The 144,179-nt window shown below is 43.2% G+C and overlaps 1 long non-coding RNA gene and 1 pseudogene across 1 annotated transcript; both read right to left on the reverse strand.

Annotated features, from left to right (window-relative positions):
- Nucleotides 1–33,827: 33,827 nt before the first annotated feature.
- Nucleotides 33,828–97,754, reverse strand: LOC148150519 (uncharacterized). Its single transcript, XR_015751775.1, has 3 exons — nt 97,433–97,754; nt 35,235–35,316; nt 33,828–34,053 (listed from the first exon to the last, which is right to left on the reverse strand). It is a non-coding gene; the product is annotated as an uncharacterized LOC148150519 (long non-coding RNA).
- Nucleotides 52,816–66,084, reverse strand: LOC148150520 (uncharacterized; annotated as a pseudogene).
- Nucleotides 97,755–144,179: the final 46,425 nt, after the last annotated feature.

Raw genomic sequence — 144,179 nt, forward strand, 5'->3', positions numbered from 1 at the left:
TAAAACGAGTAAAGCAATATAATTGAAAGAGAGTTCAAAATGTTACTGGCATTCTTTTCTTTGGCATTGTTTTATTATCTCCTCCCTTAGTCTGTTTGAGTGAAAATGCTGCTGAAATCTTCTATCTTTGGCAGAGTCTTGTGTGTTAGATTGTACTACAACCACCTGATGAAGGAGCGGCATTCTGAAAGCTAGTGCTTCCAATTAAACATGTTGGACTATAACCTGGTGTTGTGTGATTTTTAACCCTCTTACAGACACTGCCTGAATGGCTGAGAGTTTCCAGAGTTTTGCTGATCTGGCTAAGCATACGGAAGCAGTTTGATGGGGCTATTCTTTATCCACTTGGTGCTTAGTCAACCTAGAAATATAATGGCCTTTACCAGAGCATTAATAATAAGTAGGTTGAAGATGTGAGGCACAGCTGACTGGAAACAGGAATGGATCCATAATACTCTGATCCTCATGAATTCACACGTACATCAACTTGTAGTTAGTTGTATATTAATTGTATTAACTCTTAATGGTGTGAGAAAGATAACGTTTCATTTTGACACCAGAACATCTTGTCTCACGCTCTACCATGTAACTTATAAATGAATTCACATGGGTCATATTTCACTAAAGGGTAACTTTGATGTCCATGAGTGGTTATGAATAACAAAGCTTTTGTTTTGTTGCAGGGGAAAGAAGCCGTGAAAGTTTATTCAGGGTGAAAAATGGATTAAATGTAAACCAAGAGATATTTTTAACCTGGCATATAATTTCCCAAGCTATAAACTTTCCTCAAGTCTCCCTTGACACTCATCAGTCATTAATGGTTACTGTTGTTGAATGGGGTTATTTTGTAACTACTTGTATCAGAGTAATGGTGCTGTGATAAGTATTGCCTGTTAGACCTAATGCAAAACAGAATGCTAGAAATCAGAAATGAGAAAAAAACAAAAATGCTGGAAATGCTCAGCACATTGTTTCTCTCTCCATATATGCTGCTCAAAGTTAAGACCAGAGAGGTTTTCAACCTCATATATTTGGCAGAATAGAGATGGACAGCACATCAATATGTGTCACATGCTGGTGCACACGCAATAACATTGAAAGGGCCAGTGGAGAGCATGGGAGAAATGTGGGAATATGAAGACTGGGTGCCTATTCATTAATAGATGATAACTCAGCAGATTTGATACAAGCAATGGAAGAGTTGAACCTCGCTGATAACACTCTAATTTTATTAAATATTAGAAAAAATCTTAAAATGCCCCATGCCCCAATTTGTAACTACTTTCGACTTGATAAACACAATACCTGCAGGCGAACTGTAAATTACCAGACAAAATCTGAGCTGAAATTTATGTTTAATTGTGACGAAGTGTCAGTTTCTTCAAATTTTGTGGAGGGTTTTTCTTTGCAAGGTCCCACAAATTCTCTCACCACATCTTACCCACACTTGACTCATTGCCCATCTACCCCCATCCCTCTGCTCTGAATCTAGTCCCATTCTATTGCTCTTTGTCCCCAGAACAACTTGCCACTGTCTGGACCCCCTGCTGTGCCATTTTTGAGAGTCCGTTTACACTCGGAAAAGCAGAGGTATCCCGACTTGCCCAGCTCAGGTGCTGACATTTGCCACAAACAAGGGAGAGTTGGTACCTCACTTTCGGAGCGGGGATCTGGAGATTCTGGTGAACGGGATAATGCACAGGTGGGATGTCCTCTATCCCAGGAGCAGCACGGCCAGCCTGGCTGAAGGTTCTCAGTCATTTGGAGGAATGCCTAGTGATGTACGAAGAAGGTCAATGTCCTTCTCCACTCTGTCAGCGTAAGTACCACCATCTTCTCTGAGATACCTCAACTACTCTTGCTCTGCTACTCTACCCAACTCCGACCGGGGCTCGTGTTCTCCCAGTCTCCCTATTGGTGTCAACATCTCTCCTCACTCACTCTTACCCCCCAATCCCCGACACCACTAACTCTACATGCCCTCTGTGCTGCCTCAACACCCGCTTGGGACACCCCCAACCTCCACCCACTGGCTGTTCCAAATTTAGCAGCCATCCACTCGCATTTCCCTCACTTCTCTCATTCCAAGAGAAAAGCAGCTCACAATGTGAAAGAAAGAGTAAAAAAGTAAGGTGGACTGCCCAATACTTGGGTCCTCACCCTTAAGAGGAGAAGACTATGCTGGATACTTTGAGTAGTTGACTGGCAGTGTTCAAGCCCCTCGGCTGATATCATAGGCTGCCTTTGATTTACTGTAATGGGACACTAGGAGCAAAGCATATCCCGTGTGACTTGCCTTAGACTTGCTGACTACCATGACATTGCACAACAATGCTACAGTACTGTGAGCCTGGTACCTGTGGAGCAAGGTGTAAAGAGGTGAGGCAGGAATTCTGTGAGCATACAGTTAGACTCAAAGTGTGAGAGCGCTAAGAGACTGAATGAACAACCTGGAGGTACAGGCTGGTCCAGACCAGGTGCTGGGTATGTGTCCCTGAGCACTCAATGTCCCTACTGCAGGATTACAATGATCATGTTACTGTTATGCCTGAGTTGTAGCATTGAGGTGCAGAAGCAGCTCCAGGTGGGAGATGTGCCCTGGTGGATCTTAAAGGCTGGCACATGTCAGATGCCGGTGTCTGTGGATTTGGGGTGTATGTGGCTGGCATCCAGACAGTGTGCCCTGAGATGTTTATCAACAGAATCCAGCATGGAGGTCCTTTGGAGCAACCAGGGAGTTGACATCATCATGAACCTGTTCTGACTTCCATGTTGAGACTTCTTAGTATTTAGTTTATGCAAAATGAGTGGTAGGTTAGAAAGTTGCATACTAAAGAGGAGAGATGTGCACTTAATAAGATCATTGCAAGCAATAATCGCCCTAAAAAGTCAACTCCCACTGCCTACGAGAATTGTCCTTGAAATCTTGATCCCAGTGAAGAGATCAAAATAAAAATTAAAAGTTTTTGGAGGAACTCAATAGGTCTGGAAACATCAATGGAGAGGGAAACAGAGTTACTATTTCTGGTACAGTGACCCTTCTTGAATTCTGATGAAGAGTCCCTTAACTCTGCTTTCTCTGCACAAATGCTGCCAGACCTGCTGAGTTCCTCCAGCAATTTCTGTTTCTGTTTCAGATTTCCAACACCTGCAGTTCTTTGTTTTATCCGAGTAAATGATGCAGAAAATTGTTCCTGACGTCAAGATGGGCCTCTCTGGACCTCTTGCATAATTTTATCATGTTTTTGCTTTTGCCCACATTATTTAGGCCATTATACGATCCTGCACATTAAATATTTAAACAAAACAACATGGGTTGAATTCCAGTTACCATAAATGTCAATTTTGAAGGTTTTGCTCAACAAACCTTCTTCCTGTTTTTAAACCGAATTTGTCTTGAAAGGAGCAAGATCCAGGTCATGGGTATTGTGTGGGAAGATTCTTAGATAGAAATAACTTCTTGGTAAGCTCAGTTGGAAATCTCACATCTCAGCCATTTCTTAGGAGGGGATGATCTGTAGTCTTTGACTGAAGGTGGTCAAGAAAATAAATAGCATGAAATTATATCATTGCAAGCTGAGAAAGGTCGGCTCGGACAATAGATAAATAAGTGAAGGCACTGAAGGATAGGGCACCACTGCAAAACTTTTCAGAAAACAAAGCGATCCTCTGAAATAAGGGTACTACATGTAAGTAACAAACTATATTGCGCTAAGAATACTGATAGAGGACACTGCATTTCCTTTGATTAACCACAAGGCAGTCAAAAGTTGTCTAAGGAACAGTGTTGCTCAACATAGGACTTTAGCAGTGTTAAGAAATCCATCCCTGTCACAGTCTTCCCCTTCTGGAATCACCCAATGCTGTTGGAACAAAAGTAAGTTTTCACAATGGAGTAAGCGTCCATGAGATAGGGCTTTCTGAAGCAGTTTGAGGTTCCTGATTATCTCTGATTATTGAACATAGTATCAGAGAGGGACTGTTGCCCATTACTTTCTTTCTACCTTTGCCTTGCATCTGTGGACAGATAACTTTCCAGTTGGCCGATGCATCAATTTTTGTCATAGGGAGCTGATAATTCATCAGATTAGCATGGTTCAGCTATCAGTGTTCAAGAAGAGTATACTAGGAGCCCAGAACGATCTTCTGTCACCTCATTAATAATTCTGTGATAGGCTTAGACCAGTATTTACCTTCAGGTCAGTACAAAACGTGATTGCGCCCTCTGTCAGTACTCTCAGTGCAATATAGTTCATTACTCACATCATCAGTGTTTAGGTGAAAATGTTGAGCTTGAATGCAGCCATGAGTTGAAGAAGTAGATTAAGTAACATGACGGTAGCTCAGTGGTTAGCACTGCATCAGGGGCCTGAGTTCAATTCCAGCCTTGGGCAACTGTCTGTGTCGAGTTTGCACATTCTCCCAGTGTCTGCATGGGTTTTCTCTGGGTGCTCTGGTTTCTTCCCACACTACAAAGATGTGCAGGTTAGGTGAATTGGCCATGCCCATAATGTCCAGGGATGTGTAAGTTAGGTCTATCATTGAGGGGAAATGCAGCACAATAGGGTACGGGAATGGGTCAGTGTGGATTTGTTGGGCCAAATGGCCTGTTTCCACACTGTATGGGTTCTGTGGTCCTTAAGAGGGCCAGGCCCATAAGGAAACACAGGCTCCCAACTTCTACAGAATAGTTGGCACAGGACCATGACTTCTATCACATAGATACGGAGCACAAAGATAGAGGAAGTGTGTGTTGTTGAAGTGCAGTGTCTCATGGCACCAGTGGGAAATGAGTCACTAACCACCTTGTGATCTGGGGTATTAGCTTCAGATTACAATGAAGAGGCTCTTATTGAGGAGTTTCTGGTTGTTTGTTTTGGGGGTGTAGACCAATGGAGAATGGCCATGACATCTTATTGCTTTTTGTATTGTGCTACAAGAGTCATAGAGATGTACAGCACAGAAACAGACCCGTCAGTCCAATTCGTCTAAGCTAACCAGATATCCTAACCTAATCTAGTCCCAATTACCAGCAGTTGGCCCATATCCCTCTAAACCCTCCCTATTCATATACCCATCCAGATGCCTTTAAAATGTTGTAATTGTACCAGCCTCCAGCACTTCCTCTGGCAACTCATTCCAAACACGCACTGAAAGGTCACCCCTTAGGTCCCTTTTAAATCTTTCCCATCTCACTCTAAACGTATGCCCTCTAACTCGACTCCCCCACCCAAGGGAAAAGACTTGGTCTATTTACCCTACAGAGTCCAATTGTTGCATTATTTAAAGATTAACTTTATTTGGGGTGGCATAGTGGCTCAGTGGTTAGTGCAGCTGCCTCACGGCACCAGGAACTTAGGTTTGGTCCTACACTGAGGCAAGTTTTGGGTAGGGTTTGCATATTCTCCCCATGTCTGTGTGGGTTTTCTCCCAGTGCTCCAGTTTCCTCCCACAGTCCAAAGATGTGCAGGTTAGGTGAACTGGCCATGCTAAATTGCCCCACAGTGTTCAGGACCTCCTGTCTTTCTACTTTGGATCCCAGCATCTGCAATTTATTTTGTTTCAAGCCATGGGAAATGCAGGGTTATGGGTCTAGTTAGGATGCTCTTCGGAGGATCAGTGTGGACTCGACGGTCTGAATGGCCTGCTTCCATACTGTAGGGATTCTATGATTGTCAGTTACTTGAGATTGGAAATTCTGGACCCATTATCTGTAATTTCTTGTCTTCCATATACTGGGGTGATGCCAGAAAACTGGACAACTTCAAACGTTTGTTCAAAAAGGACAGTAAAGCTGAGCTCAGCAACTATGTTTAACTTTGGTGGTGGGAAACAATAATTCAGGACAAAATTAATCATCATATGGACAAATGCAAGTTAATTAAGGAAGACCAGTACGAACTTGTTTAGGGAAAAACGTGCTGGAGTTTATTGAGCAGATAACACCGAGGGTCAATGAGGCCAACGTTGTTGTTGGACTTCCAAAGATGCATTTCATACAATGCCACAAAACAGACTTGTGAGCAACCGTATAGCTCATGGAATAAAAAAGGGCAGTGACAACATGCTTTTGAGACTGACGATGACAGGAGACAGAGATAGCAAATGTTTATTGGCGAAAGGAATGTTTGTAAGTGGATTTTTCCACTGACTTGGAGGTACCAGTGTTGGACTGGGGTGGACTAAGTTAGAAATCAGACAACGCCAGGTTATAGTCCAACAGGTATAATTGGAAGCACTAGCTTGGATTCTCCTTCTGACTTTGTTAGGGCCTTTACTCTACCTGATATAGATTATTGATCAAGGTCATGGTGTACGAGGGAATTTAATGTCAGAATTTGTAGATGATACAAAACATGGAGACATTGAGAACTGTGACGAGAATAGTGTCAGACTTCAAAAGGGTAGAAAAAGTTGGTGAAAAGTGGACAAATGACAATTGAAATTCAATATGTAGAAGTGGTTCATTTTGGTGGCAAGAAAATGAAAAGACAATATAAAGTAATGAGTACTTTTCTAAAGGGGGCGCAGGAGCAGAGGGGTATCAGTTAATATATGCAAAATTCATTAAAGATAGGAGGACATACTGAGAAATATAGTGAAATAAGCATAGAGTATCCTAGGCTTTATTAATAGGGGGTAAAGTGTAATGCAAATACGAGGCAAAATGTACAAGAATAGAGAGTCGAAGTTGAACTTCTATGATACACTCATTTAGCCTCAGTTGTAGTACTGTTTCCAGCTCCACCACACTTTTGGAAAGATATGAAAGCATGGGAGAGAGTGCAAAAAGATTCATGAGAAAGGGACTAGGAGCTTCAAGTTGTGAAGATAGATTGGAGAGGTTGGAACTATCTTCTTTGCGGAAGAGAATGTTGAAAGGAGATTTGATTGAAGTATTCCAAAACCACCAGTGATCGAGATAAGTTAATCAGAGAGACCTGTTCCCTGTTCAATAATAGGAGGGTGCAGATTGAAGTAATTGACAACAGAAGCAAAAGTGACTTGAGGATAAATTGCTTTTCATGAAGCAAGTTTTGAAGGTCTGGAATGCGTTGTCTGAGAGTGTGTTTGAGACAGATTAAATTGAGGTATTCGGTGGGAATTAAGCTGTTATCTATTATAAATGAAAATTGTGCAGGGATGAAGTAGGTAAATAATTTTAGCTGAATTGTTCCTTTGGGAGCTGGTGCAGTAACTATAGGCCAAATGAATCTTCCCGTGCCGTAACAGTTCTGTGATTTTCCTGCTGTGTTTTCAGTGGAACAAATTGGTTTGTTCTACATTCTGCCACCGACACTCACTTTTATGCTCCAATGATTTTCTACAAGCAGGAACTGGTAATAGACAATATGCCCACTCATTTATAAGCCAGAGTATAATAAACATGAAAATAACAGGAATGTGTTATCCAAAGTTTTCTCCACTGTTTGCATATGTGCTGAAAGAGGAAATAAGTGATTATACAGGCACCCGTGACAAAATTGGCCTTTTTAAAAATAATTTTGTTAAGTTATAACAGTACCTCAAAGACTTCTGTTTAATATCATAGAATCATAGAATCTCTACAGTATGGAAGCAGGCCATTTGATCCATAAATTCCATACTGACCCTCTGACGAGCATTCCACCCAGATACAAGCCCGTTCCCCATCTTTGTAACCCTGCATTTCCCATAGGTAACCCACCTAGCTTGCACATCCCTGGGCACTGAGGGAAAATTTAGCCTGGCCAATCCACCTAACCTGCACACCTTTGGACTGTGGTAGGAAACTGGAGCCCTCTGGGCAAACCCACGCCGACAGGCGGAGAACGTGCAAACTCTGCACAGTCACCAGAAGCTGGGACCAAACCCGGTCTCTGGCCCTGTGAGGCAGCAGTGCTCACCACTGAACTACTGTGCCACCTTCTGGGAATGTAAATGTGCAGGAGATCTTTACCTTAGCTCTTGAAGGACTCTCCAGTGTAGTGTAAAATACATTAGTCACTCTGAATCTGGGCAGTGCATTGGGTGAAAGAAGTACCTAAGCATGGGAATAAGACTCACCACCTTGGAGACACATTCTATTGAAGTAAAGGGAGAACCTTGGGCCTTAAGCTTCCACATTCCTGAGCTCCTGATCTCAGACACTTCACTGGAGAAAAGCAATGAATAGAAGCTAGACGTTTTCCCACAGCAGAAGGGAGACTCAAAGAGAAGGTTATTGCCATCTCTCAGCATTGATTTGTGACCTGCACTTCAGTGTTTACTTAATGTATGCTTGCAAAGAGAAGGAAAAGAAGAGAAGGGAAAATAATTTAGAGGTGCAATTTATTTCAAGCTGTGCAGGTATATGTGAAAGACATTGAGGAATGAATTATATTGTTATAGCATTATGTTCAAAAGCTGAGAAAGAATATTACATATAATATATTGCAGGAAGCAGTGTATGTAAGAAACATTTGAAAATCATTTTTATCGGTTCCTGTACTACCGTTATCACTAAAGATCAGCATCAGCTGCATTACCTATACACTTCATTAACTAACAAAACCAGAATTGTCCTTTTCAATCTAAATTTCATTTAAAGTTGCAAAATCAATAATGATGATTAATTCCTTAATTTAAATTATTCAGTGGCCAGTTAAACAGCAGCACTAATTAACTGCTCTTCCTATCATAGAATCCCTACAGTGTGGAAGCAGGCTATTCGGCCCATCAAGTCAACACCAACCCTCCGAAGGGCATCCAACCCAGACAGACCTCCCCCCCCACTCCACGCCTCTAACCTTTCATTACTATATCCCTGGGCACTATGGGGCAATTTAGCATGACCAACCTGCCTAAACTGCATAATTTTGGACTGTGGGAGGAAACCAGAGTGTCTGGAGGAAACCCACGCAGACACAGGGAGAATGTGTAAACTCCGTATAGACAATCGCCTGAGTGTGGAGTCAAACTCAGGTCCCTGGTACTGTGATGTCACAAAATTTCTGTTCAGGATACAAGTAGATAGAAGACTAAAACTGCAAATTCTGTAAAACTGAGATAAAACCAGGAAATGTTGAAAATATGCAATAGGCTCGCAAGCATCTGAAAATAAATTTTATGTTAAGTGTTTGGGTGTAAAAGCATCATCAACATTGAAAGCTGGAAGATCAGTAAACTGTTTTATGTGACTGAACAAATTATAAGGTGGGACATGGGGACAGGGTTCTTTTTGACCTTGTTCAAACAAGGTGTCTCTTGTTTGCTTATCTTTAGTTCTTGAATCACCTTTCACTAGAAGGAAAATATCATTTGGCAGGCAGCAGACAAGAATAAGTCAGGCTTGAAAATGGCTGCAGTCAAATAATTACGATCACACAGAAAGAAATCCCAGAAATTTTAATTATATGGAATTGTGTAAATTCCCATATGTTCACCCTTAGTAACATTAAATCTTTGCATTTTGATTTTCTACCTGATACACTCCTTGTCTAGAGTTAGACACAGCCCACTTAGATCCCTGCTCTGACTGCTCAGGGACTCTAGGTTGATATCCTTTGGGTGTTGCAGCCTGTGATGGCCTCAATAAAGGATGACTCACCTGCAACTGTTCTGGGGCAAACCCTGCCATTAAGGCACAAGGCAACATGTGGGCACACTCTGGAGGGGGAAGTAACAGTGAGTGAGAAATGGAAGCCAGTTGAGCAGAGTTCCCATTTTCATGTAATCCTCTTGTGGCTTCCCCCTCATGGCCCATGTGCACTTCACTGCAACCATTGGTCTGAAAAGCACTTTGGTGCATAACAGGAGGATGCCGATTCGTTGAGTCTAGGTTTTTGACAACTATGTTTGTGCTAGCATCTAGAGGTAAGCTATTGATGACAACCAGCATACACGGCTCAGTTTAACCACTCGAGAGACAGGATGATTTTACAACCTTATGACTTGGAGGTGAACATGTAGTGAAGTCAAGCGAGTATTAATGTTAGCACCCCCTTCAAAGGTTGAAGCAGTTATCAAAAGTGATTTGTCATGATTTAAATTTTTCAGGGATCTGATTTGAACACCTACATCTGAAACATTAACGCAGGTTTCAGAGTTTTTTGGAGGGTTGTCAGAAACTCGAAAGAAAATGTGTAAATAGATATTCATACAAATTCTCTGGGAATTATGGAGATCTTTTCTCAGAGAACCCTGTGAAAATTCCAAGTAAATGATTTTTAGGTGAATGTTATGCTCATTATTCAAAGTGGAGGGTGCCTATACTGGCAAAGCAACTTCTGACTGAACACTAGTACCAAACACTCCCTTATTGTAGTATAAAATTAGGTAAATTAGACAGCAATGAATAAAGTATACATAATTATATTATTAATTAAAAGTGCTTGTATGGTTATTAGAATTTTTGCAATAAAATAACATATAGGTTAAATGAACAGGTAAATCCCTTTTATTTGACTATGTACTACATGGACCTTCCATTGTGATAACTATACTTGTAATTTATATGAAAAAGTGTTGATTTATTTCTGTTGGTTGTTCAGACGTGTTATAGCTAATTTAATTCTACAATTACATTACTTAAGGAGTTGGCATCTTATAATTACAGAACAAATCTGCTTCTGTTTCTCAAAACTGAAAATCTATGATCATGATCAAAGTTGTGCTGTGACGTGGGAAACTAACCTTTCAGTGCAGTTAATTAAACATTTCAAGAGAATAAGGTATATATCACTGCATCTGTTTCCAGGGAGAAATGGTTCCTGTTAGTGTGGATTCCTTCACGGAATTTGGGGAATGCTGATTTTGGTAAAGCTGACTGAGCTTGTTTGGCTTTTTTTTTATTTAGTTCCCACTGACCAGCTGACACGAGCCATAGCTGTTGGTGGGAAGGCGCTTTGGGATTGTGCTTAGCAGCACAAAAGAAAAGTTCTTTCACAATAGTTTTTGGCCAGATCCCACAAGGACATGTTGCTCCATTTAGTCAGACTTCATAGGGTTCCTGTAATAGATGCATTCCTGGACAGCAGGCTGTACAAAATGATATTCTTATCGTTTGAAATCTATACTTTGCAAAGTGGCATAACTCAGCAGCTGTTCTGTATAATTTGAGTAATGTTGAAGCAACAGTGCTTTGTATGTAACATTATGAGGAAATATATCTTTTACACTGGAAAATTAGCTAGCTTAAAGGTTTATCAGTGCTCAGTGACTGCACTGAAATAGAGACATTTGATTGACATTAATATTAATATTTCTTCCCCTCACATCTTCCTCCCACAATAGCATAGAATTGTAGATTATTAAACACAGACTCAAACACTGCCCATTGAGCCAATCAAATCTGTGCCAATGATGTTCTCATGTCAACTCTCTCTCACTCAGTCCTGAGGTGCCTCAATGTTGACCTTTCTCAAGCTATTCGAAACTTTGAACAACCTGATAGAATTGATGGATCCAGCTTCAATAACAATTTGTGAAAAAAAATTGTTCAGACATACCAATCAACAATAAACATTTTATTTCTAACCATCTGTGTAATTCTTTCGTGACAATCTACCATTTGTGTTGTATTACACTGTCTTACTTACCAAGGGTGAAAATGTGTTGCTGGAAAAGTGCAGCAGGTCAGGCAGCGTCCAAGGAACAGGAGAATCGACGTTTCCGGCATAAGCCCTTCTTCAGGCTTATGCCCGAAACGTCGATTCTCCTGTTCCTTGGACACTGCCTGACCTGCTGCGCTTTTCCAGCAACACATTTTCAGCTCTGATCTCCAGCATCTGCAGTCCTCACTTTCTCCCCTTACTTACCAAGGGTACAGGGATAATGTGGTTAAAAAAACATGAAAGTGCCATGATCGGATTAAATGGTGAAATAGGCTTGATGGACTGAGTGGTCTGCTGCTTTACCTATGTTCCCAAGACATTCAGGATCTTCATTGAATGGTCCTTCACCTGATGTGGAAATATTATTGTGGGGACAACCACGCACCAAAATAGTTGGCTGTCTTAAGGAGCATTATACTGAGCAGAAATGTTATCACCTGCAATGCACTTTGTGTAAATCTTTGTTTGCAATGTATCTGATCATCATCCTCAAGTATCATATCTGCTATGTCAGAAAATGTCAGCTAGCGATGATTGCATCTCATGAGCATATGAAACAAAACTCTGGTTCTAAGGTCATCTTATCCTATGCCATTGAATACTGTATGAAAACGATGCTTACTTTGTGAGCTTCAAGCCATCATCAGCACCTTTACCAAAGTGTATGAGAGTATCCCTACACTAAGGAGAAAGTGAGGACTGCAGATGCTGGAGACCAGAATTGAAAAATGTGGTGCTGGAAAAACACAGCAGGTTGGGCAGCATCCGAGGAGCAGGCGAATCGACGTTTTGGGCATAAGCCCTTCTTCAGGAATGAGGCTGGTGTGCCAAGCGGGCTGAGATAAAGGGCAGGGGGGAGGGAATTTGGGGGAGGGGCATAGCTGGGGCCCATGTGGGTGCCCATGGCTACTGCCTGCCTCTTCGTCGGATATGTGGAACAGTCCATCTTCCGCAGCTACACTGGCACCACCCCCCACCTTTTCCTCCGCTACATCCATGATTGTATTGGCGCTACCTCATGCTCCCACGAGGAGGTTGAACAGTTCATCCACTTTACTAACACCTTCCACCCCGACGTCAAATTTACCTGGACCGTCTCAGACTCCTCCATCCCCTTCCTAGACCTCTCCATTTCTATCTTGGACGACCGATTCAACACAGACATTTACTACAAACTGACCGACTCCCACAGCTACCTAGATTACACCTCCTCCAAACCTGCCCCCTGTAAAAACACTATCCCGTATTCCCAATTCCTTCGCCTCCGCCACATCTGCTCCCAAGAGGACCAATTCCACTACCGAACAACCCAAATGGCCTCCTTCTTCAAAGACCGCAATTTCCCCTGAGACATAGTCGACGATGCTCTCCACCACATCTCCTCCACTTCCCGCACCTCCGCCCTTGAACCCCACCCCTCCAATTGCCACCAGGACAGAACCCCACTGGTCCTCATCTTCCACCCACCAACCTTCGGATACATCGTATCATCCTCCACCATTTCCGCCACCTCCAAACAGACCCCACCACCAGGGATATATTTCCCTCCCCTCACCTATCAGCATTCTGGAGAGACCACTCCCTCCGTGATCCCTCGTCAGGTCCACATCCCCCACCAACCCAACCTCCACTCCCGGCACCTTCCCCTGCAATCGCAAGAAGTGCAAAACTTGCGCCCACACCTCCCCCCTCACCTCCCTCCAAGGTCCCAGCGGATCCTTCCATATCAGTTGCAAATTCACCTGCACCTCCGCACACATCATTTACTGTATCCGCGGCACCCAATGTGGTCTCCTCTACATTGGGGAGACAGGCCGCCTATTTGCGGAACATTTCAGGGAACACCTCTGGGACACCCGCACCAACCAATCCAACCGCCCCATGGCTGAACAACTTTAACTCCCCCTCCCACTCCGCCAAGGATATGCAGGTCCTTGGCCGCCTCCATCGCCAGACCCTGATCACATGACGCCTGGAGGAAGAGCACCTCATCTTCCGCCTAGGAACCCTCCAACCACATCGGATGAATATAGATTTCTCCAGCTTCCTCATTTCCCCTCCCCCCACCTTATCTCAGTCCCAACCCCCGGATTCAGCACCGCCCTCTTGACCTGCAATCATCTTCCCGACCTCTCCGCCCCCACCCCCTCTCTGGCCTATCACCCTCACCCTCACTTCTTTCCACCTATTGTATTCCCAGTGCCCCTCCCCCAAATTCCCTCCCCCCTACCCTTTATCTCAGCCCGCTTGGCACACCAGCCTCATTCCTGAAGAAGGGCTTATGTCCGAAACGTCGATTCTCCTGCTCCTCGGATGCTGCCTATCCCTACACTAAACCAAGGTTCACTTCCAACCTGCCACTGCTGCATCACAATGTCCCCTCTAGCTTTCAAAATCCACAATGAGGCCTTGGATATCGTGGACCCTTTTCTATGCCTTTGGAGTCTATTGTAAACAAGGGCAGACATCGTCAATGAGGTCCAATCCCACCTTCAGTGGGTCAGCACAGTCGTCAGTCACCTGGCTAAGAGAGTGTCCCTGAGCCTTGCCATATCATTCACAAGCTCAAGAACAAATGCTCTCTTTGGAATGTCGACACAGTAAATGAGTCCCAGGAGGGCAGGGGAAACACTTCAAGGATACCCTCAAATCATTCTTGAAAAAGTGCAGCATCTCCATTGACACCAGGAAAACCCTGGTCTAAATATGTTTTTAAGCGAGGGGGAAGCATCTGCGAAGGATCAGTAATCCTATTGTTGCCAGCAAGCTGACAGAGATAGAAGCGAGTAACAACCTGGGCAGTTGAACACCCCAATCTCCCACCTGTTCAACGATCGTCCTGGGATAAAGATTGCATTGGACTCATCTGTCACCTGAGAACAGATTGTTAGTGTGAAAGCAAGTCGCCCTCAACCAAAAAGACATTGCCAGGACAAAGCAGAAGATTGGGGAATAGCTACTCCTGGTGAACAAGTTTCAACTAACATAAGATGTGGACATGGCTTATTACATTTGCTGGATCCAATTTATTCAGCAATTTCTTAATCATAGAGTCAAGGAGGTATAAAGCACAGAAAAAGACCCTTCAGCCCATTGTCTCTAAGCTGGTCATAAATCACTACCTAACTGTTCTAATCTCATTTACTACCATTAGCTTTGCATACCTTTGCAACATATCGAAATATTGCTTACATGTTACAAGAGTTTCTGTCTCTAGCACCCTTTCAGACAGTGACTTCCAGATTCCCACAACCCTTTGGGTGAAAACATGTTTCCCTACACCTCCACTAAACCTCCTGCCCCTTATTTTAAATTTGTGTTCCCTGGTTATTGATCCCTCTATCGAAGGAAAAATGTCTTCCTGTCTTTCCTACCTAACCCTTCCATAATTTTACCCGTTTCAATTACGTCCCCTCTAAGTCCCCTCTGTTCTAATGAAAGCAACTGCAGTCTATCCAATCTCTCTTCCTAACTAAAACTTTCCAGCCCAAGCAATATCCTGGTAAATCTCCTTTATATTCTCTCCAGTGCAATTACATCCTTTCTATAATGTGGATTCCAGAACTACACACAATACTCTCGCTGTGGTCTAACCAACATTTTATACAATCCTAGCATTGCCTCCCTGCTCCTGAACTCTGTGTCTCAGTTAATAAAAGTATTCCGCATGTCTTAAAGATTTTTGAGAAGATTAGTAGCTCAGGTTGATGATAAGTCTGTAAGTTAGCTCGCTGAGCTGGAAGGTTTGTTTTTAGACAGTCTGTCACCATACGACGTAACATCATCAGTGAGAGTCTCCGCTGGTGGTATGTCCCACCTCTGTATTTATAGGTCTTGGTTTCTTAAGGTGGGTGATGCCATTTCTGGTTCTTTTTTTTTCAAGAGAAGGCAGATAGGATCTAAAACAAACCAGCAGCTACAGAAAAGCAACAAACACAGGCTAAATACCTAACTTCAAAAGCAATCATCCCAACACCCATAAACAGAGCTGCATCAAGACATTATTTCAACGAGCTACATCACACTGCAGCACCCAAGAACTACAAACAGCAGAAGAAAAATATCTATACAATGTTTTCAAGAAAAACAGGTATCCACAATCCACTGATTCCTCAGAAACAAACCCAAACAAGCAGACACAACACACCAAGAACTACAGCCACATTACCTTACATCAAAGACTTATTAGAAATGACTTCCAGACTACTCAGACCCCTTGGCATCATGGTAGCCTATAAACCTACCAAGGCACTTAAACAGCGACTAATGAACCTAAAGGATTCATTAGATACCACTAGCAAAATTGATGTCATTTACAGGATACCATGCAAGAACTGTAAAAAAATACTACATCAGACAAACTATCAGGAAACATGCCACCAGGATACATGAACACCAATTGGCCATCAAAAGATACAACCCACTATCACTAGTTTCTAATCATACAGACAAAGAAGGACACCACTTTGACTGGGACAACACACACATCCTAGGACAGGTGAAACAATGACACGCACGAGAATTCTTAGCGGCATGGCATTCTAACCAGAACTCCATCAATAAACACCTTGATTTAGATCCTATCTATCTTCCGTTGAAATAAAGAAAAAAGTTAATGACCTAACTTACATACTTCATTCCATATGCCTTTTTAACCACTTTATCCCTACCTGCCTCCTAAGGGTTTTTAATATGATATTGAGTGAAACAAGTGAGGAAGATTCTTTAGGTTCGTCTGGACAGAATTGGCCTTCAAATTTTATGGAGTTAATAGGTCAATGTCAGGTGGCCCATTGTGATTTATTCATAGTTAACTTTTATGTCATGGTTTAGTACAACTGAATAACTTGTTAGGTTCAGAGAGTGGTTAAAAGTCAACTTTTTTTTAATTCTTTCACAGGATGTGGATATCACTAGCCGGGCCAACATTTATTGCCCATTCTTAAGGTAAGGCAATGGTGCTGCGCCTCCACTTTAACCACTGTAGTCCTTGATTTAGGTCTGCCCACAGTGCAGATGGTGAGGCAGTTCCTGGAGTTTGACCCTGCAGCAGTGAAAGGATGATGTTATCTTTCCAAGTTGGGACGGTGTGTGAATTGAAGGAGAATTGTAGAGGTGGCATTCTTGTGCATCTGCCGGCCTTCCGGGTGTTAGAGGTCACAGGTTTGGAAGGAACTATCAAGGAGGCTCGGAGAGTCGGAGCATTGCATCTCTATAACGCACGTATTGTCTATAACATAAGCACATTCACATTATCACTATCACTTATACCACCACAATTTGTAAAATCTTCAAATTTTATGGAGTTGTATTTTAAGTCTGATGTCCCTATTTCAATAGCTCTAAATTTTGTGTATCAACATTGAAAAATCAAAATTGGGATAAAGTTTCATCTGATAGTTAACAAGAGACTGAAAAAAATCTCTAAAATACCAGTAAGAATAAGAGCCCTACTGAGTATCACGAATTGCTGAAAAGCAGTAGAATACATTATATTGAATTCTGTTAAAGTGTTGTATGTGAACTCATAGAGCTGTACAGGACACAATGTGACGGATGTCAGAGACCCATTTTTGAAAGGATGACATGCCAACATGTGAGTTATACCAACATTTCTTAAGTAGCTATAATGACATGTCATGGGAATGGTCCAGAAGTTTGCAGCTTTAAGTCTAATACCAATAATCCTGCCGCTGCTAATCTGCACTGGTTTCTTCTCTCTCAACATGTGCAATGAATCCTTGATTTGCCCAGCCTATGTCCATAATGCTATTCTTCGCTTGATCCTTTTTGAGTTTTTTACATTTTAAAAGCATCACAGGGTGTGCAGGAGAAAGTGGAGAATATGGTTTTGAGATGGAGGATCAGATCTGATCACATTGAATAGCGAAACAGACTTGAGCTGAACAGCTGGCTCCAGCTCTGAGTTGCTAGGTTTCCATGTTTCGAACATTCAGCTCTTTGTGCATCTGCTCTTGTTTTGCTCCATCTCGGAAACTCCCTGTCTAAATGTCTCAAGCTCTCTCTCTTCTCCAGCTCTGACAAGCTGTGTAAATTCCATCCATCTGAGCAAGCTTTCACCCGCTCCTATGGAACTCTATCTCCTCGGCTCAGGTATCAGTGTGCCTACTGCTGTTTCTGAACTGCCTCAGGATGTTTTGTCACACTGACTGCTATATGAATGCAGCTTGTCATTGAGTGAAAGAATGTCAGTAACCATCAGTGATGAAAGGAAAGAAATTAATCTGTACAGTAGCCCTTCATTCATATCAATATGAAGCACCCAATAAGCTGACCAGATAATGACCCCTGGTGCTACCATCCAGTGGGAAACTGATTCCAATCTGTGTTGCAGTGCTACACAAATGAATTGCTCTCCTGTAACATCTCTCATATTATGGACAGGCTACTTTACAATGAAATATGCAATTTTGAGTATTTTTTAAAGTTTGACTAGTATTTGGTAACTACAGTGAATTTTTCTTTATAAACTGTTCAGCAATAACATTAGAACTTCAAAAGAAAAACAAACTTTATTATACTAAGCAGATTTCGAAATTATGTCTTGTTATTTATTTTATGTTATTTATCTGTGCATATTTTTTAGACTATAATTAATGGTCAGAAATAAACATACATAGTTAGACTCTTTGTATCCTGTAGTGAATGTAAATGGAGACCAGAGCTGGTATCTCCTTACCGGAGACTGACCTCATTAAACACTAACAGACCTAACCAGGGAGCTGCATGCACTCCCATGGAACAACATCATTACTGGAGTAAGTTTAGCTGTCAGTCCATCAGCACACATAACTGGAAAACATCATCCCTGTTTATAACAGTTTGGTTAAACCAGATTGCTTTTGGGTGAGTGGCAAAGATAACTAGAATCCATCATTAATTACCAGGTTGTTTATTTTAGTTCAAAATTGAAATTATTTTAATAAACACTGCATACACCAACGACAGTCAGTAAGGTGAAGTTAATTCTGTACTGTGTCGTCAGATTCCTTGTGAGTATTTGAAACAAGTCATGATCTGCTAGGCTATTTAACAATGAAATATGCCTGATTCACTACATTGAATAGCATTGTAAGTGTTTTACTGTATCTGAATCATTGACTGCCCAGGAACAGTTTTGTTGATTATTAACGTTGCTCCATTTTAAGAAATTTCATCGTGGTGGAGTAAATTAAGAGCCTTTTGCCAAAGTCAAGGGCAATATGCTGAATCTCAAGTATAATTTGAATGACTCATAGTGTTACTGAATCCAGGATTGGTCTACAGTACATTACATATTCCTTTCATTTGAAGTAATTACATACCTGAATAACAGATGAAATGTCTAAAGTGTTAGTCTTATGTCTTTTGATTTTCTCTGTGTTGGTTATTCTTACAGATTCACTGATGACAACAGACATATTTGCACCATCAACATTGCATAACACTATATTGATAGTAAGGGGCATTTCAATAAATTGCTTTCAAAACCAAAGCATTTTGATGCAACCTGAAATGGATCATATTACTGCTCATTCATATCTTTTCATGAAGAGCTCTTCTCACTAAAATTAGGGTTGTCTGTCCTGGAAATTAAAGTTGGTGGTGTCAACAGTAGCCTTGATGTGGAAGTGCCGGTGTTGGACTGAGGTGGACTAAGTTAAAAATCACAAAACACCAGGTTACAATCCAACAGGTTTATTTGAAAGTACATGCTTTCGGAGTGCTGCTTCTTCCTTTAAGTTATCTCAGGGCTGTAATTTGAAAGAAGTTCTGGGATTTGCATATTGATCAATCGAAACCTGTATCCTTATTCTAAGTGTTTAAAGACTTAACAGCAATCTAGGTTTATTCAACACATTGCATCAGTTGTATGTCGCTTTGATCTTTTATTATAAATTCTGTGTCTTATGATCCTGGCCCACTAGCTACCTGACAAAGGAGCAGCACTAAAAAAGCTAGTGCTTCCAAATAAACCTGTTGGACTATAACCTGGTGTTGTGTAATTTTTAACTGGGAATTAAAGTTTTTGGCATTCAAGCCTAACTGTGGGTTTAGTGTCAATGTTAAACAACTCTTTAGCTAAAATAAGTACCATGTAGAGTTCTCTATACTCTGTCCGAAAATGTTTCATGTCTTTGCTTTATGAAACGCCTCTGTTCTTGCCAATGTAAATACTCCCAAATCTTTAACATGGTTCAAGCCTTTCTGAGTGCATGCATTGCATAATAGGCACTTTTGTTCTCAGTCAGTGGAATGAGACCATAAGTTCACAAAAGCTCTTTAGAACATATATAGCAATAAAACTTTCATCCCATCTACATTTTCAACAAAATTCTAGAAGTAAATATCTAGCACATTACAAAATCGTGTCAGTGAGTTTGAAAATTGGCACAATTTCAGAGAAGCTGTGTTTTTGCCAGATGAAGGTCATTTTTTTGCTTCTGCCATCAGATCAAGGTATATGTTATTCTTTGATGGTCAGTCACATAGATTCAAAGTTAAGTGACAAAAGTACATCGTGAACATAGGTAGGTGCTTTCTATCTATTGAGTTGCTGCATCAGAGTTACACTCCTTTTGATTGTTCTCAGTGATTTTTCTCCTCTGATTCGACCTTAGGTGGCAAGGCTATATACTGAGATTTGCTTTATTTGATGGAAAAATAAAAATGAAAGTGGAGTAAGGAGATTAACTAACTATTTTCTTTCTTTTAGGTTAATAAATAGCCACTTGCAATTTAACATAATGGAATAGAATCAAAAACAGTGCTACTGAAGAGATCATACAATGTTATTGAGGGAAAGCAAAGGAAATGCCTACACTAAGCCCTTGGTTTTAAAGTTCAATGATAAGGTGTGACTAAATTTCACCTAATTAGTAATTAATCATTCCCTGATTTGCAATAGTGCTTTCGAGGCAATATGCTCTCCTCTTGAACATCCGGATAACATATTGTTATAATTAGAAGGTTTATGGGATTGTTATGTTTCAAAACTGTGTCATTAATTTAAGTTGGAATGAAGGGGGTCATGTGACCTGTTCTGAAGTTTCTCTGACAGTCAGTCTGGGTGGCTCGATTGGTTAGTGATCAAAAGGAAAGCTTAGTGTGAGCAGTGCCTAAGGTGTTCATGGTTATAGACAATGACAAAAACATAAATTGCAGGAAAAGCACAGCAGGTCTGGCAGCATCTGCGGAGAGAAATCAGAGTTATATTTTCAGGTCCAGTGACCCTTCCTCAGAATGATGAAAGCAATCTTTGAGTCCACAATGATTAGACTCTGGAGGCCTGAATTTTTGCCATGATGGAGAGGCTCTTGACTTAACCAAAATGATGCTTAAGACCTGTTACAGTGATCTCACATCCAAACCTGACGACCAACATTTATGCGGGGGTAGGGGAACAGGGATGTGAGGAAGGACTTGGATCTTGTATCTATGCTGTTCAAGTTACAGGGAGAAGTGGGGTATTCTTCTGAGAGGAAGAAAACCATTTTTGATAGGCACGGAAAATATTGTGCCCTTTGGGATGGGTAATATGATTTTTTGGGAAAGGTAAAGTGCCTTTCGGCTTCTGGGATTGTTAAATTAAGCAATAGAAGTGCATGCATGTGGATAAATTTATTGGAGCTGTCAATCTCACTGGAACTGTTAAGCTGTCAAGAGAACTGTCAGGCTTTCAAGGCAACTAAATCTCACGCTCTTTAACTTTTCGAAAAAACTGCAATATTGAAAATGCTGGAGGAATACTATCACAGGATTTTTGCTCAATGGCTGATTCCACAACTTATCATTTTCACAGTGAGATGCCTCTCCATTTACAATTTGTTCATAGTTCTCAATACTCATATGGATTTTGAAGTGGGGCTCTGAATATAAATGCTTGTTTTTATCAGGATTCAGTGGTTGAAGAAAGTTAAATGTAGAACAGGTTTTTTTGTATTGTGTTTTTTTTAAAATACTGAATTAATCATTAGACATTTCAAAGAATCATAGAATCTCTACAGTGTAGAAACAGGCCGTTTGGCCCAACAATTCCATCCTGACCCTCTGACCAATGCACCCAACCTTCACATCTCAATATTGCATAGGCCAATCCACCCTAACCTGCACATCTTTGGATTGTGGGAGAAAACCGGGGCACCAGGAGGAAACCCACACAAACACAGGGAGAATGTGAAGACTCCACACAGAGAGCCTTCACTAATGCTAATGAAGTGAGAGTTTTGTGTGATGTCAGCTCCTTTCTTCCTTTAAAAATTAGTAACAGCAGAAGGTAAATCTCAAGGCCTCCCTTAAACAAATCTAATTTCCCATTTTTCAGGCAGCTTATGCAATCTTCAGCCCCATTCATGATTCTTCACTTACAATAACAGGTCATATCCAGACCTGGGTGTTGCTATACAAGTGCCAGTCAATGATTATTTTCAACAAGAGAGAATCTGACATTGCCCTTTGACATTCAATGACATTCCCATCATCGAAACATTTGAGGAACTTTATTTTATTCAATCACAGCATAATGCCCCTTGCTATCTGCACATGGTCATGACTGGGTAAGTTGGCATGGAGAGTATGTGGGAAAAGAATGGTGGGTTCAAGGTCATGAGTTGACACCAAGTTGGCATGGGATTACAAAGGTATGTGAGGTTTTGGCTAAAGGCATAACTTGGTTTGGATGCTATGAAGTTTGAATGGACACATAGGTTTGGATGAAGGGTTTGGTGGGATTTTAAGGGTGCAGTTAAACTTCAAAGAATTGAGAAGGAACTTAAACATTTCTTATACAATAACAGCATGGGTTAGCAGCAATTGCCAATCCAGCACACTTCACAATGGGAAGCATACAAGCTGTCTTAACAGATATGAGAGCAATCATTATTTTAAGAACCAGATAGGAATATCAGAGATCATTTTCAACCTCATAATCTAATAAGTAAACTATCAGAGATGCTTGCTGAGTCATTGGAAACCTTCATCCCATTGGAACGAAAATCAGAAACTAATGAAGTGTATTTTATAGCTTGAGGGAGTCCTGAAGGGCTTTATAACCAATGAAGTGCTTTGGAAATCTAAATACTATTACAGTACATCCCACAAAGAGCATTGTGATAGTTACCAGATCATCTGTTTTAGAGACATGGATAGAGGGATAACTATTAGTTAGCACCCTGGGGAAAGCTTTTTTGTTCTTTTTTGAAATAGTACCATGGTATGTTTTACATTCACCAGAAAGCCTTGGTTTAATGTCTCAAGACTGTACAGTTGGCAGTGCAATATTCCAGCAGTTGTACACTGCACTAGGTGCTTAGTTTTGTTTTCAAATCCCTGAAGTAGGGTTTGAATCAATCTCCTTTGGTACTCAGAGGCAAAAAGCATTACCATCGAACTATGCTGAAAACAACAAATGCTAGAGATCATAGTGGGTCAGGCAGCTTCCCAGGAGAGAGAACAAGCTAACATTTCAAGTCCAGGTGACGCTTCAACAGAGCTGACATCACAAAAGTGCAGCAGATCTCTCCAATCTGTAGCTACAACAATAGGTCTTGTTGTCATGTGATTGTCAGTTTTGAGTTAGCCATCCCAGTAACAGTGATACAGATGTAATGGGCTGACTGGCCTCCTTCTGAACTTTCAACATTCTGTGGGCACCATAAATACAATCAGGATTTGCTGAGCCTGGCTTCTCTACTGTAAGAAATATTTCTACACAATTGATAACTATTTTAAATCCTATACTGTAGCCGCTAACATTGTGTTCAACATTCTTCCAACATTACTATCAAAGTAGAAACTCAAATGGTATGTGCAGTTATCTGAAACTTGTTCCAAAAAATAACAACCCTCAATCATGTATATTTTTTATAACCACCTAATAGATATGTTGCCATTTTTAAAACTTCTGAGATTTTCCTTTGATTTAATATATTATTTCTTTCTTTTTGTTCTCACCATTTGATTTATTGATTGATTTATTGTCGTATGGGCCAAAGTACAGAGGAAACCTTTGTTTACGAACAGTACAGGCAGACCATAGTAAACAAGGATGTACAGATCAAACAGACGTAGACAGAGGAGTACAGGTTACATTGTAAAGGCTGTTGTGTTAGGTAGTTGGAGGGCTAGTCTATGGAAAATAATATATAATATAATGTAATACACATTCAATATATCTAACATCTTCCCTAAATACAAAGTTCCATTGCACAGCAGTTCACTATGTTGTACCAGTTGCTACTTACAAAATATATCGTGTCACAGAATATTTGGAAACAAAAAAAGATTTTTAAAAGGTCAAACTATTACCGTTTAAGCATCTATAACTTGATGTAAATGAAAGGATATTTTACAAATGTTCTTTCCATTTGTACCCTGCAAGTGGTGTAAGCTATTTTCCACCCTTTATGTGTGAGCTATTGTCACTTTTGTGATGCACATACAATATTTCTGAAACTCACTTTAATTATCTGTAGTGATGGACTTAACATGCAATGACAACGCACATGATGACCCCTCTGTTAATCTAAAGCACAAGTTTTCAGTTCAATCTCAAAAGTATTGTTCATCTCTAACCATGGAGTTTGCACATTCTCCCCATGTCTGCGTGGACTTCCTTTTGGGTGCTCTGGTTTCCTCCCACTGTCCAAAGATGTGCAGGTTAGGTAGATTGGCCTTGGCAAATTACCCCACAGTATCCAATAGTGTGCATGCTAGGTGGATTAGCCATGGTTAACATAGAATGACAGGGATAGCATGGGATGCTCTTCAGAGGGTCAGTGCACACTCGATGGGCTGAACGGCCTCTGTCTGCAATATAGTGACTCTATATCACTGGGAAATTGTACTTCCAATTTTCTCCAAAGAGGGCAAAGGATGCACAAAAACAAATGGTTTGGAAAGAGGTAAATGTATCAGAAAATGAAAAAGATTGCTTGTGGTCCTTGAATTCCCTGTGATTTTGCTATTTATGTTTTCACCAAGCATGAAATATAAATCACTGACAGAATTTCTTTAACATGCACAAGTACCAGAATGGTGACATAAACCAGACCACGTAGTGCTTTCAGGGCAGACTTGGGTGAACTTTAGTGTTTTGACACCATTGAAAGTGGATGATGGGAAAAGAGGCAATGGAACTAACAGCCTGACAGTGCTAACACTTGACTTCCTCCCAATTAGGGCACTATAGACATCAAAGACCATGCTCTGCACTCAGCAAGGGACTCATTGAGGAATGAAAGAAAAGAAAGATGCCCAGTAGTTAGTGGGCCTCTCCTTCAGGAGACAAGTTCCAGGGAAGGTTTTAATAATATGCCCAAGGTCACAGGGTTCATGCTCTCACTGGGAGCACTAGGAAACTGCCAGAGTGTTTCAATATGTGTGGTTGTTTTAATGCAGTGACTTTATGTTGAGACAGTTTAGGAAGTTATGCACATACTTCCTCCTTGTGGGAATCTGTATTTAGTTAAGGTCATCAATGTAGTCTTTAATGAAGTTGTGAAGCTGAGTGTTGTTGCTTGTTTGAAGATACAGAACAAATCTTATATTTTACACCTCAGTGGTTCTGTATCAGAGGGTTTCTAATAACCATGATGCACTGATCATTCAATTTGTGTTGAATGATTGGAGCAGCTTCATTATTCCAATTTTTTTAGTTTGCTGATCTTCAGTAAGCTAACTGACAACATATGAGTACACTAGAGTAAGTACACAGAAAACACATTGTCAAACCTCAGTGTTCAGAAAGCATAGAGAAAGACAGTATCCATTAACTGTTTATTAGAACATTACAGGCCGTGTCACGCTTCCATATTAGTTATGCTTTAAAGAATTCTGGCACGAATTGGAACTACAAAGCAAACCTCCTTGAAATGCATAATTAAGAATGACCTTCTAAGATCCTACACAATAATGTTCACAATCACCACACTATTACCTTCCCTCACATATCAGCTAAAATGTATTCCTTACCGAAGCAGAACACATGTGCAGAATAGCAGCATATTCACAGCATGCTGCTTACAGACTCATATCCTGCACAGGTCAAAGGTGGAGAGGTGAACTACTTGACCTCACACTATCTGTACACTATCCACTGGAAGCATTTTCTTGAGTCTATTTCACAAGTAATAAAAAAAAGATGGCTGAACATGCCATTTACAGAGGTAATGAAACAGGTATGGAATAAATATGTTGCCACTCTTCTGAACTATTATACAACCTCAAACTATTAACTAATGATTTGATATCAATTGAATGCTTGACCTTAAAACTTGATTATTCCTGGAAACATTGGCAGCATTGTCCATTGAAGAAAATGCCACATACTTTCAGTGTTAAGGTTGAACAGTCTCAATATTTAGCTAAAACCTATAGTGAAACTGAGAGACAAACATCACAAAGAACAATTTATTCATGTTTTAGGTGTTGGAGGTGATTTCCTCAAATTCCAGGAGCAGCAATTACTATTTTATATGCTGCTGCATTGTTTTGGAACTTTGGGGGATAAAGCTCAAAACAACGGCACTTTTAAAAGGAGGAAGACAGACAAAAGGCAGCGACCACATGGTCAGTGTGGAGAGGGAGAGAGAGAAAGGAACCTACACTAATAGCTGACACAGCAGTGATTCTCCACAGTTACTGCCTTTGTTGTCTGAGTTCATGTATCTCTGGACATTGGAGTGCATCTAGGAAAAATTAACTGTCAACGAAATTCACAGCTGACCTTGAAGGAACCAACGTAGGTGAGCTCACAGCACAGGAACTGATAAGAGCATAGTTTTTAACAAGTAACCTTGCTGTAAGTCAACAATAATGGGTAGAGTGGGTTCTTTCTTGATTACATGTTTTATTGAGATCTGTCTCTTGATTACATTCTAAAAATATAAACCATAAGTACAAAGTTAGCCTGAAGCACTTTTTTATAGCCAGAAGAGGGTGTTATTTTCTGGTCAGTAGATTGTGAAAGAGCAATGATGGCCTTCCTGACAGATGTGGGAGTTTAGGGAGAGTTTCCATGTTACTGATGATTATGTCCACAGGAAGTGCCTTTGGTTGCAGATCCTATCAGATCGCATGGACAAGTTGGAACGACAGTTAGAGGCAATGAGGAATTTACAAGAGCTCGAGGGTGTGATGGATGGCAGTTATAGGAATGGAGAAAAGCCACAGATACAGACACATAGATGGGTTAACTCCAGGAAAGATGGGCAGGCAGTGCAGGAGTCTTCTGTGGTTCTTCCCATTTCAAACAAATATGCTGTCTTGGAAAATGTAGAGGGTGATGGATTCTCAGGAATGTAGCACAAGCAGCTAGGTTTCTGGTATCGAGACTGGCTTTCATGTAATGAGGAGTACATCTGATTCCAAGCAATCGGTTATGATAGGGGCACAGATAAATGTATCTATGCAGCCAGCTGTGAAAAATCAGAATGGCGCGTAGCCTCCTCCCTGGTACCAGGGTCAAGGATCTCTCGGATGGTGCAGAATGTTCTCTTAGGGGAGAGGGGCCAGCAGGAGGTCATTGTACACATTGGAAATAACAACATAGGAAGGGGAAATGATGAGATTCTGAAGGGAGAATATAGAAAATTAGGCAGGAATTTAAAAAGGAAGTCCTCGAGGGTAGTAATAGCTGGATTGCTCCCGATGCTCCGAGCTACTGAGGGTAGGAATAGGAGGATAGAGCAGATGAATGCATGGCTGAGGAGTTGGTGTATGAGAAAAGGGTTCACATTTTTGGATTATTGGAATCCCTTCTGAGGTAGAAGTGACCTGTACAAGAAAGATGGATTGCACCTGAATCAGAAGGGGCATTATGTACTGGCAGGGAGGTTTGCTAGAGCTGCTCAGGAAGATTTAAACTAGTAAGGTGGGGTGGTTGTACCCAGGGAGATAGTGAGGAAAGAGATCAATCTGAGACTGGTACAGTAGAGAAAAGGAGTGAGTCAAACAGTCAGGGCAGGCAGGGACAAAGCAGAGAACAAGGTAAGACTGATAAATTAAATTGCATTTATTTCAATGCAAGGGGCCTAACAGGGAAGGCAGATGATCTCAGGGCATGGTTAGGAACATGGGACTGGGATATCATAGCAATTACAAAAACATGGGTCAGGGATGGGCAGGACTGGCAGTTAATGTTCCAGGATGCAAATACTACAGGAAGAACAGAAAGGGAGGCAAGAGAGAGGAAGTGTTTTTAGTAAGGGATAGCATTACAACTGTACATAGGGAGGATATTCCTGGGAATACATCCAGGGAAGTTATTTGAGTGTAACTGAGAAATAAGAAAGGGATGATCACTTTATGGGGATTGTATTATAGACCCCCTAATAGTCAGTGGGAAATAGAGAAACAAATTTGTAAGGAGATTTCAGCTATCTGTAAGAATAATAGAGTGGTTATGGTCGAGATTTTAACTTCCCAAACACAGACTTGGAGGGCCACTGTGTTAAGGGTTTGGATGGAGAGAAACTTGTTAAGTACGTACAAGAAATTTTTCTGATTCAATATGTGGATGTACCTACTTGAGAAGGTGCAAACTTTGACCTATTTTTGGGCAATAAGGCAGGACAGGTGACTGAAGTGTCAGTGGGGGAGCACTTTGGGGCCAGTGATCATAATTCTATTAATTCTATAAACTTGAAAGGGTTCAGAAATAATTTACAAGGATGTTGCCAGGGTTGGAGGATTTGAACTATAGGGAGAGGGGGGGGGGGGGGGGGGGGGACCTTATAGAGGTTTATAAAATCATGAGGGGCACAGAAAGGATAAATAGAAAAGTCTTTTCCCTGGGGTGGGGGAATCCAGAATTAGAGGGCATAGGTTTAGGGTGAGAGGGGAAAGATATAAAAGGGACCTAAGGGGCAACTTTTCCACTCAGAGAGTAGTGTGTGTATGGAGTGAGTTGCCAGAGGAAGTTGTGGAGCCTGGTACAATTACAGCATTTAAAAGGCATCTGGATGGGTATATGAATTGGAAAGGCTTAGAGGGATATGGGCCAAGTGCTGGCAAATGGAACTAGATTAGGTTAAGGTATCTGGTTGGCATAGATGAATTGAACCAAAGGGATTGTTTCCATGCTGTACATCTCTATGACTCAATTAAAAATTAATGAAAGCCATACAAGAAATGTTTCTGAATAAAAACTGTATTTATCTGCTGCCTTTTTGCTAGTATATATACTGATTAATGACCTCTTATATTTTTGCTTCCATTTTGCTTCCATTTGTGTGCCATAAATGGTCTGGAATCCCATAGCAAATCCACCTTAATCACAAGTGAGCTGTAAGTGGATCTAACCAACACACCTCATGATAAAATATGAATCCAATAGATTTTGGTCCTGTCTATCATTGTTCACATGTTCATCATCAAATAGGTGAAAATAAGAGACTTGGTGAGTGATGGACAAGCAGGCCTATAAAATGTTTAAACATTTTTTTGTGAAATACAGTTACAGATCTTATATCTTATTTTGTGAAAGATCTTATATCTTTCAGTGCTTCTAAGTTTACAGTATCTTTACTTTTTGTGAGTCATGTGGTGGGTAATATTGGTTTGGTAGATTTGCTTCCTTACAGTAATGACTAACTGTTCTCACATTTAGACTTATACCAATCATAGGGTAAAAATCAGAATCATAGTCTTGCTTGACATATTGACAATGCTACAATAGTTAATTGACTGCATACACAATTAGTAATTGTGCTTCAATGGTGTCCTTAATATCGTAAAAGATTCAAAGATGGTTCTTGAGGGCTTTATCAGATAAAATCTGATACCAGGTCATCTTAATGGAGTAGAGATGTAACAAGATGGAGAGATTTAGGAATAGGAATAGACAGTTGAAAGAACACAGTTATTCTGGAGTTGTGAATAGAAGAAGAGCTGACAGTTGGTAAAGAAGGAAGTGGGGATGTACAAAAGATTGGAATTGGAACAGCACAGTGGCTCAGTGGTTAGCACTGCTACCTCACAGCACCAAGTACCTATGTTCAATGTGACCCTTGGGCAATCATCTGTGTGGAGTTTGTATATTTGCCCTGCCCCTGCATGGGTCTGCTTGGTTTCCTTCTGCAGTTCAAAGATGCACAGGTTAGGTGGATGCTAAATTGCTCATGTTGTGCTGGCTGGATCGGTTAGCCATGGGAAAGGAAATGTAGAAGGGGATGCTGTCCAGAGGTTTGAATCAGACCTGATGGGCCAAATGCCTTGCTTCCACACTGGAGGAATTCTGTGAAAACCACAGAGTTATTTGGAGTTACAAAGCAGGAGGTTACAGAGGCAGAAAAGGGAAAGGTTGTGCAATAAGGATCAAAATTTAATTTTGAGGTATTAGAGCCAATGAAAATCAGTGAGCACAGAGATGTTGGGTGAATTGGGATTGGTTTGGGTATAAGAAGCAGTGTTTTGGATGATATTCAGTATATCGTGCTGTATACTTAGATAATTCCCCCATGGTATTCATATTATTAAAGAATGTTACATAAAATGGGCTATCAATTAATTAATGAGGAATGGAGAATTGCAGAAGAGATATACACTGCTTTATTCTTTTCTATCTTCACTTTAAGAAAGTGACTCACCCTCATTTAATGGTCCTTCCACTCCAATTACTTGATTAACAAATTAAAATATGCGACCCCGAACCTCCCTGGGTGTATTTATGTCCACTTCATCAAACTCTTTTTTTCAGGTGAATGCTGTTGCTTTATTCTGGTGATGCACATGCTATTGAGAGAATAGATAACTTGGAAAACTCACAGTGTCAATTTCTAAAAATGAATCACCTCTTTGCAAAAGAAGGTAGATCTGAAAATATGGAAATAAATACAGTCTGGATTTGTGGGACACCAGAAAACCTTCTTGTGGTGGCAAAATTGTAAAGCAGCCCATAAATTGGACATCCTATCCCCACATGGAGAGAGTAGGTAGAAAGGCATAAGTTGGAAGGGAAGGTTTCGGGATGGGAGAAGGTAAAGTCATGAGGTGGCACAGATTGGGAGTGTGCACTGGGTGAAAGGGTGGAATGAATGAGACTGTAGAGAGGTTTTATATTTTAAATGTTGGGCTGGAGGCCTAGGGAACACCATTTTCCCAGTTCACCTCTACTACTGATGGGGCCATCTGGTGAAGTATTAATATAGCTAACTCCTGGACCAATGATTGGACATCCATTTTCAAACGTTAGGTTTTCAGAGCCACAACTTCCTTGAAATTCCAAGACTTTCTCTGTAACAGACTGATGTATTTATTTTTTTACCACATCCCTTTTTATCACATGTGTGCAGCAGGGATTTTGGATCGGAAGGAGAAAGTGAGGTCTGCAGATGCTGGAGATCAAAGTTGAAACTTTATTGCTGGAACAGCACAGCAGGTCAGGCAGCATCCAGGGAACAGGAGATTCGACGTTTCGGGCACAGGCCTGTGCCCGAAACGTCGAATCTCCTGTTCCCTGGATGCTGCCTGACCTGCTGTGCTGTTCCAGCAATAAAGTTTCAACTTTTGGATCGGAAGGGCTTGCAAACAGAGGTGGTCAAGGTTGGCCTCTCTTTGATGTCCCCATGACCTGTCCTACCTGCCTATCTTCCTTTCCACCTATCCACTCCACCCTCCTCTCTGACCTATCACATCCATCCCCACCCCCTTTCACCTATTGTACTCTATGCTATTTTCTCCCCACCCTCTCCCCCTCACTTACCTCTCCATTCTGCAAGCACCCTGCCTCTATTCCTGATGAAGGGCTTTTGCCCGAAACATCGATTTTCCTTCTCCTTGGATGCTGCCTGACCTGCTGTGCTTTTCCAACACACTCTAATCCAGACTCGGGTTTCCAGCATCTGCAGTCCTTGTTTTTACCTCTCTTTTATGTGGCAGTTCCCCGGCGTGGTCCAGATTCACTGCTAGTTTCCAGGAGACTGGCTCTGGTCCAGAGTGGCTACTTGCCTGTGAGATGTCACGGGCTTACAGAGCCAGTAAGGGGCTGATTTAATCCCCGCTCCACTGTGGTGACTGCAATTAATAATCAAAATTGCAGTGACTGAAACACAACCTGAAAAGAATCTGGTATCTAGATGGTTTTTAAATCCTACTCTAAGCCACCCATTTCTGCTCCATGGAGGGAGTTCCCTGTCAACCTGGTAACTCTGGCCATTTGCAAGTTCTAAAAGTGCTGAGCAATTTCCTCCACCACATCTGACCAGCTTTGGCAGTCTTTCACTGCTGGATAGCCTCCTGCTGATTGGATGTTGGAAGCCACCATCTATCCTTCATTGGATAATGAGCATGACCTCCGGCCATTAATTGGTTAAGTCTACAAACATCATGTTGGATATTTAGATTGACACAGTGCAGGATGGGAACTCACATTTAATCCTAAAATCAGTGGCCTGACACCAAATGGTTGCACCAGTCCCTGGTCTCTGTGCATCTTTATAGCTGAGTGGTGCAGTGGGAACACGTTGAGCCCATGACCCAGAGGTCATTAGATCGAAGCCAGCATCTACTGTTTGAGAATTCCTATTACCTCATGTGTGTGCCCCACTAGCTAGAGTTATGGCCCTCTTGTGGTGCAGAGGTAGTGTCCCTACTCCTGGACCAGGATGCCCAGATTCAAGTCCCACCTGCTCCAGAGGTGTGTAATAACAACTCTGAATAGGTTGATTAGGAAAAAGGTTAAATATATATTTTTAAATCTACAATCGACCTGGATTTGATTCCAGCCTTGGGTGACTGTCTATGTGGAGTTTGCACATTCTCCCCGTGTCTGTGTGTGTTTCCTCCCACAGTCTAAAGATGTGCAGGTTAGATGGCTTGGCCATGCTAAATTTCCCATTGTGTTCAGGGAGGTGTAGGTTAAGTGCATTAGTCAGAGGTAAATGAGGAGTAGGAGGGGAATGGGTCTGGCTAGGTTGTTCTTCAGAGGGTTGGTGTGGACTTGTTGGGACAAATGGCCTGTTTCCACACTGTAGGGATCCTTTGAATCTTCCAAGTCCTAGCCCAGCAGACAACACAGTCTTGTGACAATGTCCTGGGTTGTCCTCACTCTGCAGTGATCAGGGGCTAGGAGAATTTCTCCTACTGATGTAGATCTCAGGAAGTGGAGAAGATTACCTGTCTAGATATTGAGCATATTAAAGTTTCATTCTACTGCTTTCAATTGCTCCAGGTCACTGACTCATCAATGACAATGATTCCCACTTGCACCTCTGCATGATATTTTTACCGAACTGATAAGGAAGGGGGAATGGTAAAGTCGTACAACAATCTGCTGGTGATTTTAGTGTTTGCAGAGCTGCTGTTCAATCAAAGTTGCTTCAATGGTGGATAGTATCTCGAAGACTACAGTGAGGAAATAGCATTCAGCTGAAAACAAGGGAAGTAATCTGGTTTGATGAAATGAAAGACTACCTCAGAAATTCATGCTGCAAACAGCACATAATAACTTGTTAGTATTTACAAACAAACTATAATGGGTAGTTTCCTAGAAATGAATACAGCAAAAATTTTCAGTTGTTGTACTCACCCCTAGTGGTTCAAGGTCTCATTGTATAGCATGCTGTATTACTAAGTGATGACAAGGAAAGCTCCAGCATCAATTCCTCTTAAGCACTGAGCTATATAAATGAAGCACTGTAGTTGGTATGGGCATTGCCAAGCTACACAGTGGAAAAAGCAGCCACCGTTCCCACTACTGATCCCAAGTTAATGATTCTTTCAGGAAAGTGCACATCTCCGGTTGTCATGTGTGCACAGATTTAGTTTTAAATTAGCCCACCAATTGCCTGGCTTTACAAAAGACTTAGTGACCAAATTTATGGTGCTAGTGGAACCGTACCTTAGAATGGATCACTGTCTTCAAGGAACAAAGGGTGAAAAATTAAAACATAAATCTCTTATATCGAGGGAAAAAATAACATTCCAATTTTTCACCTGACAATGTTTTTCTCTCCCTTATTTCTACCTTTTGTGCATGGTTCCCTGGTTTCACTTCTGTGAGGAGGTGATTTATCAGTAATAGCATGTCTCCCTCAGGATTCTTCGTAAATTGACTAACACACCACAGCACACATTTAAAAGAGCCGTGATTAATTGACTGCCTTTTCTTAAAAATCATTTGATCTACTATTCATATATTTTGCTTGGCAGTAGTCACAAGAAAATTGATGATCAAATAAAAGCATCTGTGCAAAGATTTGAACTCTAGCAGTGCATCATTAAGAAAGATTAAGCATAAAGAAATGTTTTAGGCAAGGAAACCTTTATTGTTAGGAGGTGTTTTTCACAATTTGAAAATAAAATAGGCACTGTGATTATTAATCTCTCTCTCTCGCTAAGCATATAATGGCAGCTTTCTTCATTTCATTTTAAAGTAATTGGTTTATCAATGTTCTATTTCATTGTCTTCGATATTTTCTTGACTCCAGTACTGCTGTTATAGATGTGAAGATGCTATTATATCTCAGCATCAAAGGGAGAGCTGTAAAACAGGAGAAAATTATAATTCATAACAGAAATAAGAGTTCAAGTTGCTTTTAATTTTAAAAAAAAATGTATGTCTTAATAGTGACAAAAAGACTGTTTTAGTTCTGCTAGCCAAAGTGTAAATTTTCCAATTTCCAATTAAATATGAGGGTCCTGGAATCTAAACACTTCCTTGAGTCCATGGCCGGCAAGCCTGAGAAGCTGAGCTTTACAATAGATTATTTAATTTAAGAAATGTATACTTTATAAGCATCTAGCATTGATGCAGTCATTGAACAGTTATGCTAAGCAGTATATCAGAGGAGTGCACCAACCATATCAATGGTTTATGTCCTGCTCCAGAGACCAAAGCGTACAGTCTAGGTGAACACATTGGGAGAGGACTGTGTTGCAATGTTGGAAGTGCCAGCTTTCAGGTGTGATATTGAACCGTGACTCTTTCTGTCCTGTTAACTGGCTGCAAAAGATCCTATGGCATTTTTTATAAAGAGATTGTAAGTTTTTACAGTGAGCGATCCAGCCTTTATTCACCCATCATCACAAAAATAGATTACACAAACATTTCAGTCTTTGCTGTTGTCCTTGAGCAAAATTAGCTGCAGTGTTTCCTACCCTATACAACTCTGATTATAATTCCAAAATACTTAATTGGCTATGACATACTGAAGGATTTCATGAGGATGTAAAATATGAATTACAATGCATTAAAATTTCCATCCTCTTCTCAGCAATATCCTGAGGGAATGGATAACACTGTCCATTACTTAACCCCCATGGATCAGTATCACTACCATCTCCCTCTTGAATCATAAGGGTTGGATGCTCCAGTTTAGCTTCCCATACAACAAACACAAGACGAAAATGTTGAGATTTTAATTCTATTTTCTGTTGATTTTGCTCCAGCTCTTAGTTTGTGTGTTAAAAGAAACGTTTTAATCTAAGATGTGACATGGCATTCGCTTCTTTAATTTTTGCTACTTTTAATAAAGTAGCAAAACAACTTCACTCAAACTGATTTTGCTCATGCTAATACGAATTATAACCAATTCTTTATCCTGAACACAGCTGAAGGAAGGTCCAAGATATTCATTTCAAATACAAGTTATTAATGCATAGGTACATCCAATAAAAATTGACTGCTCTTCCTGAGCTTGGTAAGCAGTCACTGTAACTTACCTGGTATAGCTTCAACAATCTGGATAAGGTAGGAGAATCTTCAGATTGAGTTGGTCTAGCCAGAGAGAGAGAGAGAGAGACTCTGTGGATGATAAAGTCAGAAAAGAAAATCACATAACAAAATATCACTATAATTTAGTACAACCACCATGATAATTTGTTATTTCTACTCTCTGGAGGACCCAGTTAAGTTTAAAACAATTGCAAAATCTACCATCTATCACTGCTACTGTTGGCTTTTTTTTACTGCTTAGTAAATTTGCTTGACAGTTATTGCATAAGTCATAGATGAGCATTCTGCTGCCTTCCGGAGACAAGGAAGGTAATTTGAGGGCATGTAATAAAACCAGCAAGCTGAAACAAAATGAAGAAGGCATGCTACAAATGTGCTTTATTATCTGAGCAAGCGTAAAATCTCTCTTGGGGAAAAGGAGACAAGATTATCCACTGCAGCTGAACATAACTCCACTGGAAACTGTCAGCAAGTTATTTGGAGGGGAGCCGTAAGCCAACGCCCTGGATGACCCGTCACTCCTAGGGCTTTCTGTAAAAACTGACGTGTGTTTCAATGTGTTAGATCATTCCCTCACCATTTGTTCCAAGTAACTCTGGGACCTTAAAGTTCCTAGTGTTTTCAATTCTGTAAAAATTCTTTCAATACCTTTTGTTGTTCATCATGGGGTACTTGATGGCATGGTTATTTAGAATCCCTACAGTGTGGAAACTGGCCATTTAGCCCAACAAGCCTTCTGAAGAGCATCCCACCCAGACCCATCACCCTTCCCTACTCCTGTAACCGTGCATTTCCCATGACTAACACATCCCTGATTACTATGGATAGTTTAGCATGTCCAATCCACCTAAAGTGCACATGGTACGGACTGTTGGAGGAAACCAGAGCACGCAGCTGAAATGGGGAGAGAGTGCAAATTCCACACAGCCTGTCGCCCAAGGGTGGAATTGAACCTGGGTCCCTAGTGCTATGAGGCAGCAGTGCTAACCACTGGGCCATCGTGTCATCTGTGTTTAATGCACTCTCTGCCTCAGGATTGGTTACCATGCTGCTTTGCTTCAGCCAGATCTCAAGCTGGTTTTGAGGAAAGGTCAGGAAGCCCATCGACATTTTATAGAAATAACCTGCTCATAGAAAGCCTACCAAGGTCAGGGCACAACACAACACGTGCTCGAGAGAGGTTCAGTTCAAGCTGGAAGAACAGCATCTCGTTTTCCACTTTGGAACCCTGAAGTCTTCAGGACTCAATGTCGATTTCAAACATTTTAGGCTTGATCACCTTTATCCAGCTCCACACCCCAGACTTGTCTTCACATGGGCTTTGATCACAGCCCAGCCCATTTCCATCTACTCATTGTCTCCACTAGCAGCCTGTTTTTCTCCTTGGCTTGCCATTATCCATCCCTTTATCAGTCCAGTTGCTCTCTGGAGCCAATCCCAACCTATTGTTTACTCCTTTCTATATTCGCCCCACCCTCATCTCCTGTCTTCAGCATTTATGCCAATCTTTTCCTGGTTACGGTCACTTCTGAAGAAGGGCCACTGGACCTGATTCATTGAGTCTGTTTTCTCTTCACAGATGCCCCACAGACCTGCTGAGTTTCTCCAGCAACTCCTATGCTTTTGTTTCAGAGTGTGCTGGGCTTCTGTCAAAGCTAAGACTCAGGTAAAGATAAGGCTTGAGGTCTGTGAATAGGAAGGGTTTCGAGAAATTTGGGCCAAGTGCTGGCAAATGGGAATTAGGTTAGGTTAGGATATCTAACTAGATTAGGTTAGGATGTCCGGTCGGCATGGACGAGTTGGACTGAAGGGTCTTGTTTCCTTGCTATACATCTCTATGACTATTAAATTCTACAAGAAAAATACAGAGTTTTATAAACCTCTTTGAAAAAAAAGTTTACCATTCACTATGTTGGTGGGAGCAATCAGTAAGATACATAGTATCAAACAATTTTACATCCCACAGCAAGAGGCCAATCAGCCAATCACTCCCGTGCCTGACCCTCTGAAAGATATTTAATACAGGATCTCATGGTGACAGACAGGGGATACTGCTTGCAACTGAAAAATCATGATCAAACTCACCCCCTCCACTAATTGGCTGGCAATAACCATTTAGAACTTGAAGCAGCATTCATTGGTTGAAGACCAGATTCATAGCCCCATCTAATGGTGGGAAGAGGAAATTGAATCTCAAAGAACTGATGTTCTGATCCCAGAAATGTCAGAGGGGGTGGTGGTCATTGCTCGGACATCGTCTAATTTCAGTGAAGATGAACTAAAAGACAACTAAGTTATGTCTGTTTATGGTGGGGCCAAGGAAGGGAGCACCCTGGGAGGGTTGAAGGGAAGGCATGAGAGGGCTGGTGCTGAGGTACAGAGCTCCAGTGAAGGACATGTTGGGGGAGGATCAGCAGACTTTGGGGCAGAGCTTCAGATCCAAACAAGCGTCCTCCTTCCTACCTGAGGATCAAGAAGCTTGACCAACTAGGCTGCCAGGCATCTCACCAGTTACCAACTTCCTGTCATCGACTGTGGAATCGTGACATTGCCAATGGGTGGCCCTGAAATGGACATTAATTGGCCACTCAACAGCTTCAGTTGGAAGAAAGTTGGACAGGCCAACCAAGGCATCTCTGGCCATCGATAACATTGCAACCAGATTTGGACCGGGCTAGTATGCAGAGAGCAAGTTACCTACTGGCCGCCCCACCCGAAAAAACACCACTCAGCAGAAACTGTAAAATTCTACCCAAAGTCCCAATACCCTTGGTCCTTCCCAGAACATTTTTCATTTTGTTCTTAATGTTTATCCACTTCTCTAGGAGAAGCTGCAATGATTTATGTAGGTTTAGCATTAATTACATATACGTGACCCTGCCTTTTCAACATTTATGCACCGCTGACAATTTTGCATCATCGTGCTGTCTTACATAGCTGTTGATAAAGGTTGGTTTTCAAAACAATTACGGCAAAGGATTCCCCTGGCACTAGTACAAATGCTGAGTGTGTAAATAAAATTTTCTGTAGCTAAACGAATGATTTAAAGCATGAAGTCAATGATTACTGTGGAGTAGCAGCCAAGAGGACAATGCTTACGATATCTCCTGTTGTGCTCAGACAGAATCTCTGACATAAAAGTTGAGGAGAGGGGTGACTTTCATCGCCATTGAAAGTACATTCCAGATGGTTAACTATTCCTGCAGGTTTTTATAAAACAGGTGGCGCACATCAGTCTCAGCTTCCCTGTTGAGTGTGAGCGGCATTGATCATTGCTCTTCCATCATATCTCACACCTAAATCTGTTGCATAACATCTGCTTTTTGCGGTTGTTGTTGTATAAGTCATGGGCTTCCTTTTCCTTGTATGGTCTCCAGTTGCCTTCTTCTCTTGTTCTTAATGCACAATGAGATAGCATGTAGTGACCAGGATGATATCCAGCTGTAAACACTTTTTGTCTATTCATAACTGTCAGCGATGTGATATTATTTTGAAATAAATTCTCTCATTTCAACATATTAATATCAATGAGAAAATACGAATTAGAACTCTCTCTTTTCAGTATGAAACGGCATGCTCCTTTAACCTTCCCATATAATTCTAAACGAGTTTGTTCCTGATCAGGCTTTAATTGTCAAAAACCACCTAATATTTCCCACCTAGTTCTGAAATAAATCTTAATAAGTAACAATGGATGAAAAAATGGATAAAAATGTCTTCATTCCCTATTCCAAATTCTAATTCGAAATGAGAATCGAAAAATCAAGACCATTCATGTATTTCTCTGTGCTTGTCAATATAGCTATAGTAAAGTGCACGAGTCCGTCATATGAAACTTATTAATTTGGCATTAAGAAAAGTAAACTATTATTTTCTAAAAATACAACTAATTAGAAAACATCTGTATCAGATTATAGAATAATTATTTATTGATATACCTTAGAGCTTTGTGACTATTATTTTTCTAATGCTGATCCAAATTAGACCGGAATTAACAAAAGCGTAAAAAAGAGAGTGGGAAGGAGAAAGCAAAGCAGTTAGGGACAGAGACAAAGGGAATTAGAGATTAATTGGGTCTCAGTATTTCTTGCATTCTAGTGTTGTAATTGATATGTCTCTCCTGTATCAATTGGGTGGTAGCACTCTCTTCTCTCTGAATCATAGGCTGTGTTAAGTCTTTCCATTCAGTCAGGTGGGTGGGCAATGTCAGTCCAGTGTATCTATTTACTGAACTTAAAGAGGGCTTTATCAGGGGCCATTCCTGTAGTCAGGATACTAGGGACATTAAATGTGGGGATTGGAGGCAGCATGCTGGAATGCAGAAGGGATAATAACTGTGAAGGGGACAACTCAACATTTAAGGGTTAGAGACAATAGAACATGGGATGGCAAGAGATACTGAGGAAGGAGGGTCAGTAATGATCACCTCATGCTGGCTTTAATGGTGGGGGTAAAAGTTCATTATTATGTTTGGCATAACTAAGTTGTTTGCCTGAGGCTCAGCGGGTAAATAGAGAATTAAGCAGTTCAATAAAAAAGTTGGATGGGAACATTAGGAAGATCAAAGCAGGTGGAGTTGACAGCAAGGGCAGGGCAGAAGGGAATTTGAAGAAAAACCACCAAAGAACAGCAGATGCTGGAAATCAGAAACAAAATCAAAAACTCCTAAGAGTCTTAAATCTTGAGTGTGATGGGCTTTTTCAAATTGCCTAATTTGGATCCCACAGGACACAGGAAAGAGTAGGCCATCCACCCCACTGAGTCTGTTTCATAATCAATGATGATTGGTTGCCAGTTATGGACAATGGGACAAAGTCAGAAGTCACTCGACACCATGTTGTAGAAGGACTTCACCTGATGGAGGAGCAATGCTGCAAAAGCTTGTGATTTCAAATAAACCTGTTGGACTACAACCTGGTGTCGTGTGACTTCTGACCTCACAATCAATGAGATCTGATGATCCTTACCTCTACTTTCTTGCCTTATTGGCATAACCCTTACTGATTCCTTACTGATTAAAAATTCTTCTATCTCAGCCTTGAATATAATTAAGGACAGCTATGTGTGGTAAATACTTTCACAGATTCACAACCCTCTGATAGAAGCACTCCTTTTCATTTTTGTTTTAAATGCCTGGCCCCTATCCTGAATTTCAGCCCAAGGGGGTACAACCTCTCAGCATCTAGCCTGTTGAGCCTTCTAAATGTCTTAAAAGTTACATGTTGAGTAGGGTGTGCTTTGTCACTGGTTTTTTGAGAGGAGACGTAAAGTCACACAGCACAAAAACAGATCATTCAGTCCAACTTGTTCATACTGACCAGTTTTCCTGATGGGTTAATGTGCTGAGGAATGGCAGATGGAGTTTAATTTAGATAACTTTGAGGTGTTGCATTCTGGTAAGACAGACCAGAATTCTCTTGCCCATGCATATGGGACCTAATTGTCTAATCAAATGCTTGTTCTGCATGTCTCCTATTGGAACTAAATGTAAGGTGAGGTCTACGAAACAAAATATTCAAAGACACAACACAACAGAGCCAGATGTAGGTCACAAGATATTGCTTGGTCAGTCCTAGTTTAGAGTTTCTGATGTTTACACAGCTAATGGTTGGGCTCTGAGGAGTGTTGTCAAAAAAGTGACCCAGGAGTTCAGGTACATAGTTCCTTGAAAGTTGTGTCACAGATAGGAGGGTGAAGGAGGCATTTGGCACACTTGCCTCCATTGGTCAGTGAATTGATTCATGGAGTTGGGATATCATGTTGTGGCCGTATAGGACATTGGTGAGGACACTTTTGAGGTACTGTGTGTAGTTCTGGTTGTCCTGCTGTAGAAAGGACATTGTAAAGATTTACAAGGATGTTACCAGGACTAGAGGGTTTGAGTTTTAAGGTGAAGCTGTGAATCAAAGAAGGTCCTGAGAGTAACAGAGCATGAGAGCAATGCCACAGAGACATGAAACATGCATAAGGAGGGGAGCAGATTGGACAAATACATTAGCCAACCCACTAAAATTCAAGGAGAAAAAGCCCAATAAAACTCCCTGAAATTAACACTTTACTGATTTTTAGTAAAATTCAGCCACGTAGGTTTCCAGTTGTCTTCTGTTTTTCTAAACCCCAGCATTACAAGCCCATCTCTTCCAGCTGTTGGTCTGGTAAACATTGTCTGAACTGTTTCCAATAAATTTAACTTCTACATATTCCAACATGTTTACACAGAGATTCAACTATTCAGGAAATATTCAATAACCTTTTTAGTGTGATAGGAACTACCAATGCCTTTCTTACATTTAAATAGAAGATAAAATAAGGCATGGTGTTGATTCACTTTTCAGTACATCCATACTATTGTCTGCCGTATGCTCTTTGTTCAGTACATGTTAGCTGATCAGTTAGTGTAATTGCATCAATACTTATATTTTGGAGCAGATATTATTAGATTTTTAAGAATAAAAAAAACCCCAGAAAGTATTGGGAATATCAGCAGGTCAGGCCGGAGAGGGAAACCAAATTAATCTTTCAGGTCAATGACATTTCTCAGTGACAGTAATTGGAGAAGATTGGCAATATTGTTCTCTTGAGGCAGAATCATTTTGAACATTTAATAATATACAAAATTCAAGACACTTGCAAAAGAAACTGAATTGGACTGTTCAGTATATCTGACCCATCACTTCTGTTGTTGAAGTGACTGTTGTAACATTGTGTTGAATTCTCTTGCCCACACATACAGGACCTAATTGTCTAATCAAATGCTTGTTCTGCATGTCTCCCATTGGAACTAAATGTATGGTGAGGTCTACGAAACTAAATCTTCAAAGACACAACACAACAGAGCCACATGTGGGTCACAAGATATTACTTGGTAGGACCTAGTTTAGAGTTTCTGATGTTTATTTTAAATAAAGGTAAGTCCAAGTTTACAATGTTGATATTTTCAAGTTCTATGTGTGGTATATTGTGTGTTTTCAGAACATGCTGTAGTAAAGGTAGAAAAATATATTTGCATTTTCTGATAAGATCCATTCAAGTGATCAGAAATTGCTCAGAATTAAGCTAAAAACTCATGCCTGAGGAATATGGGAAATACAGAGTGGCACAATATTGACCTTTAAGTGATTTAATTTCTTTAAGTGTTGTTCATAACTATGGAGGATGATCAACAGAAACCCCAAAGAAATGAGATAAACCGCTGTTTATAAAGCATTACAGTAGAAGATCAGAGAATGTCCTAAACTCTGAACCTTCTGGGGCATACATATCTTTTTTTAAATAGAAGGATGCCATTAGTCAACAGGCAGAAACATTTCCAGCAATTCAGGCAGTAACCAACGAGCAGCGAAATCAACGTTTCGGGCAAAAGCCCTTCATCAGGAATAAAGGCAGAGAGCCTGAAGCATGGAGAGATAAGCTAGGGGAGGGTGGGGGTGGGGAGAGAGTAGTATAGAGTACAATGGGTGAGTGGGGGAGGAGATGAAGGTGTTAGGTCAGGGAGGAGAGGGTGGAGTGGATAGGTGGAAAAGGAGCTAGGCAGGTCGGACCAGTCCGGACAGGTCAAGGGGACAGTGCGGAGCTGGAAGTTTGAAACTAGGATGAGGTGGGGGAGGGGAAATGAGGAAACTGTTGAAGTCCACATTGATGCCCTGGGGTTGAAGTGTTCTGAGGCGGAAGATGAGGCGTTCTTCCTCCAGGCATCTGGTGGTGAGGGAGCGGCAGTGAAGGAAGCCCAGGACCTCCATATCCTCGGCAGAGTGGGAGGGGGAGTTGAAATGTTGGGCCACGGGGCGGTTTGGTTGATTGGTGCGGGTGTCTCGGAGATGTTCCCTAAAGCGCTCTGCTAGGAGGCGTCCAGTCTCCCCAATGTAGAGGAGACGGCATCGGGAGCAACGGATACAATAAATGATATTAGTGGATGTGCAAGTAAAACTTTGATGGATGTGGAAGGCTCCTTTAGGGCCTTGGACAGAGGTGAGGGAGGAGGTGTGGGCACAGGTTTTACAGTTCCTGCGGTGGCAGGGGAAAGTGCCAGAATGGGAGGGTGAGTCGTAGGGGGGCGTGGACCTGACCAGGTAGTCACGGAGGGAACGGTCTTTGCGGAAGGCAGAAAGGGGTGGGGAGGGAAATATATCCCTGGTGGTGGGGTCTTTTTGGAGCTGGCAGAAATGTCGGCGGATGATTTGGTTTAAGCGGAGGTTTGTAGGGTGGAAGGTGAGCACCAGGGGCGTTCTGTTCTTGTTACGGTTGGAGGGGTGGGGTCTGAGGGCGGAGGTGCGGGATGTGGATGAGATGGCCTCCTTTTTTAGAGACCGCAATTTCCCTTCCCACGTGGTTAAAGATGCCCTCCAACGCATCTCATCCACATCCCGCACCTCTGCCCTCAGACCCCACCCCTCCAACCGTAACAAAGACAGAACGCCCCTGGTGCTCACCTTCCACCCTACAAACCTCCGCATAAACCAAATCATCCGCCGACATTTCCGCCACCTCCAAAAAGGCCCCACTATCAGGGATATATTTCCCTCCCCACCCCTCTCCGCCTTCCGCAAAGACCGTTCCCTCTGTGACTACCTGGTCAGGTCCACGCCCCCCTACGACTCACCCTCCCATCCTGGCACTTTCCCCTGCCACCGCAGGAACTGTAAAACGTGTGCCCACACCTCCTCCCTCACCTCTATCCAAGGCCCTAAACGAGCCTTCCACATCCATCAAAGTTTTACCTGCACATCCACTAATATCATTTATTGTATCCGTTGCTCCCGATGCCGTCTCCTCTACATTGGGGAGACTGGACGCCTCCTAGCAGAGCGCTTTAGGGAACATCTCTGAGACACCCACGCCAATCAACCAAACTGCCCTGTGGCCCAACATTTCAACTCCCCCTCCCACTCTGCCGAGGACATGGAGGTCCTGGGCCTCCTTCACCGCCGCTCCCTCACCACCAGACGCCTGGAGGAAGAACGCCTCATCTTCCGCCTCGGAACACTTCAACCCCAGGGCATCAATGTGGACTTCAGCTTCCTCATTTCCCCCTCCCCCACCTCATCCTAGTTTCAAACTTCCAGCTCCGCACTATCCCCTTGACCTGTCCGGACTTGTCCGACCTGCCTAGCTCCTTTTCCACCTATCCACTCCACCCTCTCCTCCCTGACCTATCACCTTCATCTCCTCCCCCACTGACCCATTGTACTCTATGCTACTCTCTCCCCACCCCCACCCTCCTCTAGCTTATCTCTCCATGCTTCAGGGTCTCTGCCTTTATTCCTGATGAAGGGCTTTTTCCCGAAACGTCGATTTCGCTGCTTGTTGGATGCTGCCTTAATTGCTGTGCTCTTCCAGCACCACTGATCCAGAATCTGGTTTCCAGCATCTGCAGTTATTGTTTTTACCTCAGAAACATTTCCAGTGCTACTTCTCAACAATGACACATTTCCAGGAATCTGTATTGAGCAACCATTGTAGTTATTTACTCCAATATCACATGAGAATAAAACACCTCTAACCTCTGACTCAGGTCCAGGTTAGGTAATTGGAATGTCTCAGAGTATATAACCAGGAGCTGAGACTTCCATTAGATTGACATATGTATTGTCAGACTGGCAGAAAATGTCCAGCACAAATGTCCACAAGATGTGATTGACAATTGCTGAAAAATATAGATTGTCAATGATACTTTTATGTTACTTGGAATGCTCAGATCAGAATTACAGATTTGCAGACCATAAATATTCAAGATGTGGCATGTACTGGATTTTACAGAGTTTAATATTTTAGGTGCTTGAGGTTCACTTCAGCAAGCCCTCAGTGCAAACCCCTGAGGGACTTCATTCAATTTAGGTCATCATTCCTGACCCTTGACTGAAACAGAATATAATCTCTGCAATCCTAACAGTATACCTGTCACATAAGTACCAATCAAAGAAAGAGAGTAAAGATGCCTAAATTGTGCCAAAGGGCTGGAGGTAATTTGTTTTGAGATAAAGCAGGATAAGCTGAAGGGACAAATAATAGAATCTGCTTCCTGCCATCACGACATGCCTTTGATGCACTGACATTTCCATCACTCAACCTGTGTAATCAGCAGGAAATTTTGCAGATACCAGAAAACAATTTATCCAGAATCTTCAAAAAAGGCTCTGGTCCCCAGTAAAACAAAACAAAACTATTGTATCACACAGTGAATCTGGAGTCACTTCATCTTTAAATCTGTAAGCTTTTCCAAATCAACCAAACCACGGAAACTCTATTTACATTTCAATAGGCGACAGGTAACTTTGATGCATAGCTAAAGAACTTTGCGCTTGATAAGACTGTTGTCCTGGAGTTTACCCCAGGAAATTGCTGTCTTCCAAAGCATGCTATTGAAATTGCACAAGTTCCTCTCAAAGCTGACAGTGCAGCTCCTAAGTAGGAAGAGCTGTGAGGTTATGTCACGACACTGGCACACCTCCTATTGCTCAGAAACAAGTAGCAAGAATAAATGGTTGATTCTAACACCAATTGAAGGCTGCATTCAAACTGCACCTGCAACTGGAGGGGGTTCTCATGTGGCCTGAGATGATAATATGTCAAATGATCCAAAGCAAAACTTAGAATTAAATTTAAATTCCTGTCATTCTGAAATAGATTTTGTTATTCAAATCCACGTGATTTATGGAGCTCAGTCCAAATTCTGTGTGATTGAGCACAGATGTCAATCACAGGTCTCCTGTGTATCTGCTGCACTGAGATCTATGATGCAGAGGTTGACAATTAGGATTTTGTACCACTTGTAAATATATCGGCTGCCAGAATAATGTCGCAGCAAATGGGTTCCAGAATCAGACTAGCCTAAGACTCACTGGAAATTCAACTTTTGCAAGACACTTTAGACTCTCTACTTCACATTTACAATCACAAAAAATGTTTTACTGACAGATCATTGCTGTCAGTTCAGCAAAGACATTCTGCCTACCTCACAACTGAACAGCATCTCGCATGAATGTTATAATCACTGTGCTGTCTCGCACATAGGCTGCAGGTCCCAACAATTGGCGAATCAAATTAATCCTTTGTTTGTTTGGAATAGGCAGAGTATGGACCATAGCCAACTTGCCTGTACTTGGAAAACCCAAATCAAAATGTTTAGCATTGGATCTGATTCTTGCTTGTACACCACTTGATGAGTGCACTGAATAGCTACGTTGACAACCAACTTAAGGTAATCAGTCAACTTGATTCATTTAAGTTTGCTGGAAGCAACATATCTTCACACGTAACCGACCTGTTCTCTAGGGGGAAGAAAGGGAAATACACAAGCCTCGTGCCTACTTTGAGTTGGCCAGGAGGTTGGGAACCTATGGTCCAGCATTACTTTCTCCATGGCAACACATTGGCTAATCAGTCAACCTCCTGCAATATAAATGGTTGTGATCCTTTGGAATTTAGCATTCTTCCTGTCATGGTAAATGTGAGATCAAAAACATCAGCAACATGACTCTCTTTTCATCAAGATTCAAATGGAAAGTTCACAAAAACTTATTCTGGTGCTGTTTAAAACTTATTTGTTGCATTTGGTGGCCTGTAAACTTTTCAGTCTTGTTATTTATGGAGTTTTATATGATGTCCTCCCCACTGTGTTGAAATTGCACCATTGTTGCAACTAACACTTTTATTGTAAACCTAATCTCTTTCTATGGTACGTTAGGTTATTCTGTCTCTTGTACATCTTGCCTGAAAAAGTTTTGGTAACATTTCCTTTGTTAACCTGATGTCACTCTCCAGTGGTATTGATACCACTGGAGAGTGAAGAAACAATTACCTAATTCCTCCTGTGTGGGGCAATGTTACTGCACATTTACTGTTGCCACTGACATTAACCCAACCTATAATGACAATAATCAACTTCATTCAATGCAGCTTTAATGCAAATAGTTTTCAAGATTATTCCTGAATGACTCCTGAATGCTCTAATCCTGTTCTAATGTTTGACTCTGAAATGTAACTTGATAGGGAATGAAAGGATAGCTTGCAAGCTCTCCTTGTGTGATATGATGGGGCACTCGGGTTTGGTCAGAACTCATGTAAGTTTTTGGTAGACGGGATGTTGTATTCAATCTGGGTTTTTTTTAAGGGGGAAGATCTTTTACAGAAAAGCTGCAAAATCTTTGAAAAGCAAAGTCTTGTGTGTTTACACATTTTACCAGGGAATCCTTGGCTATTTAGCCATGGAACATGAGTGTGGGGATCCTATTGTACACTCCTATTGTATTTGCTTTCCAACTGCCTTTAATCAGCAGTTCAGTACGAAAAGTTAGATCATGGAAACAATCCAAGAGGCACACGTTAGCATGTGATTTCCCTACATGGGTAAGTGTTCCATTCATTCTATTGCCTTTATCTATCTGATGAATCTAGTCTGGCATGTTTAACCCTGGAACAGTCTCACAACTGTTTGAATGAAAAATCTGCACTAATCATCTGTTCTAGGTTGGATATTTTTTAATATTGCAACAATGGCCCTTCATCATTCAGAACTAGCAACACTTGGCTTCTAGTCAACTTTAGAGTGGTGCTGGAAAAGCACAGCAGTTCAGGCAGCATCTGAGGAGCTGAACTGCTGTGCTTTTCCAGCACCACTCTAATCTTGACTCTGATCTCTAGCATCTGCAGTCCTCGTTTTCACACACTTGGCTTCTAACAGACTTGCTGCACCGTTTAATTGTCTTAGTCACTTCCACCATCTCACTCTGTATGGCTGGAAATGACTTGATATCACAGTTTATAACAATGAGTGGATCATGGGACCAGTCAGTCGAGACAATCTCTCCGTCAGATAGTAAACTTTAAATTAAAGATGCTATCCCACTCTTTGGCTCAGAGTAAATGTCTGCCGCTGTGATATATTTACCACAAACATAGCTTAACAAGCATACAACCTCGCTATTACCTTCAGTCTTCTCACTGTGTAATGCCTCATCTTATTTGTGTGGCTGAACTTTCAAATGAGTAACATAAACAGAATTTAGTACACCAGCATGTGATACATATTTAGAATACATTCAGAGCTTGGCCATTGCTACCTCACTGATTATAAATGATAGTTTATTTATAAATCGGTTAATTTTAAGTGGCATTTGGCATATACCGTCTTTATTAACTTGAATGGACTAACTTGCCTCTGGGTATTCAAACTACATTCCAGAAGAAGAGTATGGTTTTGGAAATCCCTAAGCAGGTACTGCATTAAGCAAATCTCTTAGAAATGTGCCCGAAGCAAAGTGAGAAGAAACTATATGGTAAGTTGAGACATGTTTAAAGAATTTTGGTTTGGGAGGTTAAGGCTTCTAAATGCAATTATCTTAAAAGGAAGAATGATATCTATCAATCTATACATGCAAAAATGATACAGTCGCCTCAAGACAGGTTTGGCATCTATGTGAACTTCATGCATAATAAATATGATTGTTCTCATAAAACAGATGAAAATCCATTATGAACAAATCATCTGAACCAACGTCTTGAAAAGTGATTGACTATCCTGCAGTAAAGTCCAACAAATCTTTCTTTAAAAAAAGACAAATGAAGCCTTTTTTTGGATTGCTTATTGACTGCAGCTGATCACCATCTTTACTTAAGCTGGCAAAAACACATTTGAAGTCAACAATAGGGAGGAATTCCTCCCAAAAGACTCCTCTGAGTTGCATTTTAAAAACTGTCAATTCATGCAAAACAATGAAAAATATTTTAGTAGCAACCTAATTATTCTTGTGAGGCAAATGAACAGTTCTTTTGGTCTGGATAGATAGGATATTCATCATTGATTGCAAGTCACTGTGGCTGAGATTTGTATTGTTGGAGGCACCATTATTTTTTATGGTCAAAAGTTTTTCATGTCAGTTAGCTCTTTACCTTGCTTGACATAAGCATTCTATTTATTTTGAATTGTTTTGAAAATAAAACTAACATTTAGAAAGCAAGAGTATACTTTAAAATAGAGAGTCAAAGTTTGTTACATACCAGACACCATACCAGAGTTTGGTTGTTAATGGGCCCAGTGAGTGAGTGAACCTGATGATGAAATATTATTAACTTGTAGCATAGACTAATAACAAAATATTGCTTCAAGCTTCCTAACTACTCTGCTTTTTTTAAGAATCCCTACAGTGTGGAAACAGGCCCTTCAGCCAACAAGTCCACACCCACCCTCCAAAGGTAAGAACAATGACTGCAGATGCTGGAAACCAGAGTCTAGATTTGAGTGGTGCTGGAAAAGCACAGCAGTTCATAGGGATTCAGGCAGAGAGCCTGAAGAGTGGAGAGATAAATGAGAGGAGGGTGGGGTTGGGGAGAAAGTAACATAGAGTACAATAGGTGAGTGGGGGAGGGATGAAGGTGATAGGTTGGGGGGAGAGTGGAGTGGATAGGTGGAAAAGAAGATAGGCAGATAGGACAAGTCATGAGGACAGTGCTGAGCTGGAAGTTTGGAACTGAGGTGAGGTGGGGGAAGGGGAAATGAGGAAACTGTTGAAGTCCATATTGATGCCCTGGGGTTGAAGTGTTCTGAGACAGAAGATGAGGTGTTCTTCCTCCAAGCGTCTGGTGGTGAGGGAGTGGCGGTGAAGGAGGCCCAGGACCTCCATGTCCTCGGCAGAGTGGGAAGGGGAGTTGAAATGTTGGGCCACAGGGCAGTGTGGTTGATTGGTGCGGGTGTCGCAGAGATATTCCCTAAAGCGCTCTGCTAGGAGGCGTCCAGTCTCCCTAATGTAGAGGAGACCGCATCGGGAACAACAATTTCAACTTCCCCTCCCACTCTGCCGAGGACATGGAGGTCCTGGGCCTCCTTCACCGCCACTTCCTCACCACCAGACGCCTGGAGGAAGAAAGCCTCATCTTCTGCCTCTGAACACTTCAACAGTTTCCTCATTTCCTCTTCCCCTACTTCACCCCAGTTACAAACTTCCAGCTCAGGCCTGTCCCCATGACTTGTCCCACCTGCCTATCTTCTTTTCCACCTATCCACTCCACTCTCCTCCCTGACCTATCACCTTCATCCCCTCCCCCACTCACCTATTGTACTCTCTGCTACTTTCTCCCCACCCCCACCCTCCTCTCATTTATCTCTCCATCCTTCAGGCTCTCTGTCTGTATTCCTGATGAAGGGCTTTTCCCTGAAACGTCGATTTTATTGCTCCTCGGATGCTGCCTGAACTTCTGTGCTTTTCCAGCAGGACTCTAATCTAGACCTACCCTCCAAATCCATTACTCTCTATTAACCTCTGACTAATGCATCTAACCTACACATCCCTGAACACTATGGGCAATTTAGCACAGCCAATTCGTCTAACCTGCACATCTTTGGATTGTGGGAAGAAACCAGAGTACCTAGAGGAAACCCACACAGACACAGGGAGAATGTGCAAATTCCACACAGACAGTCACCCAAGGCTGGAATCGAACCCTAATGGTATGAGGCAGCAGTGCTAATCACTGAGCCACCATGCCACTAATAACACTTGAAATCATTGGCTGTGCAGCTTCCAAATGTCTTACTTTTCTCAATCATTATCCTCCATTGACTTCTATTTCTTTCTTGTCATTGGCTTCTGTCTTACTCCTTCCTTCACGTCTTCCTTTCTCCTTGTCAGACTTCTTGGACTATTTCTGGTACAGCAAAAACAATTACTTCACCAAAGCAACTTATTAGTGGTGAGGTGCCTTGGGACATTCTAAAGCTACTGTAAAATGCAACGTAGATACAGGCTTGCTTTGTCTTGCAAAAGTATCAAAGTTAAAATGCTGATGGACATGCTTTAAACCTGCCCCTGATGGCTGATGTAACATGTTCATTTGGAGCTTTTACTTGTTGTCTGTTCCCAGACGTGGAATTAACATTCGTTTTACAAGTTCTTTACTTTCTTAAAGAAAATCATGCTGTGACATAGTTTCCACTATGTTAGCCTATCTACCACAGAGACTTGAGTTCTTAATGAGACAGATATCTGGGTTTTTTTTTAACAACCATCTGCATACACTCATTTGATATATCCTCTAGGAGCTAGGAGTACTTATGTCACGATTGCATTATATATGTGGTTGACTGGTTTACTTACTAACTGACTGATTGACTGACTGAACAGAGAGTAAGGCGTTTTGTACAAAAACGTCACGTCATAATTTAATCTAGTTGCCTCAAAGGTATAGACCGTTTCTAAGCTTTGTGAATACAAAATAAAATGCCATTTTTTTTTCTGTATTTTTGTGATTTTTCTCTTCTTCTCTTTTGCTTACAAGGCTGCTTTTTCTCTTATTGAACACCTGCCCCATGAGACCCTGACAACAAGTGAGTCCTGACAGTGAGTGTTGTCAGGTCATCTGTCTGAAGGGCTAGACAAAGGAGACTGATTCTATCCTTGATGATCCCTCTATGTGTGCATTTCTAGCTGCTGAATTCTGATAAAGATCAGAAAGCCTGGCAAATATTTCCTCACACTAACGCAGGGGCTCTGTGTCCAACTGAAATACCCATTTCATCTTCTCAGTAGAGAACAGTTATCTAAATAAGTCTACTTATTTTCATACTTTGTAAATGCCCTATGGCACTCCACTGGAGGCTCATAAATTTACATTAGCCACATAAGGCAACAGTAATACAGATGGCTAAAAGCTTAATGAAAGAGATAGGTTTGAAGAAGTATCTTAAACGAAGAAAGAGTCAGAGAGGTGAACAGGTCTGGGAGGGAACTCAGCTTTGAACTGAGATTTTCCTGGCTTGCATTAAACTGAGGAGATTGAATTTCTGATGATACGATTTCTTAAATCATGACGTGACACTGCCCATGCAATATGTCAACCCAATGATAATGCACAGTGTACAGCCTTAAGACACAAGTGATGGGGATCCGAATAATTGCACTCAGCAAGTAGGAGGTTCGAAAATAACTTGCTATTATTTCTGTCACTGTGCTACAGTATAAAAACTGCAGATGCTGGAATCCAAGGTAGACAAGCAGGAGGCTGGAAGAATGCAGCAAGCCAGGCCACAACAGAAAGACAAGGGCAGGAGATACAAGGGAACAGCACCACCTGCAAGTTCCCCTCCAAGCCACTTACCATCCAAATGTAGAACAATACTGCAGTTTTTTCACAGTCGCTGGGTCAAAAACCTGGCAATCCCTCCCTGATGGCATTGTGGGTGCACCTACCGCAGGTGGGTTGCAGCGGTTTAAGAAGGCAGCTCACCGCTTCCACCCAATTCCCCACACTTTCTCAAGTTCAACTGGGTATGGACAATAAGACTCATATCCCATGAATGAAATAAAGAGAGGCAGAAGTGCTTGTCATTGCTAGGGTCTTGCAACATTCATGTCATTAGCATTATATTTGAAACCCAGCTGGGCACCATTTCACAGGCTAAAGCCAGGAATCACTTTTCGCCACTTCAGTACTGGCAAGCAATCTGTCAAAGTTCAACATCATTACTCTCAAAGTGACAGCAACTTTGCAAGTCCACGCAGGCTGTAGGGCAAGGGATGCTGTTGAACCTCAATTAGGTTTGGAGCTGTAATCTGGTTGTAAAAGGAATGAGTGATACTACCAGGCTGTGGAAAAATAATAATTTTATTAAACAAATGAAAATGATATAGCAATTATAAATGGTAATATGAAAATAAATAATAATTTAACAAACACTTTATCAAGAGTAAAGAAGGTGTCTTTATGAGAAAAAAGGACAACTCTAACATAGCACAAATGATAACCTCAAATTGGGCTGTCCACAACAGGTACCTGAACTGTTAAAATAATCCTTGGAACACACACCACCATGTTGCTGAGTAACCATGGCTGGACTGTCCAATCAGTCACTCAGTCAATGGCCGTTCATTAGCCATTATCGTCAATGGTCGACTAGACTGCATCAGTTGCTGCAATGAGTCTTGGAAGCAGCATCATTCTAAGCTTAATTTCTGGCTCCATTTTAGTCATTTGAGACCTTATTCAAACTTTCCCAAAATGAGGGGTTTATGTATCAATTTCATCTCAGAGACATTGCAAAACCAAAAGACTTCACAGAATGCAGGCTGTTTATACATCCTTGGTGATGTCTGTCCTTTATCTTTGGCTTATATTGCTCATCCATCAATCTTCATTTCCATGTAATTGGTCATCCTGTGGGTAAGATTGTTCATTTTCCCAGTTTGTAATTGAAGGGTCTTCAAGGTCATTACAGGAAGAATGGTTCTGCTTTTCAAACAATAGGCTAACATTTTATTATTCTATAGTCTACTGATGTACAAGAAAAATAGATTGATCAAGACAATAACTGTGAACATGATGTCCAAGAAAGTTCCTTGTATGGAAATTGGGTTGTTGATAATATTGCTGCTGATTACGTAATTGATTTATTTGAATTTAAACAAAATGCAATCACTCTTAGGTTTAAATCAATATTTTCAAAGTAAAAGTTTAATTCAGAATTATTTAAACATCAAAAACAGACCAGAAATGAGATGTAAAATATATAAAATTGCAAATGTTAGAGATCTCTGTCTGCTGGCCTACAAGGAGAAAGTGAGGACTGCAGCTGCTGGAGACCAGAGTTGAAAAGTGTGGTGCTGGAAAAACACAGCGGCCAGGCAGCATCTGAGGAGCAGGAGAATCGACATTTCGGGCATAAGCCCTTCTTCAGGAATGAGGAAGGTGTGCCAAGCGGACTGAGATTAAAGGTAGGGCGGGGGGGGGTGAAATTTGGGGGAGGTGCACTGGGAATATGATAGGTGGAAGGAGGTGAGGGTGAAGATGATAGGCCGGAGAGGGGTGGGGGCAGAGAGGTCGGGAAGAAGATTGCAGGTCAAGAGGGCGATGCTGAATATGGGGGTTGGGACTGAGATAAGGTGGGGGGAGGGGAAATGAGGAAGCTGGAGAAATCTACATTCATCCGATGTGGTTGGAGGGTTCCTAGGTGGAAGATGAGGCACTCTTCCTCCAGGGGTCATGTGGCCAGGGTCTGGCAATGGAGGAGGCCAAGGACCTGCATGTCCTTGGTAGAATGGGAGGGGGAGTTAAAGTGTTCAGCCACGGGGCAGTTGGGTTGGTTGGTGCGGATGTCCCAAAGGTGTTCCCTGAAACGTTCCGCAAGTAGGCGGTCTGTCTCCCCAATTTAGAGGAAACCACATCGGGTGCAGTGGATACAGTAAACGATGTGTGTGGAGGTGCAGGTGAATTTGCGATGGATATGGTAGGATCCATTGGGCCCTTGGAGTGAGGTGAGGGGGTGTTTTAAAAAATTCTCAAGGTCAAGGACCAGGCTCGCAGGAAAGTAGTCTGACACAGAACAAACAGCCAAGAGGCGAGTCTGCTAGAATATAAGTGTTTTATTCCCCGCAGTGTCCCCACAACCAGTCTCGTACTTACAACGGGTCTGGCTTATACTCACTCTACATGTTACCAAAACTGGGAGCCGTCAGTTCTCGTAGAGCGGTTGCCAACAACCCACGCTCGGCGGTTAAACGTAACCCCGGAGCAGACTCTACCGAACTGGAGACTTCTCCAGCTGATATACCCTTTTCCAGATATAAACATTCATGTGAACAGCAGAGCAAGGCTAAAAAACATATTCCATTCTGGTTACATACAGATAAGAAGATTCACACGGGAAGGTGTATAACAAGATTCACACGGGACTAAGCGACACCTTCCATTTTCGGTTAGATTCACACATGTATTGGGACACAATTTTAACCCTTTCACCACATTCCACTGCTTGGCCCAATACATGTGTTGCATAATGATTCACACATGTATTGGGACATAATTTTACACCACATTCCACTGCTTGACCCAATACATGTGTTACATTATGCCCATATGTATTCTTTCTAACAAGCGCCTACGTACACGCCAAATATACAAGCAAGTCAGGACATTACAGCATGTTAAAATCACCAGGACCGCTACCAGGATCGACAAGGGTGGGAACAGGAATGTCCCCGCAGTGGAGGACATACCACTCAATATGTCCCACCAATGATGAGCTGACTCCACGTCCACTACACGGGCAGCATGTACTACCTCCTGTCCATGTATAAAGGTAGACACCGTAACCTTGGTGACATTGGTTTGATGCTTTCGTAATATCTGCTTAAGCTCCTCGGATCGGTCCAATGCCCGCTTAAACCGATCCAGGGAAATGTTCCAGGGATTCCTCAGCACTTTCCACTGCACCTTGGTAAAGTGGCGAGCACTGCTATAAGTGGTCAACAAATAGGTGTGATTCTGCCAGTGCCACTGATAGACATTTGAGAGGCATCCCGAGAACGGTGCTGAGGGAAGCATAGGATGTGGATTATTGGTAGCCATACAGAGCGTGTGTGGCCCAATCTGCCACATCATGTCCCTTGGAGTCTCAACAGTCCATTCGCACAGGGCCGTTCCCTTAGTCAAGCAAGGGTCCCGATACCTGTCCATCAGTAGGCAAGTTTTCCCCTGATCAGTCTGTTCACAAGCGGACAGATCATAGGTAATATTGGTATCTGGGCTAAACCACTGTCCCCTTGTCTTCAGAAAATAATATCCAGAAGATGTAATCACTGGTAATACATAATATCGACAGACCGTAACAGTGTGGGTTACATTCATGGTAACAAAGTATCCGTTACACATAGTTGCGTTACACCATGTTCGCTCTGGATGGGTTATCATCCACAATTTCTCAGATACATTCCATAGTCCCCTCCACGCCTGTACATTGGGGGATGTTACCACACGCAAAAAGCGTTCTTTCTGTATTTGAGCATGCAACATTTGAATATGACAGGCAGTCCAATTTAACTGAGCCGTAATGTTCTCAAACAGTTCCTGAGTGGCGCCCCAGACATCCAGTTCCCATTGCAGCGATCGTATCATTATTTCAGCTGTCTCTCCTTGAGTCATCATTACGGATGGCATCCACCTTCCAATAGTATGTAGTCCTTGTGAGGTGGCCTGTCCCGTGTTAGATAATTTAGTACGGGTTACCTCAGAGTCAATGGCATTCGAGATACCCATAACAGTTCCTGCGCCTCCCAGCAGGGTGTCGTACCACGCTCGTCGCCGCCTCTTGGTATGACACTCGGGTATGAGGGGCAACTGTACCCGCCAATGAACATCAGTGTGCAGTACCGCCCGGGCCATCTGTTGACAAGTTGACATAATAGGGGCCAACTGTGTTCGATGCGACCGCACGCCCCCCGTGGCACCCCTCTTCGGTGCTGGCCCGCCCCGCGTGGGGTTTAATAACGCCTCAGACGGGGCGTTCGTCGAGGGCAGTACCATTATTAACCACATGAATCGATGACGATTCCGAATATCGGTGGCATTGCGCAGCCACAGATCTTCCCCCCGAGCTGTGACGCTCCAATGAGTCCCCGTTGTCCCGCATGTCTGGGTGCGTCGGTCCCACAAACACGTCTTGACTTGGGCATTTACCACCAGGGTGCAATTAGGCGGTATGAACGATATGTCATATTTTTCCCCATCCCGGCGCATGTAGCACTGTGCACACGTGTACAATTGACAGTCGCTGGTGAGAGTCAGAACAACGCACTGCTGACCGGGTTCACATGTAAAGTCGTCCTGCGTCCGTCGCTGGCTACTGGCCTCCCACCGCACCTCATGGCGGGCGACCGGTACCAGCGTCCAGGCCGTGATACCGATGCCCTGGAGTGGCCATCCGATCGCGAACATCGCCAATAGGAGTCGCAATCCCCATGACCACCCCATGTTCAAGGCGGAGGGTCAGCCTGCGGGTGCATAGCAATTACAACATTATTTAGGTCTCACGTAAGTAGCACTGGTTCGCCGGGACGTTTGCCCAGGTCGGGTCTCCGGGGTACATAATGGTGACCAGACTGTCCTTCCCCTGTGCTATGATTTCGGCCGGCCTGGGGGGGCCGGTCGTCTGGCGCACCCATACCTTGGCCCCCTTAGTGTCAGTAGACCCAAATCCCCCCGTCCCACGCTCAGTAACCGTAACGGGAGCTCCCATCTCTTCCACCGTTGTAAGGTTACATGGCTTAATGACCAATTGCGCTATTCTGTCCCCCTTCTGTATCACGTAAGGTTCAGCGGTGATGTTGACCAGGATCACCCCCAACTCCCCTTGGTAGTCTGCGTCAATTACGCCTGCCATCACATCAATCCCCTTTAGTGACAGTCCCGACCGCGGGAGGATATGCCCATAGGTTCCAGGGGGACAAATCAACCCTAACCCGGTCTTAATCACCGTAGGTTTCTGTTGGATCAAAGTCTGGGCAGTTAGTGCTCGTAGGTCCAGTCCAGCCGAAGCCGGCGTGGCCCTTACGGGAATATCAGCTTCCTCAGCGAACTTCCACATTTTAATAGGCTGAGTCTTTGGGGTATCACATACTCGTATCATCCTATTCAAGGGTGTTACCCCATTTCCTAATGGGCGGTTATTAATTTGTTTCACCACCCGAATTAGTTGCTTCCTCCAACCCGTTAAGTCATTGCAACCTCCTGCTTTTCGTAGTGAGGACTTCAGAAGCCCATTCATTCGTTCTATAAGTCCCGCAGCTTGTGGGTGATAGGGTACATGATAAACCCATTCCACGTGGTTATCGTGACACCACTGCTTTACCGCCCTTCCTGTGAAATGGGAGCCATTGTCACTCTGGACCTGTATGGGCAATCCATAAAATTGTTCAATCAAATCTAAACATCGCAAGGTAGCCTGTTGATTGTTGTGACGACAGGGATGGGCTACCAAAACCCCAGACATAGTGTCCATAGCTGTACATATGTGGTTACATCCTTGTGAGGAGGGTAAGGGACCCACAAAGTCCATTTGCCAGCTCTGTCCCGGACCATCCCCCCGATGGATATGTCCCATCATGTGTTGGGGCACTCCCTGCCGCTGATGTTGACACTGCTCACACTGGTTTACTGCAGTCTTAACATCATCTACCATAAGATCTATTCCTCGGTCTCGAGCCCAGTGCAAGGTTCCTTGCACTCCCCAGTGCCCAGCCTTAAGGTGTGCCCATCTAGCTAGGTCCACTGAGGTGCCCCTTTGCACCATCATGGTTCGGACGATACCATCCACATATCGGTTATGTAGAGCTTCCACATCATTTCGAGAGGTATGGGCATCTACGTGGGTGATGTATATGACCAGGTATTGAGCTTTCTCCCATATATCCTCCCATAACTGTTTACCCCACACTTCCCTATTCTGGATCATCCACTGATTGGCCTGCCAAGTTGGCATCCATTGTGTCATGCCGTTAACCACTGACCACGAGTCAGAGAACAAACAAACTCCCATGACCCCTGCTTGCATGACTACCATATGCACTGCCTTTAATTCTGCCCACTGACTACTTTTTCCCTCCCCTAATTCTTCTAGGGTAGTGCCTTGTTTTGGGTTAAAGGCGGCAGCTTTCCATCTACGCTGTCCCGCTTTCCATTGGGCTGACCCATCTACGAACCAAGCCGTGGCTTGTTCATCCGGGGTCAGTTCATCATACCGTTTTCCCATCTTAACGGGTGATTCCTTGTATTCAATCACCTCAAACCGCTTTTCCCCTTCCTCAGGGGCCTCCGCCACTTGCTCATGTAGGACTGACACTCCTTTCTGTCCAGTCCGCACTCTCTCCGACACATACCATTTCCATTTAATGATGCTGCTCTCTTGGGCAGTTCCTATTCGGTGGGTAGTGGGGTCACTAAGTACCCACGGAAGAATAGGGATAGCTGTTCTCATGATCACTTCATGTCCAATGGTCAGGGCTTCGGTTTCCACCAAGCCCCAGTAGCATGCTAATAACTGTTTCTCAAAGGGGGTATACCGTTCCCCTGCCGGGGGTAATTTTCGGGACCAAAATCCCAGTGGCTTACGGGTCCTTTCCTGTTTTTGCCATAAGCTCCAATTGGCATAATCCCCCTGTGCTGAGACTTGCAGTTCTACAGGTCCTGACTGTATCTTTCCCAAGGATACAGCTTGCTGTATCGCTTGCTTGGCCATTTCAAATGCAGTTTGATGGACCTCCGTCCATTCGAACGCTGCCTTTTTCCTCGTAACTCGATACAAAGGTTTTAAAATTTGTCCTAAATGGGGAATATGCTGTCTCCAGAATCCGAATAACCCAATAAATTGCTGCACGTCCTTCTGGGTGTGAGGGACGGCAAAGACCTGAATCTTATTTTTAGCTTTCGCAGTGATTTCCCTTTCCCCCTTGTTCCACACGATTCCTAAGAATTTTACCGTTTGTGAGGGACCCTGGATTTTGGCTGGGTTGATCTCCCACCCATATCCTCGCATATGTTGAACCAGTTGGTCCAGCAATTCCTGAACCTGCTTCTGACTTGTCCCCTGTATCATCATATCGTCAATATAGTGCGAGATCATCACTTCGTCAGGCACTTTAAAGGCAGCCAAGTGTTCTGCAACTATCCGGTGGCAGATAGTAGGGCTATGCAGATATCCTTGGGGCAGTCGTGTGAACGTGAATTGTCTACCCTCCCAAGTGAATGCGAACTGTTCCTGCCTATCTTCGGGAATAGGAATTGTGAAGAAGGCATTAGCCAAATCAATTACTCCGTACCACACCCCTGGATGATGTTGGATTCGTCCTATAATAGTGACGGCATCCGGGACCGCTGCCGTCAAGGCCGGAGTGTGACGGTTTAGTTGCCGATAATCTACCGTCATCCGCCATGACCCATCGGCTTTATGTACGGGCCATAAGGGGTTATTCCACGCCGTGGTGCATGTCCTAAGCACTCCCGCTTCCAAATAATCCTTAATTGTGGCGGATATTTCTTTATGTCCGCCGGGAATCCTATACTGTCTAAGACTTATTACGCGATCGGCGATCGGGATGGGGAAGGGGTCCATCTTAACCTTTCCCACTAACACCGTCCTACAGCGCAAAGCCATTTTCGTGATTCCAAATTCAAACTTCCCCTGTTGGAGGTGAAGTGTTAAACCGGCCAGAATGTCCATTCCCAGGATCCATTCTCTAACCGGTGTAATGATAATTGAATAAGTTTTAATGGGCATTGTACCTATCTTTAGGGGCAATTGTACTGTTCTTCCTTCAATCAGATTACCTCCCAGCCCAACCAGCGTGACTGGGGTTCCTTTAAACTTATGGGGCGTCCCATAGATTAAGGTGGCCTCCGCCCCTGTGTCCACTAGAGCCATAACGGTTTGGACGGATTTGCGCCAATAGATAGTCAATGATACATGAGGTCGAATGTCGTCTGCTGACCATTGGCTCGTTCGTGGGCAAACCCTTGGGGCTTGGCCCGATTCCTATTGTTCCTCCCATTCATCTTCCCCAGACAGCACTGGGTAAAGACGTTTGCCTCGCCCTTCTTTGTTCTTGCCTTTCTTACTAGGTTTCCGGCCACGCCTATCCACTTTATAACACTCTCGGAGGGGAGGCCGTACCTCCTCCTCCTCCTCGTCCTCCGAGGATTCCCACCGCTGGGAAGTGGAAGTTCTACCCCTTCGAGGCTCATTAACAACCGGACCCCGTGTCTGACATTTTTGTGTTAGTAATTCCACTAGGTCTTCCATAGTGGGTCGGGACTCCGTCTCTACCCGGGACACCTTCAGTCCCTTTCGTCTGCATAAGTCTTTTAATTCCGGTGTAGGTAGGCCATCAATCTCCGATGCTGGGACCTGCGCCCGTATCAAAGCTTGCCACAAAGCACGCCGTGAGGGGCCTTGGTTACTTCCTTGATTAGGGTTTACTTTTCCCCCTGCCCGAGCCTCAGGGCGACGCCCCTCCGTGCCCCCCTGAGAAGCACGGGTTGTGGGTCCCCAATCCCCCAAACCACCCATCTCCCTCATCATACTACGGGCATCTCCTAGGGTTTCTCCCCGTCCACTCAACATTATGGTTAATAACAGTGGTTTATAATGGGGGGGGGCAGTCTTCACTAGATGGTCTCTAGTCTGTCTACTAACATTTGTGTTATCTACCTCGTCCAGCACTCCCAGCAACAGGGCATCCCGCACACACAAACGGGTTAGCCTCTGAACCCCTTCCTTAATCGTTGTCCAAGTTCCTTCCAAGGGGGGCCAATCGGACGGGAAGGGATACTGTTCGGCCACTGCCCTGGCATACATCCCAAATAGGGTCCCCATACTGCGATCTATTACCATATCCTTGGCTTGGTTGCGGTACCCCAGGTCTATGGCAGCATCCTTTGCTAATCCACCAAACTTGGGAGCATCCTGATAGTCTACCTGCACTTGTTGCCCCCCTTCCTCGAGGAGCCGAATTAGCCATAGCTCTAACGGCTCCCCAGGATTACGTCGAGTTTTCTGGGTGATAAACAGCACCTCATCAGTAGTGAAGTCTTCCGTTAATTCAGAGAATTCTGCGGGAGGCTGAGCCCGCGGTAATTCATGCATAATTGCCTCCCCTTGTTCATTCCGTATAGGGTTTCCTTTCTCATCTAACATTACCTCCCGTTGCACTGGGAGACGTCTCTGAACCTGCTTTCTCCTAACCACTGGTTTAGCTTGGAGTACGGGTGGGTCCTCTTCGTACTGATCATCTAAATCTCCCCAAATGTTCCCATCCCAATGATCGATATCCCACCGATCCCCGTTATTTAACTGGGCTACAAACGCCCGTACTTGTACCGGGTCCGGGGTTCGAGGGACCTTCCTTTTCTCTTTCCGTTTCTTAGCAGACAAATACATAATAGTTCGTCCTGCTAGTTCAGTTAATGCTGTCAATTCAGCTTTTAACTTCATAATTTCCTGCCTCAACATAGAGGCATCTCCCGAACTGAGTCCCTGCTCATGTTTCAGGAGGGCTAATTCTGCTTCAGCTTTTTGGCGCTTGTCTGACTGTTGTCTACAAGCCGCCGCACAGGCCCACATCCTCCGCTGTACCCCAGGCAATGGGTTCTTCGGCAGGACTGGGATCCTCTCAAGGGTGGACAGCAGCGACCCTGGGGTTCCTACGCCCTCGGCCTCCCAGTCCTCCGGTCGCCCCCCACCATTTCTCAAACAAACTGCCACGCCATGCCACGGCCCATGCCATCCCGGGACGGTCAGGACCTCCACAGTTTGTTCCTCTGGTTTCTTAGCCTTTTTCCAAAACATTGTTCTGTATCAAAATCTTTCCTCAATTGCGATTGATCCTGCCGACTACGCCAAAATGTTTTAAAAAATTCTCAAGGTCAAGGACCAGGCTCGCAGGAAAGTAGTCTGACACAGAACAAACAGCCAAGAGGCGAGTCTGCTAGAATATAAGTGTTTTATTCCCCGCAGTGTCCCCACAACCAGTCTCGTACTTACAACGGGTCTGGCTTATACTCACTCTACATGTTACCAAAACTGGGAGCCGTCAGTTCTCGTAGAGCGGTTGCCAACAACCCACGCTCGGCGGTTAAACGTAACCCCGGAGCAGACTCTACCGAACTGGAGACTTCTCCAGCTGATATACCCTTTTCCAGATATAAACATTCATGTGAACAGCAGAGCAAGGCTAAAAAACACATTCCATTCTGGTTACATACAGATAAGAAGATTCACACGGGAAGGTGTATAACAAGATTCACACGGGACTAAGCGACACCTTCCATTTTCGGTTAGATTCACACATGTATTGGGACACAATTTTAACCCTTTCACCACAGGGGGGAGGTGTGGGCACAAGTTTTGCACTTCTTGCGGTTGCAGAGGAAGGTGCCGGGAGTGAGGTTGGGTTGGTGGGGGGTGTGGACCTGACGAGGGAGTCGTGGAGGGAGTGGTCTCTCCGGAACGCTGATAGAGAGGGAAATATATCCCTGGTGGTGGGGTCTGTTTGGAGGTGGCGGAAATGACGATGGATGATACGATGTATCCAGAGGTTGGTGGGTGGAAGGTGAGGACCAGTGGGGTTCTTTCCTGGTGGCGGTTGGAGGGGCAGGGTTCAAGGGCGGAGGTGCGGGAAGTAGAGGAGATGTGGTGGAGAGCATCGTCGATCACATCTGGGGGGAAAATTGCGGACTTTGAAGAAGGAGGCCATTGGGGCTGTTCAGTATTGGAACTGGTCCTCCTGGGAGCAGATGCGGTGGAGGCGAAGGAATTGGGAATATGGGATGGCGTTTTTACAGGGGGCAGGGTGGGAGGAGGTGTAATCTCGGTAGCTGTGGGAGTCAGTCGGTTTGTAGTAAATGCCTGTGTTGAGTCGGTCGCCCGAGATAGAAATGGAGAGGTCTAGGAAGGGGAGGGAGGAGTCTGAGACGGTCCAGGTAAATTTGAGGTCGGGGTGGAAGGTGTTAGTAAAGTGGATGAACTGTTCAACCTCCTCATGGGAGCACGAGGTAGCGCCAATATAATCATCGATGTAGCGGAGGAAAAGGTGGGGGATGGTGCCAGTGTAGCTGTGGAAGATGGACTGTTCCACATATCCGACGAAGAGGCAGGCATAGCTGGGGCCCATGCGGGTGCCCATGGCTACTCCTTTGGTTTGGAGGAAGTGGGAGGATTGGAAGGAGAAGTTGTTCAGAGTGAGGACCAGTTCAGTCAGTCGAAGGAGGGTGTCAGCGGAAGGGTACTGGTTGGGTCGGCGGGAGAGGAAGAAGTGGAGGGCTTAGCAGCCTTCATGATGGCGGAGAGAAGTGTTTAGGGACTGGATGTCCATGGTGACGATAAGGCGTTGAGGGCCGGGGAAGCGAAAATCATGGAGGAGGTGGAGGGGGTGGGTGGTGTCCCGAGCAACGGTGGGGTGTTCTTGGACTAAGGGGGACAGGACCGTGTCGAGGTATGCAGAGATGAATTCAGTGGGGTAGGAGCAGGCTGAGACAATGGGTCGGCTGGGGCAGTCAGGTTTGTGGATTTTGGGCAGGAGGTAGAAACGGGTGGTGCGGGATTGTGGGACTATGAGGTTGGAGACGGTGGATGGGAGATCCCCTGAGGTGATGAGGTTACGGATGGTCTGGGAGATGATGGTTTGGTGGTGGGAGGTGGGGACATGGTCAAGGGGGCAGTAGGAGGTGGTGTCCGCGAGTTGTCGTCTCGCTTCAGCGGGGTAAAGATCGGTTCGCCAAACTACCAGCGCACCTCCCTTGTCTGCCGGTTTGATGACGGGGTTGGAGTTGGAGCAGAGCGAGTGGAGGGCTGCGCGTTGCGAGGGTGAGAGGTTGGAGTGGGTGAGAGGGGTGGACAGGACAAGGCGGTCAATGTCATGGCGGCAGTTGGATATGAAGAGATCGAGGGCGGGTAAGAGGCCAGCACGGGGTATCCAGGTGGATGGGGTGTGTTGGAGGTGGGAGAAGGGGTCATCAGAGGGTGGGCGAGAGTCCTGGTTGAAGAGGTGGGCGCGGAGGTGAAGGCAGCGGAAGAAATGTTCGATGTCTAGCCGCGTGTCGAACTCATTGATCCGTGAGCGTAGGGGGATGAAGGTGAGGCCTGAGGACTGATCATTCATCCTCAGAGAGGGGGAGGTCTGGAGGGATGGTGAAAATACAGCAGGGCTGAGAGCTAGGAGCTAGGACCTGGTGTGGGGCTAGAGCTGGGAGTGGGAGCCGAGTTAGGCATGGGGGCGGAGTTAGTCATGGAGGCGGAGTTAGTCATGGGGGTGGAGTTGGTCGTGGAGGTGGAGATCAACGTGTGGGCGGAGATTGACGTGGAGGCGGCGATCGACGTGGGAGTGGTGCAGCGTCCGGTGTGGTCCTTGAGCAGGTGAGTGATGTCATTGGGTGCGGACGTTGCTGCGGCGACGGCAACTCCAGGGACGGAAGTGGTTCGCCGGGCAGAAACGGCGCTGGTCCCAGTGGCCGTGGATCCCGCAGCGGCCGCGTATCTGTCGGCGATGGCCTTCCTGGCGATTGTGGAGGCGGTTGTCTGGGCGGCGATCGCGGAGGCTGCATGGTCGGTGGTGGCTGTTGTCCGTGCAGTGGTGGGGGTGGAAGTGACGTCACCGTTCGCCGTGGCGATGGTGGCTGCAGCGGTCACGTGGGCAATGGTGCCCGAGTAGTTCCGAAGGTCGCGAGAAGGTTCAGGATCGGTCGAGGAATCCGGAGTGTCGGGGTGAGAACATGAAAGTGTTTTGTACTTACTTTCTTTGATGTTCGATATGGCTAGGAAAAAAACGTTTGTTCAGTGTGTGAATTCTTCTGAGGATGAAGGACAGCAAAGGTCCTTTGCAGGTCTGGGAGAGTTGACCTGAGCTGGGGCAGGGCTGACTGCAGGGAGTGTCGGTAGCGGCGCATGGCTACGAGCATGGAGCGGAGGATCCAGAGGGAGGTCTGTTGCTGGAGGTTTCGGATTTGTTGCAGGTACCGGTTGTCCTGGTTGGGTCCAAATTGTGTTGGTCTGAATGTAGTCCGGAGTCCATGCGGGGTCAGTCGGGTTCCGTAGGCAGGTGTTGAGGAAGGAGATGTGGCTGTGGTAGCGAGTCTGTTTCAGGACATGGCTGAAGAGCTTCAGGGTAGAGGAGATGACTTGGGGGTGCAGTGAGAGAGGGACTCACTGAGATCCTTGTAGAGGGAGGAGAGTTTCTTCAAGGTAGGCATCCTTGCAAGAGGATTCGCAGTAGGTTAACCTTCTTGCGATCTCCAGAACTGCTCGGGCACCATTGCCCAATCGGCCGCTGCAGCCACCACTGCCGTGGCGAACGGTGACGTCACTTCCGTCCACACCACCGCACGGACAACAGCCACCACTGACCATGCAGCCTCCGCGATCGCCGCCCAGACAACCGCCTCCACAATCGCCAGGAAGGCCATCGCCGACAGATACGCAGCCACCATGGGATCCACGACTACCGGGACCAGCACCGTCTCTGCCCGGCGAACCACTTCCGTCCCCGGAGTTGCCGTCGCCGCAGCCACTTCCGCTCCCAATGGCATCACTCACCTGCTCAAGGACCACACCGGACGCTACACCACTCCCACGTCGATCGCCGCCCCCACGTCGATCTCCGCCCCCACGTCTATCTCCTCCCCCAAGTCGATCTCCACCCCCACGATTAAGTCCGGCCCCACGGCCAACTCCACCCCCATGACTAACTCCGCCTCCATGACTAACTCCGCCTCCATGACTAACTCCACCCCCATGCCTAACTCAGCTCCCACTCCCAGCTCCAGCCCCACACCAGGTCCTAGCTCTCAGCCCTGCTGTATTTTCACCATCCCTCCAGACCTCCCCCTCTCTGAGGATGAATGATCAGTCCTCAGGCCTCACCTTCATCCCCCTATGCTCACGGATCAATGAGTTCGACACGCGGCGAGACATCGAACAATTCTTCCGCCGACTTTGCCTCCGCGCCTACTTCTTTAACCAGGACTCTCGCCCACCCTCTGGCGGCCCCTTCTCCCGCCTCCAACACACCCCATCCACCTGGACACCCCGTGCTGGCCTCTTACCCGCCCTCGATCTCTTCATATCCAACTGCCGCCATGACATTGACCGCCTTGTCCTGTCCACCCCTCTCACCCACTCCAACCTCTCACCCTCGCAACGCGCAGCCTTCCACTCCCTCTGCTCCAACTCCAACCTCACCATCAACTGGCAGACAAGGGACGCGCGGTGGTAGTTTGGCGCATCGATTTTTACACCGCTGAAGCTAGATGCCAATTCGCAGACACCTCCTCCTACCACCAAACCATCATCTCCCAGACCATCCATAACCTCATCACCTCAGGGGATCTCCCATCCACTGCCTCCAACCTCATAGTCCCACAACCCCGCACCGCCCGTTTCTACCTCCTGCCCAAAATCCACAAACCTGATTGCCCTGGCCGACCCATTGTCTCAGCCTGCTCCTACCCCACCGAACTCATCTCTGCATACCTCGACATGGTCCTGTCCCCCTTAGTCCAAGAACACCCCACCGTTGCTCGGGACACCACCGACGCCCTCCACCTCCTGCATGATTTTCGCTTCCCCGGCCCTCAACGCCTTATCGTCACCATGGACATCCAGTCCCTAAACACTTCTCTCCGCCATCATGAAGGCCGCCAAGCCCTCCACTTCTTCCTCTCCCGCCGACGGAACCAGTACCCTTCCGCTGACACCCTCCTTCGACTGACTGAACTGGTCCTCATTCTTAACAACTTCTCCTTCCAATCCTCCCACTTCCTCCAAACCAAAGGAGTAGACATGGGCACCCGCATGGGCCCCAGCTATGTCTGCCTCTTCGTCGGATATGTGGAACAGTCCATCTTCCACAGCTACACTGGCACCATCCCCCATCTTTTCCTCCGCTACATCGATGATTGTATTGGCGCTACTTCGTGCTCCCACGAGGAGGTTGAACAGTTCATCCACTTTACTAACACATTCCACCCTGACCTCAAATTTACCTGGACCGTCTCAGACTCCTCCCTCCCCTTCCTAGACCTCTCCATTTCTATCTCGGGCGACCGACTCAACATAGATATTTACTACAAACCGACCGACTACCACAGCTACCTAGATTACACCTCCTCCCACCCTGCCCCCTGTAAAAACGCCATCCCATATTCCCAATTCCTTCGCCTCTGCCGCATCTGTTCCCAGGAGGACCAATTCCACTACCGAACAGCCCAAATAGCCTCCTTCTTCAAAGACCACAATTTCCCCCCAGACATGGTCGACGATGCTCTCCACCGCATCTCCTCCACTTCCCGCACCTCTGCCCTTGAGCCCCGCCCCTCCAATCGCCACCAGGAGAGAACCCCACTGGTCCTCACCTTCCACCCTACCAACCTCCGGATACATCGTATCATCCTCCGTCATTTCCGCTGCCTCCAAACAGACCACACCACCAAGGATATATTTCTCTCCCCACCCCTATCAGCATTCCGGAAAGACTACTCCCTCCGCGACTCCCTCGTCAGGTCCACCCCCTCTATCAATCCAACCTCCACTCCCGGCACCTTGCCCTGCAACCGCAAGAAGTGCAAAACCTGCGCCCACACCTCCACCCTCACCTCTCTCCAAGACCCCAATGGATCCTTCCATATTCATCGCAAATTCACCTGCGCCTCCACACACATCATTTACTGCATCCGCTGCACCCAATGTAGTCTCCTCTGCATTGGGGAGACAGGCCGCCTACTTGCGGAACGTTTCAAGGAACACCTCTGGGACACCTGCACCAACCAACCCAACCGTTCCGTGTCTGAACACTTTAACTCCCCCTCCTCCATTGCCAGACCCTGGCCACAAGACGCCTGGAGGAAGAGCACTTCATCTTCCGCCTAGGAACCCTCCAACCACACGGGATGAATGTAGATTTCTCCAGCTTCCTCATTTCCTCTCCCCCCACCCTATCTCAGTCCCAACCCTCAGATTCAGCACCGCTCTCTTGACCTGCAATCTTCTTCCCGACCTCTCTGCCCCCACCCCTCTCCGGCCTATCACCCTCACCCTCACCTCCTTCCACCTATTGTATTCCCAGCGCCCCTCTCCCAAATTCCCCCCCTCACCACCTTTTATCTCAGCCCACTTGGCACACCAGCCTCATTCCTGAAGAAGGGCTTATGCCCGAAACGTCGATTCTCCTGCTCCTTGGATGCTGCCTGACCTGCTGAGCTTTTCCCGCACCACACTTTTCAACTGCAGGCCTACAAGAATAACATGAAAATCCAAAAGTTGCGGTCAGTGATTCTATACTCCTCCAGAGTTTTACAAAGTCATATAATGTCATGAGAAAATGAGTTTATTAATTTATTGGCTGGAAACCATTAATTTTTCTTAAAAAAGACTGAAGTAACATTCCAACAACTTGAAACCATAGCTTTTCATGCTCTACAGGATAAGTGCCAAAATCATTAAGTAGAGCTAACCCAACTAGAAATCTGCAATAAGACACAATTATCTTGAAAAAACGTGACTGGGATCATCTCCTGTACTCACTCAGGGACCTCGGCCAGGTCTGTCAATCAAACGTTGGCGTGAAGGCAGAGCGGAAGCGTCGGACATCGCACAGAGCCGTGGTAATAGGGGACTCCATCGTGAGAGGAACTGACCTGGGCTTTTGTGGCAGCAAAGGATGGTGTGTTGCCTTCCTGGTGCCAGGGTTAAAGACATCACTGACAGAGTGCAGGAAATCCTCAAGGACGAATGTGAAGAGCCAGAGGTGGTGGTACATGTCGGCACAAATGATGTCGGGAAGAAGAGGAGGAACATACTACAGCGAGACTTCGGAGAACTAGGAAGAAGGCTGAAAAGCAGGAAGTCTAAGGTGGTTATCTCCGGTTTGCTTCCAGTTCCTCGGGCTGATGTGGCCAGAAACAGGGAGATAATGGACTTGAACGTGTGGCTGGGGAACTGGTGCAGGAAGCAAGGATTTAAATTCTTGGATCACTGGGGTATGTTTTGTGGTAAGCATAAATTATACAAGAGAGTTTTGCACCATAATAGGTTGGGGACCAGCGTTCTGGCAGGCAGGTTTGCTACTGCAACACAGCTACGTTTAAACTAAGTTGCGGGGGGGAGGGGACAAACTGTATGTTTAAGAAGGAAATTGAAGGGAAAGTTAGAACAAAGGAAGTCAAGAAAGACAACTATATCAATGAAGCAGAAAACTCAAAAAGGGATCATGCTGTAAAGTTGAGTGAAATAGGAGTTGATGGGAAGGGTGAGGGCAGGAACAAATTAAAAATACTATATATGAATGCACGAAGCATTAGACATAAGATGGATGAGCTTGATGGTCTTTTGGAAATTGGCAGATACGATATTGTGGGGATAACTGAGATGTGGCTTCAAATGGACAGGGCCTGGGAAATGAATATTCAAGGCTACACATGCTATCATAAGGACAGACTGACGGGCAGAGGGGGTGGGGTGGCCATGTTGGTAAGGGATGATATTCAGTCCCTTGTGCGGGGGGACCTAGAATCAGGGGATGTAGAGTCAGTATGGATAGAGCTGAGAAGTTCTAAGGGTAAAAAGACCCTCTTGGGAGTTATCTACAGGCCCCCAAACAGCAGTCTGGATGTCGGATGTAAGTTGAATCAGGAGCTGAAATTGGCCTGTCGCAAAGATGTTACTACAGTTGTTATGGGGGATTTCAACATGCAGGTAGACTGGGAGAATCAGGATGGTATTGGACCTCAAGAAAGAAACTTTGTGGAGTGCCTCCGAGATGGATTCTTAGAGCAGCTGGTGCTGGAGCCGACCAGGGAGAAGGCAATTCTGGATCTGGTATTGTGCAACGAACCAGAATTGATCAGGGACCTCGAAGTGAAAGAAGTAGTGACCATAATACAATAAGCTTCAATCTGCAATTTGAGAGGGAGAGGGTACAATCGGAAGTGACAATATTTCAGTTGAATAAAGGGAACTATGGAGCTATGAGAGAGGAGCTGGCCAAAGTTCAATGGTGCAATATCTTAGCAGGGATGACAGTGGAGGAACAATGGCAGATATTTCTGTGTATAATGCAGAAGATGCAGGATCAGTTCAATCCAAAAAGGAAGAAAGATCCTAGGAGGAGGCATGGGTGGCCATGGCTGACGAGGGAAGTTAAGAAACATATAAAATTAAAAGAGAAAAAGTATAACATAGCAAAGATAAGTGGGAAAACGGAGGACTGGGAAACATTTAAAGAACAACAGAGGATTACTAAGAAGGAAATATGCAGAGAAAAAATGAGGTACGAAGGTAAACTGGCCAAAAATATAAAGGAGGATAGTAAAAGCCTTTTTAGGTATGTGAAAGGCAAAAAAATGGTTAAGACTAAAATTGGGCCCTTGAAGACAGAAACAGGGGAATATATTACAGGGGACAAAGAAATGGCAGAAGAATTGAATTGGTACTTCAGATCTGTGTTCACTGGGGAAGACACAAGCAATCTCCCTGAGGTAACAGTGACTGAAGGACCTGAACTTAAGGGAATTTATATTTGCCAGGAATTGGTGTTGGAGAGACTGTTAGGTCTGAAGGTTGATAAGTCACCGGGGCCTGATGGTCTGCATCCCAGGGTACTGAAGGAGGTGGCTCGAGAAATCGTGGATGCATTGGTGATTATTTTCCAGAGTTCGATAGACTCGGGATCAGTTCCTGCGGATTGGAGGGTGGCTAATGTTGTACCACTTTTTAAGAAAGGTGGGAGAGAGAAAGCAGGAAATTATAGACCAGTTAGTCTGACCTCAGTGGTGGGAAAGATGCTGGAGTCTATTATAAAGGATGAAATTACGACACACCTGGATAGTAGTAACAGGATAGGTCAGAGTCAGCATGGATTTATGAAGGGGAAATCATGCTTGACTAATCTTCTGGAATTTTTTGAGGATGTAACTCTGAAGATGGATGAGGGAGATCCAGTAGATGTAGTGCACCTGGACTTTCAGAAAGCTTTTGATAAAGTCCCACATTGGAGGTTAGTGAGCAAAATTAGGGCGCATGGTATTGGGGGCAAAGTACTAACTTGGATTGAAAGTTGGTTGGCTGACAGGAAAAAAAGAGTAGTGATAAACGGCTCCATTTCAGAATGGCAGGCAGTGACCGGGGGGTACCGCAGGGATCAGTGCTGGGACCGCAGCTTTTTACAATATATATTAATGATATAGAAGATGGTATTAGTAATAACATTGGCAAATTTGCTGATGATACTAAGCTGGGTGGCAGGGTGAAATGTGAGGAGGATGTTAGGAGATTACAGGGTGACCTGGACAGGCTAGGTGAGTGGTCAGATGCATGGCAGATGCAGTTTAATGTAGATGAATGTATGGTTATCCACTTTGGTGGCAAGAACAGGAAGGCAGATTACTACCTAAATGGAATCAATTTAGGTAAAGGGACAGTACAAAGAGATCTGGGTGTTCTTGTACACCAGTCAGTGAAGGTAAGCATGCAGGTACAGCAGTAGTGAAGAAGGCTAATAGCATGCTGGCCTTCATAACAAGAGGAATTGAGTATAGAAGCAAAGAGGTTCTTCTGCAGCTGTACAGGGCCCTGGTGAGACCACACCTGGAGTATTGTGTGCAGTTCTGGTCTCCAAATTTGAGGAAAGACATTCTGGCTATTGAGGGAGTGCAGCGTAGGTTCACGAGGTCAATTCCTGGAATGGCGGGACTACCTTACGCTGAAAAACTGGAGCGACTGGGCTTGTATACCCTTGAGTTTAGAAGACTGAGAGGGGATCTGATTGAGACATATAAGATTATTCAAGGATTGGACACTCTGGAGGCAGGAAACATGTTTTTGCTGATGGGTGAGTGCCGAACCAGAGGACACAGCTTAAAAATACGGGGTAGACCATTTAGGACAGAGATGAGGAGAAACGTCTTCACCCAGAGAGTGGTGGCTGTGTGGAATGCTCTGCCCCAGAGGGCAGTGGAGGCCCAGTCTCTGGATTCATTTGAGAAAGAGTTGGATAGACCTCTCAAGGATAGTGGAATCAAGGGTTATGGAGATAAGGCAGGAACAGGGTACTGATTAAGGATGATTAGCCATGATCATATTGAGTGGTGGTGCAGGCTCGAAGGGCAGAATGGCCTACTCCTGCACCTATTGTCTATTGTCTATTGTCTATTGTCCAATTTCAGCTGATTGCAGAAAAGCATTAGACATTATCACGTCAGCCAAAGTAAGGAAAGAAGTCACCCAGCCATAATCTAATCAAGTTACAATTCGAATTCACCAGCCATGATTGAATATGGGTTAGTTGTCACTTGGAGAGAAATAATCATGTGGGCAAGCTGGCTAATTAGTATGTGTGTGTGTTTGTGTGTGTGTGTAGGCATGTGTGTTTGTGTGTGTGTGCATGCGTGTGTGTTTGTGTGCATGCGTGTGTGTTTGTGTGCATGCGTGTGTGTTTGTGTGTGTTTGTAGAATTGATTCCTTCAGACGAGAGACAGAAGCAAAATGGATCCCAAATTGACAAACTTTAAGCTTTGTCCTCTGTCCTTCCAGCTCACACACTGTTTACAGTTTGACTATCCATATACTACAGCCAGAACTTTTAAAAAACTTATCTGTCCTCTCCAGAAGAAAATAAAAATTGTCCATTTATACCTTTATACTGCCTCAAGACTGAAACCAGACAGATTATTGAGCCCAACTGGACCTACACAAGCTAATAACATATGAGAATCATGCAACTATAATCTTTACTGGAATTTAAAATTATTCTTAATCTACCCACCAATTCTGTAACTTTTTGGTTTGTGGGATCACTTTGAGTGTGCACATCCGAGTAGTGGAGCATTTGTATTATTTTATTTGGACTGAGTTAAGCATAACAGAAACTATCCGAGTTTCTTTAGGACACAACTGTTTCTGCATTTTACAATTACAGCATGTAAAGCAGCTAAACACCCACTGAATTTCCAAGCCTATAATTTAAATAAAATGCAGTCAACTGAGGAGTGGGACGAGTTCAAGTCCTTCTTGTCTGAATTTGAGAAGACAGCATCCTATTGCCCACTATCGGTATCCTATTGTCCACTATCGGTATCTTATTGCCTATTATCAGTATCCTATTGCCCACTATCGGTATCCTATTGCCCACTATCGCTATTCTATTGCCTACTATCGGTATCCAATGGCCCAATATCGGTATCCTAATGCCTACTATCGGTATCCTATTGCGTATTATTGGTATTCTATTGCCCACTATGGGTATCCAATTGCCTACTATTGTTATTCTATTGTCTATTATCGGTATCCTATTGCCCACTCTCGGTATCCTATTGCCTTTTATCGGTATCCTATTGCCCACTCTCGGTATCCTATTGTCTATTATCGGTATCCTATTGCCTATTATCTGTGTCCAATTGACTATTATTGGTATTCTATTGCCCACTTTGGGTATCCTATTGAGGAGAAAGTGAGGTCTGCAGATGCTGGAGATCAGAGCTGAAAATGTGTTGCTGGAAAAGCGCAGCAGGTCAGGCAGCATCCAGGGAACAGGAGAATCGACGTTTCGGGCATAAGCCCTTCTTCAGGAAAGTGTGTCCAGCAGGCTAAGATAAAAGGTAGGGAGGAGGACTTGAGGGAGGGGTGTCGGAAATGCGATAGGTGGAAAGAGGTCAAGGTGAGGGTGATAGGTCAGACTGGGGTGGGGGCGGAGAGGTCTGGAAGAAGATTGCAGGTTAGGAAGGCGGTGCTGAGTTCGATGGATTTGACTGAGACAAGGTGGGGGGAGGGGAAATGAGGAAACTGGAGAAATCCGAGTTCATCCCTTGTGGTTGGAGGGTTCCTAGGCGGAAGATGAGGCGCTCTTCCTCCAACTGTCGTGTTGTTGTGGTCTGGCGATGGAGGAGTCCAAAGACCTGCATATCCTTGGTGGAGTGGGAGTGGGAGTTGAGGTGTTGAGCCACAGGGTGGTTGGGTTGGTTGGTCCGGGTGTCCCAGAGGTGTTCTCTGAAACGCTCTGCAAGTAGGCGGCCTGTCTCCCCAATATAGAGGAGGCCACATCGGGTGCAGAGGATGCAATAGATGATGTGTGTGGAGGTGCAGGTGAATCTGTGGCGGATATCCATGGGTATCCTTTGCCTACTATCGGTATCTTATTGCCTATTATTGGTATATCCTATTGCCTATTATTGGTATCCTATTGCCTTCTATCGGTATCCGATTGCCTACTATCGGTATCGTATTGCACACTTTCGGTGTCCTATTGCCCATTATCGGTATCCTGTTGCCCACGTTCGGTATCCTACTGCCTACCAACAGTATCCTATTGCTCACTTTTGGTATCCTATTGTCTATTATCGGTATCCTATTGCCCACTAAAGATACCCTATTGCCTACTATCGGTATCACATTGCATACAATCGGTCTCCTAATACCCACTAACAGTATCCTTTTGCCCACTATCGGTATCCTATTGCCTATTATCAGAAACATGTTGCCTATTATCGTAATCCCATTGCCTATTATCTGTATCCTTTTGCCCACTATTGGTATCCTATTGCCTACTATTGGTATCTTATTGCCTACTATCAGTATCTGATTCACCAGTATTGGTGTCCTATTGCCTACTATCGGTATCGTATTGCACACTATCGGTATTCTCTTGCCTACTATTGGTATCCCATTGCCTAATATCGGTATCCTGTTGCCCACTACCGGTATCCTATTGCCTATTATCGGTATCCGATTTCCCATTATTGGTATCCTATTGCCTATTAGCGGTATCCTACTGCCTAAAATCGATAGCCAATTGCCCACTATCGGTATGCTATTGCCTATTATCAGTATCTTATTCCCCATTATCGGTGTCCTATGGCCTATTAGCAGTATCCTACTGCCTACAATCCGTATCCTATTGCTCACTATCGGTATCCTATTGTCTACTATTGGTATCCTATTGCCTGTTATCTATTTCTTATTGCCCACTATTGGTATCCTATTGCCCACTATCGGTATCCTGTTGCCTACTATCGGTATCTTCTTGGCTATTATTGGTATCCTATTGCACACTATGGGTATCCTATTGCACACTATCGTTATTCGATTGCACATTGTCGGTATCCTATTGTCTACTATCGGTATCCTATTGCCTGTTATCTGTTTCTTGTTGCCCACTATCGGTATCCTATTGCCTATTAGCGGTATCCTATTGCCTACAATCAGTATCCTATTGCCCACTATGGGTATTCTACTGCCTATTAACGTTTTCCTATTGTCCACTATCGATATCCTATTGCCAAATAACGGTATCCTATTGTCTACTATTGGTATCCTATTGCCCACTATCAGTATCCTATTGTCTACTATTGGTATCCTATTGCCCACTATCAGTATCCTATTGCCTATTATCAGTATCCTATTGCCCACTATCAGTATCCTATTGCCTACTATTGATATCCTATTGCCTATTATTGGTATCCTGTTGCCCACTATCAGTAACCAATTGCCCACTATCAGTAACCAATTGCCCACTATCGGTATCCTCCTGCCTACAATCGGTATCCTATTGCCCACTATGGGTATCCTATTGCTCATTCTGGGTATCCTATTGCTCATTCTCGGTATCCTATTGCCTACTATCGGTATCTTATTGCCCACTGTCGGTATCCTATTGCCGACCATCAGCATCCTATTCGGCACTATCAGTATCCTATTGCCTATTATCAGTATCCTATTGCCCACTATCGGTATCCTATTGCCTACTATCGATATCCTATTGCCTATTATCGGTATTCTCTTGCCGACTATTGGTATCCCATTGCCTATTATCGGTATCCCGTTGCCCACTATCGGTATCCTATTGCCCACTATCGGTATCCTATTGCCTATTGTCTGTATCGTATTGCCTACTATTAGTATCCTGTTGCCTACTATCAGTATCCAATTGCCTACTATTGGTATCCTATTTTCTATTATCGGTATCCTATTGCCTATATTGGTATCCAATTGCCCCCTATCGGTATCTTATTGCCCACTATCAGTATCCTCTTACCTGCTATCTGTATCCTATTCCCTATTATCTGTTTTTCTATTGCCCACTATCGGTATGCTATTGCCTATTATAGGTATCTTATTCCCCAGTATTGGTGTCCTATGGCCTACTATCAGTATCCTATTGCCTATTAGCGATATCCTACTACCTACAATTGGTATCCTATTGGCCACTATCGGTATCGTATTGCCTACCATCAGTATCCAATTCCCTATTATCTGTTTCCTATTCCCCACTATCGGTATCCTATTGCCTATTATCAGAAACGTGTTGCCTATTATCAGTATCTCATTGCCTATTATCGGTATCCTCTTGCCCACTACCGGTATCCTGTTGCCCACTATCAGTATTCTATTGCCTACTATCGGTATCCTATTTTCTATTATTGGTATCCTATTGCCTACTATTGGTGCCCAATTGCCCCCTATCGGTATCTTATTGCCTACTATCGGTATCCTAGTGCCTATTATCGGTATCTTATTCCCCAGTAACGGTGTCCTATGGCCTACTATCTGTATCCTATTGTCTATTAGTGGTATCCTACTGCCTACAATTGGTATCCTATTGCCCACTATCAGTATCCTATTGCTCAATATCGATATCCTATTACCTACTATTGGTATCTGATTGCCCACTATCGGTATTATGTTGTCTATTATTGTTTTCCTATTCCCCACAATCGGTATCCAATTGCCTACTATCAGTATCTTATTGCCCTCTATCGGTATCCTATTGCCCACTATCTGTGTCCAATTGCCCACTATCTGTGTCTTATTGCCCACTATCGGTATACTCTTGCCAATTATTGGTAGCCTACTGCCTACAATCGGTATCCTATTGCCCACTATCGGCTTCCTATTGCCCACTAACGGTATCCTATTGCCTACTATCGGTACCTATTCCCTGTTATCTGTTTCCTATTGCCCACTAATGGTATCCTATTGCCCAATATCGGTATCCTAATGCCTACTATAGTTATTCTATTGCCCAGTATTGGTATCCTATTGCCTATTACCGGTATCCTATCGCCCACAATCGGTATCCTATTGCCTATTTTCTGTATCCTATTGCCTATTATCGGTATCCTATTGCCCACTATCGGTATCCTGTTTCCCACTATTGGTATCCTAATGCCTACTTTCTTATCCACTTGCCTACAATCGGTATCCTATTGCCCACTATCGGTATCCTATTGTCTATTATCGGCATCCTATTGCATAATATCTGTTTCCTATTGCCCACTATCGGTATCCTATAGCTTATTATCGGTATCCTATTGCCTTCTATGGGTATGCTATTGAGTATTATCGGTATCCTATTGCCCACAATGGGTATCCGATTGCTTAGTATCGTTGTTCTATTGCCTATTGTCGGTATCCTATTGCCCTGTATCAGTCCCTTATTGCTTATTATTAATATCCTATTGCCCACTATTGGTATCCTATTGCCTACTATCGGTATCCTAATGCCCATTTGTGGTATCCTACTGCCTATTATCGGTATCCTATCACCCACTATTGGTATCCTATTGCATATTATCTGTGTTTCCTATTGCCCACTATCGGTATCCTATTGCCTATTATCGGTATCCTATTGCCTACTATCGGTATCCTATTGCCCACAACTATTGGTATCCTATTGCCTATTATCTGTGTTTCCTATTGCCTACTATCGGTATCCTATTGCCTGTATCTGCTTCCTATTGCCCACTATCGGTATCCTATTGCCTATTAGCGATATCCTACTGCCTACAATTGGTATCCTGTTGCCCACGATCAGTATCCTATTGCCCACTATCGGTATCCTACTGCCTATTGTCGTTTTCCTATTGCCCACAATCAGTATCGTATTGCCCATTATCGATATCGTGTTACCTACTATCGGTATCCGATTGCCCACTATTGGTATCCTATTATCTACTATCGGTATCCTATTGCCTACTATCAGTATCCTATTGCCTACTATCAGTTTCCTATTGCTTATTATCTGTATCGTATTGCCTATTATCGGTATCTTATCGCCCACTATCGGTATCCTATTGCCTATTATCGGTATCCTATTGTCTATTATCGGTATCCTCTTGCCTACTATTGGTATCCTATTGCCTATTATCAGTATCCTATTGCCCACTATCGGTATCCTATTGCCGACTATCGGTATCCACTTGCCTACCATTGGTATCCTATTGCCCACTATCGATATCCTATTGCCCACTATCAGTATCCTAATGCCTACTATCGGTATCCACTTGCCTACAATCGGTATCCTATTGCCCACTATCGGTATCCTATTGTCTATTATCGGTATCCTCTTGCCTACTATTGGTATCCTATTGACTATTATCAGTATCCTATTGCCCACTATCGGTATCCTATTGCCTACTATCGGTATCCACTTGCCTACCATCGGTATCATATTGCCCACTATCGGTATCCTATTGCCCACTATCGGTATCCTATTGCCTACTATGGGCATGCTATTGAGTATTATCAGTATCCTATTGCCCACAATGGGTATCCAATTGCTTCATATCGTTGTTCTATTGTCTATTGTCAGTAACCAACTGCCCTGTATCAGTCCCTTATTGCTTATTATCTATATCCTATTGCCCACTATTGGTATCCTATTGCCCACTACCGGAATCCTATTGCCTGCTATCTGTATCCAATTACCTACTATCGGTACCCTATTGCCTATTATCTGTATCCTATTGCCCACTATCGGTATCCTAATGCATACTATCAGTATCGTACTGCCTACTATCAGTATCCTTTTGCCTATTATCGGTATCCTATTGCCCACTATCGGTATCCTATTGCCCACTATCAGTATCCTATTGCCCACTATCAGTATCTTATTGCCCACTATCGATATCCTATTACCTTCAATCAGTATCCTATTGCCCACTATCAGTATCCTATTGGTTTCCTGTTGCCTATTATCGGTATCCTACTGCCCACTATCGGTATCCTATTCCCTATTATCTGTTTTCCTATTGCCCACAATCGGTATCCTATTGCCCACAACTATTGGTATCCTATTGCCTATTATTGGTATCCTATTGCCCACTAATGATATCCAATTGCCTACTCTCGGTATCCTATTGCCTGCTATCTGTTTCCTATTGCCCACTATCGGTATCCTATTGCCTATTATTCCCCAGTATCGGTGTCCTATGGCCTACTATCGGTATCCTATTGCCTATTAGCGATATCCTACTACCTACAATTGGTATCCTATTGCCCACTATTGGTATCGTATTGCCGACAATCAGTATCCTGTTGCCCACGATCAGTATCCTATTGCCCACTATCGGTATCCTACTGCCTATTGTCATTTTCCTATTGCCCACAATCGGTATCATATTGCCCACTTCCGATATCGTATTACCTACTATCGGTATCCGATTGTCCACTATTGGTATCTAATTGCCTATTATCGGGATCTTATTCCCCAGTATCGGTATCCTATGGCCTACTATCGGTATCCTATTGCCTATTAGCGATACCCTAATGCCTACAATTGGTATTCTATTGCACACTATCAGTATCCTATTGCCTATTATCTGTATTGAATTCCCTACTATCGGTACCCTAATGCCCAAATTCGGTATTCTGTTGCCCACTATCAGTATCCTATTGCCTACTATCGGTATTCTATTGCCTACTATCGGTATCCTATTGCCTATTATCTTATCCTATTGCCTATTATCGGTATCCTATTGTCTATTATCGGTATCCTCTTGCCTACTATCAGTATCCTATTGCATATTATCAGTATTATTGCATAATACCCACTATGGGTATTTGATTACCTACTATCGTTATTCTTTTGCCTATTATCGGTATCCTTTTGCCCACTATCGGTATTCTATTGCCTACTATCGGTATCCACTTGCCTACCATCGGTATCCTATTGCCCACCATCGGTATCCTCTTGCCCACCATCGGTATCCTCTTGCCCACCATCGGTATCCTATTGCCCACTATCGGTATCCTATTGCCTATTATCTGTATCTTATTGCCTATTATTGGTAGCCTACTGCCTATTATGTGTATCCTATTGTCTATTATCGGTATCATATTGCCCACTATCGGTATCCTGTTGCCTACTATCGGTATCCTATTGTCTATTATCGGTATCCTATTGCATATTATTGGTATCATATTGCCCACTATGGGTATCCAGTTACCTACTATCGTTATTCTATTGTCTATTATCGGTATTCTTTTGCCCAGTATCGGTATTCTATTGCCTACTATCGGTATCCACTTGCCTATCATCGGTATCCTCTTGCCCAGCATCGGTATCCTCTTGCCCAGCATCGGTATCCTATTGCCCACTATCGGTATCCTATTGCCTATTATCGGCTTTCTATTGCATATTATCTGTTTTCTATTGCCCACTATCGGTATCCTATTGCCTATTATCTGTATCCTATTCTCTATTATCGGTATCATATTGCCCAATATCGGTATCCTATTGCCTATTATCGGTATCGTATTGTCTATTATCGGTATCCTATTGCCCACTATCAGTATCCTATTGCCTATTATCTGTATCCTATTGTCTATTATCGGTATCATATTGCCCAATATCGATATCCTGTTGCCTACTATCGGTATCCTATTGTCTATTATCGGTATCCTAATGCCCACTATCGGTATCTTATTGCCTATTATCGGTATCCTATTGCCTACTTTCGGTATCCTATTGCCTACTATTAGTATCCTATTGCCCACTGTCGTTGTCCTATTGCCTACTATCAGTATCCAATTGCCTATTATTGGTATCCTATTGCCTATTATTGGTATCCTATTGCCTATTATTGGTATCCTATTGCCCACTGTCGGTATCCTATTGCCTACTATCAGTATGCTATTGCGTATTATCAGTATCCTATTGCCCACGATGAGTATCCGATTGCCTACTCTCGTTATTCTATTGCCTATTATCGGTATCCTATTGCCTATTATCGGTATCCTAATGCCCACTATCAGTATCCGATTGCCTACTATCTTTATTCTATTGCCTATTATCAGTATCCAGTTGCCTACTATCGGTATCTTAATGCCCACCATCGGTATCTTGCGCACTATCTGTATCCTATTGCCCTTTATCAGTATCCTATTGCCCACTATCGGTATCGTATTGTCTATTAGCGGTATCCTAATGCCCACTATCGGTATCTTATTGCATATTATTGGTATCCTAATGCCTACTATAGAAACCCTATTGCCCACTATCGGTATCCTACTGTCTATTATCGGTATCCTATTGCCCGCAATCAGTATCCTATTGCCCACTATTAGTATCCTATTGCCTACTATTGGTATCCTATTGCATATCATCGGTATCCTATTGCCCACGATGGGTATGCGATTGCCCACTATCGGTATCCTATAGCCTATTATCAGTATGCTATTGCCTATTATCGGTATCCTAATGCCCACTATCAGTATCCGATTGCCTACTATCTTTGTCGTATTGCCTATTATCAGTATCCAATTGCCTACTATCGGTATCTTAATGCGCACTATCTGTATCCTATTGCCCTTTATTGGTATCCTATTGCCCACTATTGGTATCCTATTGCCTACTATCGGTATCCTTTTGTCTATTATTGGTATCGTAATGCCCACTAAAGGTAGCCTATTGCCCACATTCGATATCCTATTGCCCACATTCGGTATCCTATTGCCCACTATCTGTATCCTATTGCGTATTATCATTATCCTATTGCCCACTATCGGTATCCTACTGCCTATTATTGTTATCCTATTGCCCACTATCAGTATCCTTTTGCCCACTATCAATATCCTATTGCCCATTATTGGTAACCTATTGCCTACTATTGGTATCCTATTGCCTATTATCATTATCCTATTGCCCACTATCGGTATCCTACTGCCTATTATTGTTATCCTATTGCCCATTATCGGTATCTTAATGCCTACTATCGGTATCTTATTGCGCACTATCTGTATCCTATTGCCCACTATCTGTATCCTATTGTCTATTATTTGTATCGTAATGCCCACTAAAGGTATCCTATTGCCCACATTCGGTATCCTATTGCCCACTATCGGTACCCTATTGCCTTTTATTGGTATTCTATTGCCCACTAACGGTATTCTATTGCCTATTATCATTTCCTATTGCCCACTCTCGGTATCCTATTACCTACTATCAGTATGCTATTGCGTATTATCGGTATCCTATTGCCCACGATGGGTATCCAATTGCTTACTATCATTATTCTATTGCCTTTAATCGGTATCCTATTGCCCACTTTCAGTATCCGATTGCCTACTATCGGTATCCTATTGCCTACCATCAGCATGCTGTTGTCTATTAGCGGTATCCTATTACCCACTCTCGGTATCCTATTGCCTACTATCGGTATCCTATTCCCTTTTATCGTTTTCCTATTGCCCACTAACCGTATCCTATTGCCCACTATCAGTATCCTATTGTCTACTATTGGTATCCTATTGAAAATTATCGGTACCCTATTGCCCACAATGGGTATCCGATTGCCTACTATTGGTATCCTATTGCCTATTATCGGTATCCGATTGCCTACTATCTTTATCGTATTGCCTATTATCAGTATCCAGTTGCCTACTATCGGTATCTTAATGCCCACCATCGGTATCTTATTGCGCACTATCTGTATCCTATTGCCCTTTCTTGTATCCTATTGCCCACTATCGGTATCGTATTGTCTGTTAGCGGTATCCTAATGCCCACTATCAGTATCCTATTGCATATTATTGGTATCCTAATGCCTACTATAGATATCTTATTGCCCAATATCGGTATCCTAATGTCTATTATCGGTATCCTATTGCCCGCTATCATTATCCTATTGCCCACTATCAGTATCCTATTGCCCACTATCGGTATCCTATTCCCTTTTATCGTTTTCCTATTGCCCACTAACCGTATCCTATTGCCCACTATCAGTATCCTATTGTCTACTATTGGTATCCTATTGGTATCCTATTGCCCACTATCGGTATCCTACTCCCTTTTATCGTTTTCCTATTGCCCACTAACCATATCCTAATGCCCACTAACCGTATCCTATTGCCTACTATTGGTATCCTACTGCATATCATTGGTATCCTATTGCCCACGATGGATATGCGATTGCCTACTATTGGTATCCTATTGCCTATTATCGGTATCCTATTGCCCACTATCGGTATCCTATTGCCTATTATCAGTATGCTATTGCCTATTATCGGTATCCTAATGCCCACTATCGGTATCCGATTGCCCACTATCGGTATCCAATTGCCTACTATCTTTGTTGTATTGCCTATTATCGGTATCCAATTGCCTACTATCGGTATCTTAATGCCCACTATCGTCATCATTCTACGAAAAAGTCTTTCTCTGTCTACCCTATCTAATCCTCTGATCATCTTGTATGTCTCTATCAAATCCCCCCTTAGCCTTCTTCTTTCCAATGAGAACAGACCCAAGTCTCTCAGCCTTTCCTCATTAGACCTTCCCTCCAGACCAGGCAACATCCTGGTAAATCTCCTCTGCACCTTTTCCAATGCTTCCACATCCTTCCTGAAATGGGGCGACCAGAACTGTACACAATATTCCAAGTATGGCCAGCGTTTGTATAGTTGCAGCATGATATTGCGGTTCCAGAACTCAATCCCTCTACCAGTGAAACCTAACACACCGTATACCTTCTTAACAGCACTATCCACCTGGGTGGCAATTTTCAGGGATCTATGTACATGGACTCCAAGATCTCTCTGCACATCCACACTATCAAGAATCTTTCCATTGACCCAGTACTCTGCCTTCCTGTTATTCTTCCCAAAGTGCATCACCTCACATTTAGCTGCATTGAACTCCATTTGCCACCTCTCAGCCCAGTTCTGCAGTTTATTCAAGTCCCCCTGCAACTTGTAACATTCTTCCAAACTGTCCACTACTCCACCGACTTTAGTGTCGTCTGCAAATTTACTCATCCAACCACCTATGCCTGCGTCTAAGTCACTTATAAAAATGATAAACAGCAGTGGTCCCAAAACAGATCCTTGTAGCACACCACTAGTAACTGGACTCCAGACTGAATATTTTCCATCAACCACAACTCGTTGCCTTCTTCCAGAAAGCCAGTTTCTAATCCAAACTGCTGAATCACCCTCAAATCCATGCCTCTGCATTTTCTCCATCAGCCTATCATGTGGAACCTTATCAAAGGCTTTACTGAAGTCCATGTATATCCTCAACTGCCCTACCCTCATCTACATGCTTGGTCACCTTCTCAAAAAACTCAATGAGATTTGTGAGACACGATCTGCCCTTGATGAAACCATGTTGACCATCTGAAATCAAATTGTTGCTGGCTAGATGATTATAAATCTTATCTCTTATAATCCTTTCCAAAACCTTTCCTACAGCAGAAGTAAGGCTCACTGGTCTATACTGACCTGGGTCATTTCTGCTGCCCTTCTTGAACAATGGCACAACATATGCATTCCTCCAGTCCTCAGGTACTAAACCTGTAGGCAATGACGACTCAAATATCAAAGCCAATGGCTCTACTATCTCCTCCCTAGCTTCCCAGAGAATCCTTGGATAAACCCCACCAAGCCCAGGGGACTTGTATACTTTCACTCTTTCTAGAATTGATAACACCTCTGCGTAACTAACCTCAATCCTTTCTAGTCTAATATCTTGTACCTTATTCTTCTCCTCCACAATATTCTCCTTTTCCTGAGTGAACACCGATGAGAAATGTTCATTTAGCACCTCTCCGATCTCTACAGGGTCCACACTCAACTTCCCACTTCTGTCTTTGACTGACTCTATTCCTACCGTAATCATCCTTTTATTCCTCACATACCTATAGAAAGCTTTAAGGTTCTCCTATATTCTATGTGCTGAAGACTGCTCGTGTCCTCACTTTGCTCATTTTAACTCTCTCTTTAAATCCTTCCTTGCTAATTTGTAACTCTCCATCGCCTCATCTGAACCATCTTGCCTCATCAACACATAAGCCTCCTTCTTCTTAACAAGAAATGCAATTTCTGTAGTAATCCATAGTTCCCTTACCTTATCACTTCCTCCCTGCCTGACAGGGACATACCAATCAAGGACACGCAATGTCTGTTCCTTAAACCAGCTCCACATTTCGATTGTCTGCATCCCCTGCATTTTGCTACCACATTCTATGTATCCTAATTCTAGCCTAATCGCATTATAATTGCCCTTGCCCCATCGATAACTCTTGACCTGTGACATGTACCTATCCCTTTCCATCGCTAAACTAAATGTAACTGAATTATGGTCACTGTCTCCAAAGTGCTCATCTCCAACTAAATCAAACACCTGGCCTGGTTCATTACCAAGCACCAGATCCAGTGTGGCCTCCCCTCTTGTCGGCCCTTTGACATACTGTGTCAGGAAACCCTCCTGTACACATTGGACAAAAGCTGATCCATCCGATGTACTAGAGCTATAACATTTCCAGTCAATATTGGGGAAGTTAAAGTCCCCCATAATGACCACCCTGTTCCTTTCATTCCTACTGAGAATAATTTTGCCAATCCTCTCTTCCACCTCCCTGGAACTCGGCTGAGGCCTATAAAACACTCCAAGCAGTGTGACCTCTCCTCTCCTGTTTCTAACTTCAGCCCACACTACCTCAAAAGACGAGTCCTCATCAAAAATTCTCTCAGCCACTGTCATACTATCTTTGACTAACAAGGCCACGCCTCCCCCTCTTTTACTGCCGTGCCTGTTTTTAAGGAAAGATCTAAACCCTGGAACCTGCAACATCTATTCCTCACCCTTCTCTATCCATGTCTCTGAAATGGCCACAACATTGAAGTCTCAGGTACCTATCCATGCTGCAAGATCACCTACCTTATTTCGAATACTTCTGGCGTTGAAGTAGACACACTTCAAACCAATTTGCTGTCTGCCAGCACATTCCAGTGACCCTGAAATCTTGTCCCTGTCCTTCCTACTCTCATCCTCCTGTGCACTGCAACTACACCTCCGGTTCCCATCCCCTTGCTGAGCTTGTTTAAACCCACCTGAATAGCACCAGCAAATTTCCCACCCAGGATATTAATACCCCTTTGGTTCAAGTGAAGACCGTCCTGTTTGTACAAGTCTCACCTTTCCCAGAATGAGCCCCAATTATCAAAAACCTGAAACCCTCTCTCCTGCACCATCCTGGCAGCCACGTGTTTAGATGATATCTCTCTCTATTCCTTGCCTCGCTATCACGTGGCACAGGTAATAATCCAGAGATAACAACTCTATTTGTTCTAGCTCTCAGCTTCCACCCTAGCTCCCTGAAATCCTGCCTTACATCCCTGTCCCTCTTTCTACCTATGTCGTTGGTACCTACATGGACAACGACTTGAGGCTGGTCACCCTTTCCCTTCAGGACCCCAAAGATACGAGCCGAGACATCACGGACCCTGGCAACTGGGAGGCAACACATCAACCTCTAGTCTTGTTCTTTCCCAACAAACCTTCTATCTGAGCCTCTAACTATTGAGTCCCCAATGACTAACACTCTCCTCCTTTCCTTCTGTGCAACAGGGACAGGCTCTGTGCCAGAGACCTGGGCCCCACTGCTTGCCCCTCGTAAGTCATCCCCCTCAACAGTATCCAACACGGTATACATGTTTTTCAGGGGAACGACCACAGAGTATCCCTCCATTGACTGTTTTTTTCCCTTTCGAACAGTCACCCAGCTTTCTTCTTGCTTAGGAGTAACTACTTCCCTGTAACTCCTATCTATCACAGACTCTGCCTCCCGAATGATCCGAAGTTCATCCAGCTCCCGCTCCAGTTCCCTAACACAGTCTTGAACGATCGAGAGTTGGGTGAACTTCCTGCAGATGTACTTGGATGGGACACTAATGGCATCCCTGACTTCAAACATCATGCAGGCGGAACATTGCTGTCCCTGCACTGCCATCCCTGCTAGTCCCCTAGTCACAAAGTAAAAAAGAGACGCTTACCTGATATGTCCCTGGTCTTTAAGGTTAGAGGAGGTGGTTGAGTGGGAGACCCTACCTTTGTAGGGTCTCGGGTTGAGAAAACACTGACTTATATAGAAAGTCGGAAAAAAAAAAGAAGTATCTCCTTTTCCAGAAACCTCTGCTCTCTGTCTTCAAATTTAAAACCACAAATCAGTGACTCACCACTCCTGGCGGGCCCCTGGTGCAAGCTCCCACCCTTCGAATTGCTGCTGTCGCTGAAAAACAGAAAACAGAAATCGGTATCCTACTGCATATTATTGATATCCTATTGCCCACTATGCGTATCCTATTTCCCATTATTGGTATGCTATTGCCCGCTATCGGTATCCTATTGCCCAGTCTCAGTCTCCCATTGCCAATTATCAGTATCCTATTGCCCACTATCGGTATCTTATTGCCTATTATCAGTATCCTATTGCCCATTATTTGTATCCTATTGCCCACTGTCGGTATCCTGTTGCCTATTATTGGTATCCTAGTGCCTATAATCTGTATACTATTGCCCACTCTCGGTATCCTATTGCCAGTTATCAGTATCCTATTGTCCACTATCTGTATCCTATTGTCCACTATTGGTATCCTATTGCCCACTATCAGTATCCTATTGCCTATTATCAGTATCTTATTGCCTACTATTGGCGTCCTATTGCCCACTATTGCTATCCTATTGCCCACTATCGGTATTCTATTGCCGATTATCAGTCTCCAATTGCCTACTATCAATATGCTTTTGCCCACTATCTGTATCCTACTGCCCCCTATCGGTATTCTATTGCCGATTATCAGTATCCTATTGCCCACTGTCGGTATCCTATTGCCGATTATTGGCATCCTATTGCCTATTATCAGTATCCTATTGCCAATTATCAGTATCGTATTGCCTATTACTGGTATCCTATTGCCCACTATGGGTATCCTATTGCACACTATCGGTATCCTATTGCCTATTATCGGTATCCTATTGCCTATTATCGGTATCCCATTGCCCACTATGGGTATCCTATTGCACACTATCGGTATCCTATTGCCCACTATCGGTATCCTATTGCCTATTATCGGTATCCCATTGCCCACTCTTGGCATCCTATTGCCTATTTTCGGTATTTTATTGGTATCGTATTGCCCACTATCGGTATCCTATTGCCAATTATTAGTATCCAATTGGCTATTATCGGTATCCTATTGCCTATTATCGGTATCCTATTGCCTACTATTGGTATCTTATGCCTATTATCAGTCTCTTATTGCCTATTATCGGTATCCTATTGCCCACTATCTGTATCCTATTGCCTATTATCAGTATCTTATTGCCTACTATTGGCGTCCTATTGCCCACTATTGCTATCCTATTGCCCACTATCGGTATTCTATTGCCAATTATCAGTCTCCAATTGCCTACTATCAGTATGCTTTTGCCCACTATCGGCATCCTACTGCCCACTATCGGTATTCTATTGCCGATTATCTGTATCCTATTGCCCACTGTCGGTATCCTATTGCCGATTATCGGCATCCTATTGCATATTATCAGTATCTTATTGCCTACTAGCAGTATCTTATTGCCTATTATCAGTATCTTACTGCCTACTATTGGCATCCTATTGCCCACTATTGCTATCCTATTGCCCACTATCAGTATTCTATTGCCGATTATCAGTCTCCAATTGCCTACTATCAGTATGCTTTTGCCCACTATCTGCATCCTACTGCCCACTATGGGTATCCTATTGCCAATCATCAGTATCCTATTGCCTATTATCAGTATCCTATTGCCAATTATCAGTATCGTATTGCCTATTATTGGTATCCTATTGCCCACTATGGGTATCCTATTGCCCACTATCGGTATCCTATTGCCTATTATCAGTATCCTATTGCCCACTATCGGTATCCTATTGCCGATTATCGGCATCCTATTGCCTATTATCAGTATCCTATTGCCAATTATCAGTATCGTATTGCCTATTAATGGTATCCTATTGCCCACTATCGGTATCCTATTGCCTATTATCAGTATCCTATTGCCCACTGTCGGTATCCTATTGCCGATTATCGGCATCCTATTGCCTATTATCAGTATCCTATTGCCAATTATCAGTATCGTATTGCCTATTATTGGCATCCTATTGCCTATTATCAGTATCCTATTGCCAATTATCAGTATCGTATTGCCTATTATTGGTATCCTATTGCCCACTATGGGTATCCTATTGCACACTATCGGTATCCTATTGCCTATTATCAGTATCCTATTGCCCACTATCGGTACCCTATTGCCCACTCTCGGTACCCTGTCGTCGATTATCAGTATCCTATTGCCTATTATTGGTATCCTATTGCTCACTATCGGTATCGTATTGCCCACTATTGGTATCCTATTGCTGACTATTGGTATCCTATTGCCTATTATCAGTCTCTTATTGCCGATTATCGGTATCCTATTACCCACTATCGGTATCCTATTGCCTATTAGCATCATCCTATTGACTACTGTTGGTATCCTATTGCCTAGTATCAGTATCTTATTGCCCACTATCGGTATCCTATTGCATATGATCAGTATCTTATTGCCTACTAGCAGTATCTTATTGCCTATTATCAGTATCTTATTGCCTACTATTGGCGTCCTATTGCCCACTATTGCTTTCCTATTGCCCACTATCGGTATTCTATTGCCGATTATCAGTCTCCAATTGCCTACTATCAATATGCTTTTGCCCACTATCTGTATCCTACTGCCCACTATCGGTATTCTATTGCCGATTATCAGTATCCTATTGCCCACTGTCGGCATCCTATTACCGATTATCGGCATCCTATTGCCTATTATCAGTATCTTATTGCCTACTATTGGCGTCCTATTGCCCACTATTGCTATCCTATTGCCCACTATCGGTATTCTATTGCCGATCATCAGTATCCTATTGCCCACTGTCGGTATCCTATTGCCGATTATCGGCATCCTATTGCCTATTATCAGTATCCTATTGCCAATTATCAGTATAGTATTGCCTATTATTGGTATCCTATTGCCCACTATGGGTATCCTATTGCATACTATCGGTATCCTATTGCCTATTATCGGTATCCTATTGCCCACTCTCGGTACCCTGTCGTCGATTATCAGTATCCTATTGCCTATTATTGGTATCCTATTGCTCACTATCGGTACCTTGTTGCCGATTATCCGTATCCTATTGCCTATTATCAGTCTCTTATTACCCACTATCGGTATCCTATCGCCTATTAGCATCATCCTATTGTCTACCGTTGGTATCCTATTGCCTAATATCAGTATCTTATTGCCTACTAGCAGTATCTTATTGCCTATTATCAGTATCCTATTGCCTACTATCGGCATTCTATTGCCGATTATCAGTATCCTATTGCCTATTATCGGTATCCTATTGCCAACTGTCAGAATCCTATTGCCGATTATCAGTATCCTATTGCCTATTATTGGTATCCTATTGCCCACTATCGGTATTCTATTGCCAATTATCGGTATCGTATTGCCTATTATTGGTTTTCTATTGCCCACTATGCGTATCCTATTGCACACTATGGGTATCCCATTGCCCACTATCAGTATCCTATTGCCTATTATCAGTATCCTATTGCCCATTATTGGTATCCTATTGCCCACTGTCGGTATCCTGTTGCCGATTATCGGTATCCTAGTGCCTATAATCTGTATACTATTGCCCACTCTCGGTATCCTATTGCCAATTATCAGTATCCTATTGTCCACTATCTGTATCCTATTGTCCACTCTTGGTATCCTTTTGCCGATTATCAATATCCTATTGCCTACTATCGGTATCCAGTTGCCCACTATCGGTTTCCTATTGCCCACTCTCGGTATCCAGTTTCCTATTATCTGTATCCTATTGCCCACTATGGGTCTCCTATTGCCACTTTTGGTATCCTATTGCCCACTATCAGTATCCTATTGCTCACTATCGGTATCCTATTGCCTATTATCAGTATCCTATTACCCATTATTGGTATCCTCTTGCCCACTCTCGGTATCCTATTGCCCACTCTCGGTATCCTTTTGCCGATTATCGGCATCTTATTGCCCACTATCGGTATCCTTTTGCCGATTATCGGCATCTTATTGCCCACTATCGGTATCCTTTTGCCGATTATCGGTATCCTATTGCCCACTATCAGTATCCTATTGCCTATTTTCTGTATCCTATTGCCCACTATAGGTATCCTATTGTCCATTATTGGTGTCCTATTGCCTATTATCAGTATCCTATTGCCCACTATCGGTATCCTATTGCCCACTATTGACATTCTAACGGTTTCCTATTGCCTATTAGCAGTATCCTGTTGCCCACTATCGGTACCGTATTGCCTATTATCTGTATCTTATTGCCCACTATCGGTATCCTATTGCCCATTATCAGTATCCTATTGCCTATTATCAGTATCCTGTTGTCTATTATCGGTATCCTAGTGCCTATAATCTGTAAACTATTGCCCACTCTCGGTATCCTATTGCCTATTATCGATATCGTATTGCTCACTATTGGTATCCTATTGCCCATGATCAGTATCCTATTGCCTGCTATTGGTATCCTATTGCCCATGATCAGTATCCTATTGCCTATTATCAGTATCCTATTGCCTACTATCGGTATTCTATTGCCTATTATCAGTACCCTATTGCCTATTATTGTTATCCTATTGCCCTCTCTCCGTATCCTATTGCCCACTATCGATATCCTATTGTCCACTCTCGGTATCCCATTGCCTAAAATCGGTATCCTATTGCCTATATCTGTCTCTTATTGCCGATTATCGGTATCCCATTGCCTATTATCGGTATCCCATTGCCTATATCTGTCTCTTATTGCCGATTATCGGTACCTATTGCCCATTATTGGTATCCTTTTGCCCACTATCTGTATCCTATTGCCTATTATCGGTATCCTATTGCCCATTATTGGTATCCTATTGCCCACTATTGGTATCCTTTTGCCCACTCTTGGTATCCTTTTGCCAATTATCAGTATCCTATTGCCTATTATTGGTATCTTTTTGCCTACTATCGGTATCCTATTCACACTATCGGTTTCCTATTGCCTATTATCAGTATCCTATTGCCCACTATGGGTCTCCTATTGCCACTTTTGGTAACCTATTGCCCACTATCGGTATCCTATTGCCTATTATCAGTATCCTATTGCCCATTATTGGTATCCTCTTGCCCAATCTCGGTATCCTATTGCCCACTCTCGGTATCCTTTTGCCGATTATCAGTATCCTATTGCTCACTATCGGTATCCTTTTGCCGATTATCGGCATCCTATTGCCCACTATCGGTATCCTTTTGCCAATTATCGGTATCATATTGCCCACTATCGGTATCCTTTTGCCGATTATCGGCATCTTATTGCCCACTATCGGTATCCTTTTGCCGATTATCGGTATCCTATTGCCTACTATCAGTATTCTATTGCCTATTATCAGTACCCTATTGCCTATTATTGTTATCCTATTGCCCTCTCTTCGTATCCTATTGCCCACTCTCGGTATCCCATTGCCTAAAATCGGTATCCTATTGCCTATTATCGGTATCACATTGCCTATATCTGTCTCTTATTGCCGATTATCGGTATCCTATTGCCCACTATCGGTATCCTATTGCCCACTATCGGTATCCTATTGCCCATTATTGGTATCCTATTGCCCACTATCAGTATCCTATTGCCTATTGTCGGTATCCTATTGCAAAGTATGAGTATCCTATTGCTCACCCTCGGTATCCTTTTGCCGATTATCGGCATCTTATTGCCCACTATCGGTATCCTTTTGCCGATTATCTATATCCTATTGCCCACTATAGGTATCCTATTGTCCATTATTGGTATCCTATTGCCTATTAGCGATATCCTATTGCCCAGTCTCGGTATCCTATTGCCCACTTTCGGTATCCCATTGCCTATTGTTGGTATCCTATTGCCCACTCTCGGTATCCTATTGCCTGTAATCAGTATCCTATTGCCAACTATCGATATCCTATTTCCTATTGTCAGTATCCTGTTGCCGATTATCAGTATCCTATTGCCCACTATCGGTCTCCTATTGCCTATTATCAGTATCCTATTGCCCACTATTGGTATCCTATTGCCCACTATCGGTATCTTATTGCTTATTATCGGTGTCCTGCTGCATATTATTGGTATCCTGTTGCCTAATATGGGAATCCTATTTCCTACTATCAGCATCCTGTTGCCTAATATTTCTATCCTATTTCCTTATGTCAGCATCGTATTTCTTACTATTGCTATCCTATTGCCTAATATCGGCATCCTATTGCCTACTATCGGTGTTATGGGAGTTACCGTTGTCCAGTACTGACTGAAACAGATCTGTAAATATTCTGGCTAGCAGAACTCCTATTGTGGGTGGCACGGTGGCATGTGGGTGGCACGGTGGCACAGTGGTTAGCACTGCTGCCTCGCAGCGCCAGAGACCCGGGTTCAATTCCCGCCTCAGGCGACTGACTGTGTGGAGTTTGCACGTTCTCCCCGTGTCTGCGTGGGTTTCCTCCGGGTGCTCCGGTTTCCTCCCACAGTCCAAAGATGTGCAGGTCAGGTGAATTGGCCATACTAAATTGCCCGTAGTGTTAGGTAAGGGGTAAATGTAGGGGTATGGGTGGGTTTCGCTTCGGCGGGTCGGTGTGGACTTGTTGGGCCGAAGGGCCTGTTTCCACACTGTAAAGTAATCTAAACTGCTCAGAGGTTTGATTCATTTATTGATGCCCTCGTGCCTATCTTCGAGGCATAGATCGGAATGTGATAGGAGATTTTCCACTTGCCAGGATGAGCGCAACTCCCATAAGTTGCTTGATTGGTAACCATCTGTTGCTTGATTGGTACACAATCCACCACCTTCAGTATTTCCTGTCTTCACCATCAAAGCGCACTGGCGGCTGTATGTAACAGCTCCCAGATGCACTGCTGCAGTTCAGTAAGGTTACTTTGACAGTACTTTCCAAATACATGATCTCTAGACTGACAATGAAACAAATAATTGGGAACACCGCCACCCACAAATTCCTTTTCCTGTCTCATACCATACTGACTTTGAAATATATCACTGTTCTTTCACAGTTGCTGGATCAAAATCCTAACTCCATGACAGCACCGTGGTGTGCCCACATCATATCTACTGCAGTGGTTCAAGAAGACAGCTCACCGCGATTTAGATTGGTCAATAAACATTGACCCATATAACAATGTAAAACAAAGAAGTTGTTACGTTCTTGAATAGGAACAGTTTCTCCCAGAAATAAAACAAAGAACTATGGATGCCGCAAATCTGAACCAAAAATAAAAATTGCTGGAGAAGTTCAGCAGATCTGGCAGCATCTGTGGAGAGTCTAGTGATCCATCTTCATAACTGCTAGCATCAAGGTAAAAATACCCAGATCCCATTAAAGAATAAAGACAAATTAAAAGTTATTCTTCTTATTTTTTAGCTCCCAAATATACGTTCGTAAATTAGATCTAACGTCACTGACCTCACTGTCAACCATCTTTTGGTTGTATTGACAAGTCCATCTCAATCCATCTTTTCTCTGCTATGAGACATTTCCCAAGGCGTGGAGTTAGTTAATGACTTATTTTAATGGAGGTTTCTGTAATCTTACAGTCATAGAGATGTACAGCACTGAAACAGTCCCTTTGGTCCAACTCTTCTATGTAAAAACAATGACTGCAGATGCTGGAAACCAGATTCTAGATTAGAGTGGTGCTGGAAAAGCACAGCAGTTCAGGCAGCATCCGAGGAGCAGGGAAATCAGCGTTTCGGGCAAAAGCCCTTTATCAGGAAAGAGGCAGAGTGCCTGAAGGGTGGAGAGATAAATGAGAGGAGGGTGGGATGGGGAGAAAGTAGCATAGAGTACAATAGGTGAATGGGGTTGGGGATGAAGGTGATAGGTCAGGGAGGAGGGTGGGGGAAGGTAGCAAAGAGTAGCACCTATCCACTCCACCCTCCTCTCTGACCTATCACCTTCATCTCCCACCCCCATTCACCCATTGTATTCTTTGCTACCTTCTCCCACCCTCCTCCCTGACCTATCACCTTCATCCCCACCCCACTCACCTATTGTACTCTATGATACTTTCTCCCCACCCCCACCCTCCTCTCATTTATCTCTCCACCCTTCAGGCACTCTGCCTTTTTCCTGATGAAGGGCTTTTGCCCGAAACATCGATTTCCCTGCTCCTCGGATGCTGCCTGAACTGCTGTGCTTTTCTAGCACCACTCTAATCCAACTCGTCTATGCCAACCAGATATCTAAAATAAATCTAGTCCAATTTGCTAGCAATTGGTCCATATCCCTGTAAACCCTTTCTATTCATATACCTGTCCAAATGCCTTTAAATGTGGCATTTGTACCAGCCTCCACCAGTTCCTCTAACAGCTCATTCCATACACGCACCACTCTCTGCATAGAAAATTGCCCCTTAGGTTCCTTTTAAATCTTTCCTCTGTCACCTTAAACCTATGCCCTCTTGTTCTGGACTCCCCCACCCAGGGGTAAAAACCTTGTTTGTTTACCCTACACATGCCATTATGATTTTATAAACCTCTATTAGGTCACCCCTCAGCCTCCGACACTCCAGGAAAAATAGCTCCAGCCTATTCAGCCTCTCCCTACAGCTCAAACCCTCCAAGCCTGGCAACATGCTTGTAAACCTTTTCTGAACCTTTTCAAGTTTCACAACATCCTTCCAATAGCAGAGAGACCAGAATTGCACACAGTATTCAAGTAGTGTCCTAACCAATGTCCAGTATAACTGCAACATGACCTCCCAACTCCTGTGCTCAATGCACTGATCAATAAAGGCAAGCATACAAACACCTTCTCCACTATCCTGTCAACCTGTGATTCTACTTTCAAGGAACTATGAACCTGCGCTCCAAGGTCTCTTTGTTCATTAACACTCCCCGGGACCTTACCATTAAGTGTATAAGTCCTGCTCTGATTTGCCTTTCCAAAATCTAAATTAAACTCCATCTGCCACTGTTCAGCCCTTTGGCCCGTCTGATCAAGATCCCATTGTAATCTGAGGTAACCTTCTTCATTGTCCACTACATTTTCAATTTTATGTCATCTGCAAACTTACCAACCATACCTCCTATGTTCACATCCAAATCATTTATATAAATGACAAAAGGTTAAACAGCCCATTGCCTATGATGGTCAAGACTAGCAAATGAGGTGAATTATTAGACAGTGACCAGAACCAATGGCAACCAAATCTGAAGACTCCACAACTTCAGGAGATGAGAACATTGGCCAGACAAAGCAAAAATCCTGTGCAGCAATTTTTATCTGATAATATTGCTGACAAATTTCTTGTCATCCACAGCTGCACTGAGTTGGCAGGCCCTGGGTGCAAAGACATGTAAAAGTTCTGGGAATAGTGGCAGCTTCTCTCCAGGGGCTTCTCTGTGACCCATTACTGAGTGACCGGTATTTCGGTGAAATATGATGTCGTGACTTTGTTACGTTTTTTCCTTTTTTAGTCATGGACATTTCTCATCATTTAGTAATTTATTTAGTGAATTCAAATCCTCAGTTCTAAGTGGTAACCCTCACATTTACTGGCTTTAAGGCAATTAGTTTGCCACTTAATTTGTTACTGGGACATCCCTCCGCTATATGTCGGACTGTTAATGTCTCTCCACTGGTGTAGGTGAGGTTTGTAATTGAGGTTCCAGTAGTGGAGGATGGCTGTACTGGGTCACCAACTTCACCTTAACCTGTTCAACACAGACCACTCTCACCTTAGTGCTTCAGAGCCTTTCATTCGACAGGTGGGCTTTGCCACAAGTGACTTCCCGTGTTTCCCATTCCATGATCCGAGGGATACTCATTCTCCGAGTTAATACCTCCAATGTCTCCAGCTCCCTTTCTTGTGGTGGGATCAAACTCATCTGAGAGCTGGCAGATCGATTCCATTTTGGTGTCTTAAATGAGAAACAAAAACTTTCCAACAGTGCAACATTCCTTCACTCTTTCTGAAGTATTTCGTGCTGAGGTTACTGGAGTGGAATGCAACAGTGAAAAGCTTGTTCTTTCCAGAGGTCCAATACCTCATTTCCTGCTTTGTAATGGACTAAACTGTGATGATGACTGTTCTGTTATCCAAATTTTATTAAGATTAGTCAGTGCTGGTTTTGGGAGTTCACTTCACTTCGCTTCCAACCACTTATGAATTGTTCAAATACCACAAGGGACCTATTTTGGTTTAAGTGTGCGAGGTGGAGCTTGTTTTCCCCTGTAAAAGGGTTTTCTGCAGTCGGTATCTGATCCGAACCACACCATTTGAGTAATTGAAACGCAGATCAATGCTGATTTAAATACTTGGCAGCATTTGATATAAAATTTTACAAAATTTCCCTCCCCGCCCAGTTGGTAAGAAATTTGAAGGATCACTGGTGGCAAAGCTGTAGGAGTTGTAGCATTGGATTCCTCCACACCCTATTCACTTTTTCCATTCTTATAACTATTTCATACTGCATCATCAGATGTACCTCAAACTGAGGGTGACGTCTGCTCAGGGTCATGCATTTCTTCCATCTGTAATCACGTGACTGAACAGGTTAGGTCTTGACCGACTAATGTCTAGGCACATGGGGCTATCCCATGAGGCATTGGGAACCAGAATTCAGGATTTGCCTCCTTTTCTCTCCTATAGCCTCAGCATTAAGGCTTTTAGATTCAAATCATCGTACAGCTCAATGGACAAGATGTTACAATTTTAATCAATTGGTGATCCTCCCAGTCATTGATGTCAATGCTGATTGGCTTTATGAAGAACTGCAGAATGTTCTTGTGGTGTTTTCCTTGAGCTTTGAGAAAGCAGGCCTTGGCAGGAGATTTGTTTTTTGACAGACAGGACATTGTGTCCAGTCCATTGTAGTTGATTTAACATTAGCTTCGCCTGCATTCTTATGAAGCTGGCTTCAAAACGAATGCTAGCATTTGTCAAAAGGTATTTTTATTGAATTCTGAGGACGTGGCGATAACATTGCTGCTAGCATTTTTCTTGCCCTCTTTTATGTCACTAATGTGCACTCCTCATCTGCTGGACAAGAAAAACACTAAAGATCAGGAGGTTTGTTGACTAGTGGAGCACTTTGTTGTCAAACATTTGCTGTTAGGCCATCTGTTCCAGTATTGGATCTCCTTATGAATGGTGACCTTTGGAGACAGCTGGCGATCAAGGTATCGGAAGTGCTCGATATCTTTCAGAGTCCCTCCTTCAACATACATGGGAGGTAAATATTTACTCAGCCTCGACTGGGTTGATAGATAAGTTTTGGATTGGCAGTGTTCAAACACAGGCCAAGGCTCTTGCTTGCAGAATTGAAGAGATGGAGAGTGGCTTGAAAATACAACACAGAGTCAGCAACAAAACCGCAAACACTCACATTCTGCTAGTCATGGTTGTTGTCAATTGAGGTTAAAGAGCTTTGCATCTGGACAGTGTTAAAAATTAACACTAGAGGGCATTTGATCTTTGATGAGGTGAAGGTCAGTGTCAGGTAGATTGTAAATAGTATGGGAGCTATCCCATAGCCTTGTTTGCCCCAGTCTGAACTTTGAAGGCACTTATTTCAGATCTCTCATTCAAGACATTTGCAGTCAGCTATCATGAAACAGTTGCAGAATTGTGTTTAAATTTGTTGAGTATCCAAATCTCAAGAACACGATGCACAGAGACCTATGTTTTACCAAATTAAATACTTTGAGCAGGTTGATAATACAATGGAGGAGAAAGTGAGGTCTGCAGATGCTGGAGATCAAAGTTGAAACTTTATTGCTGGAACAGCACAGCAGGTCAGGCAGCATCCAGGGAACAGGAGATTCGACGTTTCGGGCACAGACCCTTCTTCAGGAATGAGCCATTGATAATACAATAGAAAGTACTGAAAACTAAAAATGCTGGAGATCACAGTGGATTAGGCAGCATCCATGGAGAGACAGCAAGCTAACATTTCCAGTCTAGATGACTCTTCATCAGAACTGATGTAAAGTGTGGAGGGAGTCAGGGAGCAGGAGTGCTGGGAGAGAAAAGGTGGTGAGAGTTCAGATTAAGTGATCAGAAAACGAGAATGGCAGAACAATGGTGTCTCCAACTGCCAAACTGGAAATACCTACACAGACACTGTACCCCAACTCTTCCTCTGTTACATCGATGATTGCATTGATGCAGCATCCTGTACCCAAGCTGAACTGGAGCAGTTCATCAACTTCACCCACAACTTCCACCCCGCCCTCAAATTCACTTGGTCCATCCTGGAAACCTCCCTCTCCTTTCTTAACCTCACCATTTCCATCTCTGGTGACAGTCTCCAGGTGGACGTCTAAAGACTCCCATAACTACCTGGACTACTTCTCCTCCCACCCAGCATCCTGCAAGACCTCCAGCCCATTCTCCCAATTCCTCCACCTCCATCTCCAGAAAGTAGCTTTGCTCCTCGGGTGCTGTCTGACCTGCTGTGCTTTTCCAGCACCACTCTAATCTAGATTCTGGTTTCCAGCATCTGCAGTCCTTGTTTTTACCCAGTTGATTTTAACCCTACTGCAAATCCTCTTGCAAGGATGCCTGCCTTGAAGAAGTTTTCCTCCTCTCTCTACAGGAATCTCAGTGAGTCCCTTTCTCATTGCAATCCCCAGGTCATCACCTCTGCCCTGAAGCTCTTCTACCAAGTCCTGAAACAGACTCGCCTCATTTCCCCTTCCCCCACCTCACTCCAGCTCCAATCGTCCAGATCAGTATCGTCCCCATGACTTGTCCTACCTGCCTATCTTCCTTTCCACCTATCCACTCCACCCTCCCCTCTGACCTATCACCTTCATCCCCACCCCCATTCACTCATTGTACTCTCTGCTACCTTCCCCCACCCTCCCCTCTGACCTATCACCTCCATCACCACCCTCATTCACCTATTATACTCTATGCTACTTTCTCCCCACCCCCATCCCCTCTAATTTATCTCCACTCTGCAGGCACTCTGCCTCTGTTCCTGATGAAGGGTTTTTGCCCAAAACATCAATTTTCCTGCTCCTCGGATGCTGCCTGACCTGCTGTACTTTTCCAGCACCACTCTCATCTAGACCCCAGAAGTTTTGATGGTAAAACAAGAGGGAAATGCCTCCACAGCATGATTAAAGATAGTTACCTCCTTGGAGATAGTTACAGTTGTCACACCCCTGACATCAGGTGGAGGGTAGTGACAAAAATCTATATGTTGATTGCATCAGTTCTTGATGTCAGTGAAAGTCTTGCAGGTTTGAAGATCAAAACTCCTGGGGTCTAGATTAGAGCGGTGCTGGAAAAGCACAGCAAGTCAGGCAGCTAACAAGCTCTTTTGTCCATGTTTGAAACTAGGCTATAAGGAGGTGAGGAGCTGAGTGACTTGACAGAACCCAAAATGAGCATTGGTGAGCAGGTGATTGTTAAACAAGTGCTATCTGGCAGCAGTATCAAGGTCCACTTCCATTTCTTTACTGATAATTAAATGTAGACTGATAGGCTATAATTAGTCTGTAAGATTTCTGGAACTATGAGTATGATAGGCTATTGGTTGACTAGTCTGTAAGACAGATCTCCCAACTTCAGACCCTTCCCCCCGATATTTGCAAAGAGGACTTTGCAAGGTCAATAGGGCTATATTTGCCATTGTTGCTTCTGGTACCCGGGTAAGTCCATCTAGTTTCATTATTTTTTTTAGGCTTTTTATCAGTTTTGTACAACGAGTGACTTGCTAGGCCATTTCAGAAGGCATTTCAGAGTCAAATACATTGCTGTGGCATGTCGTCCAGACTGGGAAAGGATAGCTATTTCATTCCCTAAAAGTGAACCCAGTGTTTTTTTAATTATGAAAAATTGCAATGATTTTCAATTCCAGATATTTTTAAATTCAGATTTTAAAACCTCACCATCTGCTGTGCTGGGTTTTGAACCTAGCACATTAACACCACGAGGGTCTCTGGATCAGTAGTTCAGCAATTATACGGACGAGGTCATGACCTCCTTTTAAATGGAATGTTCAATGTATTTAGCAGCAATGCAGTTCTGTCGTGCACAAACTAACCAGCCATATCAGTTCTTAAACATTTGTTACTTACCTGAAACATAGGTGTGCCATGTGCGAAGCAGGCATTCTCTGAATGAGATATGCTCCTCACACGCCCACTGATAACAAGAAAATATTGGAATGCAAGTTTCAAACAGGGAGCAGAAACTGTGCCCTGTCCAGTTTCAGCAACCATGCTCTGAATACCTCATGTCCAAACAGGCATGAAGGTGAAAACCTGGGCGATAGATCATATGGTACATAAAGGTTACTCCTTAAGATTCAACAACATTAGCAAGAATTTCCTTTACAAATTTATCAAAACATGTTAATTATGAAACACAAAGTCGTCATTCGGGGGAAATCACCCATCAAGTGGGTGGCTTGTTCAGCAAACAGGCTTTTCACTTCATAGACCTCAGTTGTACATGTCCTGTCACATCAAAGAGAATGCCTTGTTAAACTGTATTAAAACCTACCCGCTTTTAACTGGCAAAAGCAAATATTTTGTGAAGGCATTCTATAGGATTTCTGACATGCTGTTATTGATGAATGGTCATTGGTCTTGTAGCATTTTGCAATGTTTGCTTGTTGTTAGAGAAAGAGATTGTAATAGCTTGACTGTGCAAACAGCCAGTTCAATTAACTAATAGATAAGGTTTTGTCCTGAATAGGGAAAAGATTTCTAGATATCTACCTGAGTTATCCTTTCAACAAGTGACCTGTAAAAGCTCAGCGACATTATTTCTCAAGAATATGCAGAATTTTGTGCTGCTGACGACCAGATGCTTATATTTTTGCAGTGTTCTATGACCTAACTGACCTTGTCACCTGACATCAGACCTTTAGGACATCTTGTCAAAGGTTCACTTGTCATTTTTTCAAATTGACAGGAATTGCACAACCAATCCTTTACCTTAGCCCTTAATGTCAGGCTCGGTATTAAATGAGAGAAGTCTGGAGACTATAAAGGAACGTAAATTATGAAATAGTGAGGTGGCGGAGTCAATGGAAATTCATTAGACACGAGTGATTATTTGTCTTTACATTGAGCAACTTTAAAGCATCATGTGGTCTCAGAATTTAGTGTGATAACTTACTTATATTTTATAATGTATTTTAAAAGAAACTATTATCTTCCTCTTCCATCAATGTACATATCAGAATTCCCACTGGACAGTTAAATCTATACCAAATGAAATAAACTATGTGTGTTGCAGTTATTGGAGTAATCATTATAGTTAGATCATTATAAATGATTTATTTCTTATCGGTTTTCCTATTGTAAAATGATAATGAAAGAAACTGAACAATACTCAGACTATGTTCCATCATTGTCAGAACAGAACACATAAGTACATCATGTGCTCAAGGTCACAGTAGATAGAGAAATTGACCTTATTACATTATTCAGTGCAGTTGATTTTGTAGAGGAAGTGTTGTAAAAGTTAATTGTTGATATGCTCAGCTGTGACTCAGTGACAGCACTCTGATCTGAGTCAAAAAAATTGTAGGTTCAAAACTAACAACAACTACTTAAGCAAAGCAATTAATTTGATACTTCACTGCAGTGCTGAGGGGATGCTGTACTGTCAGAAGTTTTGATTTTATGATATATTTTAAAAATGAGCAGTCATGTTATCCTGGTATCTTGAATAGCACCCATCCCTCACCAACATCACCAAAGCCTAGTGCCCTAGCATTAGCAAATTCTAATTTAGAGGAGCTTTCTGAGCACACATTGCCCATATTTCTTACAAAACCAGGGTATCTAAACTTCATAAGTACCTCATTGTCTAAGAAAAAAACTTTACATATCTCGAGATTATAAAACATATATATAAATACAATTATTTCTTCTTATCAAGGACACCTTATCATGGAAGCACTATATTTCACGATTAAGTTCATTTTCTCTCCAAAAAGATCTTGCAATTTCTTTAAATGTTTCTTTTAATTAAAGGTCTTCATGCAATTTAAAAATATAAAATTTTTCCACAATAAAGTTGGTGGCGAAGCCTTCAGCTGGCTAGGCCTCATAGTCTGGAGTACTTTTCCAAAGGCTCTCCACCACTTTCGTTTGCCATCTCCTTTAAGATGATCCTTAAAATCTACCATTTTGATGAAACGTTTGGTGACTTCTCTTAATAGCTTCCTGTGTAGCTCAGTGTTAAATTACATTTAACACCATTCCAATCACTAGTTGTTAAAAATCACACAACACCAGGTTATAGTCCAATAGCTTTATTTGGAAGCACTAGCTTTCAGAGTGCTGCTCCTCCATCCGGTGGTTGTGGAGAATAAGACTATACGACGCAGGATTTATAGCAAAACATTACAGTGTCATGCAACTGAAATGATATATGTAAATCCCAGAACCTCTTTTAAGTCACCTTCTCGAGACAACTTAAGGTTTTACAACAAAAGGCGACATCTCAGCTCAGACAATGCATTAAAGGTGTGAGGTCAGAGTCTGGCTGTATCCCAATCTTGAGTCAGACTGGTTCTACTTCCAAAGTGGAATTTATAAAATATTACATATATTGAATGTCTGCATTGACTGCCTGCAGACTGTGCATTTTTTGAGCAAAATAGAATTTATCTGCAAATATAATTCTGCAAATACAAATCCATCCTATGGACTTAGATGTGTGTCTGTGTGCATGAAAGAGAGAGATAGAGAGTGAGTGTGTGTATGTGAGTGTGGGTATGAGTGTGAGTGCACGTGAGAGAGTGTGTGCGTGTAATCACAAATGGAAGAGTTTGCTGCATTTAAGGCACTATATAAACTCGGGTTATTGGTGTTGTTGATGCATTAATTAACATTGATATTATTTCCTCAAGTAGTACAGACAATAAGAAATTTATCAACTTATCTCTATAGTCATTGGTACCTCACTTTTTGAGGAAAGTGTGCAAGCCTATGACATTAGGATTTATTTCCTGCCGTAAACAAGAAGAGGCAAAAACTCACAGAAACAGGCAATGGAGAAGCAGTTTTGAAATAAAAAAAGCTCTGAAGTATTGAGGTCCAGACAAAGATTGTGAGAAGCATTTGGCATGCAGATAGAATTAAAAGTGATTTTATTTGAGCAAAGTGACTAATGGAAGAAAGCATCGCTTTTTCATTACATTTTGATTGTATATTATGAAAATGTATTGTGCAAGTTGTAGAAACTGAATTAATTGAAGGCAATTTTAACATTTATTGCCAGGCAATAAACAGAAGATGATGAATTGAACACCTATTTTGGCATCATTGCCTTCAATGGAAATTAAAATCAGGTGAGATGTTAAACAATCTGACAATTTGCTATCACCCATTAATCACTGAGAGATGAAGGTTAAAATGGTTTCCAGTGAGTGCAATTATAACAGTGTTCTGAAAGCTCCCTGGCTGTGAGATTAGTGCTAAAGAATAGAAGGATGCAAAGCTGATTAACAGTCTGGCTTCGGCTGAGACAATGAATGTTCCTTCGAAAACCAAACGGAAATGCTATGGCCACTTACTGCACCGTTAATGGTTATTCAAGGGAAATGATACAGGAATGAAGCTGCAATGACAATAACTCAACGATGTGCAACTGTGGCGTTGAGCCATCTGCTGTGCTGCCAAATGCAGCCTGACTGCTGTGATGCGACTGATTGTGACAATTGATGAAAATGTAACTGTAGCCTTGTGACAGGGAAGAGAGTGAAGATGCAATGCAGCAATGACTTTAATATGAAATAAAGCTGCTTAGCATTCGTATCTGGTCTCGCCTCATCAAGAGATTGATCAGTCCTTTTGAAATATTAGAAGGAACAATTCCATAACATATTCAGATTAAAAAAACAGAGCAAATGCTGTTGTTATGTTCCCGGGGGGATGCTTTATTCGAAGCAGATAAAACGTCGTATGAAAAACTTTTAAGAGAGATGATATTATTGAACCTGAAAGGGCTTAATTCTAAATCAGTGCATCACTTGACTGATCAGAACAGAGGAATTTAGAAAGGATAGGAAAAGGCCACTCAACACCAGGAACCTGTTCCTCCATTCAATTAACAAATAACAGAGGCCTTTACATTACATTACATTACATTACAGCGTGGAAACAGGCCCTTCGGCCCAACAAGTCCACACCGACCCGCCGAAGCGCAACCCACCCATGCCCCTACATTTACCCCTTACCTAACACTACGGGCAATTTAGCATGGCCAATTCACCTGACCTGCACATCTTTGGACTGTGGGAGGAAACCGGAGCACCCTGAGGAAACCCACGCAGACACGGGGAGAACGTGCAAACTCCACACAGTTAGTCGCCTGAGGCGGGAATTGAACCCGGGTCTCAGGCGCTGTGAGGCCGCAGTGCTAACCACTGTGCCACCGTGCCGCCCATTAGTTGGCCCATGTTTGTTTCATATCCCTTAATAACCTTATCTAAAGCTTGCCATCTCCTTGACTGCTTCCCTAACTCACTCACAGCATCTCCATACTAATTGTGGTTTCTCCATCTCACTTGCAGCTCCCTATCTGACTTACCTCACTCATTGGTGCTCCATCTCACTTGTAACTATCCACTATTTGTCCACCACTTCCCCGTTCTGCTCGCCACCTCCCATCCTACTCACTTCTCCTGCTGCTCGCACTCTCTCACCTGCAACTTATATCCACCAAAAGCTCACGGCTTCCTGCAATTTGCTATCTGTCTCCTTCTGCTGTTTCCTGCTCGCTCCTTCTTCGTTCAGCCTTTCCTGCCAGATACTTCACATTTCTCTCCAGCCAACATCTTACCATTGGCCCCTCTCTCTCCCTCTCCCTCTCTCTCTCTCTCAGTATAAACAATGGAGAGTTTGGGACAAGTGGGAAACAGCAATGGTTCATGGAGCAAAATGGTGAGGGAAAGGATCAGGAAATAGAAGAGATGAGCGGGAGCCTTGGAAGAGGGAAGGAGTGAGTTGGAGGGTGGAAGGAAGGAAGTAGTGAGCTAGAGTGTTGGGGAGGGAAGTGGTGAGTGTGAGGTTTGGAAGCAGGGCTGGAGGTGGTGGGAGGATCCATCAGGGCCCAAAATTCCACTGAGTCTCACTGAGCCCCACTAAGCTTAGGTGAGGAGGCCTGGTCCAGGAAAAGTACTGGGGCCCAGGGTTTCTGTCACTGCCCCTGGGTAGAAGAGAAAAGCAATAAGCAAGAGGGTCCAGAGAGGGAACCAGCAAGAAAGCAATGGATGCTTTTAAGCAGTCGAGCATGCACATTAGTTGCACTAAAGCAAAAATGGAAGCCATGCAAATGGAGAACACAGATGCACTTTAAATGGGGGAAATCCGCCATGATGCAATTTCTCATATATAACCCTAGAGATATTTGCTGTATCCCTTGGCTATCTATATCCCTCTTTGGGAAGCTCCCTGGACCCTCCTTTGCTCTTTCCTCAAAGTCCTGCAAGCTTTTCTCCTTCAAGTATTTAGTCAATTCCATTTTGGAAGTTATTGCTGAATCACTCTACTCACATCAATCTTTCAGGCAGTGCATTCCAGATCACATGAAATTTTAAATCCACATGTCAGCAATTACCCTAAATCTGTCCTCTGGAAAGTTGGACGGGAATTGCAATTGGTTGTGTTCCCACCTTGCTACCCTTATCCCTCTGGCTGGTAGAATCTGCTCTTTCGAAGATGTGGTAAATAATTATGTGAAAACATCATAAATTTTATAAATTCTTTAATAATTTTATAATTTCTTTCAAGTGAGATAGGCAAAGTTGACTTTTATTTTCTTGTTTGGTTATACAATAACATATTATCATCATTAAAAAAAAGGTTTCACATACCTGCCTCGCCAAACGTTATTATAAATTTGTCCCATGTTCTATTTTATGTTCAACAAAATACATAATCTTACACAGAATTGTCTTCACAAGCTTTAGAAATTGTTGTATAGTCTGTCTTATCTTTCAATGTAACCATTTTCAACATTACTTGTGGATGAGTGCCAGATGACAGGTATTACATCTGAAAATTAACCAAATATAGTAAAATATTTGCAGTGCAAATTTCAATTCCAGTTACAATGTGATTCTTTAATCATGTGATTTGTAAAGAACAAGACTGGAATTATCTTTGCAGATTCCCAATCTTGTTATTTCTGAAGTATAAGTTGGATATCAGCAACAGAATCATTTTGTTGTAGCTTTGTTTTTACTCTGATGGAACATATTTGTGTGAAGATTACTTGCCAATCCTTACATAATGCAGTCAGCAAGTTAAAAGTAGCTAGCTCCCATTGAAAAGACATGGCCAGCTAATCTATGCCTTGCCCAGGAACCTGTAGATACTCAGCTTCCTGAGCTCAAAGTCTGGAGTGATACCCATTTTGTGCACACTGAATAGGGCAGACTTGACACAATGCGTTCAGATAAACAGTAATGTTATCAATTTGTCAAATAGAACAAAAGGTAATCTAATAAATCCTGCTCACGCAATGAAATATTGATGGCAGCATAGCACATATTTTTGCAGGCTGAAGACAGAATTTTCTACATCAATGTATTTCTTTCCTATCAACTACTTTTTTTTAACATTGCCTGAAGGCAGGCATCAAGTTTAAAGGTGGATTAATCTATAATTTACTGAGAGACAGTTCTGTATTTTCAGGAACACAGCTGCCAGGGGAAGTATTAAGCCTTTATTGGTTCCTTATCTATCTTCCTCTGACAACCTACAATGGGTACTTTCTTATTACTGAAATTCAATGGATGGAACGTCCCTTAAGGACACATTCATCAACAATGTTTCTGACATTTGTCAATATACCTTAACAACCATTTACCCAAAGAGGCAGCTGTTATGATACCATGAAAGGAATTGATTTAGAGATGCCAGTGTTGGTCTGGGTTGCACAAAGTTAAAAATCACAAAACACCAGGTTATAGTCCAATGGGTTTATTTGGAAGCACTAGCTTTCGGAGCGCTGCTCCTTTATCAGGTGGTTGTCAAGCACCTGATGAAGGAGCAGTGCTCCGAAAGCTAGTGCTTCCAAATAAACCTGTTGGACTGTAACCTGATGTTGTGTGATTTTTAACGATGAAAGAAATTGTCAGTCCCAACTTATACCTGCCGACCAGATCGTTTCACTGGACATTGTAAATGCTGCACCTTAAGGATTCCCAAATAAATTTCCCAGAAATTTGTTCTCCCTCATCTCCTGCAAGCTGTAACTGATAAAAGGTGATAGCTGTCAGCACACTGGCTGAGTTCTTCTACATTTCCCACGTGAACATTCACCATGCCAAAGGGTAGACTGCAAGTTTGCATTTTTTTTTGCATGGCTTTTTTTCTGACAGAGGCAGTTCACAGCCACAGAGGTTGAACCCTGCGTGGACCCAACAGGCTAAAGCACGTACAGCTCGGAAACAATTACGCACCAACTTAGAAGACAACAGCTGGAGCATAAATATTCATGTAAACATAGAAAAATCCCTGCCAAGAAAAGACCAGCTGGTCCATTGAGCCTGTGGCATTAAGTCAAACAGTGATTGAGAATCTGAACTCCCAACACTCCTAGCTCACCAACAGCCATGTAATCCCTTTGTGGGGGGTGTGGGGGGGGGGGGGGGGGGGGGAGGGGAAGAGACATCAGGTCAAACTCACTGAAGATGAAATTCTGCAAGCAATCTCCCCCCGCCAGCTCTTGATGGTGATCAAAGCGAATTCTAGAAGACCACAGTAACTATGAGGCAGATGCCCTAACATCTCACCTACCTTTTGTAAGTTGCAATGTCATTCTCAGCTCTCAACTGTGCCAACTAACTCCTTTTAAAATAGTGAAAGAACTGGGCTCACTATAGTACAAGATACAGTATAATTGGGATCTGGATTGATTGCTCTTGTGTGACTCGGTGATTGCACCGTTTAGCTACATTGGGCAGCAGTTTGACCTCTATTTGCAATTCACTCCAATCTCTTTATACTCCAAGGTGCAATCTCATGAGATATATGCTTCTTTGGACTGTGATGACCCGAAATCTGTTTTTGATGAGTGATAGCATTACAGTTGTACTGAGGGAGGATATTCCCTGAAATACATCCAGGGACGTTATTTGGGTGGAACTGAGAAATAAGAAAGGGATGATCACCTTATTGGGATTGTATTATCGACCCCCATATCAGTCAGACGGAAATTGAGAAACAAATTTGGAAGGAGATCTCAATTATCTGTAAGAGTAATAGGATGGTTATGGTAGGGGACTTTAACTTTTCACACATAGACTGGGACTGCCATAGTGATAAGGGTTTAGATGGAGAGGAATTTAAGTGTGTACAAGCACATTTTCTGATTCAGTATATGGATGTACCTACTAGAGAAGGTGCAAAACTGACCTACTCTTGGAAAATAAGGCAGGGCAGGTGACTGAGGTGTCAGTAGTAGACCACTTTGGGGCCAGTGACCATAATTCTATGAGAGTGAAAATAGTGATGGAAAAGGATAGACCAGATCTAAAGGTTGAAGTTCTAAATTGGAGAAAGGCCAATTTTGACGTTATTAGGCAAGAACTTTCAAAAGCTGATTGGGGGCAGATGTTCGCAGGTAAAGGGATGGCTGGAAAATGGAAAGCCTTCAGAAATGAGATAACGAGAATCGAGAGAAAGTATATTCCTGTTAGGATGAAAGGAAAGGCTGGTAGGTATAGGGAATGCTGGATGACTAAAGAAATTGAGGGTTTGGTTAAGAAAAAGAAGGAAGCATATGTCAGGTATAGACAGGATAGATTGAGTGAATCCTTAGAAGAGTATAAAGGCAGTAGGAAAATCAGGAGGGCAAAAAGGGGGCATGAGATAGCTTTGGCAAATAGAGTTAAGGCGAATCCAAAGGGTTTTTACAAATCCATTAAGGACAAAAGGGTAACTATGGAGAGAATAGGGCCCCTCAAAGATCACTAAGACAGCCTATGTGTGGAGCTGCAGGAGATGGGGGAGATGCTAAACAAGTATTTTGCATCAGTATTTACTGTGGAGAAGGACATGGAAGATAGAGAATGTGGGGAAATAGATGATGACATCTTGAAAAATGTTCATATTACAGAGGAGGAAGTGGTGGATGTCTTGAAATGCATACAAGTAGATAAATCCCCAGGATCTGATCAGGTGTACCCTAGACCCCTGTGGGAAGGTAGGGAAGTAATTGCTGGGCCTCTTACTGAGATATTTGTATCATCAATAGTCACAGGTGAGGTGCCAGAAGACTGGAGGTTGGCTAACGTGGTACCACTGCTTAGGAAAGGTGGTAAGGACAAGCCAAGGAACTATACACCAGTGAGCCTGATGTCGGTGGTGGGCAAGTTGTTGGAGGGAATCCTGAGGGACAGGATGCACATGTATTTGGAAAGGCAAGGACTGATTAGGGATAGTCAACATTGCTTTGTGCATGGGAAATCATGTCACACAAAGTTGATTGATTTTTTGGAGAAGTATCAAAGAGGATGGATGAAGGCAGAGTGGTAGATGTGATCTATATAGACTTCAGTAAGGCTTTTGACAAGGTTTCCCATGGGAGACTGATGAGCAAGATTAGATCTTATGGAATATAGGGAGAAGTAACTATTTGGATACAGAACTGGCTCAAAGGTAGAAGACAGGGGGTGGTGATGGAGGGTTGTTTTTCAGACTGGAGGCCTGTGACCAGTGGAGAGCCACAAGGATTAGTGCTGAGTCTACTACTTTTCATAATTTGTATTAATGATTTGGATGTGAACATAAGAGATATCGTTAGTAAGTTTGCAGATGACACAAAAATTGGAGGTGTAGTGGACAGTGAAGAAGGTTACCTTAGATTACAACAGGATCTTGATCAGATACACCAATGTGTTGAAAAGTGGCAGGTGGAGTTTAATTTAGGTAAATGTGAAGTGCTGTATTTTGGAAAAACAAATCGTGGCAGGACTTATACACTTTATGGTTAGGTCCTAGGGAGTGTTGCTGAACAAGGAGACCTTGGAATGCAGCTCCATAGTCCCATGAAAGCAGAGTTGCAGGTAGATAGGATAGTGAAGAAGGCGTTTGGTATGGTTTCTTTATTGGTTAGAGTATTGACTACAGGAGTTGGGAGGTCATGTTGTGGCTGTACAGGATATTGGTTAGGCTACTTTTGGAATATTGCATGCAATTCTAGTCTCCTTCCTATCGGAAAGATATTGTGAAAATTGAAAGGGTTCAGAAAAGATTTACAAGAATGTTGCCAGGATTGGAGGATTCGAGCTATAGGAAGAGGTGGAATAGATTAGGGCTGTTTTCCCTGGAGCGGCGGAGACTGAGGGGTGACCTTATAGAGACCTTATGAAATCATGAGGGGTATGGATAGGGTAAATAGATAAAATCGTTTCCCTGTAGTGGAGGAGTCCAGACCTGGAGGGCATAGGTTTAGGATGAGAGGGGAAAGATATAATAGAGACCTGAGGGGCAACGTTTTCACACAGAGGGTGGTACGTGTATGGAATGAGCTGCCAGAGGAAGTGGTGGAGGCTGGTACAATTGCAACACTTTAAAAGCATCTGGATGGGTATATGAATGGGAAGGGTTTGGAAGGATAAGGGCCAGGTGCTGGCAGGTCAGACTAGATTGGGTTGGGATATCTGGTCGGCATGGACGGGTTGGACAGAAGGGTCTGTTTCCATGCTGTATATCTCTATGACTCAATGACTCTGTAAATGCTGGTGATCACAGTGGATCAGGCAGCATCAGTGGAGAGAGAGCAAGCTAGCATTTTGAGTCTAGATGACTCTCCGTCAGAGCTGAAGAGAAGTTTGGAGGGCACAGCATATATGCTGCAGTTTGATGGGGGCAAGGTATGGGGTTAGTGGGTGTCGGGAACTGGTGGAGAAAAATAATTGGCTTGAAACACAAGGGAAAGCAGCTTTGAGTAACCAATGCACCTGGTGAGAAGATGATCATGATTTCTGAGAAGGTTTCTTTTAGCCTTGTATGGAATGGTAGTTCAATGCCAAATTTGTCAGGTGGGAATTCAGTGGGTTGAAACAGCAAATTCAGATTTCCCATCTTTCAGGGTGCCATTAATCATCACTGATCCTTGGAGGTGAAAAATTTGAATCTGCAGATAATATCCATGTTAGCATTCAGTTAAACAACCGATGATCAGTAAAATGACTTCAGCTGTGGTTTCAGGTTTGTAGGGGTGTGGGTGAAGGATACCAGGTTGGGGGTGTAGCAAAGGGTTGTGGAAAGCCTACTAAAGCAGCCTATGCATCCCCAGGATATTGGACACGTTCATATTGACTGACGGCTGAGAACAGAGTCTGTTGTCTCTGATCACTCAACACGAGATTATTGTGGCAGTGGGCCTCTCAGGTCACTCCAATGTAGAGGTGAAATGTGATGGTAAATGTAAAATAAAAAGACATGAGGGAGGTGCTGGCCAGATTTGATTGAAAGGGGAACCTATTGGGAAGTTTGTGGAACAGCATTAGAGGAGTTTCTGGGGGTAATTTGGGAGGCACAGTGGAAACCTATCTGGTTCACTAACGTCCTTTAGAGAAGGGATCTGCCATTCATACCCAGTCTGGCCTACATGTGACCCCCAACCAAGCAATGTAACTGCCTCTTAACTAACCTCTGGGCAATTAGGGATGGGCAATAAATGCTGGCTCAGTCAGTGAATTAATTTTAAAAAGTCATCCCAAGAAAGAGGCATACTAAGGGGAAGATGAGGCAACCATGGCTCCCAAGATTAAGACAGGGTCAGCATAACATCTGGTGAAGATTAATGAGAATACAAAGGTTTGGGAAGCCTTTAAAAATCAGCAGATGATAGCTACAAAAAGCAATAAAGGAAGGAGTTGAAATATGAGAGTGAGCTAGCTAGTAATATAAAAGAAAATTTCATAAGTCTTTTAGATATCCACAAGGTAAGAGAGAGGCAAGCGTGGACATTTGACCACTGGTAAACAAGGCTGGAGAAGTAATATGAGGAGGAAAGAAATAGCAGAGGAACTGAATAGGGTTTTGCGTCAGTTTTCACAGTGGAAGTCACCAACCACATACCAGAACTTCAAGAGCGTCAGGGGGTAGAGGCAAGTTTAGTGGTCATCCCTCAGGAGAAGGTGCTGGGGGAGCTGAAAGATTTGAAGCTGAATAAATCATCCAGACTAGAATGATTACACCCCAGAGTTCTGAAGGAGATCGCTGTGGAGATTTATAGAGGCATTGATAATGATCTTTCAGAAATCTCTGGGGTCAGGGAGGGTGCTGGTGAGATGGAAAATGGAAAATGTAACACCCCAGTTTAAAATAGGAGGGAGGCAGAAGACACAAAGTGACCACGACTTGCCCCAAATTCGTATGTTCACATGTACGGTAACATTGCTATGCTTTGCACATGCTCTGTGCTTAAAAAATGATTATAACACAAATCAATTTCTACCCTTCTGCTGTTGAACACAAATTCTGGATTAGTGGTGCTGGAAGAGCACAGCAGTTCAGGCAGCATCCGAGGAGCAGTAAAATCGACGTTTTGGGCAAAAGCCCTTCATCAGGTCCACTCCAATGTAGAGGTACATTGTTGAACACAATGTTGAATACAAATCACAAGGAGACAAAACAACACTCAACTCAAGGTCACTGAATTTCATGACATTTGCATCCATTGTTTTAATTTAAATTCACTTGGGATTAAAGCTTTGGTTGTTTATGACTGTGGAGATTCTAATGCATGATTCTTCATGGCTAACTGAAGTGATGTAAACCTCCTGTTGCCTCCTTTTCACAGCCTCGGTGCAGCCGTGATTAATGGGAATGAGTTAAAGCCAGCCTGCATTCATTCAAGTCGTCCTGCAGTTCTTATGGGGTGGGCATATATTCTGGCTACAGTAGGTAATGAAGCTTTAGCAAAATGCATTTCTCAGAAGTAGCACAAGTGCCAATGGAACTGTAGCAGAGAGTGGACTCCCAGACTCATTCTTGCAGTGACAGAGACTTTAATTCAACAAGTGAAAAGGAGAACAGATCAGTTATCACTACTGCCTCACAGCGCCAGGGTCCCAGGTTCGATTCCAGCCTCAGGTGACTGTCTGTGTGGCATTTTCACATTCTCTTTGTTTCTGTGTGGGTTTCCTCCAGGTCTGGGTGGGTTACTCTTTGGAAGGTTGGTGTGGACTGGTTGGGCCTGTTTCCACTCTGTTTCTGTACGGATTCCACCATGAATTTATAATGACTACATCATGCCTGACAAAATTGATTATTTTTGAAGAGACAATTAAAGTAAAGGACAGGATTAGGGTTAGTGTTAGAGTTAGGATTAGAGTGTGTTTGCAATAGAGTTGGGCTTAGAGTTAGCATTAAGGTTAGGGTTAGGGTGAGGGTTACAGTAAGATTATGTATCCCTAAAATAATTTAATAAAATTCCTCATAAGAGACAGTTAACTAGGTTTGAAACCCATGGAATTGAAGACACATGATTGATTTAGTTAGGAACTTCACTGACCAAAAGGAGGCAGAAAGAAGGGATAATGGGTAATCACTCTAATTGCTAGGATCAAGCTCATGGTGTTTCACAAGGTTCTATGCTGGACACTCAACTATTCATTGTATTAATCTCTGTGACTTAGATAATGCGGCAAAAAGCCACATATTCAAATTTTATAAAACAGTCAGATAGACAATGCTGTAAGAAAGGTTGATGAAAGTGTAAAATTACAAAGATTTATTGATAGACTAACAGAATGGACAAAATTGTGGCAAATGGATTTCAAAGTCATCAGACTTGAGGTGGAGATACCGATGGTGGATTGGCGTGCCGGTGTTGGACTGGGGTGGACAAGGTTAAAAATCGCATAATACCAGCCCAACAGGTTTATTTGGAAATACAAGCTTTTTAGAGCGCTGCTCCTTCATCAGGTAGCTGGTGGAGTATTATCATAGGACACAGAATTTACAGCAAAAGATCATATTCTCATGCTCTGATGCGATATATTGAACAAACCTAGATTGCTTTTAAGTCTTTCATCTTTTAGAATGGGTTGCAGGTTTTAATTCATTAATATGTAAATCTCAGAACTTCTTTCAAGTCACATTCCCGAGATAGCTTAAGGTTTTATATAAAAAAAGGTGACATCACAGCTCAGATAATGCATTAAAGGTGTGAGGTTAGAGTCTGTCTGTATTCCAAACTTGAGTCAGACTGGTTCTATTGCCAAAGTAGGAATTTATTAAATGTTGCATGGATAATAAAAAAAATACTGACTACAGATTGTGTGCTTACACCAACCCTCTCAAGAGTAAGCCACCCAGACCTATCCCCCTCAACTTACCCCTGACTAATTACCTACACTACAGGCAATTTATCATGGCCAATCCACCTAACTTTTGGATTGTGGGAGGAAACCCACACAGACATAGGAAGAATATGCAAACTCCACACAGACAGTCACCTGGGTCACTGGCGCTATGAGGCAGCAGTGCTAACCACTGAGCCATCATGCTGCCTTGAGCAATCTAGGTTTGTTCAATATATCGCATCAGAGTATGGCAGTATGATCTTTTTTACAAATTCTGTGTCCTATGATCCTACTCCATGAGCTACCTGAAGAAGGAGCAGTTCTCTGAAAACTAGTGCTTCCAAATAAACCTGTTGGGCTATGACCTGGTGTTGTTGATTTTTAATCAGATTTGAGGTCATCCATTTGGACTGAATAGTACAGAATATTTTCTCCATTATAAAAAGCTAGAAAATATGCTATTCTAAAGAAACCTGGGAACCAGAATTCATAAAATGTCATGAGCTTGGACTGAAAATAATTATAAAAGCTGATGGAATGCTAGTTTTATATCGAAAGGACTGGAGGGGTAGATACCATGTATCAGCTATACAAAAGAACTAGTTAGATCACCTATGCTCCAAGTGATCCAGGGTGTGTTGAACTCCTTGAAATTTAGAAGGTTAGGTCTTGAATTAATCAAAGCTTTCGAGATATAAGAACTATTTCTGGAAAGTTTAGGAATGGGACATTATTAAACAATTGCAGTCGGACTTTTCATAAGTGAATTAGGGAACACTTTAAGATAAAAAGAATGATAGGAATTTGGCACTCTCTAATGTCAATGGCATTGATGCAAAAATGATTATAAATTTTGAGTCTGAGCTTGATAGCTTTATGTTAATCAAAGGTATTAAGGCATTTGGGGTAAAAGTGATGTTAGGTCACAGACCTGTTGTGATCTCATTAAATGGTGGAACGGGATTGAGGCACAAAATTGCTTACTCCCATTCTCATGTTCCAGTGCTCTTTGCTGTTATCTTTCAGCATTTATCTTGCCAACATTGTCACTCTGACAGTGTCCTTTCTGCTGCCTCCCAACCAACATTGATTGCTGCATTCCATTGTGTGAAGGTAAAGTCCAAAACTGGTCGTCAACACTCAGAAATGTTCAAGATTGTCCTTCAAAGGCCATGGACATACTCCCTAATGAAAGTCGTCAACCTTCTATCAGCTATAACTGGGACAGTGCTGTGTAGAAACATTCAGTCAGTAAAGGCACCTGCAAGATTGACACTAAGGGATGGACAAGGAGGAATATTTCAATTTTCTAAGCATTACTGGGAGTGCTAATGGATAAAGTTTTTATGGATTCTTTTTGACTTGGACTTCGTATCAAAATTTTGTTGGCACATTGTTGTGTGAATTTCATTTCTGGTACAATGTCAGCTGATTAGGTTTTACATCACAAAGACTGTCTAGTCAAATCAAATAACATGTTCCTTCAGCCATCTGATGTAGACAGAATACACACCGTACTCATTCAATCCAGGTTTGATAAATCCAATGCAAATTGTCTACTAGAACTAAACGAGTTAGGTACAGGTAGGATGTTCCTGGTGGTGAGGGAAAAGTTTAAGGAAAGGGGGTAAACCTTTTAGGTCTAAGACGAGGAGCTACAGAATGTGATTAAAGCCAAAATATTGTGGTTTCAAGTAGAAGGGAGAAATAGCCCTTATGGCTAAAGGGATCAAGTGATATGGGGGGACAGCAGTATTAGTGTATTGTGGTTGACAATCAACCATCTTTATAATGAATGGTAGAATAAGCATGAGGGGTTGAATGGCCTACTCCTGCTCCTATCTTCTATATTTCTATGTTTACTGTTCGACATCACTGTAATAGGGCAGTTTGAATTTACAGTGACTTGAAACAGAAGAGACATGTTCAGGCCATGTAAATTTCTTGAATTATCTGGGAGGTTCAAAAGTTAAGGGCTCCAATTGCTTTCTTCATGATAATGCCTCAAGCAGTCAGAGTTGTCTTGCCAACTAATCAGCACCCTCTCTCCAGCAGCATAAGTTATTGTAATCATTTGAAATTTGTCACTCTTGCATTTTTTCTGATGAGTGCAAGATGAGAAATATTGGCCACCATTCTCCGCAATATTAAAGAACTTTATATATTATATGATAAAGGAAGAATGAACTATTGCCACATTGAATACATTGTAGGAGTAAAATAAACTCATTGATAACTGAAATAGATTCTGCCAGTCAAACAGAAATTCATGTGGAGTGGACTCACATTTGGGTGTCAAACAGGAACAAAATAAACAAATTTAGCAATAGATGACTAATCTATACAGGCATTGTCTCACTGCTAAATTCATGGGATTTTTGATTCTAGGCTTCCTGGGCAGAGAGGTCAAACTGTACTTTGAGCAAAGAGCCAATTCTGGTAGGAAAGCATTTCTAAGAAGTTCCTCTCCATTTGTATGTTTTGGATTCCTTATCTAAGGGTTTATGCCCGAAACATCGACTCTCCTCTTTGGATGTTGCCTGACCGGCTGTGCTTTTCCAACACCAGACTCTTCGACAAAGGCAAAATATATTGGCATGAAATCCATCTACCAGGCCCACTGTCAAGGAAAGGCCGTCAGCATTCTTAAAGATTCATCCCATCATGGCATGTTTTTCTACATTTGGAGATGCCAGTGTTGGATTGGGATGTGCTGTACAAAGTTAAAGATCACACAACACCAGGTTATGGTTCAACAGGTTTACTTGGAAGCACTAGCTTTCGGAGCGCTGCTCCTTCATCAGGGCTGGGGTGGGGGTGGGGGGGTGCGGTGGGGGTTGTGAGTCTCTGTGAGAGAGTGTGTATATGTGTTTGAGTGTAAGGGGTCTAAGTCTGTGAGAGGATGCATGTGTGAGTGTGTGTCTGTAGGAGTGTGTGTGTGTCTATGGGAGTGTCTGTGTCTGCGTGTGCGCATGTGTGTGTGCAGGCAAGGATGCCCTGAGGCATGGTACATTGGTGAAACTGAGTAGAGGCTATGGCAACGGATGAATGGGCACCGCACAACAATCAACAGACAGGAGTGTTCCCTCCCAGTTGGAGAACACTTCAGCGGTCCAGGATATTCGACCTCAGACCTTCGGGTGACCATCCTCCAAGGCGAACTTCAGTACAGGTGCATAGATAACTTCGGTACCCATAGGGATGGCCTCAACTGAGACCTTGGGTTCATATCACACTACAGATGACCTACATTGCACCATACACACACACGTACACACAGGCACTCATACGTACACACACACAAACACACCCTCTCACAGACTTAGACCCCTTTACACTCACACACACATGCACTCTCTCTCACAGACACTTGCAACCCCACCCAACCCCCCACACACACCCACATGCACACAAAAACATATACGTTTGTGGGGTGAATTTTGTACTTGCAGAATTACATTGTACTTTGCTCAAAAAACCGCATTAATTCGTGTAAGATTCTGTTAAATCAATTTTTAGATTAGAATCAGTCTAAACCTTATGGCACAGACTGCAGTACACAGAGTTGCAAACACCCAATACATTATCTGTGCTGACATCAATTGTTAAAGTTCACTTGAGAATGTAACTTTTTTTTAAAAAAATTTTGCTATTTACATATGAAAGAAGTGAAACTAACATGGTCATTCTAACAGATGAGAGACTTAACAATCAAGATATTTTTCAATGTATAATTTCAGTTACATCACACTGTAAACTTTTGCTATAAATTCTGTGTCTTTCAATTGTGTACTCCCACAACCACCAGATGAAGGAGCAGTGCTCCAAAGGCCAGTGCTTCCAATTAAATCTGTTGGACTATAACCTGGTGTTGTGTGAACTGTTTTTCTACAACCTCTATCATCGGGGAGAAGGTGCAGAAGCCTGAATACACGCACGAACCGGTTTCAAACCAGTTTCTACCCTACTGTTGTTAGAATAATGAATGGACTCACAAACTCTTAATATTCACCTGTACCTGTGTCTTTGTTTTTGCCGCTGCTTACTTATTATTTCCTTATCTGTGCTACTTAACTCTGATCTGCCTGCATTGCTTGCAAGACAAAGATGTTAGAGCCTGCACAGCCGAAAATGCTGAAATAACGCCATTGCAAATTCACGGGAGGACAAAGCCAGAGGGATGCAGAGATTGCAAAAATCATTCGGACTGCTGGAGGTGATAAAGATGTAAAGTATGAATCTATTTGAGACGTGAGTATATCCAGAGTTCATGCAACTTGATGAATGCGAGGGACGTGGGTGATCAGAATTTGGTGCAAATTAAGATATAGGCAACAGCGACTGGATTAAGTTTATGGAGATTTGAGATTTGGGTGGTGGTTAGGACAACTTTGAGACAGGTGAGTCTACAAATCATGGAAGAGATGGATAAGATTTCCAGTAGTAGTTGGACAGGTAGATGCCAAAAAGGGGAAATGTTGCAGCGGGTGATCTAAGCCATCTTCATCACAGAGAACACTCAAATGGTCTTGTGTTATAAGTTCATTTTCGGATCAAGTAGGGCACTGATTTTGTGAAGTCTCTGTCAGCCTGAGACAGTGACCAGGAGCAGGATGGAATCAGTCATTCAGGAAAGTAAGCAATTGTTTCTGTCTTCCAATATTTAATGTGAATAAATTATGTTTGCTTCACCTAGAATTGGGTGTTGGTAAGCAATCTAGCAACAGAGAAATTGTGGAGGAACAGTTGGAGAAGTGGTTATTATCAAAATGGACACAAAGCCTAATTATACATCTTTGAATGATGACTCTGAAGCAGAGAATGCAGATGAAAAACAGAATTACATAGAATATACTCCACAGTAACAGGCATTTGATTCAGCCAATCCATGCCAGCAATTGTATTGCAATCAAACCTCCTTCCATTCTCCTTCATCAGTTTAACCCACTACTCTCTTCCCTCTCATATACATGTGTAGCTTCTCGTTAAATGCCAACTATACCTTTCGCCTCAACCACTCCCTGTGATTGCAAGCTTCACATTCTCATCACTCTTTGGGCAAAGACATTACTTCATGCCTAAACTCTTTTTTTTGGTGACTGCCTTATTTTGCAGCCTCTAGTTTGCTTTATCCTCAGCCAGTGAGTTTATTTGATGTGACTACTTGATTTATAGTCATTTCATTAAGATGCCATGGTTTCAATGCGATAGAAATGAAATGCTCATTCATCAAGAGATCTCAGTGACCATAATGCATTAAGGATGTGAGGGTTATCTCGGCAAAATCAAACTAGATTCCCTTGGTGCACTATAGTCTTTGCAACGTGCTTGATCATGAGAAAGCTCCATTGACCTATTTTCCCATTCGAACCTGTTGTTACGCTGTCTGGTTTTCTACCATTATACCTATGTGGTGTAACTATGTTATATTATTAAAATATTGCATACGCTGGAAATTATTGTAGTTCTTTAAGGTTGAACTAAAACTTGCAAGCATGAAATATCATAGTGATTCAGTTGGTGAAAATGTTTAATCCACACTTTTTTCAGATAGTATATGAACAATGCTTTGCACTAAACTGAATATCTTAGTCATCTTGTCTTACTCTTAACAATTGGTTCTTTCTATTGAAACAAAGCTATGAATCCTATTATGTGTGCTGTTGCTTTGGTAACTGAAGTTAATCCAGACTAAAGTATCATGTTTCTGTTATAGGTGTAAGTGCAACTGCCACTGAGTTCCTACTGAAACAATGGTTCCTGATTTACTGACCAATTTTGTGTGTCACTGGTAGAATCTGATCTATAATAGATAATGTATTGCTGCCTGTGACAGGTCAAGTAGATACCCTATGGATGTTTGTTTCTATCAAGCTCACAGAAAGCATGTAAAATGAATGGTGGAGAAGGCATCTGCAGTCTTTATTGAATGCAGAAAACACTGCACTTAAAAAAAAATCTGCTTTTGATTAGATTGGCTGTAGAGGAAGCAGCAATTAATGTCATCTACTTGTGAGCAGATTTTCTGAAAAGACCTCAGTTATGAAACACATTGCCTCACTTGCAGTTTGCAACAAACTGTTTAATCGGAAGACAGAAGGTGATGATCATCCATTGAAGAAAATAACAGGCAGTCTCTCAGTACATAATTAAATGACAACACGTGGAGAAAGTAGAGAGTGTGTCAGTCTTATGTTTAGATCATAATGTAGACTAGTTATATAACTGACAAAAAGAAAACTTTCATAAAAGGAAATTTGAACATTAATAAAATGACAGCCATTTCGCTGGGTTCAACATTAATGAAAACCGAGCCTGAATGTTTGAACCATCATTAGCTGATGCGTATTTAATTAAAGTTAAAGTGAGAAACTTTTGGAATTGTAGTGGAGTGATTGGACACAGTGAATGTTGTGTTCTATTAGTACAACAGTGCAACCAACGCTTTGGTGGTAGAGTTAACTTTCATACTACCAAATTCTTTGTATTTTATTGCTCTTGGTTTTGAGCTTTCATTCCCACAATACTTTGCTGGTATCTTGGTAAAGCTAATCTGATGGAGTTGATAGTTATGACACCTGAGACCATGACACATTTCCATTGAAAACTAGACAAATCTCTGCTGACTATGACTGTTCCTTCACTCTCCTTGAACCCATTGTATGCATTGAGCAACATCCCCTGTTAATAGCCAATTCAGTATTGATGGTGGGGAACCATTTAAATAATAATGTGAGGTAAAGTTAATTGCCACTTTGAAATGTATGGGCTGACAGATAAAGACCAGCATGGTTTTGTTAAATTCATGTTTGATTAATTTGATTTGATTTGGCAGGAAAATGGAGATGAAACCCAACACCATGTTGGAAAGCAAAGCAGGCTCAGTGGCCACATGGATCTACTCCTGCTCCCACTTCAAGAGCATGTGGACAAACTGGCAAGATGAATAGTTACATGGCAAATGAAATGCAGATCAATATGAAGTTTAGAATCATTGTCATACAGCATGGAAACAGACATTTTGACCCAACTCTTCCATGTCGACCATGCTTTCCTAAACTGAACTAGTCCCATTTGCCAGCACATGACCCATATCCCTCTAAACCTGTCCTGTCCATGTAACTGTCCAAATGCCTTTGAAATGTAAAATTATACCCACTTCTACCACTTCTTCTGGCAGCTTGTTTCATATAAGCACCACCCTCTATGTGAAAAAGTTGCCCCTTACATCCCTTTTAAATCTTCCCCTCTCACCTTAAACCAATGTCCTCTAATTAGGACTCCCCAACCCTGGGGAAAAGACCTTGGCCATTCACCTTATCTATGCTCCTCATGATTTTATAAACCTGTATAAGATCATCCCTCAGCTTCCTACTTTCCAGGGAAAGGACATCCAAGCCTCTCTAGCCTCCAATGTTTCAGTCTTGGAACCGTTCTTGGAAATCTTTTTGCACTCTTTCTATTTTAATAACATCCTTCCTATAGCAGGATGACCAGAACTGCACACAGTATTCTAAACGTGGTGTTACCAATGTCTTGTAGAGCCATCAAATAAAGTCCCAACTCTTGTTCTCAGTGCTCTGACTGTTGAAGGCAAGTGTGCTAAATGCCTTCGTCACCACCCTATTGACCTGTGACTCCACTTCCCATGGAACACTGGTGAGCAAGTTCAGATCTCATGGAATACATGGAGAACTAACCATTTGGATAGAACTGGCTCAAAGGTAGAAGACAGAGGGTGGTGGTGGAGGGTTGTTTGTCAGACTGGATGCCTATGACCAGTGGAGCACCACAAGAATCGGTGCTGGGTCTGCTACTTTTCATCATATATATAAATGATTTGGATGCAGCTCCTTGAAAGTGGAGTCACAGGTAGATAGGATAGTGAAGAAGGCGTTTGGTATGCTTTCCTTTATTGGTCAGAGTATTGAATACAGGTGGTTATGTTGCGGCTGTATAGAACATTGTTTAGGCCACTGTTGGAATATTGCGTGCAATTCGGCTATATTAAGATTTGGGCTTCATTCACACCATTTACCAATGGCCAACTGCATTAGATCTGTCAGTCTCTAAGGTGTACAAGGTGTACAGCTATCACTGCAGTTCAATAGTTTGCACCCTTTCATGGGCTGTCCCTGCTTAGCACATCTTCCATGAAAACCTGTGCCCCACAGGTTTCCCCATGGCCTCCTTCAGTATGTTAAGTTACAGTGATTCAGGAGATGTTTTATAACAACAAAATCTCACATTTGTTTAGTGCCTTTTACAGGTTGAGATATCCCAGAGCATTTCAGAAGAGCATTATTACACAAACTTTGACATAAACCACATCAGGAGATATTAAGCCAATAACCCTGAAAGATGAAGACTTTAGTAAGAGAGAAAGATGGAGAAGATTAGAGATGGAATTCCAGAACTCAGCAGCTGATGGTGTAGTAAGTAGAGACACAGGGATTCAAGTTATGTACTATTTCACAGTTACTTGACAAAAATGTCCAGTTGAAATAATATAAACACACAGTTCTTTTTATAACCTCATGTTTTTTGCTCCTGTTCTGCAGGTAGCTGTGGCCCAAAGAATATTCATCTATTCCTGGAGACTCCAGGATAATCCTGATGGCTTCATAGCATTGTAAGAAATAAGACCATAAGACATAGGAGTGGAAGTAAGGCCATTCAGCCCATCGAGTCCACTCTGCCATTCAATCATGGCTGATGGACATTTCAACGTCACTTACCCGCACTCTCCCTCTATCCCTTAATTCTTTGCGCGATCAAGAATTTATCAGTCTCTGCCTTGAAGACATTTAACGTCCTGGCCTTCACTGCGCTCCGTGGCAATGAATTCCACAGGCCCACCACTCTCTAGCTGAAGAAATGTCTCCTCATTTCCGTTCTAATTTGACCCCCTCTCATTTTAAGGCTGTGCCCATGGGTCCTAGTATTCCCGCCTGATGGAAACAATTTTCCAGCGTCCATCCTTTCTAGGCCAGGGATTATCTTGTAAGCTTCTATTAGATTTCCCTCAATCTTCTAAACTCTGATGAATACAATCCCAGGATCCTCAGCCATTCATCATACAATAGCCTACCATTCCAGGGATCATCCATGTGAATCTCCGCTGGTCACGCTCCAGTACCAGTATGTCCTTCCTGAGGTGCGGGGCCCAAAACTGGACACAGTATTCTAAGTGGGGCATAACTAGAGCTTTATAAAGTCTCCGTCATTCAAAATGATCCTCACTGACTGGATTGTAAGGCAAACTCCACTTTCCTATCTGTCCCTAGAACTCATAGAGTAAAAGGCCATGCAGCTTGGAAACAGACCCAACAGTCCAACCAGTCTATGCAGCACATAATCCCAAACTAAACTAGTCCCAAATGCCTGCTCCCAGTCTATAATCCTCCAAACATTTCCTATTCATGTACTTATTCAAATGTCTTTTAAACTTTGTATCTGTGCCCACATCCAATAAGAGACAAATTATACCTTAGCAGGAGGCAAAGTTGCCAGTTTGATTGACGACCTATTGAGCATTTAAGAAATGTGGGATTCCACCGGGTGCTCCGTTTTGCTCCTACAGTCCAAAGGTGTGCAGGTTAGATGGATTGACCATGCTAAATTAACCATTGTGTGCATGTTAGGTGGGGTTAGCCATAGGGAATGCAAGGGTAGTGGGTGGGTCTGTGGGATGTTCTTCAGAGGTTCAGTGTGGACTCGATGGGCCAATTGGAAACCCCCAATTTTTTATGTCATTCCTCTTAATTCTTGATTCAATAAGATGACCTCTTTGTTAGAGAAAGCCAGCAGGGTATGATAATGATCAGCTGGTAAATTGGGCAGAACTATGGCAGATGGAATTTAATCCTGGTAAATGTGAGGTGATACATTTTGGGAGATCTATTAAGGGAAGATATACACGGTGAATAGACAATCCCTCTAGAATACTGAGGAACAAAAGGACCTCAGAGTGGCACACTGGCTCAGTGGTTAGCAACACTGCCACTTTTCACCAGGGACCCGGGCTTGATTTCCACCCTCAAGTGACTTTCTATGTGGAGTTGGCACATTCTCCCTGTGTCAGCATGGGTTTCCTCTGGGTGCTTTGGCTTCCTGCCACAGTGGAGGTTATGTAGATTGGCACGCTAATTGTCCAAAGGTATGTAGGCAAGTTGGGTTAGCCATAGGACATGCAGGGTTACGGTAGATGGATGATTCTGGGTGGGATGTTCTTCAGAAGTTGGTGTGGACTTGATGGGTTGAAGGGCCTACTTCCACACTGTAGAGTTTCTATGCTGGAATTGTTCCTCAAACTTTCATTTTAGGACAGACCTTTCATCCAGAAATCAACCCTGGGAACTTCCATAAACTGCTTCCAATGTAAGTATGTCCCTCCTTAATAAAGAAACGAAAACTGTGCACAGTACTCTTGGTGCGTTCTCAGTGCCATGCCCCATTGTGTGGGTGAGGGGTTAACAGTGAAAGTGCATCATGAGTGATATCAGAAGATGTCAGATCACATGAAAGTGGAACCTGAAGGAAGAAGCCCAGCAGTGATAGCTGTACACCTTGTAATAAAGGCTAACATTCATTTGCCTGCCTAATTACTTGCTGCATGCTACCATTTTGCGATCCATGTACCAGGGAATCCATAACCTTCTGCATTATAGTGTTCTGCGGTCTCTCTCTCTCTCCACCTCTCTCTGTTTTAAGCGACATTCTGTTCTTTTAGCCTGAGTGGTCAAGCTCATACTTTCCTGCATTATATGCCATCTGCCAAATTTCTGCCCACTAAGTTAACCTACCTTTACCCCTTTCCATACTCTTTGTATCCTCCTCATGCGTTGTTTCTATCTTTATAGCATCAGCATCCTTGGCTAAAATACTCTCAATCTTTTCATATGGACCATTAATATAGATCATTAAGAGTTTAGGCTCCAAAACCAATCCCTCTGCCACTCTACCTCTGAGTATCTGTAAGTGTCTCATTTATCCCAAATCTGTTCTCCATTCTGTGTTTATCCATGTGGTTAATTCAGTGCCTGTGATAAAATACTGGCCTTAGAAACAGGCCAGAGATGGTTCCTGAGCCTGATACGAGGTAAAGAGGAATTTTCCTTTAAGGAGAGATAGAATAGGTTGGGTCTGTAGCCATTGGCATTTGGAAGAATGAGAGATGACCTAAATGAAACAGTTGAAACTTTATTGCTGGAACAGCACAGCAGGTCAGGCAGCATCCAGGGAACAGGAGATTCGACGTTTCGGGCACAGGCCCTTCTTCAGGAAGAAGGGCCTGTGCCCGAAACGTCGAATCTCCTGTTCCCTGGATGCTGCCTGACCTGCTGTGCTGTTCCAGAAATAAAGTTTCAACTTTGATCTCCAGCATCTGCAGACCTCACTTTCTCCTAAATGAAACATACAAGATTCTCCGGGAAAACAACAAAGGCTGGAGATCACAGTGAGTCAGACAGCATCTACAGAGAGAGAACAGGCTAATGTGTCCAGTCATGATGACTCTTCATCAGAGTTGAAGTGGAGGGGGGAGCATTTATGCAATAGTGGGGAGGGTGGAGGTCTGCGGGTGGTGGGGTGTGGAGTGCTGGGGGGGAAAACACGCTGATGGTTCAGATTAAGTGATTGGAATGTGAGAATGGCAGAACAATGGGGTGTCTAGAACAGACAGTCCCAATGGGGTGGGGGAGGAGGGGAGAGAGGACATGGTGACACAGAACGTAACAAGTAACGCTGAAAGAAGGGGAGGGAATTTTTTTTTTTAGATTAGATTATTTTACAGTGTGGAAACAGGCCCTTCGGCCCAACAAGTCCACACCGCCCCACCGAAGTGCAAACCACCCATACCCCTACATTTACCCCTTACCTAACACTATGGGCAATTTAGCATGGCCAATTCACCTGACCTGCACATCTTTGGACTGTGGGAGGAAACCGGAGCACCCGGAGGAAACCCATGCAGACACGGGGAGAACGTGCAAACTCCACACAGTCAGTCGCCTGAGGCGGGAATTGAACCCGGGTCTCTGGCGCTGTGAGGCAACAGTGCTAACCACTGTGCCACCGTGCCGCCCTTAATGGGAGTGGAGTGGGAGTGGATTCACAATTTCAAGGTGCTTCGAAGTCAATATTGAGTGCAGAAGGCTATAAAATGCCTTGTCTGAAGATGAGATGTTGTTTCTCCAGTTTTTGCTGTGATTCACTGGAACACTGCAGCATACCGAGTGTGTGAGGAGGACGCTGTGCTAAAAATATTGGATGCAGGAAGGACGGGGTCCTGCTTGTGGTTGTGTTCTGCAAAGCGGTCACCCAGTGTGCGTTCAATTTCTCCAGTGTAGAGTAAGTCACATTGGGTGCAGTGAGTACAATGCACAGGATTGGAGGAGGTCCAGGTGAAATGCTGCTTAACCTGGAAAGCCTCTTTAGGCCCTTGGATGGTGAGCAGGGAGGAAATTAAGGGGCAGGTGTGGCACCTTCTGTGGTCACATGGGATGGCACCACGGGAAATGGGGTTTGGTGTTAGTGGTCATGGAATGGACTAGGGTGTCCTGGAGTGTGTGATCCCTGAGAAACCAACCAGGTGAAAGTGAGAACTGTGGAAGCTGGAGATTAGAGTCGAGAATATGGTGCTAGGAATGCACAGCAGGTCAGGCAGCATCTGAGGAGCAAGAGAATTGATGTTTCGGGGAAAAGCCCTTCATCAGGAATGTGGCTGGGAACCTCAGGGTTAGAGAGATAAATGGGAGGGGGTGGGGCTGGGGAGAAGGTAGCTGGGAGTGCAATAGGTGGATGGAGGTGGGGATGAAGGTGATAAGTCAGAGAGGAGGGTGGAGCGGATAGGTGAGAAGGAAGATGAACAGGTAGGACAGTCTTGAGGATGGTGCTGAGCTGGAATGTTGGAACTGGGATAAGGTGGGGGGAGGGGAAACTGGTGAAATCCGCATTGATGCCATGGGGTTGGAGGGTCCCGAGGTGGAAGATGAGGCATTCTTCCTCCAGGCATCGGGTGGTTAGGGAGTGGCGATGGAGGAGGCCCAGGACCTGCATGTCCTCGGCAGAGTGGGAGAGGAGTTGAAGTGTTTGGCTATGGGGGTTGCAGTTGGTTGGTGCAGGTGTCCCAAAGATGTTCTTTGAAGCGCTCTGAAAGTAGACGTCCTGTCTCCCCAGTGTAGAGAAGACTGCATTGGGAGCAACAGATACAGTAACTGACATGAATGGAAATGCAGGTGAAACTTTGATGGATGGGGAAGGCTCCTTTGGGGCCTTGGATAGAGGTGAGGGAGGAGGTGTGGGACGCAGGTTTTGCAATTCCTGTGGTGGCAAGGGAAGGTGCCGGGAGGTAAGGATGGGTTGTTGGAGGGTGTGGACCTGACGAGGTAGTCACAGGTCAGGGGAAGATATGTTTGGTGGAGGCATTCTGCTGGAGTTGTCTGAAATGGCAAAGAATGATCCTTTGAATGCAGAGACTGGTGGGATGAAAAGTGAGGACAAGGGGATCCTGTTCATGCTGTTGTGAGTGACGGGAAGTGGCAAGCGTGGAAGCACAGGTGATACGTTGGATACGGTTAGGGCCCTGTCAAACACAGTGAGTGGGAAACCACGGTGATAGAAGAAGGAAGCCATGTCAGCAGTGCTGTTTTGGAAAGTGGCATTGTTCGAACAGATATGATGTAGGCGAAGGAACTGGGAGAACGGGATGGAATCCTTGTGGGATGTGGGGTGTGACAAGCTGTCGTGAAGGTAGCTGTGGGGGTCAGTGGCTTTCTAGTGGATGGCACTGGATGGTTTATCCCCTGAAATGGAGACAGAGAAGTCAAGGAAATGAAGAAAATTTTTGGAATTGGACGATGTGAAAGTTATAGAGGGGTGGAAATGGAGGTAAAATGAACAAATTTCTCAAGGCCCAGATCGGATCATGAAGAGGCACTGAAGCAGTCATCGATGTAGCGAGAAGAGTTGTGGAAGGGAGCCAGTGTAGGACAGGAACAACGTTCATTCCACATGCTCCATCAAGAGGCAGGCATAATGGGACCCATGTGGGTGCCCATAGCCACTCCTCTGACTTAGCAGAAGTGAGATGAATTAAGAGATTAATTGTTCAGCGAGAGAATAGGTTCAGCCAGGCAGAGGAGAGTAGAGGGTTGGGTGTGGATTGTTGAGGCTTCTGGTCGAGGAAGAAGCTGAGAGCTCTCAGACCATCCTGCTGAGGAATGGAGGTATAGAGGGATTGGATATCCATGATAAACAGGAGGCAGTTAGGGCCAGGGAACTGGAAATTGAATTTTTTTTTTTAGATTAGATTACTTACATTGTGGTAACAGGCATTTTGGACCAACAAGTCCACATCGACCCGCCAAAGGCGCACCCACCCAGATCCATTCCCTTACATTTACCCCTGCATCTAACATTACGGGCAATTTAGCATGGCCAATTCACCTAATATGGTGCAGGGCATCAGAAGAATCGCAGATATAGGTGGGCAGGGTCTGAACAAGTGGAGAGAGGATCGTGTCAAGGTGAGTGGAAATAAGCTCAGTGGGTCAGGAGCAAGCTGATATGATTGGCCGACCGAAGCAGGCTGGTTTTTGTATTTTGGGAAGGTGGTAGATGCGGGCTGTCCTGGGGCTGGGGAGGCTACAAGGTTGGAGGCAGTGGGGGAAGATCTCCAGAGATAATGAGGTCAGTGACAGTCCTGGCAATGATGGCTTAATGTTAGGATGTGGGGTCATGGTCCAGGGGGAGATGGTGTCCAATTGGGCTTTTGCCCGAAACGTCGATTTCGAAGCTCCTTGGATGCTGCCTGAAATGCTGTGCTCTTCCAGCACCACTAATCCAGAATCTGGTTTCCAGCATCTGCAGTCATTGTTTTTACCTCTAAGAGTTGGTGCTGAGCCTCTACAAGGTAAAGATCAGAGCACAAGACTACAACAGCGCCGCCTTTGTTGGTGGGTTATTAGCTGTGATCTCGTTGGATGGTGAAGTAGACTCAATGCATTGGGCCGACTTATGGCTTTATGCCTGAGAACTGATGGAGATCAAAATGTAAAACAAAACTTAAACATTGGAAGTTTGTGGTTGATAGGAATCAAGCTCAGTGAGTTCTGCTTTCTTGCTGAACGATGCTCTGTCTGAGAAATCGAGACTTGTGCTCATGTATGCCAGAAACAGTGGTACTGCCAGTCATTAGAATTGCTAGGATTGAGAGTGTGGTGCTGGAAAAGCACAGCAGGTCAGTCAGCATCCGAGGAGCAGGAAAATTGATGTTTCGGGCAAAAGCCCTTCATCAGGAATAAGCAAATATAATTGCTGGGTTTGCTTTTGTCTTGCTGAATGACAAATTTACATTTGCTAAGCAAACCAAGCAAATGCAAATTTGTCATTTGAGGTCAACAAAATATATGGCAGGAAGATTGGTATTCTAATTTCCCTCCAAGAGCTGTACAACTAGAAATTATCAATTGCAGCATGCATGTAACTGTAGTGGCTGTTTGTCAGATCAATCTGGAACCAGGAACTTAGACTGACCATATCAGAAATGGGGTCAGTTTTTTAAAAGACTGGACATTATTTTCCACGCTTTGTCATGTCACGATGGAGCTTATCCAGTATCTCATCCCCATATATTGGGAAACCATGGGCAGTTCCATGGTATATGTAATGAGTAAGCAAGACTCTAGTCAGTAGCTGAACCTGTGAAAGGACGTAACTGCCCAGTATTTCCATGGTGTGAAAATGCGTTAGATCCTTGGAACGATTCAATGAAATGGGAGCATATTGACCTAATTTTGTAAAGTGCCAAGTACATAGTATAACAAACCTGAGAAGTACTATAACAAATCACATTTCCAGTAGGAGGATCTACCCCTAGGTAACACTCATCAGGAGCTTTGGTTGGATTTTTACTTGATAACCAAATCAGGCGAAGAGAGCTGACATGAGCAAATACCTCATTCCAGGTGGCATGCTGGAGTCTTGCCACAGTCTCATCTCCTGGTGACTTTGTAGGGGACGTCAAAACAATTTCCTGACAACTCACATGGGAAAAATGGCAGGGTACCATTTAAGTCATTAATGAGCCACTTAAGGACTTCTCTCCTGAGGAAGCTTCATCGTTCACTGCATTTTTCCTGATTTTTCCTACAAGGAATGGTTGTATCCAAATGCCTGCTACTTGGAGTCATCTCCTGTTTTCTGCCTGGAGGACCCAAAATCCAAACTACTCCTCGATGTGCCACACGCACACTTTCTCAGGTGTGTTAATGATCTCAAGACAATGGATCACACAAGGTTACAATGAACTCTTTAGTTACAGTGATGGTGCTCAGTCTGCAAAAACATATCATATTTTACTCATGCGAGTCACACTGACATCATTTGCATGCAGTTTGGATGCTCCCCCCTGTGTCTGATGCAGGAGTGGAATTAAGCTTCTTTTTTTGTGATGGATCCAGTAGGATGCTTGTGGGGCTTAGCCTTGGCATTACGAGACCAGCGAGAGGTCAGCCACAGATTTCCCTTACTGGGATAATGTGGGGTTGGCCCCAGTTCCAGAGAGCGTGCTGTACGTGTTGCCTCATCCAGACAATCCAAGGGGATGACAGATGACAAAGGTGCCCTGTGAGAGAGATTGCACCCTCCACATCATCCGCATCTGCCCCAGCAGATATTCATCCATGGGATGTGGGTGTCGATGGCTAGGTCAGCTTTTATTGCCCAGCCCTGATTGCACAGGGTCAGTTAAGAGTCAATGCATTGCTATTGCTCTGACCACAAGTAATGCCAGTTTCCTTCCCTGAAGGACCTTAGTGAACCAGATGGGGGCTTTCTAACAATGAACAATGGATTCATGGTCATCATTAGATTCTTAATTCAGACTTTTCTTCATTGCATTTAAATTCCACCATTCCAGATGCAAATCCAGGTCCTCAGGACACTATTGAGTTCTGTGGATTGATGGTCCAGTGTTAATATCACTGGACCATTGCCTCCCTGTGTGCACGTCAGTGGGAATCTGCAATTAAGGGGCATTTAATCACCTGTACATGCATTTGTGCACTATTGCATTGAACGGACTGGTGTTATGACCAAGGCTGGAGGGATACACGGTTTCCCCACTCTGCCACAGTCCCAACATATTATAAATTTAACAAGGTTGGTGAATATGGATATGATCCTGTCCCAGTATTGTGAAAAATACATCCAGGCTCCTTTAGTTACGAGCAAAAATTGGAATATTGCCAAAATAACCATGGATGCAAAGATTATTGACAGATAGTTTGGATTATGCAAACATATATAACTGCTGTAAGAAACTTAAAAACATACAAGTCTGAGGAAAAGCAAAGAAAACTCAGCAGAATGTTGACTATAAAGTACTTTGATCGAGTAAAAATTACAAGAGAAAGGATAAGTCATAGATTGCCCCAGATGTGTTCTGATTTTGAAGTCATTCTGCACATACACAAGCATAAAGAACTTAAATGCATACAAAATCAGAAATTGCTGGAAAAGCTCAGCAGATGATGGTGGCTGAGTGGTTAGCACTGCTGCCTCACAGCGCCATGGACCCAGGTTCGATTCCAGCCTTGGGTGACACTCTGTGTGGAGTTTGCACATTCTCCCTGTGTCTGCGTGGGTTTCCCCTGGGTGCTCCGGTTTCATCCCACAATCTAAACATGGGCACGTTAGGTGAATCGGCCATGCTAAACCGCCCATTATGTTCATGAATGTATGGGTTGGGTGCATAAGTCAGGGGAATGGGTCTGGGTGGGTTACTCTTCAGAGAGTTGGTGTGGACTTGGGCTGAAGGGCTTGTTCCCACACTGTAGGGAATCTAATTCGAAGTGTCTGGCAGCATCTGTGGAGAGCAACAAGAGTTAATGTTTTGGGTCCAGTGATCCTTCCTCAGAACTGTCGGTAGCTAGGAAAATGTTTTATTCAGAAGATAGGGTGGTGGTGGTGGTGGTGGTGGGGGGGGGGGTTGTTTGGGGGTTGGGGGGAGGGATGGGGTGGGGCAAATGGATTAAATGATAGTTGGAGATACAGCCCAAACAGACAGAAGAACAGTTGGACATTAAAAGGCGTGGACAATGATCTGATTATTAATGGTGATTGTTAGTGGTTAACAATAGGACATTGTATGTAAATGCATGTCATTATTGTTTAGATATGTCACCACCAGTTAAACAAAGATTTCTGAACAGTGGTACCAACTTTGCTTCAACTGAGTACTTTGGAAGTAGACAATTTAAGAAAAAAATCTCTTCCTTGAATAAGCGATTGAATAGATGTTACTAATCAGTAACAACGAAGAAATAAATGTTACAGAACAAGTATTTGATTTTTTTTCCCTAAAAGGTTATTTATGACACATTACTAAGTATTTCCAACTGACAAATATACAGTAAAATTCAATTTGTATCTATACAACACACATTATTCTAATGTCTCATTCCAATTGTAATGGTTTTAATGTTCACAATATACATTCCATGTCAAGTGTACAGCTCAAAGAGTAGTTTTACTTTTGATTTGGAGATGCCGGTGTTGGACTGGGGTGTACAAAGTTAAAACTCACACAACACCAGGTTATAGTCCAACAGGTTTAATTGGAAGCACACTAGCTTTCGGAGCATCGCTCCTTCGTCAGGTGATAGTCAAACTAGTTTTAGTTTGGAAGGGTAAAATGTGTTGGCACAGGCTTGGAAGGCTGAAAGGCCTGTTCCTGTGCTGTACTGTTCTTTGATTAAATATTTCAAATTTAAAATTATTGAAAGTACAATAAAAAAAATTCTGTATACCACATTCTACGCTGAGGTTCCTCAGTATCATTTCATTTTCTTTTTATTCATTCAGGGGATGTGGACATGGATGTTTAGGCAAGAATTTATTGCCTATCCCTATTTGCCACAAGGGTACTTAAAAGTCAATAAATTGCTATTTTACTCAATAATCTTCATATATTTTGTGTATGTTTCCCTATTAAAAACACTGACTTCTCCAGATCTGGAACATTTGTCCATGGCGCTGTTAATTCTCTAGATCTGGAGCATGGTTAAAAAGTTAAAACTCTATAACTTTTGGTAAACAAATATCTTTTTTTAATCTTCATTGGGTAGTTATCCAAACAAATCTGTTGACGGTTGGCATAATCAACTAATGAATTCAAATAATTTACTTGCTGCCACTGCTGACAGCAACTTTTCTGTGATAATCAAATTAACTTCTTGCCATCTACAACTCCCCTAATCCAATTAGGCTGCACATTACCATCAAATCATATTACCACGGAGAATTCGAAGATTGCATCATCCCAGAGATTTGCATTTCTGTTGAAATTTGCATCCAATCCACAGGTGTCATTTTTTGGCCTTGTCTTAAGAACAGCAAGCATTCAGTTTATGTGCTATGGCCAATTACACCCTGCAGAAAATGAATATAACATTTGAAGTTTGCAGCCTTCAAAGCCATATACTCTTCTCAGTACCAGATCCAACTTGTTTAATTGTTTCTGAAGCATCAACAAGTTACCTACATTTCTAAAACAGAACTAGAGGGCATGTGTTTAAGGTGAGAAGGGAAAGCTTTAAAAAGAACCTAAGGGGGCAACGTTTTCACCCAGAGGGCGGTGCGTGTATGGAATAAGCTGCCAAAGGAAGTGGTGGATGCTAGTACAATTACAACATTTAAAAGGCATCCGGATGGGTATATGAATAGGTAGGGTTCAGAGGGAAATGGACCAAGTGCTGGCAAATGGGACTATTATTAATTTTGGATATTTGGTAGTCATGGACGAGTTGGACCAAAGAGCCTGTTTCCGTGCTGTACATCTCTATGACTCTTTGACTCTAAAATACCCAGAAATTGCAAGAGAAACTCAGCAGGTCTGGCAGCATCTGTTGAGTGCGAAACAGATTTAACTTTTCAAATCCAGTGACCCTTCTTCAGAATTGGGCAGAATTTGTAGAGAGAGAAAGAAAGTTTCAAGGCAATGAACCCTGACAGGAATTCACATCCTATCTGGAATCTATGGGTTGTTTTGAGGATCTGTTACTAACATTTTCCACTTGGGTTCCCTGCAGTCCTCCAGATTCAGTATAGAGTTCAATAATTTTAGGGCCTAAACTCTCCCATGTCTTGGACCCCTACCCCACACACCAGGCTTTGTTATCATATAGTCTGCCATTGCACACTACCTATTGTTAATCACTAACAGTCCCAATTAACAGCTATCCACCCTCGCAGCCAGATCGTTAACAACTTCTTTGTCTGTCCAACTGTTCTTCTCTCTCTTTGAGCTCCATCCCCACCTATCGTTTACTCCTAACCTCCATCCCTCCCCCCACCCTATCTTCTGCATATAAACCAATATTTTCTTAGTTACCGTCACTTCTGAGCAACGGTCACCGGACCCAAATCATTAACTTTGATTTATCTTCACAGATGCTGCCAGACCTTCTGAGCTTTTCCAGGAATTTCTGTTTTTGTTCCTGATTTATGGCATCCACAGTTTTGTTCAGTTTTTATTCTGTCACGAGCATATCTGATTTTGATGAGTTTGCTTGAGTATTAATTGACTGCTTACCTCTTCCTGTTGTACCATGCAGTTGTATTATTGTAATAAATTGTGGCTTTTGGTGACGTAGGTATGGACTAGGGGAAAGTGAGGACTGCAGATGCTGGAGACCAGAGTTGAGAAGTATGGTGCTGGAAAAGCACAGCAGGCCAGGCAGCATCCGAGGAGCAGGAGAATCGACATTTCGGGCATAAGCCCTTCTTCAGGACTAGGGTTTGAGCATTATTAGAAAGAGTTGAGATCGACATTGGAAATTTTATCGGGTAATGAAGTGTAAGTTGCACGCAATGCGCAGAAAACTCAACTTTAGGTTGAATGGCACGTATAATTATCACACTTGTGCACTAAATTTAAATGGATAGTAGTGAAATCCATGGAGTCAAATCAGGACAACCATTTTTTGCAGAATCAAGAATTGGAGATACTGGTGTTGGACTGGGGCGTACAAAGTTAAAAATCACACAACACCAGGTTATAGTCCAACAGGTTTAATTGGAAGGACTAGCTTTTATCATTTCAGTTGCATCATACTGTAAACGTTTGTTATAAATTCTGTGTCTTATAATCTTATTCTCCACAACCGTCTGATAAAGAAGCAGCGCTCCAAAAGGTAGTCCTTCCAGTTAAACCTATTGGACTATGGCCTGGTGTTATATGATTTTTAACTTTGCAAAATCAAGAGATGGTAACTTTGTTTTAGTTCATCTTATGAAGTTAAACCCAAAGTTGGAAACTTGGCATGTCCTCCCTGTGCCTCAGTTACCTCATTATCGTTTTCTCAACCGTCCACAGCTTTACCCATCCACACTTCACAATCTCCACCAGTTAATTGTTTACTTTGTGTTCCCAACTTCTCTGTTCTGCTATTGGTAGCCACTCTTACAATCCTGTCCTGTGAAACTCATTAACCGACCATTCCATTTCCTTCCACTCATTTCTTTACTTCAGCCTCCGAAAAAATCTCCTTTAGCTCTTGTCCTACTCCAGTCCCAACCCGTAATGATTTTCCCTATTTTCATGTTCTCCACATCATTCATTACTCATAAATGCCGACAGTACTTTAAAGTACCTTTTATTTATCGAGAAGTTGTATAGAAACAGGAGTCTGATAAAGTTTCCTTGATTACAGTAACAGATATACAGTATGGACAATAGGAGACAGTGAGGACTGTAGATACTGGAGGTCAGAGTTAAAAGTGTAGTGCTGGAAAAGCACAGCCGGTCAGGCAGCTTGTGCTCGAAATGTTGACGCTCCTGCTGTCTGACCAGCTGTGCTTTTCCAGCACCACACAGTATGGATACCAGTGCCAAAGTACATATAGTAAAGCACTCCCACATTTGGCCTTGAAGGACTATGGCCTCCATTTATTGACTGTTTTGGACAGATTGAAGGCAGACAGGCCACTCCATGCGTTCCTTCATGCTCTGTGGGATTTGTGAGTCTTTGTCATCACCTCAACTGCTGCATCCTCCCAAATTTCAGCCTTGATATGTGGCAGTAACTAAAAAAGAGGGAAAGCTGGTGGGACTGAGGCACCCAAAACTTGACAACATTTGTGAGGTTTGGTGGTGGATGCAGTAAGTTCAAGGATGTGATGATTCCCACAGGGAGATTATAATCAATCACACCACCCTAAATTTCCAGTATTCCCTCCAGTTAGTTCTTGACCCTCTATCCCCAAACGCTCTTCATGCTGCAACATACTGTAGTAGTAAAAACAAATAATGCAGTACCTTTAGCATTATAGCTGAAAATGTGTTGCTGGAAAAGCGCAGCAGGTCAGGCAGCATCCAAGGAGCAGGAGAATCGACATTTCGGGCATGAGCCCTTCTTCAGGAATAGGGAAAGTGTGTCCAGCAGGCTAAGATAAAAGGTAGGGAGGAGGTACTTGGGGGAGGGGCATTGGAAATGCGATAGGTGGAAGGAGGTTAAGGTGAGGGTGATAGGTCAGAGTGGGGGTGGGGTCGGAGAGGTCAGGAAGAAGATTGCAAGTTAGAAAGGCGGTGCTGAGTTCGAGAGTTGGGACTGAGACAAGGTGGGGGGAGGGGAAATGAGGAAACTGGAGAAATCTGAGTTCATCCCTTGTGGTTGGAGGGTTCCTCGGCGGAAGATGAGACGCTCTTCCTCCAGCCGTCGTGTTGCTATGGTCTGGCGATGGAGGAGTCCAAGGACCTGCATGTCCTTGGTAGAGTGGGAGGGGGAGTTGAAGTGTTGAGCCACGGGGTGGTTGGGTTGGTTGGTCCGGGTGTCCCAGAGGTGTTCTCTGAAACGTTCCGCAAGTAGGCGGCCTGTCTCCCCAATATAGAGGAGGCCACATCGGGTGCAGCGGATGCAGTAAATGATGTGAGTGGAGGTGCAGGTGAATTTCTGATGGATATGGAAGGATCCCTTGGGGACTTGGATGGAAGTAAGGGGGGAGGTGTGGGCGCAAGTTTTGCATTTCTTGCAGTTGCAGGGGAAGGTGCCGGCACTTTAGCATTATAGGCCATGCCTAAGAACTTCAAAGCAACATTATAAAACAAAATATGGACCAAGCTACATTAGAAGATAATACACTAGACCACCACGTAAAAACATGATCAAAGAGTAAAGTTTTAAGGAGTAGCTCAGCGCAGAAAGCCAAAGAGAAGGCAGAGAGATGTAGATAGGGTGTTACGGAAGTAAAGGACCAGTCACCTGAAGAAATGGCTACCAACAGCAGAGAGACAAAATTAGAGGTGCTTAGAAGGCCAGAATTGGAGGAGTATAGATTTGATGTTTGAAACTTTGCTCATTGTTATTCTCATCATTGGCACCAGCCACCAAAGATATCTTTATCTAAAACAGATTTCTGAGGGTATTCCAATTATCTCCTTCCATTTCTTTCTTACTTGGTCAAGGGTGTAACTTCCATTTCAAACCCAGTTGCTGAAAAGTAAGTAAAGCGGAGGACATAGAACATAGAACAGTAAAGCACAGTACAGGCCCTTCGGCCCCCGATGCTGTGCAGACCTTTTATCCTACTTTAAGATCAGACTAACCCATATATGGTGGCACAGTGGTTAGCACTACTGCCTCACAGCACCAGAGACCCGGGTTCAATTCCCGACTCAGGTGACTGACTGTGTGGAGTTTGTACATTCTCCCTGTGTCTGCGTGGGTTTCCTTCGGGTGCTCCGGTTTCCTCCCACAGTCCAAAGATGTGCAGATCAGGTGAATTGCCCGTAGTGTTCGGTAAAGGGGTAAATGTAGGGGAATGGGTGGGTTGCGGGTCGGTGTGGACTTGTTGGGCCAAAGGGCTTGTTTCCACACTGTACGTAATCTAATCTAATCTAATCTATACCCTTCATTTTACTCCCATCCATGTGCCTATCTACGGGTTGCTTAAATGTCCCTAATGTATCTGACTCTACTACCACCACTGGCAGTGCACTTCATGCACCCACCACACTCTGTGTAAAGAACATACCTCTGACATTTCCCCTAAACCTTCCTCCAATTACCTTAAAATTATGCCCCCTTGTTATAGCCATTTCCACCCTGGGGAAAAGTCTCTGGCTATCCATTCTATCTATGCCTCTCATCATCTTGTACACCTCTATCAAGTCGCCTCTCATCCTTCTTCTCTCCAATGAGAAAAGCCCGAGCTCCCTCAACCTTTCCTCATAAGTCATACCCTCCAGTCCAGGCAAAATCCTGGTAAATCTCCTCTGCAATCTCTCTAAAGCTTCCACATCCTTCCTATAATGAGGCTTCCACATCTTTCCTACAATGAGACAGATGTTGATATTTTGTATTACAACTGGTTCTGGGAAGAATGACAGCACGGTCGGAAAGGCAACTTGTGGTCTTTCAAGGAGATGCAGAAGTTCAAGTTTCGGGTGTAACCCTTCCTCAGGACAGAAGATTTCAGGGTCCTGAAGAAGGGTTACACCCGAAACATTGACTTCTCCACCACCTGATGCTGCCTGACATACTGTGTTCTTCCAGCCTCCTGACTATCTACTATGGATTCCAGCATGTACAGTTTTTTTGTCTCAAACTAAGCTTTTGGCCTTTAGCACCTGAGCATTAAATATCAGCTGAATGGAGCACAGTGGAAGTTGTGCCACGAGAGAGGCACTTTCCTCCTACTGTCCAATTTATACTTCAGTTATCTCAGTGTGTTCTCCCATTTAGTACAGTGCAGCCCTCCTCAGCCAGATTTCTTTTAATCCAGGGATGCTTAATGCCCGTAGGAAGAATAAAAATCTGCTTAATTAATTCTATCATTTGTCAGTACTTAAGGATTTTAATCTTCTCATGGTATACAAGGTGCAACATTACTGTATCAATGCTGGAGACTTACCTAATGCATGGACACAACTCTTACTGTATGGTGATATAATTTGCTAAGCAGAAGGAAGCTATACAGTAAATGTCTTCAATATATTTGCCTAGCAAGTCTGTCTGAATGCATCACTGAAAAATGGTGATATCAGTGTCAGATAGCATTCCATATACATTTGAATAATGCAGCGTAAAATACAAATTATAATAAGAGTGTGCTTTTGCTCTGGAGAATGTTTTTTTGGAAAAGTAATGCAAGCAGCAATGTTGCTAATATATATTAAAGTGGGACTGATGGCATTTTCCTAGCCGCTGGGCAATGCTGTTCTTTGGTTAGCCGGTAGAGAGTGCTGGAACCCTGCAAAAGGTGAAACTCCAAGCTCACTTTCACCTCACTCTTATCTGCTCAGCATGTTGCTTCCTTTAGTGTTGTGCCCACTGAACCAGCCCAGATTGGCACGTTGCCATCTGGACAAAATCCAAGTGTGAATGGCAACTAAGCCTCTGGGAGCAGAAACTAGGTCTTCCATTCCATGGTGTCACGCCACAGGACCATTCAATCATTCCTTTTGAGAATTGTTTCCACCTCACTGAATTTATCAATGTGTGCAGATTAAAATATGGGAGAACTCAAGTGCATACAAAGAAAATGAACTGAAGCAACATGTTCTGGGCGATCACAGAAGGGGCAGCAGAGGGTATAAAATCTGATATGTATGGTGTTTGATCGTGGTGAGCATGTTCATAGACCATGTAATGTAAATTTGGACTTGCTCCAATCTATCGCAAGACCTTATGCTACGAGTCTTCCTTACTCTCTTTCCTTCTGTTTCTTTTTACATTCTGTAACATTGGCAGAAACTCTTCATGGAATACATTGCAAGAATTTATTTTGCCTTATTTTACATTCCCACCCTACAATTCCTGTGACAATATTTCATGTAATTCATATTATCCTGTTTTTCTAATCTTAGAGTCTAATCACCCTATGTTAGTTCACCAGAACTGCTTGTTTTACATAGACTCTATGTATCTCTCACTTTGCCACCATGCTAGAACTGTTCCAAAGTCATCTTTGTTAATATCAAGTAACACTTGTGGTGGGATCGATTGCACAATATTTACATAAAAGTATGGCCCTGATATTTATGGGTGAATGCGGGGAATGTCATAAATGGATACAGGGAGAACTAGCCATTTGGATACAGAACTGGCTCAAAGGTAGAAGACAGAGGGTGGTGGTGGAGGCTTGTTTTTCAGACTGGAGGTCTGTGACCAGTGGAGTGCCGCAAGGATCGGTGCTGGGCCCTCTACTTTTTGTCATTTACATAAATGATTTGGATGCGAGCATAAGAGGTACAGTTAGTAAGTTTGCAGATGACACCAAAATTGGAGGTGTAGTGGACAGTGAAGAGGGTTACCTCAGATTACAACAGGATCTGGACCAGGTAGGCCAATGGGCTAAGAAGTGGCAGACGGAGTTTAATTCATTTTAATGCGAGGTGCTGCATTTTGGGAAAGCAAATCTTAGCAGGACTTATACACTTAATGGTAAGGTCCTAGGGAGTGTTGCTGAACAAAGAGACCTTGGAGTGCAGGTTCATAGCTCCTTGAAAGTGGAGTCGCAGGTAGACAGGATAGTGAAGAAGGTGTTTGGTCTGCTTTCCTTTATTGGTCAGAGTATTGAGTACAGGAGTTGGGAGGTCATGTTGCGACTGTACAGGACATTGGTTAGGCCACTGTTGGAATATTGCTTGCAATTCTGGTCTCCTTTCTCTCGGAAAGATGTTGTGAAACTTAAAAGGGTTCAGAAAAGATGTACAAGGATGTTGCCAGGGTTGGAGGATTTGAGCTAAAGGGAGAGGCTGATCAAGCTGGGGCTATTTTCCCTAGAGCTTCGGAGGCTGAGGGGTGACCTTATAGAGGTTTACAAAATTATGAGGGGCATGGATAGGATAAATAGACAAAGTCTATTCCCTGGGGTCGGGGAGTCCAGAACTAGAGGGCATAGGTTTAGGGTGAGAGAGCAAAGATATAAAAGAGACCTAAGGGGCAACTTTTTCATGCAGAGGGTGGTGTGTGTATGAAATGAGCTGCCAGAGGATGTGGTGGAGGCTGGTACAATTACAACATTTAAGAGGCATTTGGATGGGTATATGAATAGGGAGGGTTTGGAGGAATATGGGACGGGTGCTGGCAGGTGGGGCTAGATTGGGTTGGGATATCTGGTTGGCATGGACAGGTTGGACCGAAGGATCTGTTTCTATGCTGTACATCTCTATGACTCTGTGACTCTATGAAGAGAATATATTGTAATTGGAAAGCAGAGGCTGGGATCAGGGTAGGTGATGGGGCGAAAGATAGCGTGGTTGGTAGAGGAAGGTGAAGAGCTTGTTTTGGATGAGTGGTGGTTCTCATGGTTAAGTAGGAGAGCTGAGGAAGGAACTTGCTTTGTCAATCTGTCTGCTGTTACTGCCAATCACTGTGCGCTTCTTAACCCCTACAAAACTAGCTCCAAATTAGAGTATCATCATAGAATGCCTACAGTGTGGAGGCAGGCCTTTTGGCCCATCCAAGTCCACACTGACTTGGGGAGAAGCATCCTCCCCAAACCCCATATTTCCCATAGCTAATCCACCTAGCCTGCATATCCCTGCACACTATGGGCAATTTAACATGGACAATCCACCTAATCTGCACCTCTTTGGCATGTGAGAGGAAACTGGAGCACCTGGAGGAAACCATAAGACCATAAGACATAGGAGCGGAAGTAAGGCCATTCGGCCCATCAAGTCCACTCCGCCATTCAATCATGGCTGATGGGCATTTCAACTCCACTTACCTGCATTCTCCCTGTAGTCCCTTAAACCCACACAGATATTGGGAGAATGTGCAAATTCCACACAAACAGTGGTCTGAGGCTGGAATCAAACCTGAGCCCCTAGCACAGTGAGGCAGCAGTGCTAACCATTGAGCCATCATGCTACCCGTACTATGGATATCCATTGTTAAGTATGTTTTTCAGATGTTCCTTATGTGCCCCACCATGTGATAAAATCCTGAGATTTTGTGTGTAGTGGGCTACGAACATATCTCACATTTTTGACTGTTTTATCTTTACCCAATTATTGAGTCTCTCCTGTGCATCATGGATGTTTTAATATTGAGACCACCTGACAGAACAACAATAGTACAGTTAATTAGCAAGAGCTTGTTTGTTAAAGACATTAAGGAAATAATTTTAGTAGGAGAGATTTCTTTAAGGATGCGTGGTAATTGTCAGT

Source organism: Chiloscyllium plagiosum, unplaced genomic scaffold (genome assembly GCF_037043375.1).
Source record: "Chiloscyllium plagiosum isolate Xiang-an unplaced genomic scaffold, Cpla_swu_hap1 HiC_scaffold_3, whole genome shotgun sequence".
NCBI classification, from domain to species: Eukaryota; Metazoa; Chordata; class Chondrichthyes; order Orectolobiformes; family Hemiscylliidae; genus Chiloscyllium; species Chiloscyllium plagiosum.